A 101096-nucleotide genomic window follows, 5' to 3' on the forward strand; every position below is an offset into this window, starting at 1 on the left:
CCTCTCCCTCTCACTCCCGTCCAGGGTCAGGGTTCTACCTTTCAACCGGCTAGTGACCAGAGCAACCGGCAACCGGCAACCGGCGGCAACCTTTGTCCGGATACTGGCGATGGTTCTTTTTCTTCTTCTTCTTTTTAATCCTTGGTTTAGCCGTTACACCCCCTGAAAACTAATGTATTCTTTTTTTATTTTTTAATTGTTCCAGAACCGATGGAACGGACAAGGTATCAGCCATTACGGGGCGGTGATGGCATTCTTAAACCATTACCAGTGACGAAGAACAACAGGTAAGTCCGGTAATTCCCTTCTCTCTTCTTGTTGTGTTCAACCTCACCAATGACCTGGTCTCGTTTTTCCATGTTTGGTGGAGGTGGGTCTTCATGGGTCACTGGGAAATCAAGAGAATGGGAAAGAAACTCCGGAGGAGGTTCGCTGTCATGGAGGGCTGAGCTGCTGTTGCTGTTGGGTTGTTGGTCGTAGTTGAGGTAAATAGAAGAGCTAAGAGGGTCAGTTGAATTGCAACTTTGTTCCTATTCTAGTTGATGAAGAACATTGTCTATGCACCTGCGATGAACTTTCTGATTTCAACCTCTTCTCAACCTATTCAGATGTAATTTGTAATTAAAATGCAACAAAAATAAATATAATTTGATGATGGATTTTGATATTATATGACTATTTAATGTTTACCTGCTTAAGAGAAGAGAAGAAGGTGGTATGGAGTGAACCGTTCTTCTATTTCGTGTCTGCAAATATAATCTCCCTCACAGGATGTACATTCTCAATTTCTCATAAACTTGTTTCTTAAGCTACAAATGAAATAAAATAGAATATAACTCTATCATTGAAACGCCAAACAAATAAAAGAACCCTGCCATTGAGAATTTGAGACTCCATGAAGCAAAAGCAAAACATATTCAACGTTTTCTTAGTTCCATCATGCTCTGTCATTGAAATGACAAAACATAAGTTTGTTTCTTAGTTCCACCGTGCTTTGATCTTTTTTTTTTTTTTTATATCTCAAAACAGAACATTTTCGGACTGATTTAATAAGAATAAGCCATTAAGATTTAAGGCCGAAGCAAGAAAACATAATATTTATCTGTTTAAAAAATAAAACAGAGCACGATGGAACTGACCATGGAATATTGAACGGCAAGACATAGCATGAAGAGAGAAGGGAATTACCGGACTTACCTGCTGTTCTTCGTCACCGATAATGGTTAAGAATGCCATCACCGCCCGTAATGGCTGATACCTTGTCTGTTCCACCGGTTCTGGAACAATTAAAAAATAAAAAAAGAATACATTAGTTTTCAGGGGATGCAACGGCCAAACCAAGGATTAAAAAGAAGAAGAAGAACCATGGCCAGTATCCGCCGGTCACCGGTTGCTCTTATCACTAGCCGGTTGAAAGGTAGAACCCTGACCCTGGACGGGAATGAGACGGAGAGGGAGGAGAGAGACGTGGAGGCCCGGTCGTGTATGCAAGTTCGAGAACCAACGTGTAGCGTGGGTTCGATTCGGTATGGGTGAGAGAAGAGTCGTGAGAGGAGTGCCTTTAATTCATTTCGCACGTTTTTATGACGCACACGTTTTAAGAACGCGTGGCGCGTATTCATGCTGCGCGAACGATGTGTGCATCAACTCAGCCTGAATTGAAGCCGAACTCCAAAAAGACGCAATGTTGTACTTGTATGGCATAACCCACTTTATAAGTAGGGTAAAATACAAAAACTTGCCATGAGTTTTCTGACAATCATAAAAATCTCCCAAATCTCTCCTGTACTTTTTAAAAAATATGCAAACAGAAAAGCCAATCTAATGTATTTGTTGTTCTTAAATGCCTATCTATTTAAATACTCTACAAAATACTGTTCATTTTATGGACCCTTCAATCCACCTACATGCAACCTCCAATAACAATTTTTTTCCTGTCATCTTCTTCCCCTGATGTGCAAACAGTGGAACAGAGGTTCGAACAAGCACCAAGTGAAAATTTCCATCTCTCAAACATTTTGTTCTCTAAATTTTATCGGTTTTAGCATTTGGATGCAAACGAGGACTAAGAAAATGCGTTAAGAGAAGAAGAGATCTCCAATCCTTGCTTTTACATACGTATTCCATCGGTCCTGGGTTCCACAAGAAACTCATCGTTGGATAGATATCCTTCAACGTTGAAGAAGATGAAGAGCTTTTTGCAACCAAAGCTTGAAGGATTGGTTAAGCAATAGATTGATTTAACCATTTATAACTCAATTTCTAAGTCATTTTCTTTACTACACAAGGATTAGAAAGATGATTTCCTCTTGCACGTTTTTGAAATCCACCTTCCGATTTTTCATCCTTCTACTTCTCTTTCCATCGTTTCTGGTTTCAAACATCCCTACTCCTAGTGCTTCTCTTTCCACCTTCCGATTTTTCTTTGGGATGACATGGTAACTCAACAGTCAAAATAGTCAAAATACTGTCCATCTTCTTCCTCTACCCCTCTCCTCTCGCTCTCTTTCTTTCTCTTATTTTCAATTGAAATCTTAATTTGTTGTTGTTTTCTTGATATGTTTTGGTTGCGGAGATGGAACGACCATAATTCAAGGTGGTTCACCAAAGTTCGGTGCTTCTCGGTGGTCCTCTCCACTCTTTCTGGTTGCACCTTCAGACTCTCAGTGCTGGAGTACCCTCCCATCAGGCACAACTCGTTACTGCGTATTGGTTCGAGTGGCATTTATAGACTGACACCATAAAAAACGAAGGGTCGAACCAGCATAGTAGACTGTCTCTGCCTCCTTACGATTGCATCATTGGTTCGAGTGGTATTTATAACCACGATTGCATTATAAAAGAAACAAAGCAGAGATTAAGGGTGTCAATGGACCGTCCAGTCCAAAATCAATTTGGACAGATTGGACGGATCAATAATACATATTGGATTGATCCATCCGATCCAAAATATTTATTGGATTGGACTGGACCTATAATAAATTTATATTGGATTCAGTTGAATTAAACCAATATCTTGTTCATTGATCTAAGATAAGAATATAGGTGTCAATGAACCGGATTTGGGTTGAAATCGGTCTAAATTAAAATGAATTTGAATAGATTGAATGGTCCGGACATTGAATTAGACCAGTCTAAAATGGTCCAAAATATTCATTGGATTGAATTAGACCTAGTCCATTTGTAATTGACTCACATTGGACTGGATCGGATTGGACCAAATCCAGTCCAATTGACACCCCTAGCAGAGATGACGGCATTGACCCAAATAAGTAAATATTTACAGAGATGCTTGGGGCTGAGCTACCCTCATCTTGTGTAGCTCCTCCTATTTTTATCAAAAAAAAAAAAATTACTGAGATAACATCATCATAGAATTTCAATCTTAATTCGATTTTACTAAGTTACTTCTGTCCTATTTTGTAATTACTAAGTTAGCGTTAGATCGCGATTTCTGATTTTTTTTTTTCAATTAGAACTTTCTTTTTGAAGAGTTTTAATAGGATTCTATTAATGAGTGTTTTAATAGATTAAGAAATTTTCTTGAGCCATAAGGGTGTAAGTTTATATAAAGAGTAATTAGGGCAAAACTAAAGGAGTTTTTGGTTGATTTTCTCTTAAGTATTCAATGAAGAGTTATTCTTCCTGTTTATTTTGGATTTTACTCTTTTCTTTGAAGCTTCTCTGAATGTGGTTTATTAACACGCCAATTCAACAAAGATTCGGATTTGTAACCTTGTTATTTGTTTGGTTTGGGCTCATGGCCTTTGTCCTAACTCTTAACGGTGGGTTTCATGCAATTAGTGTTTTTTGTTGTGTTTGGGTTTCGTGGGTTGCGTTTGTTGGAGCCCATATTGAACATGTTAGGTTGTGTTTGGTGTTCGTGGGTTTGTTGGGCTTAATGGAATTTGTTGGGTTTGGATTTCATGGGTTTGCTTGGAGGCATGTTGGAGAGTGTCTGATTTCGTGGGGTTGGGTTTGTTGGGCCCATTTAATAGGGGTTGGCTTTATTACCGTTGGGCTCAGGCGTCAGGCCCACCTTTGTTGGGCTGAATCGTGGATTTATTTGTGCTTAGTGGAATTTGTTGGGTTTAGGTTTCGTGAGTTTGTTTGGAGGCCGTGTTGGACAATGTCTGATTTTGTGGGGTTGGGTTTGTTGGGCCCGTTTTATAGCGGCTGACTTTATTACCCTTGGGCTCAGGCGTCAGGCCCACCTTTGTTGCGCTGAATGTTGATATTGTGTTTTTTAAATGCTTTTTGCAGCTATTTTCTTCATCCTGATGGTTTGATTGTCGTTTTGTTTTGGTAGCATGCTTTCATTTTGTATTGTTTAATTAAATACGGACTTGACTTTGGTGGATCCTAACTAAAAATATTTTGAGTGATCTGAAATGGGCCTTTAATCCTTGTTTTTTTATTATTGATTTGTAGTGTTTAATTAAATTCAGACTTGACTTTGGTGGATCCTAATTTGTAATATATATATATATATATTTACTTCACTTTGGTTGGGCTTGCTATTAATTAATCGTAAAGAAAATGAAAGAACATACCCCTGTTAACGATGAAAATCGTTTGCATTTCGTGGGCCTGAATTATTGGGCTTGAAATGGATACCATTATTTATATTTATTGGGGGCCTGACATTTTCTATCCCTTTTATTTAAGCATATAGTGGGCATAAAAAAATATATATGGCCTTTACTCTCACTTCAGAAACTGTTCACTTATAACGTTCAAAAATTGTTCACTTATAACCGTTCAAAAATTACTCACTTATGTCACGTGCAAATGCACGTATATGTTTATTAATTAAGCAAAATGGACGTGAATTTATTTTCCATGTAATACTAAATTATGCCACTTGTCTAATCTAATATCCAATATAATATATTAAAAGAATGTAATCAAGCAACATCCCCTGGGTCTTTCCATTTTCAAAGAAATGGAATCCACTCCTCACAAAGAGTTAAAAGCATTTAATTCCACTCACCAAAATAAAATTAACTTTTTAAAACATACTTTCATTCTTTAAGCTTCCCCATTCAGAAAAGTGGCACTCACTCATTAATTTCTCTTGAAAAGCATATCAAAAAGTGGGTTCAAAATGTTTAACTCCACTCACTAACAAAAAATTTCACACCACCAAAAGAAAAACATAAACAAAAATGAATTTCACTCCCAATTAGGTTTTTTACAGCTTTAACATATTAGTATGTAATTAACTCAATAACTGATTCAATTCCTTTCTTTCTCAATCCGTAAAACCTTAATTAATACAAATTAAACACGTATCAATTACAAATAGATAAAATAGATTATCAATTACAAATTAAATATGCTTTAATTTTATAAATTACATAAAAAGCTCAAATTAAATATATTAAATAAATAATGAATTTCACACAAAATGATACCTAGGTGTACTTGCCCTGTGTTTAGCACGGGGTCATTCCTAAATAAAATATGTTAAGTCTCTTAATTCAAACAAAAATCTATCAAAAAATCAAATAAAAAACCTAACTTAAATTTTTAATATAAATGATTTAAAAAATTTGAAATAATTCATATTAGTGGCCCTGTAATTAGTATGGGGTCATGCCTAGTGTTTCAATGATAGGGGAGAGTGGAGTTCTAGCTCGCACTTTTTAGGATTTTTGGGCCTGTGCTCAGCACGGGCTCCCTCCGCTAGACCTATTTTCATGGGTCGGTCTAGGCTTTCACTCTACATTAACAGATTTTTTAAGGCCCAAGCCCAAGCCCAAGCCCAAGCCCAAGCCCAGCCCAACCATCGGGCCTACAACTTGGGCCCGAGCCCGGGTCTCATAAAAAGCCCGAAGCTCGGGCCTGGGCCTGGGCCCAAACCAGAAGTATATAGTTCATGTCGCCGCTGAGCGGCAGAGAGAGAGAGAAAGAGAGAGAAATTATAAAGAAAAAAATAAAAAATGTATATATTAAATTATTAATATATATTATAATAAATATTATATATTTTATATTGTATAAATGAGTCAGGCCAGGCTTTTTTGACAAATCCCAAGCCCGGCTCGACACACAATCAAGCTTGGTGTTTTGGGCCCGAGGTCAGGCCCACGGGCCTACTTACATATCCAAGCCCGACCTGGGTGTGGGCCGGGCTGAGTCGAGCCATTGTGCTATCCGGCCCATGAACAGGTCTAGCTAGTATATACTTCATACAAAATGAGGCATAAGGGGAAGAGACATGAGGCTTAGTTTGGAATGAGTGCAAATACAAATATGTGCAGTGCAAATACATACAAAATACAAGGTTTTGCACTCTACATATTTGTATATTTGTATTGCTTCCAAACTGAGGCCGAAGGAAAGAGTATAAAGCATTTACACATGTAGAGTTTGGGACATGTGAAATCAGTTTCATATTTACTATTAAAAGTTTAATTAATTACAATGATGCCACTCAATAAAAAAAAACCAATAATAACTTGTCTTTTCTCATTTTTCTCTTTCATATTTGATGCTAAACATCTAACTATTCACAATGGTGCCACTATTAACTATTTATAGTGATGCCACTAAACTTCTACCTCTTTCATTTTTGCTAAAAATTGTCTTTTTCTCTCATTTTATTTCTTTGGGTTTGATTGAACCTAGTTGGTTGAACCTCTTGAACTGCCACCCATTCAAAATTTTGGGTCCAGTTTGAGTAAAACCCAAAGGAAGATAAAAATCGTTGACTTGGTCAAAATTATCCAACTCGGATGGTTGGATTCTTGACCCATTTGACTCAATGATCGGGTTATGGGTTGCACACTAAATGTGTACGCAAACTTTGAGAGGCTTTAACTTTGCACTTCGATGTTCGATTGAGGTAATTTATTTTATTTGGTATAACTCGACTAATTAAACCACTTGAACCATCACCTAGTCAAGATTCCGAGTCCAATTTGAGTAACCCAAAGGGAAGTAAAAAAATGTTGACTTTGTAAAAAATTGTCCGACCCGAATGGTTCGACCATTGATCCATTCAACCCAGTGGTCGAGTCATGGGTTGCACACTAAATGTGTATGTAAACTTCAAAATTTTAATATTTTTTTTACAAATAAAAAATTTAAAACTGAACTCAAAAATATTTAGGGTTGTCAACAAGTTGGGTTTGGTCAAATAGATTAAGCCACTTGAACCATCATCCAATCAAGATTTCGGGTCTGGTTTGAGTAAAGCCTAGTGGGAGGTAAAAAATCGTTGAGTTGGTCAAATACTATTCGACCCAATCAGTTGGAGCGGTGCCTCGTTCATTCTAGTGACCGGGTCATGGGTTGCACACTAAAAGTGTATGCAAACTTTAGGAGGCTATAAATTTGCACTTCAATGTTAAATTAAGGTATTTTTTTTTTTATTTTGGGTAATTATTTATGCCAAAACTCCTTTTTTGCCCTCAAATTGTAAATTTTAATATTTTTACAAATAAAAAACTTAAAACTAAATTAAAAAAATATTTAGGATTTCCAACGGGTTAGGTTTGGTTGAACTTGGCCGGTTGCACTACTCAAACCATCACTCGGTCAAGATTCCAGGTCTAGTTTGAATAAAACCCACAAGGAGGTAAAAAATCATTGACTTGGTCAAAAAATGTCTAACTCGAATGATTGGACCGTTGACTCATTCGGTCCGGTGACTAGGTTATGGGTTGCATACTAAATGTGTATGCAAACTTCAAGAGGCCATAACTTTGCATTCCAATGTTCGATTGAGATGATTTTTTTTGGTTAACTTTTCAAGATCTATGCGTCCCAAGGAGCCATAGGTGCCTTGCCCTTTTATTTTCTAAAAAATCCCTTTTTGGGTCTCAAATTACAATTTTTAATATTGTTTTTACAAATAAAATATTTTTAATATAAAATAGTACATATATTACATGTAGAACATAATTATACATATTTATTGATAAAATGCCTATTTATACATACCTACACGCGCACACACACATACACACATACACACACAGGCCTATATATGTGTTTGAATTTCCATGTGGTTACATGGCATGACCTAACCCATTCAACCTAGATGGTCGAAGCGGTGACCAGCAACTCAAAGGACCTCTAGTTTGGTTTTTAAAACATTGGCTTGGACCAGTTCTAATAAAGTTGGGCTTGGTGTTTTGAGCCCAATCTTGAGCCCAGTGGCCTAAATTCTTACCCAAGCCCGACCAATAATGGGTTGGGTAGCCCGATGGCCCGTTGACACCTCAAGCTCGAAATAAAGTTGGGCTTGATGTTTTGGGCCTGATCCCAAGCCCGAAATCCTAAATTCTTATCCAAGCCTGACCAAGAATGGGCCAGGTAGCTCGATGACCTATTGATAGCTCAGACTCGAAAAAAAAAATCAGGCTTAGTGTTATGAGCTTGAGCTTGCAAGCCTAAATTCTTGTCCAAGCTCGACCAAGGGTGGGCCGCATAACCTAAAGACCCGACCTAGCCTATTGACAACCCTTAATTAATTAATTTAGTAAAATAAGTAAATAAATAAATAAAAGTTTATTTATTATTGGGATAGGATTGGTGTAGGCTATCTCAAGCCAGACTCAACTTGTTGATGGCCCTACATAATAATTAAATAAATTATTATTTAATTTAATAATTTAGTAAATTCAATAAATAAAAATTGATGGATAATAATTACTTAATTTATTAAAATAAATAAATGAATAATTTAATTTAGTAAAATAAATAAATAAAAACTTATTTATTATTGGGACATGAGAGGTACAGGCTATACCAACTAGACTTGTTCATGGACTAGGTAGCCCGATAATTCAGCCTAACAAGTTAAAAGTGCTAAATTAATTAGTTAAATAATTTGAGATAGCCTTTACCAATATTGTGTTGATAATACTTTATTTACTTATTTTACTAAATAATTAATTAATAATTTAATAATCTAACAAATTATTATTGCTAGCAAATTAAGACCTAGAATCTGTATATATTTATATATAATTACTCTCGCTTGATTGTCTATCTATCTCATTTATTTTACTAATTTTATTTATTTATTTATTAAATTAAATTAATTATTATTTAACTATTTACAATTATACCACTATATAAAACAAAAAAACAATAAAAAAAATCATTTCTCACTCTTTCACTCTATTGTCTGATGGTCCTGATTATTTATTTATTATTTTATTTTATTAAATAAAATATATTATTATCTATGAATTTTTATTTATTTCAAATAGATCTTTTTTCTAATAAACTTTTAATTCAAAAATTTACCTTTTAACAAATTTTTTTCCTCTACACAGTAATTTACCTTGGCAACCCACACTAGTGCCCAGTAGTTTTTGATTTCAAAATCGATCATCATCTAAGCCTTATCTCAATGCAATTGCATGGGGTAAAGTTTTTTCTTAATACACTCCTATGAATTTGTTTTTTCTTTCTTTCTACAACAAATAATCAAAACATTAATTATGTAGTTCATCATTTTTGCCTTTGTATCACAAAATCAAGATGTCGCATCTGCAGCAACTATCGTCTTGGCAATTTACAGCGACCACCAATCAAAATCGAACACGTCAGTGTTTTTTTTTTTTGGCTTTTAACGGTAAGTTAACAGGACACCTGGCACTGGTACAAGGTGCCTGTATAAACTGGCATTTAACGTCATTGATTGCATTTGCATCAACGAAGTATAAACTGGCTACATCACGAAATCATCAACCACCAAAAACATAAAAACAACCAACATTTCGTAACTTCTCTAACAATTCTAGTGGATAGTGGATTTAGGGGTGCAAATGTGATCCGATCCTATTTGATCGAATTTAGATCACCCCTGATCGGATTTTCGAATTAGATCGGATCGTATGATATGATCCCATAAGAAATTGGATCAGATTTGGATCACCCCTATTTGATCCAAGAAAATCCGATTTGATGTATACATTGTAAATGCAAATATAAATGTGTACATGATATATTTATCCTTTTTTCGGTCCATGAATGCAAATACGATTCACATTTTAAATCATTTTTGCATTCATCTTATTTGTTTGAAATCGATGTAAAGTGTGGGCCCACCATTAAATGCTCCAATTATCTTATTCTCTAATGCCTTAACTTTGGTCAAAAAGTTAATTATCAAAAGAACACAAAATTGTATTCAAAAAATAGGTACAGTAATGTTCTCTTATAAGAGTATAAAAGTGTCAGAAAATATATTTTTGATCTGATAATTATTACTTTTTTACATATCAAACAAACACTCACAAATACAAACCGGGGTACATAAATACCCTAGTTCGGTGTTTGTATCGCAAACAAACGGAGCCTTGAGAAATACTTAGCGGAATAAGTATTTCTTTTGATTCTTAGGTAAGTTATATAATTATTTTTCTATCCATAAAAAATCATTATTAGAATGGAAAAAATTATTATAACCATGTCAACTTTCCTCCCAAAGTTACTTATGCACTTGGGAGATAGATATCTTATCCACCCAGAAAAAATGCAGTCAATTGAAACAAAGCGATCTCATTCGGCTTGATCGATGAAAGCTTATGGTCTGTTTGGTTGCCGAGAAATGATGGAATGAGAAAGGAATATATTTTTTTCCCATTTTGCATCTAGTGTTTGTTTCTTGAGAACTGTATGATCAAAATTCATTTTCCTGTGTTTGTTTTCTAAGAAAATTTAACGAGAAACATATTAAACCAAGTTTGTCATCCTTTCTCACCTTCTTCAATGACATTGCATAGTCGACCACATGAATGTATAAATTTGCCACGTGGCAACCATGAGGTGCATATAAGATATCACAATCACATTCGACAAAATGGTAACTATCATGTTGTATATTGTGTATGGTACTTGATTGCATTACATATTGTTTCTCATTCCATATAATATAAGATAATCATAGCTACTAAGTTGATCTTAAGAAAACTAATAATGAACCATTTAAAGCTTGCCAATGCACTTGGATGTAACTAGCTAGTAACCAAACTAAACACCTATTCACCTGTTCAAAACCTGTTCATTTTATGCAAGAAATCCATTCTTAGAACGAGTTATAACCTACAAATCATTCATTGAAGATCTAATAGATGAACACCTGCCAACCTGTCCACATAACATATCATAATAGATCAAGCAAACCTGTTTAAATTCAGCCATACAATTAATCATTCTCTCATCCATGCATGAGAGCTATTGGATCCCATAAAATGAGATCTTATCCTGCTAGTCACACAGTTCATCACCTGTTCAAATCAAGCATTTTAAGAATTAGAACAAGAATGCATGAATCTTGCATTCATGTAACATTCTGAGATCAACATATATAGAAACTAATTAAGTTTACATTCGTGCAAGTTTATTCCAAATCAGCAAAGCGTAAAAGAAAAAAAAAAAAACTTGTAAAAAATAGGGTAGTGAAAGAAAATATTAGATCTGAGATAACTTGTTACCTGAAGCTGAAATCAAATGCTTTGTTGTTTGTGATTTCCTAAGGCTTAGTTTGGAAGGAATATAAATGCAAATATGTAGAGTGCAAAACCTTATATTCTGCATTATTTTGTATGTATTTGTACAGTACATATTTGCATTTGTACTCTTTCCAAACTCAGCCTAAAACAAAAAAAAATAACAAAAAATAACACAAAACCTCTAATCTAAGTTCAACCAAAAAAAATGTTTGAATCAAAAGATATATTACCGTGTTGAGAACAAAGTCCAGATCTGGAACAACCATATTCTAGAATCCAGATCTGGAAATCGTGCGAATAAACTCAAATGACTACTTGGTTAGAAGCTAGATCTGGTCCAATCATGCCGGATCTAAGCCTACCTTCACCGAGAACTCCGGTGATGAGGTCTAGATGGCCAAGGACGGATGGAGCTGGCAGTGAGATTTCAATGGCCACCGATCAAATGGAATAGGAGAAAAACGGTATGAAAAAGAATGGGAATGAAGAGATAGTGTCAGAACTACACTTACTTCCGACGGGAACGCCGGAGATATGACCATTGGACAAGAAGAAGGGAGGTGTGGATATTCTTCAAATATCCCTTTCCGGGTTTCTTTTCTTTTCCTTTCCTTTCCCAGTGTTTTCATTTGGGAACCCACATCCCTAGTGTTTCCTTTCCTTTCCTGGGTTTTCATTTGAAACAAACACACAGGAAAAAGAATATTCTTCAAATATGCTTCCTTTTCCATCCGTTTCTCGGAAACCAAACGCACCATTAACGATTTATAGCGTCTTAGACAAAATTTTTTTCTATTTGGATCGGGTGCCATTGTTGGATCGACTTGGGTTTTGGCCTATTGCGCTACAGGATTGTAATTGGGCTTGGGGACCAGATCTATCTCAATCTACCTCAAATCTGGAGAGGATTGCTTAAACCTTGTTAAATACATTTTCCAAGTTATAACCAAAAGATTAGCCCTTAATAATACCGTTGAGCTTTGAGAAGGAGTACAGATGCAAATATGTAGAGTGCAAATCGTTGTATTTCGTATTATTTTATATGTATTTGTACTGTATACGTTTGTATTTGTACTCCTTTCAAGCTGAGCTTTAGCTTGGAAGGAATACAAATACAAATGTATACAGTGCAAATACATGTATATGACATCTTTAAACCTTTTATTTGCAGTGTATATGTTTGTATTTGCACTCTTTCAAAACTGATCTTTGAGAAGAGTGCAAACACAAATGTGTTCAGTGCAAAATCATGTATATGGTATTTTATTTTATTTTCTTGTGAGGATGTATATGATTTTTCAAAACCCTGTATTTGCACTGTACGTATTTGTATCTGTATTCTTCCCAAACCGAGTTATGGAATGATCAGTGCTTTGGTGGGTTATATTTAACTTTTAAGGGTGAGTTTCTAATAGAAGATATAATTCATGTGAATTATGGCACAAGAATCTGTTACATATCCCTTAGGCTATGTTTGGTTTGAAAGAAAAGGTAGGGAAAGGAAGGGAAAGACATGATAATCTATATAAGGTTTGTAAAGGTTTCTCTATCTTTTTCTTCCTTTCCATGCATTTTCCTTCAAACCAAACATAACCTTAGAAAATAAATACTTATTCAGGACCCTCACCTTTTAGGTTATAACGGTTCCTTGACATGGTATCAGTGCCTGTTTAAAGTTCAGCTTCCGTCAGGCCAAAGCACCTACTTATATGCTTTATTTTATGGAAAAACATTCCAAAGGTTGCAAATGTTGGTTGGAATAGTGTGGGCACGGGATTGCGTGAGGGAAGCTGATCTCGCCTGTTTGACCAAGTGATTTTGGTGTTTGTTCCTTGTCACCCCTATTATAATTAATTTGCGTTGATACCGAAAAAAACCACTTTTTCTAGGTGAGGATCAAACATGGTCCATTCATACTGAAATGTAATTAATAAATTGATTATAAATTTATTTGCATTGCAACTAAACACAGACTTTGCATTTGTAGTTTTTGTGTCATAATGCTAACTTCAACCTTGGAAGCAACTCCTACTCCCATTAATGTTTTCGTACAAAAGTTATATAGCAATGTTTTAAAAACCCACTTAGAACTGGAAGCACTTTGATCACCGGTTTATGGGTCCACGGTCCAACCATCCAGTCCGAACGGATAGCCTGTTGCAATTTTAAAAGAATAAAAATAAAAAAATAATAATAAAAATAAAAACAGCCAAAGACTCTTGTTATGATCGAACAGGCTGATGGTTTGACCACCTAAATCAGCAGATTCCTGAATAAGTCAATGGGTTTTTGACAAAGTTCCGGTTCAGGGGTGAGATGGAACATGTTGCTTTAATAATTTCCGGGCCAAACAGTCCAACCATCTGGACCAACGACAGCTCAAAAATATGGTATTTAATGCTGATTTAGGGGTGATCATGGGCTAGCTCAGCATCTTGTATAAGAGGGCTTCCTTCAAGCCCGAAATTTGTTGGTGGGCCGGGCCAGACTAAAAATATCACCGCTCGTAATCACCCGGGAGTAAATTACATGCACCTCGACTAGGGTTTCCATTAAATACTAGCTCCGTTTGGTTTGTAGAATAGGGGGTTGGAATCGGAATCGGAATTGGAATAGGGGTTGAAAGCAAAAATAATACTTTTATTAATTAATAAAATATTTTTCTGGTTTAATTCTTTCCTTTCAAAAGTGCGATATAAGTTGGGGTGAAAAATGGGTCGGTTCTACTCGGAACTGATTGGAACCAGCCCCCACCCAAACTAGTTTCAGGGTCTGGGGGTTTATTATACCCGAATTGACCAGAAGAGTGGATATATATATATATAATGTGATATTATCTTGAAACCGGGAGCGGATTAGCTGAAGACAACACCATACACACCAGGCTGGGCTGCCTATCACGAGTGAACACGCCAGTGCTCACTGTGGGCCCCATCTGTATTGAATACTGTTGTGTTTGTAGCTCAGCCTGCTGTGTATGATGTTGTCTCCAACTCATCTGGATTGCTTGAAACCGACCAGCCCCTATAGGGTAGGTTCTAAGTTCTGCCTAATTGAAACCAAATCAAATTTCCCCTCAACCAAATTAACCCACACTTACCTAGGTATAAGTAATTGAAATTCATTAATCCTCTCTTGTTCACCCTTTTCCAATTATTATTAACCTGTATTTTTCTTTCTTTAAAACTTAAAATCTACCAAGTGAGATAAATGGAAACAAAAATAGATTTTTTTTTTCGTTTGAAAACCCTAAGATGGATTCCATTAATGGGACTCAAATTAAGATTTTAGGTTGCAAGGTTTCTTGAGATAATTACTTAGTCCACCACTTCACTAACATGTCTCATCAGTTTTAGTGGCTGAAAATCAGAAAAACGCCCAGGTGACAGTCCTGCATATGGTAAGATATATATCCCCAAATTTTAATTGATAATAACAAAAATAGATGAATATTCATTAGATGTTGATGGAACCCCACAGCCTTATTTGACATTCAAATTAATAACTTCTTAAAGTTTACTGGGTCTGAGAGTCAATGTTCTCATCAGTCAAAAACCAAAATATTTATATCCAACTCTTTCAATGTTTCAACCAAAGACGCAAATAATCCATATATATCTAATCAAAAACCGAACCGGTTAGACTGTTACAAGGATCTGTTGATGATGTGCTTCGCTATGTAGAACCAGATGGTCGTCATCAACCCCAGTCAATTTCCAAGCTCTATCAGCTTCCTGAAACCAATCAGTTTGAAGGAGAAAATACACCATTGATAACAGACAACAAGCCTCAGCTGCCAACAGTCCTAACCACAGCCCCAAGAACCCAAAACCAAGGCGGAAAGCTAACAAGATGGCCAGAGGCATTCCCAAGAGATAAAATGCAGCAAAGTTTATATTAGCTCCTAGTCTGGGCCTGGCACATCCCCTCAGGACTCCACAGCCAGTCGTCTGTGGGCAATTGAAGAGCTCGCAGAGGCCTATGATGGGCAAAACCTTGCTGGTTAAGTTAAGAATTTCACTATCATCTGTAAACATCTTCCCCCATATGGAGCTGACCCCAGTTGCAAATGTCATTGAGAGAAAACCCAAGAAGGACGACAGGAGTAGAGCGACAACCATGACTCTTCTAGCTTTCCAAGGCATGTTAGCACCCAATTCATTACTCACTCTAGTAGACACCCCGAAGCTGATTGATGAAGGCATTATATAAAGCAGAGAAGTTGTTTGTATTAATACCCCCATGGCTGCAACCTTTGGCTTAGGATCTGAGAGCAACCCACATAAGATAATCATGAATTCATACCACCACCACTCCAAACAGACTGAGAAACAACTTGGGATCGCCAGCCCCAGTATGGTCTTCCACCCAGTAAGGCACTCTAGTGTCACCCCTCGGAACGTCATTTTATGTGAACCCCAGAAGCAGACGTACAGAAATAACATCAGAACAAGATTGTAACTCGTCCAGACAGATGCAAGCGCAGCTCCCTTTATGCCCATGTTCATGCTTATCACTAGTACAAAGTTTATGGGTATGTGTAGGATCAGAGCAATTGTGGCACAGGTGGCAAGGGGGAGGGTTATCCCTTGTGCCCTTAAGTAGATCCTGAGTGGGTGCAGAAGGGATTGAGCGAAGAGATCAGGAATGGAATAAGCCAGGTAGGTTGAGGCCATGGAGGTGATGATGGGGTCTTGGCCGCACCAGAGCAATAACCTTTCCATGCTTAGCCATAAGAAAATTAGAGGCAAACAAGAGAATAGCAGGATTACTACTGTCCTTTGTAGTGTGACAACCAGGAGACTCCACCTCTTAGCTCCAAAAGCTTGCCCACAAATCGGCTCCATTCCCATGGACAAGCCAGTGATGATAGAGTAGCCTGTGATGTTGGCAAAGCCAATGGAAAGAGAAACAGCTGCGAGCTCCAACTCACCCAGATAACCAATGAAAAGCATGGTGATCATGGCCCTTGAATAGAGAACCACACCTGTTAGTGCTGTGGGACCTGAAATTTTTCTCAATGACTTCACCTCATCCACGATCTAGCTTCAAACACAAATATAAAATACTCAATTTAAGGGGGAGGACACATAAATTAGAGAGAGAGAGAGAGAGAGAGAGAGAGAGAGAGACCTCAGTCCATGGGGGTAGGGAGTATCTCTTGTAATCAGTTTGATTGAGGTGATCAAGTGCTTGATGTATCCTCATCCTTTCTGGGCATCAGCGCGGCAGAAGAGAGGCTGTGGTCGTTGGCTTGTTTCTCCAGTACTCTTTAATGTCTTCTCTTCTTTTATATATATGTAGTTGGGTTGTGGTCTGGTTTCCTAAAAATAACAAGAAAATCTTCTCCCAATATGCCAAGAAATCTGGTATAGCTGTTTCTTACTAAAACACTAAACGACTAAAATAGAAAACTCCAAGTATCTTTATAGGAATCGGTGCCTGAGAATTTTAGCCTCAACAACCAGTGTTTATGTCATTCCCAACATCATCTCCTTTATATACACAGCCTAGGAAATAGAGTATTATAAAATAAATGAAAAAAATAATAGACAAGAGCTAGGGAAAATTCCTGTGAATTCATCTCCCATACCCATGAGGCCTCTTACAAATTACAGTCTTCTTGTTCTTCTTCTTCTTACCTCTCAATCTTGTTTCTTTCTCTGGTTCTCTGTGATCCTGTGTGCCTTGTGAGTTGAGACTTGAGAAGAATCATTGTGGCAGAAATCTCGGCTCATGCTTAGTGGCTGATTACTCTCTCTAGCGTCCTTCTTCTTTCTTAGTGTCTCGCTTGTTTTAAGCAGTAACGGGTCACAACTGACTTCCCAACGTTCTTTGTTGATGAATAAGAAGACATGCTGGCTATAAGCACTACACAAATAAACAAAGTATGGGAGTGCTCGCCCATTTCACTTGGTTTGTATCTTGCAACCAAGATCATGTAATGGATCGGGGCGGACCCGGTCGGACCTATCCATGCACGCATCTTGCCAAATCTTAATTTTGCTTTCGGTCTGGATCTGGGTCGCCCACACCCAGCAATAGATCACTTCCATTGATTAAGGGATCAGATCTAGTAGGCACAGCAAAGTAAGCACTTAAACGGGTACTTGATAAATATTTTAACAACTGTTAAAGTGGGTATTAATCTTTTTTAAGGATAGGCTCGGGTATTTTGAGGGACAGGTGTCAAAAAAATTTCTAAATGCTCATTGACCATGCTTTGTCTATCTGGTCCGAATTGATTAGTTATGACTTCGTTTGTTTTCCGTTTACCATAAGCAATTTTTAGGAAAGTGTTACCTAAGTAATCACAAATACAGTGGGTGCAAATGCTTTGATGTTTTCAACATCCATTCTCTAAGAGAGTATTAGTTATTCGAGTAAAAAAATATTGTAGACACACTATTATAACAGTGACCCAAACACGAGATTATTACATTTCCACATAACCCACCTATTTACCTCCATTTTTACTGCAAAATGAATGAGACCTATATAGGTTTATCTCCTTGGTAGAGAATGGCCGGAAGATCCATTAATTGGTAAAAGATTCTCATCATGCCACCAATTGTCCCTTTTGGTGGGTTGTGCGTCAGGAAGACTATCTGTATCTCCTTGGGTCGACGAGAATGAGAAGGCTGATTCATGTCTCATATCTGCTGAGACAGAGAGAGAGGTGGCTTTCATGCAAGAAGAAAATTGCTCAAGGTTGGGTCTGCATCTGGGCCACCTTTCCCCAAAGAGTAAGATGTCAAGACTCCGAATAGCCTGGATTCAACATTAAGGGCCTAAGTGGGTGATGAGTGATGACCCATTTTTTATTTTGGGTTTTGACTTGACTGAAAATTATGTTGGACTTTGGATATTCCGGAAATGGGTTGGGCGGCTGAGCAAACATTTCACCGACCAACCTACAAGTGATTGATGGCTACTGCCGGAGGCCGGTGGAAAGATATAGAAACTATCCAGAACCCGGGACCCAATTGGGTTAATGACAGTTTGAAAATGAAAACACTGTTATGGGTTGCCAATTGGATCCGGTGAGGCGGTGGACTCCTGTCCACAATTAAGCTGACAGGTGAGTTTGATGATGACAACTGAATCACGGGAGCTTTTCTTTTCTGTTACACAAATAGGCTAATCAATGGCCCGATGACTCTCATTACTAATTCAGTTGGTCACTTGGTATGTAATTGCGGGTTGAAATCCATCCATATAAGCACAAGCTCTCCGTGTTGTGATTTGTGAATGCTAGTTGGGCTTTCCCTGGGTCCAGTTGGGTCTAGTGTATTGCACCTTATTCTAAAATTGGGCTGGGTTAGTCCAAACCCAATCCAGATAAAAGCGAGGTTGGGTTGAAGTTTGGATTAGGTTGAAAATGTAAATCCGATTAAATTTCATATTTGTATGTATAAATATTATATAAAGATGTAAATATGTATATAAATAATGTTTTAAAAATTGATTTAGAATTGGAACTGTTTTGACCACGGGTTTATAAGTTAGCGATTTAACTGTTTGGTTCGATAGACCAACCGGTGTCTGTTTATGCATGCAACTATGCATGTGTATTTTAATGAATGCATAGTTGCATGCATACACTAAGCTAGAAAATTGGATCATCAATTAGGATGTATTTTGAGAGTTCAAATCAGCCCCTCACAAGATTGCCCCCCCACGACGTCCCACAGCACATCCCCGCTGTGTATTGGGAACATCTCCCGATAACGATATCATTATTTCTGATATTATCATCTGGAGATATTTTCAGTACACGGCAGGGATATACTGTGGGACGTTATGGGGGCTGATTTGGTCTCGTATTTGAATGCAAGATGGACCAACCAGTGTATGTGTAGTTAATGATCCAATATTTACCAAATCATTGGTAAATATTGCATGTGTATGCATGCAACTATGCATCCATACTGGCCAGCCTAAAGGTTAGGTTGAGGGTTCAACAGCTTGGATTTGTTTAATGGTTAGAATTGAACTCAACCCAACCTGATCTTAATGAGAGGGATGTGAGATTCAATTCCAAGTTTAGTGTAAGCGAATCCCAAGTCTTCACTACAACCAACCAAAGGTTTTATCAATTGGATCATTAGGATGCATTTTAATGAATCCACACGTTTCATTGAGAAAAACATGCACCTTACCTCAGCTAGAAAATTCACATTAATAGAAAAATGAGGAACCCGTTTTTTGTTATTGTTTGAGATCAACAAAAGCAAGTGAAGTGGTATAATCTAGTATACTAGTGTATATGTAAGCAAATGTGACATAATTTGGCATTTATTAGCAGATTTATTTGAATATATAGAATTGGATCCCTTCTTTCAAATGGAAACTTTTATATATTCTATACAACATCTATGCTTATGCTAGCTACCATCCAACAATTCTAATTTGATTTCCATACAATATAGATAGTTAGTTAGGATCCCCTCCTGATTGAGCTTGGGGGCCAGAATGATCTCTCTTTCTCCGAGCTCAATCTCCATGTAAGACAACATATGGGCCAATTAATCTTCAATAACCACCTAATGTTTTTGCCAAGTCTTGGCAGAAGATTTGAAACACAACAATTCAATTGAAAGCAGTTTCACTTGTCAGGATACGGAAAAAGATGGATTTTGAAGAGTATATAAAACTTTTTCTATGATTATAAGTGGATTGAGAGGGATCTCCTCCTTTGTTTTTACTCACCACACATTTCAAAATATATAACCTCGTTCATTTTTTTATACAAATTATTTATTCTCTCATGTAATAATCGTTTTAGTCATAAAAAACCATTATTGAAAGGGGTAATTTTGTTATATCCAAGTGTTGGCAAATTTTCCCTTAAGTGAGAAAATTAATTACTCACTTTGGAGATGAATATCAATTTGAAAAAATAAGTTTTCTGTGGACCACACATAAATTTGAAAAAAACAAAGAGTTCCTTGACCAATGGCAACCAAAATCCTATTGACCAATTTTCCTCTCAAAATCCAAAACACAAATGGACCCTAATGGATTAAACATATAGGGTAAAACTCTCTTAAACTGTTCATTAAATTTTCAAAACAATCAACTGAAATTCCTTATGGCCACCTCTAGATCTGTTAGAGATCAATGGGAATGGCTCTAACGTTTCATTAAGGTTATATTTGGTTTGAAAGAAAATGCATGAAAAGGAAAGTAAAGGAAAGGTAGGGAAATCATTACAAACCTTTTATAGGTTTCCTGTCTTTCCCTTCCTTTCCTTACCTAATTTTCCTTCAAACCATCTAAGGGAAGGCCTGTTTATGCCTTGTAGGGCCGTCTTTCTAAGTAGTTTTATAAAACAGGGAGTATATTTAAGTAGCTTTGTCAAACCACATGGCCCTTTTATTATTAATTATAAAAATCTTTATTATATATAATGTTGTTACTTGCTTGGCTTCACATCCATTCTATAATAGTTAAATAATAATATTTTAACATATAGTATTATGTAATATTTATGTTTGCGCAAATGACACTTGACCACCAATGAGTTAAGATATTTAAAGTATAATAAAATATCCTTCCAAAACTAAGGCTTTGTTTGTGTATTTTATGCTGTGTACTTTTGATAGTACAAGAGTGATTGCATATTATTATCCTGTACTTTGGGCACTTTGGTATTAGAATTTCAAAACATGTTACTACATCACTTGAATTTCGGAAAATTATAACTTTGGACTCAGTAGTTAACATTCCATCAGTTATTTGATGCACAAGATGTCACATGCGATTTAAATGTTTCAAAATCTCAAAATTACCTTTTATAAGAAGACATTATTCAATGTCTTCTTCTTCTTCTTGGAGACTAAACCATAAAAGCAGTGAATAGAATTCCAAATCCACCACCAATCCACCTCCTCTCAAATATGCCCCAAATGCCATCTCAAAATCATCTCTCGAAGTCATATTTAAGAATTCCTTGACTTAATACTAAACAATCTTGGACAAACGGAGTGAGTCCCCTTAATATAGGTGGCATATGGAAGAGAATAAGTTGTCGATGACTTATAGAATATGAGAGTATTTTGTGCTCCTCATCCGTTGGCATATAAATAGACCAATTTGTTGATTCTATAAACATATTTGATCGTTTGTGATATCAACGGGTAACTTAGTAATTTTACTACCCACTATAACACCCATAATTGGTGTTGAATTAAAGTGTAGTTTCAAGAGTTCAGATATTATAGTGGCATGCTTTAAAATTCGGGTACTAAAGTGAGACTACCCTCAAGGCACATGTAAAAGTAAAAGTAAATAATAACATTAGGATATAACAAAATTCTGTACATGTGGTCAAGCCACATACGACATGGCAGAATAATCTTAGAGGTGTCAAGAACGAATGACCTCTACCTCAAAGAGTCTCTTATATATTAAAAGATATTTACAATTACAAGAATGACCATACAGGGCTGAAAGAGAAAAAAAGAATAAGATGTAAAAGTAATATATAACAGGGACAATACTAATAAGGTACATCAAGTTGTAGAGTCTCCACACCCCGCCTTAAACTAATGCCTCGACAAAAGCATTAGTTTGTCTATAAGAAAGAGATGTTGAACTCTGGTCATAGCTTTAGTGAAGATGTCAACAATCTACATGTCCGATGCTACACGAGGAAGTGGTATAGACCCAATAGTGAAGAGATCTTGGATAAAGTGGCAGTCCACCTCGATGTGCTTGGTCATCTCATGGAAGACAGGGTTAGATGCAATCTTGATGGCACTCGTATTGTCTGCATAGAGAGGAATAGGAGTAGGAACCTAAATTCCAAGATCCATAAAGAGAGACTATAACCAAACAAATCACACCGCAAACCGAAAACATGGCCTTATACTCTGCTTCAGTGGAAGACTTAGAGACTGTTTGTTGTTTCTTATACTTCTAAGAAATAAGTGAATCACCCATAAAAACACACCACCCAGAAGTGGACCTATTAGTGTCTGGACAACCAGCCCAATCTGCATCAGCATATGCTCTCAACTGAATAGGAGAGGAGGATGAGAAGAACAGTCCCTGGGAAGTTGTGCTTCTAACATATCGAATGATACGATCAGCAACAGTCATATGAGGCTGACGAGGGGTAGAAACAAATTAACTAACAACTTGGACAACATGAAAAATATTAGGCTGAGTCATAGTGAGATAAATGAGGGACCCCACAAGCTGGCGATATAAGGCAACATCAAGAAGTAATGGACCCTCAAATTTAGATAGCTTAAGATTTATCTCCATAGGTTTATTAACATGCTTTTCATCATTAAGACCAGCAAGTTTAACAAGGTCAGAGGCATACTTCTGTTGACAAACAAAATATCCTCAACCACTGTGATGTACTTCTAGTCCCAGGAAATATGTGAAAGAGCCCAAGTCCTTCATGTGAAAGGAATTACGAAGTAATAGTTTCAATTCATGAATGCCTTCAACATCATTCCTAGTCAACAACATGTCATCAACATATACTTAGAGAATGGTAATACCTTGAGGTCGTTGCTTAACAAATAAAGAATGATCAGAAGAACTCTAGCTATATTCAACAGCAACTACAACATCGTGAAAGTGTTCAAACCATGCCCGATGAGCTTAGTTTAGACCATATAGAGATTTTTTGAGGCGACATACTAAAGAAGAACCACTATAGTATCCAGGAGGAGGCTTCATGTAGACCGTCTCCTTCAACTGACCATGAAGAAAGACATTCTTCACATCAAGCTGGCATATGGTCCAAGACTAAGCAGCAAACACTACTAAAAGAACACAGACTATGGTGATCTTTGCGATAGGAGCAAAGGTTTCTTCATAGTCAATATCATACTCCTAACTATATCCTTGGGCAACTAAACGTGCTTTGTATCGATCAAGAGATCCATCAAATTTCAGCTTAATATTGTAAACCCAATGACTCCCAACAATGGATGCATTTGGAGGAGCAAGGACAAGATCCCAAGTGTCATTCTCATGTAAAGCATGAATCTCTGCATCTATGGCTTCCTTCCAATGAGGGCTACTATTAGTTTCTTATTAGGAGCTAGGAACATCAATGGAGGATAGGAAAGCAGACAAAGAGCTATGGTTTGAAGGAAAACCATAGCGGCCAGGAGGTCTCGATATACGAGTAGAACGATGAAGAGGAACAAAAGTATGAAGAGTGTTTGAAGTAGAGGTATCACTTATAGGAGCAGTGATAGGATGATGATCTGAACCAAGAGGAAGGAGAGTCACAGGCACAGGGGCTGTAGCACGTAACCACTTGCAAGAAAAGATGAGAAAGTCCTCAGTAGAAGGAGGTGGAGCATCCTGTGAATCAAAGTTTGGAAAAATAAAAACAGACAATGCAGATAGTCTAACAATTCCAGCAAAAAGTGAAATGTGCTCAAGAAAAACAATATTGTGTGATATACGAATGTGGCGAATAGTGGGATCATAACAAAGAAATCCTTTGTAACCAGGACTATAACCCACAAAGGCACACATGACAGACCGTGTAGACAATTTAGAACGTTCATGAGAGGGAAGACGAATGAAGCACACACATCCAAAGACATGAAGCATAGATAAATCTGGAGAATGACCAAATAACTTCTGAAAGGGAGATATATTACCAAGAACTAAGGAAGGACTATAGTTAATAAAAAACACAGCTGTACTGGCTACCTCTACCCAAAAGGAAGGTGGAGTATGGAACTCCTACAATAATGTCCTCACAACACTAAGGATATGTCCATTCTTGCGCTCAGCCACACCATTTTGTTGAGGACGTTGCACTTGTATTCCATGGTCCTTCAAATAGGATAAAAAATCTCCATCAGTGTATTCTCCTTCTGAATCTAAATGGAGAATACGCACTTGTGATTGAAACCTCAGACTTGTGGCGAAGAAAGTATATATCCATGTGTACCTAGTAAAATCATCAATGAATGACACAAAATATTTGCATCCAAGCCTAGAAGAGACATAAGCAGTACAGACATCACTATGTATAAGCTCGAAGGGAGAGGTAGCATGCTCAGATATGTGAGGAAAAGGTAAGGTACGACTCTTACTTAAGCAACAAGAAACACAAGATGTATCAAAGGTGTACTATGAAGGAACTTTATTCTTAATAAGGCCTGAATCAAACAAAGATTTTAAATTTTCAGAATGTAAATGACCCAGACGTTTATGCCATAAGTCCCAAACATTATTTCTATGATTCAAAAAGGAACTAGAAGTGGAGGAACTAAAATAAACTGATGATGCTGTTGTTTGAGGCTTCTCGAACTCCAATGCAAACAGACGGCCCAACTTGCGCCCCTTCCCTTTCTCCTTCCCAGTGTTCTGATCCTGAATCAAACATCCATCCTGAGAGAAAATGAGAATGCTACCTTCATCAATTAATTGGCCAACAAAAATCAAGTGTGTAGTGAGATTATGAACAAGAAGAGTCTTGGTAAGAGGGAAAGATGTAGTAGGTGAAAGCTTAAGAGACAGATCACTACTACCAATGATGTTTAACTTTTCACCATTGGCAGTAATAATATGTTTATGACGGGTTTTAGTAAGGTTACTTGGTTGGTTAGGGTAGACTCCTGTCATGTGGTTGGTAGTTCTAGAGTTAATGATCCAAATATGAGAATGAGAAGCACAATAATCGAAAAACTCACTAGGTAAGCCAGTAGCAGAAAGAGCAGAAGGAATAGCAGATGTTACTAGTTCTCGAATGTTTTACTCAACCATAGATGCCAAAGAATCACCTTTAACAAAAGAATCGCCACTATCGGAGGCCATTTCAGTAAGAAAACAACAGTCCAGGCACAAGGATATCAGAGACAACCAAATTCAGCAATCAAGAACTCAAGAACAGTCCAAAAAAAAAAAAAAGGCAAGTTTTTAAGACTGTCAAGTATAAGGCCTTTCAAATATTAATCTGAATTCTAAATCAAATAAGTGGGAGGCAAGAAAACCCTAGGACAACACTAGATCTAGGGTTATAGGTTGATCAAGCCAGCTGATTGAGAGAAATCTATGACTTACCAAAACATCAGATGTCTTCTTCACAAACAAGGAGGTATCTTATGTTGATTGAGGTAGTCCTTAAAAACTCCAAACCAGAAACTGAGTGTAGGGTTACAAAGAGCTTGAAAGAACCCTTCGATCTGGAGAGAAAAACTTAAATCGTAGGCTGATGTTGAAGGCCTGAAGTCCAAAAGTGGATATTGTACAGTGATGCCGCCCAAAGAAGAAGATCGGAACTCCTTCAAAAACTTTACCAAATTAGATGTTGCTTGTAGGTAGAATAGATCAGGTCTAGGCGACACAAGATTTGAAGTCCAAAGTTGTTGCAGTCCAAAAAAGGAAACTGTACAGTGTTGTCACCCCAAGAAGAAGATGAGAACTCCTTCGAAGACTTCACCAAATCAGATGCTGTTTGTAGGGAGAATAGATTAGGTCTAGGCACCAAATTTGAAGTTTGGCCTCAAACCAATGTCTTCCAAGAGAGATCTAAAGAAATCTCTCTTGTTGGTTGCGCAAAGAATAAAGAACAGAAAATGGTTGATCAAGATAGCCCTAATATGACAAGTTTACTGCTTTTAGTAAGGTTCAAGAGAGCGAGAAAATAGATCAGAGAGCAACCTGCTCTGATACCATGTCAACACTTCTTGGCCGAATAGATTAAAGAACAAGAATAATCTTAGAGGTGTTAAGAATGAATGAGCCCCACCTCGAAAAGTCTCTTATATATTAAAAGATATGTACAATTGCAAGAATACCCATACAGGGCTGAAAGAGAAAAGAAGAATAAGATGTAAAAGTAACATACAACAAGGACTATACTAATAAGGTACATCAAGTTATAGAATCTCCACAATATATTGCCCCACCACGTATTAATTTGATACATCCAATACGAGGCATATCGTATCATATTTTTAAGCCTTGACACACTTGTTTACAGGTGTTTTTACAAATTTTTTTATGAAATAATATATATAATTATACTTAAAATTGAAATTTAAAAAGAAAAAAATCTAAAAAAAGGCATATTGGTTAAAGTACCAATACACCTTTACCAATATGGCACAATTGCCATTTAGACATGCCATTGAATATGTTCAAATGTCACATTCCATCTATATATACTACAACAAAATTAAATACATTGATATACCTATGCTTTCACATAGCATCCATATATATTGTCATGTGATAGAGTGTATAAGTATGGCGAACAAGTTTTACAAAGTATAAAATATGTGAAAGAGTAAAAGCACAAATTATCAAATGACTTCATGCTTTTTGTCTTTTTTGTATTTTTATTATATTTTTTAAAAGTAAAAAGTATGTCAAACAAACACAAAGTGGTGTTTTTTGTACTTTTAGACTTTGATGTCTTAAATCTTTTCAACCTTTCATTTTTTGTACACATGTCGATGACATGCCCATTCCACTATTGAATATAAGAATAAATATGATGGTTATGCCACATACAATGTTTGTCTTCCTCCAACCCAATACATGTCCTTGTTATGATTCTTGGCTTCCCTACGTGACACCAGTTGCCAAATTAATTTATTACAAGATAGTCATGTTAAATTAAACTAGTAAATATGCATGTGTGTTACATGTGGCATTTCCAGAACATTTAGAACCATTTAAAAATGATAACTTACCAAAGCAGGATGTGCTAGTAGATTTAGGTTTTATATTTCATTTTCATTGTTAAAAAATAATTCTTATTTATTATATTTATTTGTGTTTAATATAATAAATATATAATATCATAAATGTGCACAAATTTTATATTTTTTTGTGTTTATATATTTTTATTTCTATATATTTTTTGAGTTTTTATTGTATAATTATGACATCATGTGCTCAGCTATTTGACTTAAAAAAAAGCAGTGTCATTATTAGGCAACTTTAATTTTGTATTCTATTTACATAATTAATTCTAAAAATATTTATTGCTTATAACACTTATTTTGTTTGATATAATAGGTTTATAATATATTAGATATGTCAGAAATTTCTATATATTTTATGTATTTTTTATTTTTTATTTAATTTTCTAAATTTTATTATTTAGTTATGACATCATTAGTTAATCCATTTACCTAAACAATTGGATCACTATGGTGCAAGTCAAGTAGGTTGGGCTGAATTTGAGCTTAACCTAGGCCCAAAACTAGGCATCACCTAAGGCTTCAGACCAAAGTCAAGCCTAATCTGTCCAACTTGAACCCAACCTCCAAGTTGGATTGAAATTTGATGCACTTGGGTTAGTCTTGGATTTGGGTATGCCAATTAGCCCTATCACAAAATTGGAAATAAAATTTGTGTGTATAATTGTGTATACATGCATGTATGCAAATATATGGTATATATGCATTTATGATTGTATATATATAATCACACTTGGCTTTATCTACCTAAGAGATAGTGTTTGGGCTCATTGAAAATTTAAAAAAGCCCAAAGTTTTGAGCCTAGGCATAGGCCCAAGTTGAGGATCAAAAATCAAAGCTAGCCTATCTAAAATTACGAGATGTGACGTTTTAAATTCAACTTAAGCCCACCTAATTTGCCTTCCTATGGACCATTGACCATCAATTAGATGCAAAAATAATTTTCTTTAAGTTAATTTAGTTTTTAATTCTATTTCTATCATGAATAAAAGTAGCTCTCATCTATCACACTTATTTTCGTTTAATATAATGAATACATAATATTAGATATGCATCAAAAAGTTTTTTTATAAAATTTCTTTATTGTTTTTAATAATTTTTGTGTGTCTATCCTTTTTAAATTTTTATTATTATTTATGATATCATTGGTTGATCCATTTTAACCTAAAATCTTGAACCATTAACCCACCATTTGAACAAGAAAGTGGTTTTGTTTTAGGGTGAGTTTTAAATCTTGTATTTCATTTCCATTGAATAAAAATATTTTTATTTAGCATGTGTATTGTTGTTTGATATAATAAATAGATAATATTACATATGTGCTTAAATTTTTTTCACAAATTTTTATAAGTTTTATGATATTTATATTTATATTTATTTTTAATGAGAACACTGGTTTACCCATTTTCCACGGATGGTTGAACTATTTACTTCCCACTTAAACATAGGTTTTACATTATTAAAAATATTGGATATAGATTTAATTTATAGATAAGAAACAAAAATACTTTTTTTTTTTGAAATCCCATAGGTTGCTTCATTGCATAGAATCTTTCAGAAGTATAGGTAATAAGATAGTAGGAGAAACCGACCAAGAATTTGATCTTAAAATCGTACAAGCATGTTTTGCCAAACAATAAGCCACGATATTACCTATACAATGAATAAAGGAGAAAGAATATTGATGAAACTCGTAAACAGGTTCCTACAGTCAAGTAGAAGATGATGTAGCCTCCAAGGGACCTCTAAGGACTGGTCCAACAGGTAACTAATAATCTGTTGCACATCTCCTTCAATCCATAAAATCTACAAGCCTTTCCTAACAACAAGAGCTTTAATGACCTCGGGAGATCCCAATGAATGTTGATGACACAACCTAAGCAAAACTCCCTCTTGTGGTTGTGAAACACCCAAGACCAGACTGTTTATCATTAGAAGTCCCATCAAAATTCATCTTAATGAAGTTAGCCGGCGGTGGAGACCACGACCTAGAATGCTGGCAAGGGAATGCTAGGTAAGTTTTGGCACTCCAAATCTTTATGTTTACAGAGCTCTGTGAGGCACTCCTTTAGGCTCAGTTTGGAAAGAGTACAAATGTAAATATATACCGTGCAAATACATACAAAATAATACAAAATATAAGGTTTTGCACACTACATATTTGCATTTATACTCCTTCCAAACTAAGCCTAATGATCGATTTAGGACAAAATGCCTCACCCTTCATTAGTTTTTTGCACCTGGCTTTCCACGAGTCCCACATGATAATAGCACACATTTTAAATGAAACACCCCCATTAAACTTCCATCTACTTTGGGCATATGCCTCGCCATGTTAGTGCTAGTTGGTAAGCAATGGGTTAGGCATCTCCAAAGAAATGTGGGAACCCTTGGTGGTAATTAAGTCTTTGATGCTCTACAACTCTTTTCAAGATACATTTGGAAATGCCCAACAGCTACATGAAGAACTTGCTTCGTTTTCACACAAATTAGATGTTAAATGAAAGATTTCTAATGTACAATGTCAAGAACCTTCGTTTGAAGCTTTTGGATTTTTAGGCATTTTGGGCTTTTATGAGCCTAATTTTTAGGGAATAGGCCTTTTTCATCGACTTCCTGTCTTTCATTACTAAGTAGTGAAAGACCAAATTTTAGTCTTCTAAACATTGAAAAACTTGAAAGACCACACAAAAAGACTTGTCAAACACCCTCTTAGTACTTTTACTTTCATCGTCAACCTTGTTATTTAGTAGGTAGAGGGCAAAGTGTTGGAATCTAGAAGTTTGGGGGGAGATGCAAAACAAAGTTTGTAGGGGGACTAAGTGTTGTTTCCGGATATGCTCCCAACAAAAGCGCTTCTAATAGGCTTTATCTACACAACTCAAATATGTATGTTTGGACACATTGATGGGGTCATACTTTTGAGATAGCAATCATGTTTGAAATGTGTGGATATAGACCATGTTGGAAGTGTTTTTGTTGGAAGCAGATTTGGAATCCTAATTGCCACCCCGTAAGGGTTGACTATCAATAATTTACCAAAAAAATAAAAAATAAAAACATCAAACATGGGACCAGCTTTTGAAAAAAAAAAAAAAAACATACGTAGGGCCAGATTTCAAAAAAAAAAAACATGGGTCATTTAAATTCACCCACAAATCCAAAATCCTTTCTATTTGCGTACCTCACACCAACCTCACATTGTTTTCATCTGTGCATTAAGAACATTTCTTGTACTTGATTTTGTCATTCATGGGAAGGTATTCCCATTGCAGAACTGCGATGTGCTGTGAGGTAGTGTGGTTCACGCTATGTGAGGAGTAAATTCAATTTTGTTTTTTATTAGTAAACCAGCTCTAATCAATCCCTTAAAATATATAAACATTTTAACAAGTATCAACCCATAATCCGTAGATAGTAGGGCTGTCAACCGGTGGGGTCTGGGTAGGTAAAACCAGTCCCGAACTAACTATTAATTAGGACAAAGACCCAAGACCATCTCAATTAATAGTGGGGTATTTGGGTCCTATGGGGTCTTATCCGATTGGCCCGATTATTCTGAAAATTATATTTATTTATTTAAATAATAACCTAAAATGTAAATTTTCATAATTTTAATAAAAATGATAATAAAATATTAAATTATTTATATGTTAATAAATTAGACATTTTTAATTAATATTATCATATATATTATCTATCAAATTTACCATTTTAAATATAAAATATAATAAAATTAGAAAAACATTATATATATATATATATATATTTATTTATTTATTTAATAAAATAATTAATTTGGATCCTAATCAGTTCACAACAAACAAAAACCCGAACCAACCCGACTATTAATGGGGACAAAATCATGAAACCAGAACTAACATAATAATCAATTCGATTGGATTAATTGGGGCAATCGGGCAGAACCGACCCATTGATAGCCCCAATACCATAATTCATAGGTAATCAAATAAAAAAAATGCAGGAGATCTAATTTATACAAATAATCTGCTTTTTTTGTTTAGTTGCCTCGATCCTGGGTCCTTTGCCAGCCCCACGAACCAGTCACTAGGTATTCCGTGGACGACGCATTGATGGATAAACAAGGCCATGCGACTATTAGTTGCATGGCCAACATCTGTTCAGCGTAGCCATTGGAATAGCTGAATCTGTTGAATAATTAAGCTACAGCTGCTTGACCAGTTGTTAGAGCTTCCTTTTGCTCATTTTTAGGGTAAATTACAGGCATCCACCCAGTATTTAGGGGGTTGTGAAACTTGATTCCCTAGATTTTTCTTTGCAACAAAGACCCCTCATACTTTTAGGTTCCAACAGTTTGCCCCCTATCAGTTAATAGGGATAATCATGGTTTTGGAACTCTCGGATCATTCGGCCTGAAAATCAGTCAAGTAATTGGCTCCGTTTCACCCTTGAATCATTTTTTGGTAAAAAATCGTTGATTTAATTAATGATTCATTGACCCAAATGCTTGAACCGTCAACCAATTTGACCTAAACAATGATTTTTTCAGATCAGATGGTTGAACTGTTATCCCAGAAACCAGTGGCTAAAAGGGTTCTGATTCTAGATTGGATTTTAAAACATTAGAAATAATGGTGAGAACTAATGAAATTACACAAATATAAAATCACCCTTTCTTTTGGTAATATAACACAACGACACCCATTTTAAAGAACAGTATTTAAATGTGAAGCCTCTCGCTCAAGGCATTCAAGATCACTTGCTCGTTTAGCAACATTAATTAGTGGTTGAAGACCGGCAGTTGTAGCCGGAGAACTTCACAAAAGTTTCTTCTTCATTTTTCATTCAAAGGGAGGAAGCCGTCATGAGTCAAGACAATCTGAACTGATGTTCAATTACTCCATTCCTAGCAGTACAACGAGTTGAGTATAATTAATAAATTAATAATAACCATTGGCTCACGACTTGACTCATCGAATCCAACCCAAAAACACTGATTTTCATTAAAAATACTCCAAAATTATCAATAAATACATAAATCAAAAATTTTTAATTTAACTCGGTTTGGTTCACTTGGTTTATAAAATTGTTATAGGTTTGTACAGTTAGAACAGCGGTAGGAGAATTTATCACAATAGAATGGAGTAGTATAGATAGGTGGAGGTTTGGAATAAAAATTTCTAAAGGGAGCAAATCATAAATTTTCCTAAGGTATTTTAAGAAAAACTGTTTATTTTAAATGCTAATAAACATTATTTCCTGTCCCCCTTAAATTTTGAAAAGAAAAGCTATAAACTATAAACTATAAAGTGCTAGCTACAAAATAATGATACATGCATCATTTAATTTCGTCATATCAGGGTGTATTGATATTTTGAACCTTGTCAGATGCTGCATTGGTGGGGTGATTCCACTCAAATCCTGTTTAAAAATGGGTATTTTCCGGTTCCAAGAACAGAATAAAACCAGCTGGTTTGAAAACAAATTAATTCTTAAAACAAAGGGAAAATTTATGATGCAGGAAAGACATGATACTGGCAGAAAGAGTTTTAATCAATCAAAACCCACACATGAATTTTGATAAGCAAACGAGTTCAACTATGATATGGAAAAGATATGATATCTGAAAAACTTCTGATCAGTCAATTAGAATCATAAACGTGGTAGCCAATCAGGTGTAATTTATCAAAATTTATGGGTGAATTTTGATTGGTCAAAACTCTTTCCATACCATATCTTTCCTGATCATAGATTTTCCCTAAACAAAAACATGAGAAACATAAACGTTCAGGAAGATTGGCCTACCTTTAATAACTATTAAACGACCGAGAAGAAGTAGGTAGAGGTAGATCATGCAGCATAGACAGATTGCTATGAACACATTTTCCTTTGAATGCAGATTGTAATTAGAAACATAAATTAATAAACCTCTCGTCTGAATATTGATAATTAAGCTAGCTGTTGCCTGTTGTTGATTAAAATCAAGAGATATTCAATCACATATTCACAAACCCTGCATGGAATGGGAGCATCTGTCTATGAACTATGAACTACTGCACTCACTGTGTAATAATCAATGCTTGATATAAACATATAATTAACAGTTTTCAGAAGGAAACTCTATGAATTGAATTTTCCAAACAACACTACTTAGAATAAGAAATGGATAGAAAATCAAACCAACTACATATCCTTCACTTTTCTGTTTGATGAATAGATTAATCAACACACCCTCACAGTTACAGAACAAATTAAGAAACTAATAGAAATCCATATAATTAATACAGTTAAAATCAGGCAATAATAATCTTCATAAGAACACACAATATAATTAACCATGAAATAATTCGTATTCTCCGTGAGTCTAAGACTGCTGGGTTTGGGGGTATCCTATCCCATTCCGCTTGCTGGGAAATATCACAAACGTGGAACTGGAGAGAGCACCGATTATGGGAGGCAGAATCTTCAGCAACAGCTCCTGATCTGACTTGAACGAGGGATAATAGCACTGGACAACGTTAGGGTCCAGGAGAACCACCACCATGAACACAATCAGTGAGAAGAAAGCATGAACGAAGTCCCTCAACTGAAGCTTGTGGTCTGAGAGGTTGCTTGAATCTGATGATGAGGGCCACATTCCACTCGTGGTTGCTATCCCATACTTAGTGTTTCCCTTGCTATCTGTGTAGCTGTCTGTGAAAGATAACACACAGCAGGAGATTCCACAAACAACAAGAAGAATCCCCGTCAAGTACTTGTTACTGGTATTGCATTCGCCATTGTTGGTTAAGACTGGACTCAGGAATTGAAACAGGAAGACCGTCCCGGTGGGAAGAAGCTTGATGAGGTTGCCTACTCCTGTAAATGCTTTGCTTGTGACTGTTTGTGTAGTGCTGCTCTCTGTGCTTGAGCTCTGGCCGTCCATATCTGTTTTTCTTTCTGGGGTTTCGAGTTTAGACCTTGTAATTAATTCTGTCGATCGGTAGATGGATTCTATGTATATATAGGGTGAGGGTGGAGGTGGTGGTGGCCTGGTGGCCGGGTGACTGCCTGACTGGAGTCTGGAGCTAATTAACTGGGAAGAACTTAATTACTTGTACGTAAAATTGTTTGAGTTAGATCAAATGGAACACGTTTTTGCTTCTACTCCTCAGAAGTCAACCGAACATGTCAAACCTTCTTGGGGCTGTGGATGAGTCAGATTTCCATTTCCATTCTAAGTATGCCCAAGATATGTATCACAACCCTGCTTACATATTTATGTGTAAATCCACCCACTGAGAGGCCATTCAGTGGGATATCCTTTCTTTGGAATTGATCAATGACTAGTAATCCTTCTTCTTCATCTTCTTCTTCTTCTTTTTTGGCTTTTAATTTTCACTTTGGTACCATGGTGTAGGACTATAGGGAATTATTATAAATAGCATATATACAAGAGGGAATACTGTGATACGTTTCCTCAGACTGCTATAAGTAGCTAGATAATAATAATCCAATAGATAGACACCCATTTTGGTATTAGACCAATGGAGTATGTTTGATTTCACCTAATTTGTAGAATTATTTTTTTTTGTTAATGCTATGATGACCCTTAATTAAGAACCCATGATCCATTTACATTTAATGTAATATCTTTGTTAACTAATTAGGCAGTGATAAGTGATAAGGATCACCTGATGGGCCTGGCCTGTTCAACCACTGATTTGGAAGGCCCACAATACTCTTAAGTTACACTGCCAACATTGGAGATATGGGTCCTTTAGGGTGTGTTTGGTTTGAAAGAAAAAGGGACTTATACAATCCTTCCATAGGTGTTTCTAACTTTTCTTTCAAACCAAATACAGCCTTTAACATCTCTTGAGTTGAACAATTCAATGACTTAAACTCCAAACTAGATCTCATACCACCACCCAGCATCCCCATTGGTTGATTATACGTACTGTCTTCTGTCAACAATATACCCCTGAATGCATCTCCAAGCAGCACACTTAATTAACCACCAGTCAAATGCGAAAGAAAAAAAAAAAAAAAGAAAAGAACAGAAAACCCACCAGTCAAATGCAACAAGTTTATTGTTGCTTCATTCAACAAATTTGACTAGGCCCAGCCCATATGACTTTTGGCTACTGTGTTCCATGGGGATTCAATCCATAGTATGAAACACGAACACGCTAACCCTACAGAATTTCTGCTTGTTGTGTTGATGGTATTTCCAGAAAAGTATGTACCCGAATTAAAGCACAGGAAAAGTATGGACAGGCCCAATGCAAATTTCTTAGTTCCACTGTAGAATTATAAACATTCAAAGTGTCAAAAACCCCTATTCTATATACCAATATGCATGCCCGTGAATTGGCATTAATTCTGAGCTGGCACCTATCCCAATTATACATTGGGCCTAAAAATTCTGACCCTGGGTTGAACCGTTATTCTCCCATTAAAGCACTTCATGAATTTTATTGGTCCTTTTTTTTATGAAATTGGTTGATTAGTTGTATGTGTAAGCACTTGGTATTATGATTTGTGAGAAGAGAAATTTTTAGATGCCTAGAAATACAGAATTGGAAATATTCTCTTTGTATGTTATTGAAAGATATTGGGAGAAGTACTGCAGCCCAATTTAGAATTCTAAAATTACAGCCCCTATAGTCTATTAATAGCCCCCTATAAGCCGCCATCAATCCACAATTAGGATTCATCCCCTGTACGGTAGGACTAAAATTTTTGAGCTGAGCTGATCAATCATTCTCCCATTATGTGGTTTGTTTTGTGGGTACAATGTGAAAAAAGTTTGTGGATAAGAGATATCTGCTGCTGATGACTTACTGACTTATTATTCTATGTGTACGAAATACTGTCATGTTTTTTCTTGATTCATTACTTAACCTATTATGGACGTAATAGGTAATACAGCCCGGCAAGTGGCGGGAGGCAGACCCCACTGAGGGTCAAATCAATAGAAATGAAAAATGCACGCACCAAGGAGAAATTTAACAACTCTAATGCAGAATTCTGAATTCGACTACAACTCTATAAACATTCAAAATGTCAAAAACCTACACCTTATGCATTCTTATCCATTCGGAATTTGGCACCTACCCCAACTGTATTTTAGGCATATGAATTCTGATCTTGGGTTAAACGGCCATTCTCCTAAATTTATTATACATGGAAATTGAATGTATAGTTGATTGACAGTTTGACACTTGACAGACAGATAGCCGAAATTGAGATGAAGCAACAGACAACAAAAGAGAGAGAGAGGTTTGATAGTTAGAATTCAAGAGGGAATAGGAGAGAATCAGAGATCAGCTACTAGTCTTTTATTCATCATACTCATAATTTCCTATTACTCATGTGATGAACAAGATCACTCGGGATTTGCTTTTCGCACCGCTGGGCAGCAAGTGATACAGAGCTCGAACAAGATTTTTACAATCCTAATGTACTCGTTTTTATATCCAAAAAGGAAACAAAAGATGCATACATGAACATCAACGGCAACAGGCTGGTTTTGGTCTAAGGATGAATATTGCACCAAATTAAGTTATATATAATGAGCTAAAATTGTTAGGGATAGGGTTTTAAAAAGCTAAAGGCGGATGCGAGGGGATTGGATGCCATAAGGACAAGGGATAAATTCAATGTGTTTTCTAACACATCTTTTCGATTTCTTTTGAGAGGTTACACAACGGGGGTAGCCCATCCCTCGACTTAGGTGCAAACAGGATTCCGAGTACGATCAGTAAAAGACGTTACCAACCAGCTGATTGACACCTTATTATAAAAATAATACTATATATAAATCAAATTGTTCAATATCAGGAATATGGATTAGCAATGTAATAAGCAAAGCATTTGTGAAGAATAATCACTGTGCATTACATGTGTTTTAGAAGAATAGATTATTAGTTATGAGGTAAACGGGGTAAGAAGAAAGAATGAATAATACAAAAAAACAGAACATATAACAACAAAAAAAAGTATATATTTTTTTACATTTATTTAGTATTTTTATATTTATTTATCTATATAATACACCGATACAAAAAAAGCATGAACTATTCATAATAATTTCGAAATTAACATTGAACTTTTAAAATGAATAAAATAGAGCATGAAATTAATTATGAAATATCAAACAGAATAAGAAAAAGAAAGAAAAGGAAAAAAAGAAGAAAACTTTGAAATAATAGTGTCACAAACAGCGGATCCCGACTGAATTTTAAGGTCAAATTAATAGGACAGCTCTCTGGAAATGGAAATGAGAAATTCATTATACCTGAAAATTGAATATACATACATGGATGATTGGCAGTTTGCTAGTTGACAGACAGGTGGCTGAATTGAAATGAAGCAGAAAGCAACAGGAGAGAGGTTTGGTATGCTAGAATTCACGAGGGAATAGGAGAGATCAATCAGCTTGTCGTTTATACCAACGGAGGGCTGGCTCGTTGGTGTGTTAACCAGTCTGTTCCAGCATTGCAGTTAAATCTTGTAAAACCTTATTTCGTATACTAGCAAAGGGGCCCTGCTTTGCAGGAGCTTGTTCATAAACTATTAGACTTAAATTTGATTTGAATTAGAGACTTGAGTTTGAGCTCGAGTTCAGTTTGAAGCTCGAAAGTTCAAGCTCGACTATCTTTGATTGCATGTCTCTCAAGCAGTCGATGTGCCAAGCCGAGGTCTCCCTCAATTGTCGAGGTGACAAACCAAGGTCTCCCTTAGTTGCTGAAGTGTTGAGCTGAGGTTTCCCTACCAGGTGAGGTGTCAAGCTAAGGTCTCCCTTAATTGACAAGATGTCGAGCTAACGTCTCCCTTAGTTGTCGAGGTGCTGAGCCAAGATCTCCCTCAATGGTTGAGGTGTTGTTTAGCTCGAGCTCGATTCAAACTAGAGACTTAAGCTTGAGCTCAGAAGTTCGAGCTTGGCTTGGCTCAAACTCGACTATCTTTGATTGCAGGTCCCCTAGCAGTTGAGATGTAGAGCTAAGGTCTCCCTTAGTTGGAGAGAGAGAGAGAGTGTGTGGCATTCTTGTAATTTATAAGGAGAGAGAGAGAGAGATGGCATTCCTGTAATTTATAAGAAAAAGAGAGAGAGAGAGAGAGTGGCATTCTTGTAATTTAAAAAAAAAAAGCAAGAGAGAGAGTTGGTAGGAGAGAATGCATTCTTGTAATTTAAAAGAAAAAAAAAACAAAAGATAGAGTTGGTAAAGAGTGACATTCTTGTAATTTCTATGAAAAAAAGACAAAAAATAATGTTAGATTTCATTTCCCTCATCTTAGGCCTTCTTACGTACGCATTTCAGCTTAATATATTTATATAGATACTGATATTGATATAGATATTTGTAATGTACATATTTATATTTGTATTCTTTCCAAATAGAGTCTGAAAGAAGGGAAAAAAGGTAAGGCAAAATTATTAATGATGCATGGCACCGAATATCTGATGGAGGGCCAGCTCACCACCTAGCGACAGGACCGGCTCACCAACCAGTGACAACTTACAGTAGGGAGGATCATGCACCATCTAGCGAAAATCATGCAAAGGATAACAAGATAACTCCATGCATCGGATAATAACACTAGGAGATCGGACGGTGGATATCAAGGCAGCATGAGAAAGACTTCGAAGGTGTCTAGAAGTCCAAATGTTTTAGTTGCTTTAGTCTTTTACAATTTTTACTCTCCTAATTATTCTACAAGTTTACCAGATGTATTATAAACACTACTGTTCTGAGTTAATAGACACACAAGAGTTTTCTTTAGCAATTCTCTCTACTAAGGCTCTACGCCTAGCCCTTTACGTGAGGCTTCCAGTCCGAAGCCGATTCGATCGTCCGGGTGCTTGCATAGTCAGCCCGGTCGAGTGCATCATGCTACGCTAGGTGGTATCAGAGCGGGAGTTCGCCCAGTCAGATGGCTGACCAAGACAATAGCAGTCGCAACTAATCCTGTGACGGAGATCAGGGGTTACAAGCTGTTTGGAGAGCGATCGAAGAGCAACGCACAACCATGCGTAACATTGAGCAGCAGTTGGCAGAGATCGCTGGACAACTGCGGACTTTGTTACGGGAGGATGTTCCAAGGAACTGGGATAGCCCATACCCAACTGGAGGAGACGACCACGGTAGACCACTCATCGATCCTATACCCCGGAATCCTATTCTTGATGATGATAGTGACGATGAACTAGAACTCGGCGTTGCTCCAATTATTTCTGGTAACGACAGAAACGGTAGGAATTGGCGAAATCCCAACAATTTTAATCACCGTTGGAATAATGATGAGTTTAAACTCAAGGTGGATATTCCTACTTTTAGTGGGGATCTGTATATAGAGGGCCTTCTGGATTGGATCACTGAGGTCGACTGTTTCTTCGAGTACATGGAGATCCCGGAAGAAAGAATGGTGAAATTAATAGCTTTTCGACTAAAGGGGGGAGCATCTGTCTGGTGGGAACGAATGACGGAGACTCAGATCAGAGAAGGAAGAGGTCTAGTTCGAACATGGAGGCGTATGAAGCAGTTAATTAGAGGTAGGTTTTTACCCACTGACTACGAGCAGTATATGTTTGAATCATATCAACGGTGTGCGTAGGGAACAAGAAGCGTAAAAGAATACACATCAGAATTTCTGAGATTGGCTGAACGGAACCAACTATCTGAAAGTGACAACCAGCAGGCAGCCAGTTACCTGAGTGGGTTGAGAGCTGCTATCAGAGACAAGATTGGAATCCAGATGGTTCTGAGTGTGCAGGAAGCAAGGAACTTAACTTTGAAAGCTGAGTTAATGTTCCAAGAGAGGACTCGAGCTGATAATTATAGACGGAATAGTAGGAATGACAATAGGCCAGCAGCAGTTGACAAGGGCAAGCCAACTCAAGGGGTACAACCCTCCCACCCGCCGAATGTAACTAGCACCAGTAAGGCCGCCACGGGAGGAAACACTCGAGTCTTGTAGCTCTACTATAAGCAGTTGACGGGAAGCATACCGACGCAGCTGGGGTCTTTGAAGAGGCTAACCGTTCTCGCTTTGTAGTTTAATCAGTTATCTGGTGCCATTCCCGCGAGTTTAGGGGATTTGGAAATGCTCATGAGGCTGGATTTGAGCTTTAATAGACCCTTTGGTTCAATTCCTGTAGGCTGATGTTCCTACTCTGGAAGTTCTAGGCGTTCGTAACAACACCCTTTCGGGCAATGTTCCTCCTGCCTTGAAGAGACTCAATGAAGGATTTCAGTATGGAAATAACTCGAACCTATGTGGAGTTGGGTTTTCTACCTTGCAAGTTTGCAGTGCTTCAGATCATCTGAACCCTTTGGACCAGGCACTAATGGCCTTGCTACGAGAGACCTCCCTGAATCTGCCAATTTACAGGCACATTGCAACCAGACCCACTATTTGAATAAAACAAAAACTTCCCAAATAGTTGTTACTGTTGGAGTTGTCTCAGTTACTGTTGCATTGGCAGTTACTGGCCTTCTCACATTTTCATGGTATCGCCGACGGAAACAGAAGATTGGGAGTGCATTTGATAGTTCGGATAGTCGGCTTAGCACTGATCAAGCCAAGGAGGTCTACAGGAAGAGTGCTTCTCCACTCATCAGTCTTGAGTACTCTAATGGATGGGATCCACTGGCTGATGAGCGGAGTGGAAGAGTCTTCTCCCAGGAAATCCTCAAGACCTTTAGGTTCAATTTGGATGAGGTGGAGTCTGCAACACAGTACTTCTCTGAGGTAAACTTGTTGGGAAAGAGTAACTTCTCGGCAATCTATAAAGGGATTTTGAGAGATGGACCTGTTGTTGCTATCAAGAGCATTAGCAAGACTAGTTGTAAGTCTGAGGAAGCTGACTTTTTAAAGGGGTTGAACATTCTAGCCTCTTTGAGACATGAAATTCTTGTAAGGCTAAGAGGGTTTTGCTGTTCAAGAGCCAGGGGTGAATGCTTTCTCATTTATGACTTTGTCCCAAATGGAAACTTGTCATGGTATCTTGATGTGAAGGACGGCCATGCCCGTGTGCTTGAATGGTCGACCAGAGTTTCAATCATTATTGGCATAGCCAAAGGTATTGAATATTTACACAGCAACAAAGCAAACAAGCCTGGTCTGGTTCATCAAAACATATCAGCCGAGAAGGTGCTCATTGATCAACGGTTCAATCCTCTACTCTCATATTCTGGTTTGCACAAACTCCTCGCAGATGACATTGTCTTCTCAGCACTCAAGGCCAGCGCTGCCATGGGATACCTAGCCCCTGAGTATACAACCACCGGTCGCTTCACAGAGAAGAGCGATATATTTGCGTTTGGGATGATTATTTTACAGCTCCTTGCCGGGAAGCGGATGATAACCCATTCAATGCGTCTTGGGGCTGAATCATGCAGGTTTGAAGACTTCATGGATGGAAATCTTCAGGGGAAGTTCTCTGAACCTGAGGCTGCAAGGCTAGTGAGAATTGCACTTGTCTGCACACATGAATCTCTCAAACAACGACCCAACATGGAGGTGGTGATTCAAGAGCTGAGTAAGATCTGCAGTATTTGCAGAGAAAGGCCAAAGGAGTGGGACTTTGCCATAGCGCAAGCAGAATTTGCCTACAAACAACGCAGTTCAAAGCTCTATAGGTAGATCCCCGTTTTCCATTGTTTATATGAAGGTACCTAATCATGCATTGGACTTAGTGAAGCTAGCCCGAGTACTTGGCCTTGGCACTTTCGCAGAACAACTAGTAGGACAGATCCAGTCAGTGCAGGAGGAAATACAAGCAGAGACTTCAAAGGACCAATGCAAAGTATAAGCTTGCAGCTGACCGGCATCGCAAGTACCAAGTGTTTGATGTTGGTGATGAAGTCATGGTGTTATTAAGTAAGGAACCCATACCCGTGGGGAGGCATAACAAGCTACAACCTCGGAAGTACAGTCCATACAAGATCATTAAAAAGATCAATGGCAATGCCTACATAGTGGACTTGCCAGATCACATGAGTATCTCTAAAACTTTTAATGTTGCTGATCTTCAGTGTTACTTACGAGAGTCAACACTTGCATATCCCAGTCATGACTCGAGGTCGAATTCTTTCCAAGTGGAGGAGAATGATGGAGGGCCAGCTCACCACCCAGCGACAGGGCCAGCTCACCAACTAGTGACAGTTCATAGTAAGGAGGATCATGCATCATCTAGCAAAAATCATGCAAAGGATAACAAGATAACTCCATACATTGGATAACACTGGGAGATCGGACGATGGATATCAAGGCAGCATGAGAAAGACTTTGAAGGTGTCTAGAAGTCCAGATGTTTTAGTTGCTTTAGTCTTTTACAATTTTTACTCTCCTAGTTATTATACAAGTTTACTAGATGTATTATAAATACTATTGTTCTGAGTTAATAGACACACAAGAGTTTTCTTTAGCAATTCTCTCTACTAAGGCTCTACACCTATCCCTTTACGTGAGGCTTCTAGTCCGAAGCCGATTCGATCATCTAGGTGCTTACATAGTCAACCCGGTCGAGTGCGTCACGTTGCATCAATATCAAAAATAAAACGGCTTTCCATTTCTTATTCATGTTCATAATAATTTCTTATTATTACTCATGTTACCATGATTAGCGTATACACAGCGCAGTGCAAGTGGTATATCCACTAAAAAACTAAATCGATTGGTTTTTTGTTTGGATTTTATAAAAACGAAGGATTAGTTTGGTTTAAAATAAAAGTCCATGCATGGTTGGGTCGATTGAACCATGAGCACCCCTAACATCAACGATAATGAACTGGCTTGAGTTAGGAATACTAATTAAGTACAAGTTCAAGGCGTTTTGAGGTGTAAGCCTTTAGTGAAAAATTAAAATTGCATATAATCCATAAATAATGAAGACATGAGAAAAAGATAAAACTAAGATTTTATGTAATTTTACATGGTTTGTTTGATATATTAGACATGGTTTTGAATCCTATTAGAGTAGTTTTTCTTTACACTATAAGAGCAATATCATACAAATCTAATTGTTCAATTCAGGGAAATGATCTAGCAATTTTTAAAGAGTAAGACGTTCCTATTTTGTTTTCTACACTTTGCATGCCATAGTGAAGAATAATCACCTATTTATTGACGCAAAACTATGGTAGTGCAAATTATTTGGGTGCAATTTTTGATTTATTTTGGTTTCAAATTTTACCTTCGTTTGGTTGCAGTATAAACGAAGTAAAATAAAACCCAAAGCAGAATAAACTAATGTCTAAAACAAAATCAAACAAAAAAAAATGTGTTTGTTTTTTCATTTGCACTACCATACATTTGTACTAGTGCAAATAAAATTGTATTGCAACCAAACACGGCCTAAACAACAAAAGTAACAATATGACTAAAAATAAACTTAAATACTTGTACTAAACGTGCATGTGAAGAAATTTTAAATAATAATAATAATAATAATATTTTATTATTATTATTATTATTATTATTATTATTATTGCTACTACTACTACTACTACTACTACTACTAAATTTTGTGTTTCATTTCTATCTAAAAAATAATAAATTTTATTTAATATGATGATTATATAACATTAAAAATGCTCCGAAATGCCTTTGACAAAACTCTATACTTTTTTAATTTTTGTGTTCAATCTTTTTTAAATATTTATTATTCAATTATGACATCATGATTTTTTTTGAAAAATTGGATCATTGACCCATCATTTAGATAAGAAAATATCTTTGCTTTCGGATCAGTTTTAAAGTATATATTTCATCTACATTATATAAATAATTTTTACTTATCACACAATTTGTATTTGACATAATTAATATATAATTTTTTATATATTCTTTTGATTACTCGTACTTTTTTATTTATTTTAAATATTTATTATTTAACTATCAAATCATTAATTAATCCATTTGACCTAAACCACTAACCCACAACCCCAAAAAAAAAGTTTGATTTCTATGTTGACATTAAATTTTGTATTACATTTCCATTATTGATAAAATTATATCTTATGTATAATATTTATTTTTGTTCAATATAATGAATGTATAATATTATAGATGTACCCAATATTTTATTTTTTATAAATATATAAAATTATATATTATGTACAACATTTATTTTTGTGATTCTTTTTTTCTATTTTTAAAAATTTTATTATTTGGCTATGACATCATTTCATATCTAGTTTGATTTTAGTTTTGGCATTCCATTTTCATTATTTATAAAAATACTTCTTACATTTCATACTTATTTTTGTTCAATATAATGAATATACAATATTAGTGACATGTCCAATTCTTTTTATTTTTTTGTATGATATATATATATATATATATATATATATATATATATTTAATATTATATTTTTTATTATTTAATTATGGCATTATTTATTAACACATTTGACCCCAAATGGTTGAATTGCTTACCCACCACCGAGAGGGAAAAAATGGTTTTGCTTTCAAATTATTTATATTTATATTATTAAAATTAATGTTGTGGATTTAATTAGTAGAATTTAATAATGAGAAAAATATATCTTAAATATAGGATTTAATAAGATAATATACGTTAGATATGAGATTTAATGAGAGATAATAGGAAAATAGTTTTACTTCCAATTGGTTTTAAATTTTATATTTCATTCCCATCATTAATAAAAAACATTTCTTATTTATGATCAATGTTTTCAACATGTTGTTGACTTGGCCAATTGAGTCGTTCAAATTGTGCGTCACTCGACCTTGATCCTAGGTTTAGTTTTATTCAAACTCCCCCTTTCAATTTAAAACCATCTAACCCAGGCGGTTCAACCATTGCCCCTTTCGACCCAATAACCAGGTTGTAGGTTGCGCACTTAATTATGTACAAACTTTTGGAAGCCATAACTTTGCTCTCCAACGTCTGATTGGGGTTATCTTTTTTTTTTTTTTTTGAGTAACTTTTCAAGATTTATACATCCCAAATGCCTTAGGTGCCTTGTCTTGCTATTTTTGCAAAAAAACCCTTTTTGGCCCCAAATTGCAATTTTAATATTTTTATAAATAAAAAAATAAAATCTGAATTAAAAAATATAAATAAATGTAACATAATACATACATTATATGTAATATATGTAAAACATAATTATACTATTTATTGATAAAATATATATTTTTACACACACACACACACATATAGTGTTGACGTTGAGCAGTTTGACACGTTTGACCTTGATAGTAAAATCGGGTGACCTGTGACTTGAAGACAAAAGCGTGTTGGCCGCCGAGTCGGTTTTTAAAATATTTTTTATCATACTTATTATTGTTTAATATGTCAAATATATGATGTTAAAAATGTTTCCATTTTTTAATATTTATATTTTTGCATTTTATATATTTTTGAATTTTATTATTTAATTGTGGCAACATGGATTGGCCCATTTAACCCGGTTTAATTTCTTACCACCACTTAGATGAAAATACTATTTTTTTTACGTAGATATTAAAAGTATAAGTTTTTATGTTATTGAAATTATTAATTTATTATGTATAGATTTAATTATATAATTTACTACCCTATTTGTCCATATTTTTTATCAATAAATTTAAATATAGTGGGATAAATTCTGTCCTTAGAAAATTACAGAAATATTTTTGAGGCTATTATATATATATATATATATATATATATATATATATAACAAAGCATGAACTATCCATTATGAGTTAAGAACTAATATTGAACTTTTAAAAAGAAAAAAAAAAAAAGTAGAGCATGGAACTAATTATGGAAGATTTAAAATTGAACTGCTGAACAGAGCATGAAGAAGAAGAGGACTAAGGACTTACTTGTTGCCTCTTTTAACTTTGCCTTCTTCTCCAATGGAGCAGTGAAGCTTCTTCTCTAAAGCACCAAGAGAGCCTTCTCATCATGTTCGGTTTTGATCTCAAACTCTTAAGTCTCGATGGATATTGGACAATAAACCCTAATTCTATTCTTTATTTTTTTGTCTTAAATTTCTATTTTACCCTTATATAAACCTTTATTTTTTTGTCTGAGACTCAAACCTTAGAAATTATGAGGCCAAATGCCCAGAGACGTAACCCTCGAAATAATCAATGCATAAACCTGGTGGGGTCTGACCGTCTGAGACCATTGAGGCGAGGCCTTTTTCTTTTAGCGTAGCCTTGAGGGGTTCAATGGTCATTTAAAACATTGGTCCCATGAAGACCCACAAAAAATCAAATGTTGGTAGATATTAATTCCACAATTGATAAATTCATTGTTGTTTTATTTCCTTATTTTAATAAGTGCTTTATTTAGAAAGTTAAGGCCTATAGCTTGTTTGCAATGCAATTTTATTTGTACCCGTTGCTTTGTTTGTTTGAAATGCAATTCTGTTTGCATTAGTACAAATACATAAAAGTGCAAATGAGAAAATTGCAAGCTTGGTCCACTTTTACTTTAGTTAACTTTAGGTTTTATTGAACTTTATTTACAATGTAAATAAACAAAACAAACTTAGCAAAATCCAAAACAAAAATGAATCAGAACCTCCACTGAAATCATTTGTCCTCTCATATTTTTGCACCAATGCAAATGAAATTGTACTGCAATGAAACACAAACCTGTGAAAACCAATGGGAGTGGGCATAAATTGATTGTAAATTTTGTATTATTTCTGCTTTAAATTTCACTTTATTTTATTATTTGCATGCATATGAAGTAAAACAAGGGTCCGGATGTAGTAGGCACCTTAGGTAAGCACAATGAGTGAGTATCCAATAACTATGTGACACCTGTCCCAGCTAACGTGATTTTTCATTTAAAAGTTTTTATTTTGTTAGAATTAATAAGTAAAAAATGTAAAAGGGAAAATGATAGAGGAGAAGAGACGTACCTGAATCAAAATTTTGGCCTGAGAAACGATGCTGCAAGAGATTTTTAATCTGATCCGATCTGGGATTGTTAACACTTGACTGGTGATGATTTTCTTGGATTTCAGTCGGGATAGCCACCAGTTTGAACAACAGAGTTCGCAGAGCGGGAGCTCGATTGATGATTAGAATGATAGAGCAACGGCAGTGGGGTGATAAGAAGTAAAACTAGGGAAGTAAACGGGACCGGAAGAGGCTGGGTTTCTTTTAAAATCGAATGGGAATCTGAAAGGATTGCATCGCCATAAGTCATCTGTTCTTGTTGATGGGGAACAGCGAACATGGAGAACTGCGACTGTGGCTCATGGGAGGAGGAAAAGGAAAGAAAAAAAAAATATATATATATATATAATTGATAAGGGAGCAAAAGAATGAGGGAAAGAGATGGAGAGGATGAGAGAAGAGGGATCACCGGGGAGAAGCTCAAGGCATCCGCCGCTGGTTCGCCTTGGGAAGGAGAAGACAATGAACAGTAGAAGAAAAATAATAAAATAATAGATAATTCTTGTCTAATGGAACAAAAATGTTTAGATGAAAAGCCCATCAGCTGGGACAGGTGTCATAGTATAACAAAAACAAGGCACAATTGACACTCCTCTCGTTTGTATTCCCGACTCGAATGCCCGTTTGCCCGAACGGCCTGGTTTGCAAGCCCACTTTGCTTTCACCCTGTTTTACCCCCAACATATGGCCACCTAGAGAAATTCAAAAGAACTCCCTATATAGCGCCTATTCTGAATGCACAGAGAGGATGTGTCGTGGGGTGCATTTTGTGAGATGTTTAGTCTCAAATCGTGTTTTGTCGGCAGGAGAATTATGAAAACTCCGCAACTCTTAGAACTTCCAATTCCGAGTTCTCCTAACTTTGTTGGTAACATTAATATTGGCAAAGTGATCTCCTGCTGTCTTCCCTATAGCAGCTGCACCATCATGTTTAACTGAAGCATCAAAACTTATTTTATTTGATTGAGCCGAGGGGTTTCCAATTCCAATTAACAAGGCTAGCTTCCTTCATCTTCTTCAAAGGATTATCATTCCTATGTTTTCTGGAATAAAGGAAATTTTGGTTGCAGTATTTTCTATGATAATTGCATTTTCATTTTTAAGGATAACTGCATTTCATATTTTCCAAAAGTTCCAAAGGAAATAGTTAGGTTAACCTCTCCCCTTCTTTATTGGATCAAATGTTTCCTTGATTTTAACAATCTTTATGTGTGAATGCTTTCATCTTCTTTGGGTTTAATATTATTTGTATGTAAAATATATTCCATATATGTTTTGACACATTGCATTTTATGTGCCTTTCTTTTATAAATATGTATATATTTTTCCTCCAAAAGCATAGGTTTGTTTGCAATTGAAATCTGAATCAGATGCAAATTTTGCACTCAGTCCAGTTTTGCATCCATTTGCTTGTAACAATGATTTGCACTCTTATTTGATACAAAATTTGCATTTTTTGTTTAATTTGTATTTATTAGCAGTGCGAATTTTACATCTCAAAAACTGATGCAAGTGCCTAACCGTCAAAAACTACACCATATTTTAAGGGACAAGTGTCAAAAAAAATTCTAAGTTCTCATTTAACGTGCTTACACCGTTGTCCTACCTGATTCGGACTGTCTTAGATTGGTGTTTGGTTCTGTTGTCATTTATCTCAAAAACTACACCAACTCAGCTCAATGCCACCTAGACGTTTTTATGTTTTCTCAACACCAAAGCATTTTTTTTCACTATTCAGCTTATGGGTAACGTGCCTAGCGGTCGAAAAAAAAAACGTAAAAAAATGAACATTTTTCAATTTTTTTTCTTATTTTTCAACCAAATAACCCCTTAATTATAGTCCCTGAAACAAGGGTCATTACCACGTATATTTTTGGTTCTAGTGTGTTTCTTTGTAATTTGTGTTTTACTTCTTTTTTTGTGTCTAATAGGTAGGAGACTAGGAGTATTGGTAAAATACTCAAATTTCTACTGTTAGAACCTTAATTCAAAATTACAAGAAAAAACAGAATTGATTTTTGATCTAGAAGACAAGGTTCAAAATTTTGATATGTATCGGGTAATATTGGTCGATACGGGGTTTCCCAATATACCCCTACAGGAGTTGTTTTGGGGTCTCAATTGGTTCAGAGAATGAACGGACCCTTAAACTGGTCCCTTTGAACCAGATTTGAAAAAAAAAAAAAAAAGAAAAAAATATCAATACTGCCTAATATGCCTCCACTGATGTATCGGATATATTGATATTTTAAACCTTGCTAGTAGATACGTACAAAATGATAACAGCCAAACCACCACCACGGTGAATAGAGCCGAACAAATGGTCTGAATCACTTACATGGCATGGCAGGTCCCACTTTTATGATGTGTCCCGGTCAGAAGGTGAGATGTGTGGTGTCCGATCATGTTAGTAGGGTGTTGGAATGATTTTTTGTTGGCAAGAGTTCCCAAACTCAATATAAATAGCCTTTTAACCACTGCTCTTGTACCCAATACATAGCTTGGGCTTTGGAATAATTTATTCACCACCACCGTGAATTAGATGGCCATGGGCAGTTCACATCCATATACAGACCCATTCTGAGAAATAAATAAAGGAAAAAAAAAACAGAAAAGGGAGTGAAGAAGGAAGAGAAAAAGAAAGGAGAATGAGAAAGGGAATTGGGTACCTACATTGGGTTACTGAAAACAGAGCAAGCAAAGAAAAAAGAAGACGAGAAAAAATAATGGAGGGAACAGAGAAGGAGAGAAGAAAAAAAGAAGAGGAAGAAGAGAAAAAGGGAGGTTAGATGGGGTCACCTAGCTGGTTCGGTTGCACCACTGTTAGACAGCAATGGAGGAAGAGAGAGAGAGGGAGAGAGAGAGAGAGAGAGAGAGGGAGAGGAAAGGAAAAAGGGAAAGAAGAAGAAGAATTAAAAGAAAAAGATGAGAGAGAGAGAGGAAAGGAAAAGGGGAAAGAGGAAGAAGAAGAATAAAAAGAGAAAGAAAACAAGAGAGAGATACAATCTTCAGAGGTATGTCATGGACCTGAGGCTTCAAATTTCCAAATTTTCCACAGCTGAAGTTGGTATTCTTCTCCTGTTATTTTGTTAATTATCTTCTGAGAATCAGAAAAGAGCATGACCTTGTGGTAGCTGCCTTGAGACCAATCAGGCCTCCATGTCTGAATCATAACTTGCGCCATGCACACAAGCATCTTAATCTGAGATTTATGCTATTCTTCTTATTACAATTTCAAGTTTTTAACCATACTAATCTGAGAAAGCTACTAACCACCCTACTAAACTGGCAGACCAGTTTAAATTTAAATTACTAATAGACAGAGGGGAGATTTTTCCCCCTATCCTTCTTTATATTACATTACAGAAGAAGAACAAGAATGAAGAAAGAAGAAGAAAAAGGAGGAGGAGGTTTACAAACAGCAGCAACAGAGCAGAAGCTTCACCATACTCCATACCCCCAAACTGAAAAATATAAAACAAACTACAAATTCCGGAAATTACAACCCAGCTTTTTCTGCCCCTAAACAAACCTAATTCATCCATCCATATACTTCTTCATGGGGATAATAATAGATATAGACAGACAGCTATCATATTTTTTGTAGATTAGACCATTTCTGGCTCGTCCCATATTCCAAATCTTAGTCCCGTTTAAAAAAAATCACGAGAAATTTGAGATTTGAATAATTCCGAGCGACGAGAATGAGGCGTGTAACGGGTCTAGATTTAGGTACCTGTTTAATCTTGTCCCATAATTAAGTTAATCAAGTCCAAGAATACGCCTTAGATCTTTTGTTGCAGAGTCGTCGAAGAGAGCTGGCTGGTCTTTCTTCTTGGAAAAACTCGGCAAGGGAAGAGCGCTAGGAGAAGGTGAGATAGAACAAGACGATCCAGCGTAAACGTCGGACCGCACGGCTACGCGAGGCGAAAACAGTTTCGCATCGGCGATTCGAATCTGCTTAGGCACCATTTCTGGCTTTGGTCCCAACCGCTCCGTGCCGTAAACAGTCTTCTTCGTAGAAAATTCACTTTTTCTATCTGGGTCGAAAGATGATTGACCACGCTTTACGATGGCCGCCTGTCCCACGACCAAATTCTTCGGCAACGACGGTTTCGAATAATCAAAGCTTGCAGTCGATCTATTCGAAACCGAGGGTTCAGTGTGAGTGATACGTTTTCTAGGTTCAGGCCCGATGCTCTGTTTCCGGCAAGGTCTATGGTTGCCGGCGTAGGGCTTGCGGCGAGGAAAGACGGCCGAGTTCACTCTCAATTTATCGATTAAACAGTATTGAGGACGTAAGATCTCCGTTCCCATCTCACAATTGAAAATAAAAATCTACCAATTCCGGTAGAACCTGAAGGTAGTGAAGGAGAAGAGAGAGAAAGAGATCAGAGAGAAGAGAAGAGAAGGGAGTGAGATTCTATTCTACTCCTCCTCCTCTTCTTCTTCTTCCTCCTCCTTGACGGAGGATTTCTCCTTCTTCCCTTCTGTTTATTGTTATCCTGCCCTGCTTTTGGGAATTTACGTGAGTCGGAGGCCTTTATAGAAGGTTGGCCATGTGCTGTGGGGCGTTGGGAAAAACTTTAGCTGTTGGAGGGCCAACAGACTGAGAATTTCTGGAGATGCCACGTTATTCTGAAAATGGATAAATTAATAATTACATCTTAATTTAATTTTATTAAAAACCAAAGTATGGACGTGAACAGGTGACCGCCCAGAACGTGCAACCCAGAAACTGTCTCATCTCAACAGCCTATGCTGTTGGACCCACAGCCAAAATTAACCCGGGGCGTTGTGGGGCGGAGATGTGATCTCCCATTGAAAAGTGACACGTGGCTAATTAGGCTGGGTATTCCGCTCTCATATGTGGAATGGTCTCCGTGTTTTTCTCCTCTTACATTTTAACAAGAATCGTGGGAAGTTACCTACCCAGAGATAAGTCAGACAACAAATAACGTAAGTGGTAGGCCCATCTGGTTGGACAGAAGTTTAATGGCCCATTACCTACCCGTTTTATTATGGGGGAAGAATAAAGGCACCCAGCTTTTAAAATTTGGATATTATGTATTTTGTTTTCTTCCCCTAAGGCCACTATCGTATTGTCTTTGCCTTGTGATACATTTATTTTCTTCTTTTTTCTCTCCTATACTCACCAATCTAACTTCATCAATAAAATAAACCAAACCTGATGACGTGCGTTTTGACAGTTCTCTGGTTGGTAAATGATTCGAATATCTAGCTGAATAATTATTATATGGAATGTGCTAAACAATCTTTATCTGGAATGTGGCTTGGATGTCTAGCTAAATGGTTCATACTTAGAAGATGGCTCGAATACCTAGCTGAATGGTGATGAGCTGTATAGCTTATTGAGGCAACCTACAAGGAAACAGTGTCAGAGTGCCTAAGTTGCTTTACCTGGGGTGGGCACTTTGGTGCTTAGTCAATGAGCTGGAGGTTTTTCGAGAGAGCTAAAAGCGAGATAGAGAGCTACGAGAACTAAATTGTGCATCTACCTTCTAAGGTTGGGGGTAAGGCCTTTATATAAGCATTGTTTGGCGTGGGCATCATGCACCATGTTCGGGATCTCCGGGAAGACGTGCCTAACTGGTCCAAAGTCCTCGGAGGTAGTCGTGCACATAGGCCAATCTTTGTGCCTTACTCGGTTTCCTCCAAAACATTTGGGGTGAGAGCTGACTTCTGAGATACCCGAGAGTGACGGGATGCATGCAGAGTTGGTTGGCAAGCACATCTCGTAGGTCACCACGTAAACCTCAATCAAATCGACAAACCATCAAGGGAGGTCGCACCTCACGTCGAGGTCACTTCGATCAATACTGACGAGGTACCACAAGTCGACCTTGGACGAGGTGCTGCTAGCCGTGCTAGCCGTGCACATCACGGTGCCTGAGTTGTAGACGAGGTCACTAGGTCGACGGAGGCAGGTCGCCAGGTCGGTGGTAGAGACAGATAGGTCATCAGCTGGGATTCTATCATTTTAGCTAAGATAAGTCATCGCTTAGGTGATACCAGGGTGTCATCTAGCTTTTCTGAGATGCCATGTGTCAAGATGTCGGTTGAGGGCCAAATCTTCCCTCATCAAAACTCAATGTTAAATTATTCTGATTAGACTGCCTACTCTGAAAATTGGCTACTCTCCTAACTTGATTGAGCCCAAGAAAAGCTTACCGGGCCCATACAAAATGACCTATTAAGTATCACCCACTTGGTTATGATTTCTGAAAATCATAAGTTGATAAGCTATATTTGAGACAAGGTACAAGTCTTCTCTTATTCATGACATCTGCTTGCTTCCTCCCTTTGCTATTCCCTTTGAATATAGCTAAGTAAAACAAAGCAAAAGGGTTTTTCTCTTTTGTTGGGCTTGAAGACAAATACAATGCCAGCCATTGGTTGTGACTTGAGACCAAAAGCCCTGGGCCCCTCATTGGATTGGTTCATTTGGACCCATCCAACCTCCAAGCAACACCCATACTGTACTGTGTACCATGATGGGTGAAACTTCTACTTTTTTTTTTTATTATTATTAAAAGCAAATTAGGAAAGCAACAAAGATTCATAGAGGTAGCTGCGATGGTGTGTCTCGGGGATCTTTGGGAGGGCCTAGCTGAAGATTCAGCTGCTTTGTAGAGCAATAAGTTAGTCAGAGAGGCTGAAGTGGATTACCCTTCAAATAACTAAAAAACAGCCAAGTTGGGCTGTCAAGATTTTTTACTTAACGTTTATATCGTATAAAGTAGATGTTATTGTCTTAGCGACACAGATCATAAAAATTAAATCTAAATATCATATATCATATATGGTTAATTCTTATTTATACACACGGGACTTGCATCAAAAAGACATGTGACTCATGGTTTTCCTTTTAGTGTAGCTAAAAGACATGGGTATCTAACACACCCTGAATATGTTAATTTCAAAAGAAATATTCCTTATGTATGGCTGGATGTTATGCTCTCAAGATGTATATATACACGATTTTAGCTCTTAGGAGATGGAGGGGCTATCCTCAATCTAGGACCAATGTTTCTTCTGCTTCATAATTAATATTAAAACATGAAAGAAAGGAGTGTCTCTAAGGCCAAAGCGCAGATAAATGTATCATTGTTTCCCACCAGAGGAAAGAAAAACAAAATGAAAGAAAGAGAGAAACTTTTCTGGTCTAGTATGGTTTATTAGGAGTCAACAAGGAATGATGCTTCTGCATCTCTTTGTTTCTCTTAACCTTTTTAATTGACTTGTGGGACAGAGAAATAAACGTCTCATGACTCTAATTGTGCAGAAATTCTAGTTAAAATGCATTTATGTTTTACAAGGAAGAGGAATGTCATTAATAAATAAAAGCTTTTATTCTTTGACTGGGTTCCATCTGTCCTGTAATAAAGGCTGTAAGAGCATAGAGTCGCAAATATAGGGGCCGTTTTTCAAATTTCTTTAGCATAGAGCCGATAGCAAGACTCGAAACTGCATCTCACTTGAGACTACCCAACTTGCGTGCCAATTGAACCACAACTCGGTAGAGTAAAGCAAGTCACTTGGTCAGAACAAGGACACCATGCCCAAATGAAGACTAGCTAGGATTCATTTAAGAGAGGAGACCCAGATCCTCTACTCTTGGAGTCCATGCATGTTCCAATCTTTTACACCATTGGATCGGATCCTGATTTACAGATAGTCTTTCACAAATTGGCATTGCTAGAGCTAGAATCAATGGTGGAACAGATGGTGTATGTTCATTTGGTCCTAGGCTAGCTAGGGAGCAGTTGAGCAGCAATGAAGATTGGATTATCGGATGCCAATCCAAGGGTAAAATGCAATTGGTGTAGAAATCAGTGCATGTGTGGGCCTATTTCCCTTTCTCTGTCGTTGATTATGTCAAGGAACCATTCAATCTAAAAGTTTTTTATTCTTAAACACACTCCTCTTTCATGCAAAAGTTTTATTAGGCTTGAAGCATAGGCAGACATAAATCCACCTATATCTTGTTTATAAATTTAATTAATTATAATGAGAGTGGCAAAGATTGAATATACTATATCAAAGAACTATTCAACCTAAAAGCTTAAGATATTAGATGACATCACGCAATAGGTTTTTATAATTGAAAGTAGTCCATCACATGCACCATTTGTTTTATTGTCACTCGTAAGTTGTATATGGAATTGACCGCCATGCCCACAAATTTGTGATTAGGTCGCATGGGAACAGGATTTGCTCCTCACACGGGGTTGCCTCACAGGCACATCCACCGTGCATTGGGAACATCTCCCATAAATAATAATTCATAAATACGGAGGATGTTCCCAATGCATGGTACGATGTGCATGTGAGGTGCGAGTGAGGCGCCCTGTGTCAGGAGTAGATCCGGTCTCGGTTGCAAGCTGCTGATGTACAATTCCTTCCTTCTTCTAACTTACTTTCTTGACCAGGTCGCCTTCAATGACCCCAAATATATTTCAGTCAAATTGAGTACACTAAACAATAACAATTTGTTTATTTGGTTTTGGAGTTCAAATCTGCCCCCCACAGAATGCGCCCCAAAAATGTCCCATAGCACATTGCAACTATATATTGGAAACATCTCCCAATGATAAGTATGGAAGACGTTCTCAGTGCATGTTTGCACGAGAAGAGAGAAATCTTGAATGCGGATTCATACCGTCCTTACAACCTTTTATAGCCGTGTACGGGAAAATCCCATACTAAAATGTTTTTATTCATGGGAGATATTCTCAATGCATGGCTTCAAGGGGCTGAGGATAGTGTGAGGAATTCAAATTTTGAAGTTTCAGTCTTTCACTTTTCGGAGTTAAGCTTATAAAATGAGAGCTGAGGAGTTCATATCTATGCCCTACAGCACATCCCAACCATGTATAGAGAACATCTCCGACAATTTCAGGAGATGTTCCCAATACACACTGAGATGTGATGTGGGGTGCCTGTGGGAAGATGTGAATTCAGAGCTGAGGTCATAAAACCTGCACTTTTATTGGCCATATGATATAATAAAGCACTGTTCATTTTCAGATGGGATCCACTTGGAAATGGGCATCTCGCTACACATTGGGAGCCTCTCCATGAACTTAATATATGTGTAGGAGATATTCCCAAATTTGGGACTAGATGCTATGTGTGCAAAGTTTACTTTCAGGAGATTTGGGCTCATCCACAGTGAGCCACATAAAAGTATAAGCTTCCAGTCCAAGGCAGCATATCAGTGTGTGGTTCTAGGCTCTCCTATGAATGCAAGTCCCAAAGTGAACTCTTGACTATAGGTCTATATATATATATATAACATTATTTATTATTTATAATATAATATTTATATGTATTTCTTGTTTTTATTATATATTATAAATTATACATATAAAAATTGAAAAACCAACAAACCGAATTAACGATTAACCGAATCAGTCAATCAGTTAATTGATCGGCTTCGGTTCGATTTTAATCATGGTTTTCTAAAAACCAATAATACCGGTTCAGTTTGAAAATTAAGCCGATTAACCAAACCGTCAGCATCCCCACCTCACTATATGGGTCGTGCACAAATCCGAACTGACTTCATCACTCTACTCTATTAATTAAGTTCCTGTCCTTTGCCAAATTCCGAATCTTCATATTACAAAACAAACCTCAACCTTCCTTATGTGTGGTTATGAATTAATTCTTACAACTTAAGAATTACAACAAACCTATTTTTTTTTTTTCATCACCCATGCATATTTTGTTCAACAATTTTCCGATGAGAAAGGATTCATTGAAGCCTGTATCTCTTCTAGTGTTCTCCCCTTGGTCTCTGGTATTAGATATGCCACGAATACAACAGTTAACCCACATATACTTGAGAACATGAAGAAGGTTCCTAGCAAAATAAAAAATAAATAAATAAATAAATAAATAAGTAAAATTTGTGTTTCCAGCAAATTCATCATTTAAAATTAAGAGCATCCTCAGTACTCTTAAGGCTATGTTTGGTTTGAAGGAAAAGGTAGGGAAAGGAAGGGAAAGACTGGAAACCTATACAATGTTTGTAAAGGTTTCCCTACCTTTCCCTTCCTTTCCCTGCATTTTCCTTCAAACCAAACATAGCCTAAATGTAAAGCATTGACATATATACATGCTTCAGTCATCACCTGATGAGCTCCATTTCATTAGAAAGTTGAAAGCGTATGAGACAATCCAAGAACCAAGCCAGCTCACCAATGTCACAAGGCTACCGGCTGAACCTTTCATGTTTATAGGAAATATCTGAAATCACACAATACTCCATCATTCATCTGATCTCCAAGTGAGGTTCAAAGTATTGATATGATACGCCCCGTATAGTATCGTCTTTGGATATATATATAAAACTGAAATTTGGAAAAAACAAAAAAATAAAAGGATCATGGTTTAAAGTACTGATACACCCCTTCCCATACACAAAGGTGTATTGATAGTTTTAACCATGTCTCCAAGCATTCTCACCATGTAAGTATAACATGCAATTGATTCTTACAAATTGGTTTACCTCTGACATTATAACCCATGGTATTCCTCCCATGCCCAGTGAGAAAGATCCTGTATACACCTAATCACAGCAGCACACAATCCATGGAATAATTACCCATCAAATCAACACAAAAATATATAAAAATAGAAATACATGGAAAGCTTAGCATAATTTTCTAGGCATTAACAAGCCTTTTCCCCCCCAGAAGGTTAGAATTCTTCCAATTCTTTGTTTCAAGTGCAATACAGAATAACTCTTCTACACCAGTCTCCCATGGACAAAACTTATAATTGATTTTGTCAAGAGCAACAGAGAACACACATGGCCCCATATATAATATTTCATGAGAAAATTTATTCGATTATATCCATTACCAGTACACCTATAAGTGCCATTATGGAAGTCCCCTCCTTCCACCATTGATTGTCCTGTTTCATTGCAAGGTCTGCATTCAGGGAATGGTAACCCAAGAATATGACATAGAACCAATGAAGAATAAAAGTACTTGAACTGTATTTATTAGAAACCTGCAAGAAAAATGATGTTCCTACAAGGAAGCAACCCAGGCATGTTCCAGCTGCAGAAACCTGTAAATGTTATATAGTAGTTTAATCACTTCGAGTATTTTTCTGGCATTCATCAATATCCTCATCAGAACTTGAAAGTTGGAGAGGTACTCTTCTGCTATTCTTACCATTAAAAGTTTTCTGCGTCCAGACTTATCCATTAAGAGCACACCTAATGTGGTCATAGGAATCTGCAGAGGAGCATCTACATATATTAAGTTATCAACTCTATATGCATTGACTCTCAACCACAAATATGAAGGATGTCTGCAATGTCTAGGACCTGAACTGCAGCCATGGATATAGTCCCAATGTTTCCCGAAGAGAAACCTGTCATTATCCACATAAGTTTTGTGTCTTCATTAATGATTTTTGAAGAGTTATTTGAATTTTGAAGCACAATGTTTTTACCTGCTGATACAAAAATTGCACTCGCATAAAATGCAATCCCATTGACCCCTCCAAACTGTTGTAGCACCATCAGCCCAACTCCAACCTAAATACATATTTAATGAATCATAGAGGGGTCCAGAAGTGATGGAACATCAAATTCACAGCTGCAACAGAATTAGGAGTCTCACAATAAGAGAATGTGCATATTTCCATTGAAACAAATCTAGTATTCTAGCTTCTGAGAGGCGTTGAAGGGCCTCTGTGTAGTCCTGGAAAACAACAACAGAGCGGTCCATCTCATAAGAACCCATATCATTTTTTATTCCATTAAGATATGAAATTAGACAATTCCATACTCTGATCTCTGCTGATTCTTGAGAAATATCAGCATGCTTCCCCCGCAGGCGCTGTAATGCAGCTTCCGACTCTTTGGCTTGGCCAACTTTTGCCTGAAATAGCATTTGTATGATAAGTTGACCCCTTCTACAATCTATATTGGGAACTTCACTTGACATGATTTGAGATCTGACTAACCATCCATCTTGGAGATTCAGGAATGAAGAATAGGCCCAAGAGCTGAACTAGGCATGGAATAGTTCCTGCATATGAAATCAAATACATGGAGCCATTTGTAGAGTACATGCAATACTGATCAACCAATTCTGTTATCTATCTTTCTTCCCATCTTGGAGTTTCAGTTAAGGTACCATCTCATATCCCATACAAATAGCCCAAAAAATGGTAGAGTTATTTGTGGAGCTCTATTTCTGACCACCTAGGATGTAGGGCGGGGATACAGTATTAGTGATACTATCCAAATTGAGCAGATGGAACTGACCCATTAGTGTCAAGGTACGCCAGCTCACTATTGTTCCAAATAGGAATGTAAGGGATGCACCACAACATATCATTAGCTGCAGAATAATGAACAAAGAAATAAGCCAAGGGCCCAAGGTAAAAAGAAAGGGAAGCATGCTATCTGACCAAATTCTCAAGAATATGTTTTTTCACTTTACCTGATTCACAGTCGTAAATGCTCCTCTTATATTTTTGGGAGTTATTTCTGCTATGTACACAGGAACCTGTTAGTCATTTGTTTTCATAATCCTATCAGTTGCCTTGGATATAAGAACATCAGTAAACAGTTGGCACAGGATGCATTTAGAAGAAAGAGTAGACTTCCACCAAGCTTACCACATAAGAAAGGAGTCCAATTCCATATCCCATGGACAGTCTTCCAATGTCGAGCCACCACACATCCTTTCATGTTCAAAATGTATTCAGCATATATCATGGCCAACCAAACCAAGTAAATACAGATTATACCAAAGAAATTGTTCTACTTTCTCCCTGTTCAAACTTCAAAGCGTTTATTCCTTCTATTGTTTAAGAACAAACCTTGGAGAAAAAAATTGCAAGGCAGCCCATGGTGCAGAAAATTTCTGAGACCCCCATTGCCTGTTTTCCAAGAAAAATCAATTTGAGCATAACTGGTACATACAGGTTGGTTAGTTATTACAGACTGCAAAGCTACATTGCTTTGGGAGAGCAACAGTGTCTATACTTACACCTCTCCGACCAATGAGATCAGCAATCCGTCCACTCGTTATTGCACCAATCATTGCTCCAATTGTCAATATTGAGCCAAAGACTGAATACTGCTCTTTATCACACAATAACAATGGAAATTGTTAATAAAGTTAGGGATTCATTCATGTGAGAACCATGGTTCGCAATATCAACGATATTTGGCTAAATATCCCTGATATATTTCATTTTGCTAAGTGGTGATACAAAGTTTTCCAGGAATCCTTTTTTTCAAATATCCCTGATATTTTGCAGATATGCCGGCGACATTTTTGGATTTCATTGATAGACTATACATTTATGGTTTAAAATTTTAGAATATTACTAAAAACTTTTCGATATTTCATTAAAATCATCATAAATTTTTTAAAAGTATTTTTCTAAAAGAACCTGTGGAGAATTGGTGATTGGATAATTGGTTTATTATTTTCATATGACTCATTTACTAAGTCACTATATTTCAAAAAGAAGAAGAAAAATGCATATAATTACAAAAGAGTATTCTTCAATCTAATCAAAACATATAGTAGCAAAAAAAAAGACAAAAGTCAAAATAGCAAATAACTGACATATTTGATTAAGAGAAGATGGCTAAAAGGCTAAAAGAGAGATAGAGAGAGATAGCTATTTAAGTCTCTTAATTTTCTCCTATATTTGATTTGTATAGTTCTTTGCTATGGTCTTTTGAGCCTTGAGTATTTCTAATTCCATGTTTCTTATAATGATTCCTTAAAGGTTTATTAACTAATTCCATGTTTCTAGAAAGCTTTTCTGATTTTTTAGATTTTCCAAATATCTTACCGGAATATCTCCAAGATATTTCCATGGCGAAATGTCCATCAATTTAGAAATTATGAACCATGGTGAGAACTATAGTCTATCTATCAATGCTAAAACAGAGCATTCTCTTTCTGTTTACTCACTATAACTTGGGGATAAGACAATTCATTGACCATGTTCCAGGTCCAAGAGCTCTAATTGATGTGGGTTCTGAGTTCTGAGCATTTGTCACAGAAACAAAATTGAGCAATAGTCGATTGGGTTCATCTGCTTAATTGGACTATGTTTGATCATCATTTTAATCACATCATGGCATACTACAATAGGCCATTTTCTGAAATGGTTTTGATGCTCCCAAGTCCAACCAATAATCATGCTCTGTTAAGCATAGACAGAAAGAACACATCCTGATCCAGCTGGTTCAGCCCAACCCGAGCCAACCTGACCCGAGCTGCACACATACATGAGAAGAGTTTGAAGCAAGAGTACCTCTGCCAGAGAGAGCCCAAGATCGTTCATAATTCCGAACTCTGTAGGTGATGAATATCCAACCTGCATGAGATGAGGATTACCCACTACCACCAGCGCCATTAATTCAAGTCCAAACTATGTAAAACAGTAGATTTTGTTCGAGGATTTTCGATGTGCTAGTGCTACTTACAGCGGACCCGAAAACGTAGGAACCCGAGGCAGCGATGAAGGTGCTCAGTACAACTACTGCTATGGAGGTGGAGGATGCTCCTTCCTGCTCTACATGGCCACCGCCACCACCACCACCTCCACTACAAGTTTCAGGGTTTTCTTTCAGAATCAAGGGCCTCGATGTATCTCCTTCCTCTATGCTTTCTCTGTCCATTCTTCTTCTTTTTTCTTCCGGATCTGGAAACGAGGCTCAGAAAAGGAATGGGTGGGGGAAGTAAGGGAAGGCTGGACAAGGGAGCAGAAAAAAGAAACAGAGAAGGCGATTGGGTTTTGTTTATTAATGATTACAAGGACGAGATGGAGAAATGCCGGGCGGATTTTGTCGTTTGCGATACTCATCGTTTCGTTTGTCCCTTTTTATTTCAACAGCCAACGTCCTTGTCTGTGTTTGTCACATTTCCACGGCTTCATATTCCGAACTCAGTACGTTCTTCAATCTCATTTGTTCATTTATTTTTAATGCGATAATAATAGGGTTTTTTTTAGGAGAAAAATTTGAAAGCAATGATAATGTTCCGAGTTCTCCTTCCAATTTTAGGTGTAATAATAACCTCAATTCAATCAATGAAGATATCTCCGCCATTGATGTGCTAAAATTTGAAAGGGGTAATTTAGACGCTTTTGAATCAATGTGTTCTTTTTTTTTTATATATAAAAGAATCAATGTGTTCTGCACGCAGTAGGGAATGCTGATACAATTGATTTCTCTCTGTGCCAACTTGAGGGAAGGGGAAGCACTGTACCTATATACGATATATGAGGAAAGATGGGGTTATTCCGCTCCAACAAACCCAGAAGATGCTACTAATGTCTCAGGCAGACTATACAACCTTCCAGTATCTTAAAATCATATCCAAAGCGTATCCCGTTGAACTTATAGAGATGGTTTATTAAGCCATCTTCGGTATCGTCACTTGCGGTCGTGAATTCTCTAGGATTCCATGAAAGGCTAAAAGAGGAAGAAGATAAAACATCAGATATGTCATCTACTGTTGTAGCCGAAGGTCTACTTTTTAGGGAGATCTTCTCACTTCTAAACATTATCTCCTTCCTCCAAAAAAAAAAATTATCTCCTTCCAAAGTTGGGTTCTATTTCTTTCGTCTAAAAATAGAAAAGGGTCTAATAGAAAGGGTAGCAATCCCAAACGAATGTAGTTGCAATCTTGTTTCTCTTACTTTAGCTCTTAAGAATGATGGAGAGCTAAAGGAAGGAGGGAGGTGAGCCTCCCCTCATAGGTGAGACCTATTTATTAGGTAGATATTTGATGTTATGGACATTAACTAATTTGATATTTGAACTGTCTAGGTAATCCAAAAGTTCAAAGTGCAGAGTTTCACATTGCATCCACATGTTTCATGCACAAACTATTGGAGCATAACGTATCTCAATTTGAAAGTCCAAATGGTGAAAGATATAAATGAGTTAAAACATAAACAGGTTCTGGTTTATATAATCAATGTATGTTTTTCAGATGAAGTGGTGAATAAATCCTGGTAAGTATTCCCTCGGGTCTTTCCGGGGGCAGCATAAAATCTTCTTGCTCTCTCCAACCTGCATCTTATCAATGAAACAATGAAAAAAGGAAAATACCAGCAGAAATGCTTGTTTCCCCCTTTTATTTTCTTTGATCTTCTCTAGGTGGTATTAATTGCAGCCTGAATTTGTTCCAGTGTTCGCCCCTTTGTTTCAGGTACTACTTTGGCCACGAACAGGATTGCTAGTCCATTAATTGCAGCATAGAGGATAAAGGTGCCTGAAAACCACAGAAATAGTAAGTCTAACCTCTCTCTTGTGATTGATAGATGTTGCTTTATTATTGAGGCCCTTTATACACCAGAAAATACAGTAGAGCAATGTAATAAAAAATCCATGTAGTAGCTAACACTAATTCATACAGCCTCTCTTTATGAGCAGGGGTAAGGCGGGGCGAGTACATCTGTCCCTCCCCAGACCCCACATTGGTGGGAGAGTCCAGATCTGCTCCTCATAACACATACCACCCGCACATCGGGAACATTTCCTGCACTCGAGTGTTCTTATTCATGGGTAGATGTTCCTAATGCACGGTGAGTTGTGCTGTGAGGTCGGTGTGTGGTGTGCTCTATGAGGAGCAAATCCCGATTCTTGGTGGGAGCCTCATGCACTGGGCTGCCCTAAGGTAAAATAGGGCCTAAAAATTCTTAGGTTTTCAGTATTCAACATCTTTAGTTTAAATTCTCAGATGGGTTTTATTAGATGATGCTGCAAAGAGACTTTCCCTTTCTCTCTGATTTTTCCTTTTCTGTTCTTCTGTTTCCTTGCCTCTGTGCTCAGTATGGAGAGTAATCATACCATAAGAGCTCCAGCTCATGAGGAAGTTGAAAGTGTAGGAAATTGCCCATGCACCAAACCAATTCACCAGTGTTGCAAGGCTTCCAGCAATTCCTTTAACATTTATTGGGAATATCTACAACAAAAGCAATTTTCCTTTTAGAAGCATGATACAATTATGTGCACAATAATTAATGAATTGATGAACCTTATGAATATCAAGATACCTCAGACATTATAACCCAAGGAGTTGCTCCCATTCCTGCTGAGAAGGATCCTATATACACCTGAACTCTTAAACAAGCAAAGGTCAAATGGAAGACCATAAAGGGAAAAGAAAGAAATAATTTTGCAAGAGAAATATATAAGCTTATAATTATTAAGATGTTTACAAACTAAACTCTTCTGGATAGACAATCATTTATTACCAGTATGCCAGTTACAGCTAGTGCTGGGACTGATTTGATTGACAATTCATGGACCTGGTTCCAAAAGATATTTCCATTTATTAAATTAGGTGATGCCACAAAAAGGAAAGTTGTTAGGTTTGATAGTTTCAGAGATACCTTTAGATAGAAGGAGATGCCAGTTAATATGCAGCCCAAAACCAACCCTGATGCAGAAACCTAGAAGACCAAAAAAATGCCTTTTATCCATTATGAGAGGATGTATGCGATACTATATCTTTTGATATAAGCAAAGTCTTTTCGTTCTCTTGTTATTACTATTATCATGATTGCTGTTTATATTTTATTTTCTTACCAATAATAGTGGTCTCCTTCCAGCTTTATCCATTAAGAATGCACCCAATGCAGTTATCACAACCTGGAAAACAAAATCATTTAATGCAATTTCACAGGGCATGATAATTCAGATTTCAGATGTATTGAGACAAAAAGAGTTGACACACCTGAAGACAAGCATAGGTAATAGTCCCCACATCAGAAGGAAATCCTGAGAGATTAAAGATGTGATAATTTTAAGCATATAAACATATAAAGATATGAGAGATCATTTGTTGAAATGCAGACATCTTTCTCTTCCCATGGCCAAATAATAGGTACCACATCAGGCATACTTCTGATGAAGAAATCTTAAATGAAGTTATTTACCTGCAGATACAAAAATCTGGCTCACATAAAAACAGATTCCATTGATCCCCCCAAATTGCTGAAAGACCATCAATCCAACTCCAACCTGATGATTAGAAATTTTGCTGATCAAAATGAAATTTAAAAAAGAAAAGGAGAAGGAAAATAGTTGAGCATCAAGTCCTAATCAACATGTCTAAATGGGATAGCCGGGGGGGCATGGAATTTCAGTTCTACAATTTGATGCAATCTCAATACTAATTGGACTAAGAAAGATGTTTACAATGACTGAACGCAAGTATCTTCGCTGAAACAAATCTAGTATTTTTGCTTTAGGAAGTTGTTGGAGAGTCTCTATATAATCCTGACAGTTAACAGTAAACCCCCATCATTTTTATAATTGTGGGCATTCTCTTGCATCATGTAAATGTGTAGGTTTCTTGAGAATAGAGTTAAGAAATGAGAACTTGGATTTCTGCTGCTTCATGAGAAATATCAGCATCCTTGCCACGGAGCCTTCGCAGAGCAGCATCAAACTCTTTCTGGTATCCCATTTTTGCCTGCAATTATGGTTAAAAATAAATTGATATAGATTATCCTAAATGCTGTTTTAATATGATGCAATATACAAGATATTTTTCGTTGCTTTCTTACCAGCCATCTAGGAGACTCTGGAATGAAAAAGAGGCCCAGAAATAGAATAAAGCATGGGATCAATCCTGTAAGCAAATTATATCCGTCATTCCCTTGTCACAGTACCCAATTCAATAGAGGTTCTTTTTTATGTACCTTATATTTCACAAAATTAGTGTAATCTATTAAGGTTCTTAAGATAATTGTCACAGAATTTACTAGTGCCTGAAATATTACCAGTTAGAGCTAGAGCTCGCCATGTTAGAACTGTCCCAATTATGTAGGCAACAGACACACCACTACAGATCATCAGCTGCAGAGTTAGAAAGTAAATACATATTATCCTTGACTTTATCATCCATAGAACAATAGATATCCTTCATTTTATCTTTTATTTATGAGTGATCCACATACAATACTAAGAAATCATCCCTGTAGCATATCAAGGACAAACGTAACAACAGTGAATCAAATGAAGTTATACTATCAGTGATTTTTATTGATTTGGGCACATCTTATGCTTTCATAAATAGGCACACCCCATGTGGAAAGAGGAAAATTTTAAATAAAAAGGAATAATAATAAGCAACACTAGGGTATATCAGGTGTATCACTGGATCCCCAGACTTCATTCTGCAGGACATACTAATGTCTTCTAGTGTGTCTTTTAAGTTGGGTGATACACCTTCATGTTGCTTGCTAGAATAAGTATTAACTAGGGTTAAGATCTGGTTATGTAAAAATAGAATATGCCCAAATCACACCGTTATATGTTTCTGTGTCTGTCCGTATGTGTATATGTGTGTATGTGTAATGACGGATAGATATAAAGATATCTGTATATCTATGTAATTTTTTTTTCTTTTCTTGATGGGCTGTATATCTGTTTGTTTACGTGAAGGTTTTCTCAACCTGGTTGACTGTTGTCAGGCCTCCTCGAAGATCTTTGGGTGCCATTTCAGCTATGAAAACAGGTACCTGTTCACCCATTTACTCATTAGTACATTAATCTTGCACTTGAAAATGCTGAAACATTAGACACAAAAGACATACCACATAAGAAAAGACCCCCATTCCATATCCTGTTGATAGTCTTCCAATGTCCAGTAACAAGGCTCCCTTTTATGCATCAAGAAATAGAGCAGTTTTACTTGTGAGAAATAATAATGCCAATTACTAAGTAATGTTGATGAAAGTGAAGGCTTCAAAACTAAAAGGAGAGAAGAGAAAACCTCAGCAAAGTAAATGGCAAGCCATCCACCAGTGCAGAAAGCAGCTGACATCCACATTGCCTGCTTACATTTCCATGAAACAGTCAACAGTTTTTAAATAGACTTAGTTGTCTTTGTCTTGGAAAATACATGCTTGAATATAATCAACTTCATTTGGTTCTCCCTGTGCTTACCCCTTTCCGGCCAATGAAATCAGCAATAGGCCCACTAGTGATAGCACCAATCATGGCACCAAAAGTTAATATGGAGCCAAACACAGAGTACTGCATATAAGTAAGTGGCATGATTTAAACACATTCATGTAATGTGCAAACTTTGCAACTTGAAAATCCTATCAGAAAGCTGGATCTGCTTTCAAAAGTGATCAATAAAAGAAAAAACAGAAAAGAAAAAGAGTACTTTCTTAATCCAGTGAATCATTTTATGTAGCCTAATAACCATTATTTCAAAAGTGTACAAAATGGAACTCCGAGCTGCTGGCTTCATAGGCCTATGCAATATCATATCATAGCTACATAAACCCCAGTGCACCAGTAGTAGACTAGTAGGCACAGCATATATATGGAAGCATGCATAAATGCATTACCAAACAGCAATACATTTTGGTTCATGTTTTTTTTTTTTTTTGTAAGCCATCTCTATATGAGTTTCCTACAACTTTCAGGCTTTTATGAAGCCATATGTGAAACATTCATCTAGAAATAACAGTCATTTGGTTCTTGGCATAAACAAACCCCTTGAGTGGGCTTCCCTTTGTTTTCAAGAAGGTGCTCTGTTATCTATCAAAAATAAGCCAAGTTAAATCTAGTGAACAAATCAATCCAAAGAAACTAAATCTGTATGCATACCTGAGCGAGAGATAGTCCTAGATCCTCCCTGATAGCAGACTGAGTAGGTGATGAATAGCCAGCCTAAAGGAAACAAACCAAAGAGCTTCCTAAGAACACCTAACCTTGTCATACTGAGACTATGATCCGAAAAAGTAAAGCCTTTCTGCCCTTTTTTTTTATTTCTGGAAACTCAGCAACCGATGTGATAAATCACCCTGGTAGCTAAACAGGCAAACAGCCCAGCCTACACCTTGAGGTATCTCTGAAAAGGAACTGGATTAGCCCTTCAGGGTATGGAAATCTCAAGGCAGGGATAAAGTTGCACACCAGGGATGTTATCATCTGACAGAAATTATATACCATAACCATAGAAAATGGAAATAAAAGCTTGGGTCAAGTCAAATGGTGTGTTTCGTTGCCAAAGACCAATCATCCTAAGACCCACTAACCTACCCAAGTAATAAGGCCCATGGCTCAGAATAAATTGGTTCAGGTGTTCTTTAATCTCCAATAAGACTAGAGATTGGAAGCAGGTTAAGTGTTTCCAAATCCCAATAGACATGATGCTGGTTTTTTGACAAATGTCATCCTTTTCTGCTTTTGGGAATGAGAAGTGGTACTTACACAGGATCCAAATTCGAAAGAGCCACAAACTGCGACAAATGTGCTGAAGTAAACCATCCATACTTGCTCTTTGCCGCCTTTGTTTTCTCCATGCTCTATATTCCGTATCAGTGGTTCTCTAATCCTTTGTTGGATACTGATAATGTTCTCTGCAGCTTCAGCATCCTGGTCGACGGCCATGTTTAATACCGAGAGGCGAGACCAGATATTTGACTAAGAGATGAGCTTTCAGCTTTGCGCTGCTAAAAGAAGAGAACGAGAGCCGTCTCTCCACACGATGTGTGAACTTTTCAAACCATTGTCTCCTAAAATATTGAATATTCTTTGCCCACAGCCAGTTTTAACTGGCATCACCTAGACAATGAAATCTTTGCCCTTTGTCCTCTCCGTGATTATTTATGGACTCCATACACAGATTACTACACTTCATTCAATTTTTCTATGTTCCATCCATTTGGGGTAGGAAAAAAATATTTTTTAAACAACTGGAGTCTAGAGATGAGTGCTGAACTGAATTTAGTTTACCATCTGATGCTGTAAATTGGTGGCAAAATAACATTTAACTGTAAACAAGGACCAACACCCCATATACTTTCATTTTTTCAGTATGAGGAAGGTAATAATGATTAATGATTAGATCTCATTCTAATGGTCTATGCATTTATTATCTGAACAGTCAATATTGACGCTGAAAAAGAAAAGAAAAAAAAAAAACTCATCCTGATACTGTAATGGAGTGAAAGAGGAATCACCACTCACCACCCGGCAGTCAGACCTACCGTCTCAAAACAAAGGAAGTCGACTGGGGCCATAACTCATAAGAAGGGCTAGGACCCACCATGTATGAGGATTTTAGATCTTCTACCAACCAGACGCTCCCAACTTGCCCCAACCAGCCATTCCAACCACACATTGGGAATATCTGTCCATAAATGTGTTACAGTTTTGTATGACTTTAGCTTCAATCCATTTTGATGTACTTTTGACATTTAGTGAAAATAAATAAAGTACATGTTTGATTCATGTTGTTTGGTATAATTCTGTGTGAGACCCTAAAACTGGACACTTATAGAAAGTTGTGTTAGTTTTAAATGTTCACAGCCATTGGATAAGTCTGGGGAGATTTATCCTGCCAAGGCTGATACTGATATGCCACCAAGTGTTGGGATGACTTGTTTCGGTCATCAGGGTAAGACCCAAGGCACATGCAGTATGGGATTGCTTGAACCCTTGAATCGGACCAGATTTCCAGTATTGCCCTAGACCCTGGAGACAGATGGGCAAAACTGGAAAGTTACACCTAACCCTTGGACTCGATTATGACACATCACTAGGTGTCGGATCGGACTGTCTTTGATGTGTCAATCAGTGAGATCCTTAGTGGGGGTCAAAACCTAGACATGTTGGGGCAGTCTGAGAATTCATCTGAGCTAGTGATCATAGTGACAGGATCAGCCCTTTTCTCGGATAATGGTAATGATCGAGAATGCACTCTCTCTTATGGAAACCAAACTGCCGGCAGTTGATTTCAATCATTGGAATTTTGTTTTGCAAAATTAATATATATGTACATATATATATGTACGGTTTCAAAAGATTTGCAAAAGGTTTTAATTCCCGGGATCCATGTGAGTAAAGAGTGCGTCACTGTTCCTTGCAGCCGAGGGAGATGTCTTCTCTTGTCGAGTAGTGCTTGATCATTAAGGGTTGAGAGGTTGAGTGTAAGACCATTTAGGATAATACCTGATGGGTTAATCTTGCACCTGCCCACAGTCCCTATGTTTTTATAAGATGGCTTAGCCCAAGGACCACTTAATGTAAGTGTTGGGCCCATAGGGTCCATGTGATGGGCTCAAGGGGGTCACTGAGTTTTTCAGTGAATTCGGCTGGGCCTTGTAATAAAGGCTGGGCCGAACCCATGTAGCTAGTGTATAAATCAATGCTTTGGTCCCACGCCATACAAAGAAGCCCAACTGGACAACAGATTGGAAACTAATTGAACACTGAACAATTGATGGGCCAAAAGCCCATTTCGAACTGGGCTGATATGATCACCTATTCATGGGGCGAATCTGAGATTAATGTTAATAAAAAGATTGTGTCTTTAACTTTATCCATTCTAAGCGACCAAATTCAAATTAGATTTGAATCTGGTAACCTCCTGATAAGATCAGGAGTCAGCTAACTTAATCTACAGATAAGATTAAGATTATCCTCTATCCAAATACTAATTTGAATTAGAATAACTCTCAAAAATTATGAGGTTTCTTAATCAAGAAGAAAGAGGAGAAACCCTAACAGAAATATCAGATTTCGAACTAGGGTTTGTATGCAAGAGATACCTCCTGCGAATAGAGATTTGATCTCTCACAGACTCTAGAGAGAAGAGACACAATTCAGCCCTCTTCGTCCCTAGATTTCTCCTCTTCCAGCAGCCGTCATACCCTGTTGCAAGATTGGATCTTTGCAGCAATAGAAAGTCAAGAAATCAGTTCTTGACAATAGTCTTACTAGAAAGACCAAAAGATTCAGTGTTCAAGGTTTCCAGAGGATTCTCGCGAAGAATCCAGTGTGTAGGATGCACCCTGCTAGTTCCGTTCCATCCACAGCTATGTCATCTTCAGCAGGAGCGGATCTTGGTTTCTTCTTTGGGCATGAACACCAACTTTGGAAGATATTGTTTCTCCGGATCAGGTATAATCCTTCCTGTTTCCTTTTGGTTTAGATCTGGTTTGATTATGATTCAAGTAGAATCCTTGAATATTGTATTCTAAATTTAGGGAATATGATTCCCAGTTGAAAGAAGGTAGGAAAATTTTTTGAAATTCGCTCACCCATTCCGCACCCTTTATGGTGTCCATTAGATGGATCCTACCATTCTTTCAGAATGATTATAAGGGAGATGTTCCAATGTACAGTTGCAATGGCTTGTGAGGTCGTTATTGGGAGTGTCTTGGTAGCAGATCCCTACCCATGTATGAGATATCCAGGCACAGATTATGAATGTCAAGTGTTTAAAGAGATGAGATTGGTGCCCCACATGCACATCTATGCATCGAAGAACATCTCTTGTAATTATCATGCGGAGATGTTTCCAATACATGGCTGGGATGGGCTGTGGGGATAGGGCGCTGATGTGAATTCGTGTTTGAAGGGTTTTTTGATGGGAGGAGATCCAGACTCCCTCCTTCCCCCTTTGTTTTCTTGTATTTGTCTTCAAGCAAGTCAGATCCAGATCAGCTGCATGACAGTAGTCTTTCAATGGACGACCAGTCTTGTGGTTCAGTCCACATCTCCTCCCAAAAAAATGTTCTAACATGATCTATGCTGCACATGGTTTTCAAAACCGGACCAGATGGTTGGACTGAAAAAACCAGGAACCGATCACTTGACTGGTTTTATTTTCCTCCAAAACTGTTTTTTTACTGCTGAACTGGTTGATTAACCATTTGAATCGTTTGAACTGTTTTGACCGTTTTTCAAATTTTTTATTTTTTTTATTTTTTTGTCAAAATTGACCAACCGTTCGAATCAAACAATCAGACCGTTGGAACTGATAACTGGACCCCTCACCAATTCGATCACCGATTCATTTTTAAAAACCATGATGCCGCACATCCCCAGTTCCCTTTTTTAGGACGGTTTTTTTGGGAGGAGATTCCAAGGTGGTCCAAGTGGATGAAAGAGCTCTGACTTCTGATCCTCCTCGCATCTCCCTTTTAGGCATTTTGTTTTTAAGTCGCATCTGCAAAAATAAGAATAAATAAACCAACAGAAACATGAAAAAGCACACGGAAGACAAGATTTGACCTTTTTTTAATAATAATTGGCTATATTCACTGATGAGTGATGATGCCCTTCACCTTAATTTCAATTTTCAACCGGGATTACAAATCTAGATTCTTTTGTTGTTTGCAATGCGGATTTCAGTTAGGGGCTGAGTGTAATTTTTTTTTTTGTTTTTTTTTTTTTATTTGTTGCTTTGGATTTGAGTGTCTTGTCTGTTTGTGAGAAGTAGAAATAAGAAGTAAAATGAAGTGACGACTTTAAATAGAATCGGAATCGCGCCTCACAACACCGACTACAAAAGTATGGCAATGTTCTTGATAAATAGTGGGATGTGCCCTTTACAGTCACACAATAAAATATTTATTTTATATATTTATTAATTATCTAAAATAATTAACTAATCAAATTTGAATGGAGTCGAATATTCAAATGTTTAATCGGATTCGAATTCGGATTTTCTAATCGAATTCGAATTCATATATTACTTTATTCGATTTGAATTCGATCCATTTACACCCCTAACTATATGGGTATTTTAGACATTTTTATGACTTTTTTTAGAAGATTCTACTTGCAACTGTATTTATGGGTGCAACTTGGGTGGGCCCAACTCAACCCAAAATTTTACACGGGCTAGGCTTGGCCCCAAGAAGTCAAGCTTTTTTATTTTTCAGGTTGGGCTTAGGCCTAGCCCTTAGGTAGCCCAAACCCAACCCAAGCCAGCCCAATTATATACATTTATACATACATATTTACCTATATATATATACATATTTTGCATACATATATACATAAATGTATGTATACATATTTGCATAAATACATTTATATATGTATAATTTTAGAGTGGGTTCATTGACCAACCCGAGCCTAAGCCCAACCCGAATGCATCAAATTACAATGTGGATTGGGCTCAAGTTGGCAAAATCAAGCTTGACCTCAGGCTTGGTCTAGGCTCGGGCCTTAAACATGTCAGGCCTGGGTTGACCTTAAACTCGGGCCAACCCGCCCGATTTGCACCCCTAACTATATTAGAAAGTTCAGCGGAGGTGATTGCAAATTTGCAATTACTAAACTTCAAGAGAGGTTTCAACAATTTACCCTTAAGGTTGTGTTTGGTTGTAGTGCAATTTTATTTGTACTAGTACAAATGTAAGGGAGTGCAAATTTAAAAAATGTAAATTCTTATTTAATTTTGTTTTGGATTTTACTTTGTTCTACTTCATGTCTTAATTTACTTCATTTGTACTGCAATCAAACAAAATAAGCTAAAATTTGAAACAAAAATAATTCTGAATTTACACTCAAATCATTTGCACTGTCATGGTTTTGCATCAATGCAAATTTGTTTGCATTGCAACCAAACACAACATAAGGCTCAATTTGGAAGGAATACAAATACAAATATGTAGAGTGCAAAACCTTTATTTTGTATTATTTTGTATGTATTTGCATTGTTCATATTTGTATTTGAACTCTTTCCAAAATGAGCATAAATAAAAGAGAATGGAAGTAGGAGGGTTATTGTCTAGGAATAAGGTAGGATGCAAAATTGTGTTGTCTCCACTTTATATGTAAAACAATTAAGGTAGGATGAAGGTAATCCAAACTTTGCATCAATTGTTTGAGATGCAAAATGTGCATTGCCAATGAATTTTAAAAAGACAAAAGGTACAAATCTTGTATTAGGTAGGAATACAAATCATAGTTATACAAACAAATAAAAGCAAAACTGAACCGATTACAAATTTCGCACTCGGTCAAGATATGTATTGTAACCAAACGCAACCTTAAGTGGCCATTTCACCCTTCAAATAAATGGTGTTTGAGATGTAGTTACAAAAATTTGGAGGAGAAACTCTGAGACGTATTTAAAGACATTGTCTTTAGAACATTATTTGCCCCCATTCAAATGGCTAAATTTGCTATTAGGTTGTAGAAAAATTCGTTTTCAATATATAACAGAGCCTCGAGTGAGAAACTACAACCAACAAAGCTAAAGAATCTCCAAGGAAACTTAATATAAGACAATAATAATTCAGACTAAGAGAGACAAGAGTGTTTTATGTTGTGAACTTTTGAAAAGCTTGTGTATAAAATGACTTGACTTACATCATTTTATAGATTTTGGAGAATCATCATGAAAAGGAATGTGTTTGTTTTAAGAGGCTCTTTGTACAATCACATATTCAAACTAATAATTAAGCATATGCGTTGCATATGCAAATTTTTTTCTTCATATTAATTAATTGAATTTTAGATATATCATAGTTAAGATAAAAATTGAAAATTAATAAAAAGTAACAATATGATTAAAAATAAACTTAAATGCTTGTAGCAAATTATTATTATTATTATTAAATTTTGTATTCCATTTCTATCATAAATAAAAATAGATTTTATTTGAATAATTATTTTTATTTAATATGATGAATATATAGCATTAAAAATGTTCTCAAATGTTTTTGACAAATTTGTGTACATTTTTATTTTTGGCATTCTATCTTTTTTAATATTTATTATTTAATTATGACATCATGGTTTTTTTTTTTGAAAAGTTGGATCATTAACCCACCATCTAGATAAGAAATAGTGTTGCTTTCAAATTAGTTTTAAATTAAGGAAACTTATAGTCATAATTGGTTGTACATTTAAAATTATGCTACAGGTTGGTCTAGAAACCAATAAAACTCTAGCAACCGGCTCTACATTTTTAAATTATAAAAATACTTGCCATGTCATCGGAGACTTATGTGGCTATTGCCAATATGGGACTCTTAATTCATGTTGGACGCAATAAAAAGCTTATACTGAAATTGCCCTTTAATGCTAGGTAATTAAAAAATATAAAAAGAGTTTTTAATTTCTCTCCCACTCTCTCTTTCTCTATCTCCCTCCTACTCTCTCACTCTCATAGTCATCTCTCTCTACTCAATGACTGTGTGATTTGAAAATAAATAAAAATGGTTTTCAATTTTTGTTTTTACACTTTATTTATCAATCTCTCTTATTCTCTCTTTCTCTTTCTACCTATCGTTCTCCCTCAATCTCTCTCATTTTTTTTATCGGTCGATCTCTCCTTCTCCCTTAATTTCCATCATTCTCCCTCAATTTCTCTCATGCTCCCTTTCTTGTTCTTTTTTTATTATTTTCTTAAACACTTATATGCATGGTGTTAATCAGACCGTATAAAAGAGCATGAAACCAACTTGGTATAGTTCAAAAATCATTACACCAATTTGATAAAAATTCACAAGAAACTCTTGGCTGAATTTAAATTAACTTGATAGAAATCTATAACTTGATTATACAAGTTGTTGGTCCCTTTAATTCTTTTATACAATCTGATTAATATTATATAAGTTTGTAAGAAAAATAAAAAAAAAAAGAACAAGAGAAGGATCGAGAGAAAGACTAAGGAAGAACGATAGAGATTGAGGGGGAAGGAGATATTGATCGAGAGAGAGAGAGAAAGTGAGGGAGGGAGAAGAATGAGAGAGAGTGTGGGGGAAAGAAACAGAGGTTTTGATTTGAATACAGAACAAAGCTGAGAGAGTATGAGAGACGGAGGGAGTGACAGAGTGAGACATGAATGCAAGAGTGAGAGAGAAGGGAGGGAGATCAAGAGACAGAGGGAGAGGGAGAGAAACTAAAAACATATTTTTGGTATAGGCTTTTTCCTGTGTCCAACATGGATTAAGAGTCCCATTTTGGCAACAACCACATAAGCCTTAGATGACATGGCAGGGGTTTTTATAATTTGAAATTGAAATGTAGAGTCGGTTGTCAAAGTTTTGTTGGTTTCTAGGCCATCCTACAACCTAATTTTAAATGTACAACTGGCTTTGACTATAATTTTCCATTTAAACTATATATTCCATTTACATTATATAAATAGTTTTTACTTATTACACTTAACTTTTGTTTGTCCATGATATCAATTGAAGCAAACTACTAACCACCATCCAAAAAGAAAAATAGTTTAATTTCTAGGTAGACATTAAATTTTTATTACATTTCCATCATCGATAAAATTGTTTCTTATGTATAATACTTATTTTTGTTCAATATAATGAATGTATAATATTAGAGATATACCCAATATTTCATTATATATATGCGCCCAAACATTTTTCTATTTTCTATTTTTGTGATTTTTTGTATTTTCTATTTTTAAAAATGTTATTATTTGAAATAGGTAGATTTTAAATTTGGCATTCCATTTTCATCAATAATAAAAATACTTCTTACATTTTATACTTATTTATTTTAATTTTTTATTATTTAATTATGGAATTATTTATTAATTCAGTTGACCCCAAATGGTTGAATTGCTTGCCCATCAACGGAAGGGAAGAAAATGTTTTTCTTTTCAAATTACTTTTCAAAATATTTATTTTTATATTATCAAAATATTTATTTTTATACTATTAAAATTAATATTGTGGATTTAATTACAAGAATTTAATGATGAGAAAAATATATCTTAAATAATGGATTTAGTGAGAGAGAATAGGAAAACATTTTTATTTCTAATTGGTTTTAAATTTTACATTCCATTTTCATCATTAATAAATTATTTCTTATTTATAATACTTATTATTGTTTAATATGTATATTAAAAATGTTCCCAACTTTTTTTATTTCTATTTTTCTCATTTTATCTATTTTTGAATTTTATTATTTAACCGTGGCAACATAAATTAACCCATTTGACCCAAAATGGTTTAATTTCTTAATTACCGCTACCTAGATGGAAACACTATTTTTTTCTAGGTAGATTTTAAAAGTATAAGATTTTATGTTATTGGAATTATTAATTTATTAAATATGGATTTAATTAATTGAATTTATTGTTGAGAAGAAACAAAAATGACTTAAATATATGATTCAATGAACATGAATGCAAGTTAATAACTTAAATGTTGGATTTAATGAGAAGGAACCGAATGCTTGAATATCTTAATTAAAATTATCTCATTTCAACTCATTTGATATCAATAAACGACTACCCTATTTGCCCTCATTTTTTTATCAATAAATTTAAATATAAGAGGTAAATTTTGTCTTAAAAAAAATCTAGAAATATTCTTGAGGTCATTCGTGCTTTTTAAAGTAGTATAGATTATGTGACTATTCACAATTGGTTAACAATTAGTTACCGTTAACGTTTAAATGATGTTTCTTGATCACACTTAATCAAGTTATGACAGTTGGATTTAACTTAAAATGTCAATAGTCACATCCTCTTAAAAGTGTTTGAATACACCCTTCTAAATAAAGTGTGGTTCACCACCTAGGTCAGATGTAGTTTGCGACTCACAATTTGCGAATTGTGAATTTTGATTTGCAACCCATGATTTGAATATCACAAGTAGACCTGTTCATGGGTCAGGTAGCCTGATGGGCCGGCCCACCCCGATCTAAGTCGGGCTTGGACAAGATTTCAGGCCCGCAGACTCGGGCCTAAAATATTGGGCCCAACTTTTTTCAGGTCGGGCTCAGGCTTTCTCAAAAAAGCTCGGCTCAAGCCCGAGTCTGACTTGATAATGTATTATATTAATAAAAATATATTTTATATAATAAAAAAGCATATATATAATATATTTTTCTTCTCTTTTTTCAAGTAATAATGAGACTTTTCATTATCTTTTTAGGTTTTGAGGTCTTTTAGTATAAATAAAACAATTTTTAATTGAATTAAAAAGGAAAAATCTTTTTTTTTCCAAATTTCTAGTTGGGCTCGGGCTCAGGCCCAGGCTTCAAGCTTTATAGTCTAGGCAGGCTCGGGCTCAAGACCTAGGCCCAATGGTCGGGCCGGGCTCGGGCTCGGGCCTGAACATTTTCTGTTAATGTAAAGGCAAAGCCCAGCCTGAACCCGACCCAGCCTGGCCCATGAACAGGTCTAATCACAAGGACAATTTCACTTGAGATAAGAAACCTTGATTTTTGTGGCTCGTGATTTGCAATTACCACCTGTGACAGTCTTATCATCTCACTTCCTCTCATGCATCTCATGTCATGTCATGTCATCTCTTCTTGTTGCATGTGACCTTAGCGTACCTCTATGTTATCTTAAAATATGTAGTTCCTTTACATGGATGTGAGTGGAGTGCAAGCAAAGTGCACATCTATTAAAAACCTAAAAAAAAGTCTTGTAATTTTCCTGTGTGAGACAAAACTCAAAAAAGGAGAATACAAAACAAAATAAGAGTTTTGGTGGGAATTTAAAAATCATTTCAAAGTTAATGTGTTAAATGTGCTTAATTAATCAATCAAACGCCCATAGAATTTAATCTTTAATGTGATAAAAATCCAACAAAAGGCATCCAATAACACATTTTGAACCAGCATGGTCAAATATGGCAGCTCTCTATCAAATTGAGAGGGACTTTTGTATTAGAAATTGAGAATCCAATTGAGATTGATGAAACCGATAATGTGATTGGTTGAAATTTTGATTTAACATGCAATAAATATTTGAAATGTGTCATAGTTGAACTCCATATTCATTTTCTACAAACTAGTGAACATTTAAACCCCAGTTATTCATGTTATATATGTATGTATTATTTTCTCCAAACTGTTAAAAGACAGTTTTCATCAAGCAACATGATACTTTTGTTATAATGTTTAAAAGTTACCCAAGACTCTTTGTAGATTTGAAATTTTATTGATAAAAAGTAAATGGAGTAATGTAACAAGTAGTAGTACTCTTCTTGTTCCCATGTAGCATTTCCTCTGTAAACAATAAAATGAACAAGAGAGTCATCGAATTTGTGAACCAACTTTTCTGAGAAACAATTGAGTAACATGTCAGTTTCCCTCTAAGAAATATTCATGGAAGCCTGAATCTCTTCCAGAGTTCGTCCCTTCGTTTCTGGTACTATCTTCGCTACAAAAAGAATAGCTAGCAAATTGACCAAAGCATAGAGCCCAAAGGTACCTAAAAACCAAAAATGAAACTCATCACACTCTGTAGGTGTGTTAAATAGGGCATAAGAAATTTGGAGTCATATGAAGTTCTTCTTTACCATAAGAGCTCCAGCTCATGAGAAAGTTGAAAGTAAATGAAACTACCCATGACCCAGACCAGTTCACCAGAGTCACCAAGCTTCCTCCTACTCCTTTTATGTTTATGGGGAATACCTGAAATGGAGGAAACTCTTAGCCACAATTTCATAGCTCATGCATACTATTGACAGAGAGACATGATTTTTTGATAATGAAGTTACCTCAGACATTATAACCCATGGAACTGCCCCCATTCCCATTGAAAATGAAGCTATATAAACCTAATATGAAAAGAACTATCAGAACAAGTTACCTCAAACAAGTAAGAAATTCTTCACATATGGAGAACTACTATTCAGTACTCACCATTATGCCAATGAGAGCAAGTAAAGGTACTGAACCTAGTGATAGCTCATGTACCTGGTTCACAAAAGAGTCTTGATGTATCTAGAGAAGTTACACAAACTCAAGCACAAAGAACTTTACTTAGAATAATATTTTGGAAAGTACCTTCATATAGAATGATGTACTTAGTAAAACACAACCTACAAATAATCCAGATGCAGAGACCTGGAACAATGAATTAGAATGGTGTAGCTGTTTAGGAGTAGTACAGAAAATTAAATTGGATTATTAGAGCTGAACAATTCCCATACTACAAGGGCTTACAAATAGAAGAGGTCTTCTTCCGGCCCGGTCGATTAACAATGCACCAAATCCAGTTATAGGGAACTGCAATAAAGACCATCTGTATCAACATCAGGGCAAGAAAGTATTTGGGTTTCATGGGTTTGAGTGGGGCAACTGAAAACCTGAATGCAAGCATAAATTATGGTTCCAATGTTGGAAGGAAACCCTGAGAGATCATAAAGACAGAAATGGTGAGAAAAATATTCTTATTAGTGTAGTGTTGTACCTAACCAGAAACATTCTTAAGCAGGGTAATTTACCTGCAGCCTCAAAAATATGGCTTACATAAAAACAGATGCCATTGATTCCACCAAACTGTTGAAAAACCATCAAACCTACTCCAACCTGATCATCAAAGGTTAAGGACCAAAAACATTAATGGAGAGAAGAAATAAAGATGTTAAGAAATTTCTTATTTGTGGTGAAGACTCACTATGACAGGATACAAGTATCTCCTTTGGAACAAATCAAAAAGATTGGCTTTACGGAGGAACCGAAGAGTTTCTATGTAGTCCTGGCAAGCAACAATTAATCAATTTGTCAATGTATATGGCTTTTCTCAAAAATTGAATATGGTATGAAGTGAAACAAAGTTTCAGAGATAAAATTTACCAAAATCTCTGCAGCTTCAACAGAAATGTCTGAATCTCTTCCACGTAGCTTTTGCAGTGCGTCTTCGAAATCTTTCTGGCGCCCAACCTTGGCCTGAAAAACAAATGTTTAATCAAGTGTCATTTTTCATTGTTAACCATATAATACCACTGCTATTTGTTCACTTTTAAGAGCTTACCAGCCATCTAGGAGACTCTGGAATTAAAAAGAGACCCAAAAGCAGTATTACGCATGGGATGATTCCTGCAAGTAATTCAATTCATCCATCAATCACTTTCCATCCTATTATGTAGGATCCATGTTTCTTTTTGTTTGTTATCTTTTACTGTTTCATTGACCTCATTAGAAAACATCTGAAATATATGAAATTACCAATCAATGCAAGAGTCCTCCATGATACAAGGGTTCCTATAATGAAAGTTACTGATACTCCACCAACTATCATAAGCTGCAACAAGCAGTAGTAGAACATAAGCTGCTAACTACATATTAACCAATTATGAATGTAGTTAGCAGTAATGCAATAACCAGTTTCATCATCAACTTTTCCTACCTGATTCATGGTAGCAAGAGCCCCTCTAAGATTCTTTGGTGCTATTTCTGCTATGAACACTGGTACCTATTCATTCACCAGAATAAATGGTAGAATTTGTTGGAAAGAAGTTAAGAAGCAGAGGTACAGGTATGGAAAACATAGAATAATTGGGGTAGCTAGAAAACCTGGAAAGAAATATACAAATTGAAAAATGAGACAGGAAGAGATGCGATACATACCACATAAGAAAAAACACCCATTCCATAGCCTGTGCATACCCTTCCAATGTCTAGAGACACTGCTCCCTTCATGAGGTCCAAGTATAGAAGGATCAATCAGTTTGGAGGATATGATTTTGGCTGGGTGGGAGTTTGTATGTATAGAAGGAATTTCAGATGACTGAGACTGGTGAATTGAGAATTGAGATTAAGAAAAACCTTGGAGAAGTAGACTGCAAGCCATCCTGCAATGCAGAAAACGGACGACACTCGCATTGCCTGATTCCATTAAACAAAGTAATTTAACTACATCCTGCTAATGCTCAAGTTCAGTAGATCTCACTACTGTAAATGGTTTTTGTGACCCTCAACTTACCCCTTTCCGGCCGATGAAATCAGCAATCCGACCACTTGTAACTGCTCCAACCATGGCACCGATATTTCCAATTGATCCAAAGACCGAGTACTACAAAATGTTATACAAGATTAAGGCTGTTTTCAGGAAATTTGGAGGAATAAATATATAGCACATTCATGTATATGTACAATGAAGGATGAGTCTGATATTATTTTGATCTGTAGAAATTATTTGATTTAAGAATCATTTGTCAACTGTAGACCTTCAACCCACTTAGAGTTCCCTCTTCATCCACTCATTGACCAAAACCCTCATCCCCACCATTTATTGTTTATGACCACATGAAACAAATTTTTCTTTTTCACCATTTATTATAGAACAATTGTCAAGTACTTAGAATGCTCTTCAATACTGTATGCTCATTGATTTTTTATATTCAACAATACAAGCCATTTCTTTAGGTGCATCTTTTTATTTGGTAGGTGAGGGGAAAAAATCTGGATTTCATCCTCACAACACTTTTAGCCGAGCATTGAGAATATCTTTCCATGAATAAAAACATACAAGTATGAAGATGTTTTCATGCATGACTACGTGTATTAATCAATTTTGTGAGGATGAAATCCCATAATTGAGTTCTATAACACTTGTTACAAAGTGGTTGATTAGTATTAGAAGTAAAAATATAAATATGCATGTAAATGCCAATTGGGATCAGTTCCTCACACCGACCCTACAACCACATTCCATCATGTATTGGAAACATCTCCAAGTATGGGAGATATTTTTCATGTGTGGCTGGAACATGCTGTGAGGTCGGTGTGAGGAGTAAATCCAGACTCTACTAATGCATGAATTTGTGGAAATAATGATAAACAACTAAAATTAAAACTCCTATGCAATATTACACCAGGAAACATGTGATCTAATTTTATAGTCTGCATGTGAACCAATGCAAGTATCTGACTTATATTGATAAAAGAATATGGAGAAGTAGAGACAGGCCTAATGCAGAATTCTGAATTTTGCTACAACTCTATAAACATTCAAAAATAAAAAAACGCACACTCTATGCACCCATATGTGCCTATGAATTGGCATCAATTCGAGCTAGCACCTATCCCAACTGTATTTTAGACCTATGAATTCTAACCCTGGGCTGAACGTCATTTTCCCAAAAGAAATAAGCATTTGAAAGGTAATTACAGATCTGCCATGCAGAGGACACGGGTGAGTAGGAGATCCAAAGTAAGAAAAATCTGGTGTACCATGATATGTCACATGTGTGTGATTGCTCAAAAATCAGCTATTTCTTGTTGGAATGAATCGAGAACTGTTCGTTGAGATGGTACACTTCACACAGACCTCACAGTCTCATGCCACCGTGTATTAATAGCATCTCCATACACGGTGAGATGGGGTTGTAAGGTCCGTCTGTGGTGTGTTTTAAGAGGAACAGATCGGGACTGCGTTGGAATACCTCTGTCCTAAAAGCGTGAATCACGGCCCTCAATGTTTTTGTAGTGGCCCACCTTGAATTGAATCGAAGGCCGTGATTTCACGGTTTTAGCTCAGAGCATTCCGTATGTATACGGGGACTATACATAATTGGACACCATCACGCAACGGACGCAGCCCCTCAATTATAGGAATAGGATGGATGGATGGCCCACATGGCCCATTGCTATAGTGCTACTAGTACTATTGTACTAAGTATAAGCTTGTCAACATCACTGTTTTGTGAAGCAGTCCGATCTGTTATCTGATTGGTTGGATCTGAAAAAATACATGCACTCCCATTCTATTAAAGAGATTTTATGTCGGACTCAACTTAAAAAAAATAAAATAAAATAAGGGCCCGTTTGGTTTGCGAAAATAAGGGTTTAGAATCAAAATGGGAACCGATTCTGACACCTTGCAAATGAAATTCATTTTTGGATTCCAATTCCCGTTCCGATGTGATTTCTGTATGAACCAAAATGAATTTATTATAGGAATAGACCATTCTGGTTAATGTGAATCAAACGGACCCTCTCAAGCATTTAAAGGTTCCCTCTCAACCAGTCATTAAAGGAAGCAGAGAAGAAGATTGGTAAGATGAGAATGAACAAACCTCAGCTAACGATAGACCAAGATCATCAGTGATCTCCGACTGGGTTGGTGCCGAGTATCCCACCTGCAACCTCGCAATTAGAATTTAGAAAGCAAAAATACATACAAGCATACAGAACCAGAGAAGAGAGGAGGACGTATGGGTTCGAATTCCTTCTGCGCCTAGTGCTATAGCAAAAGAGAACAACTGATGAACAACAAGTAGCACAACTGAGTTGGAGCGATCGATCTGTTTTCTACATGGATATGTATCTTCAACATCGATTATATACTTACACAGGATCCAAACTCGAAAGATCCAGCAACCGCAATGAACGTACTGAGAAGAACCATCCACAGAGACCCTCTGTCGTCGTAGCTCTTTCGCTTTGATTCATCCTCCTGATCCTGGTCCTCCTCGGTAGTAGGAGGAGTCGTCTTGTGCTGCCGCCCGATAAGGGGCTCGGCTATTTCATCTGATCTGTCGCCGTTGCTCTGACCCACCTCTATGTCTTCCCGGTTATTTCTCATAGCTCTTCTCTCTAATTAGATCTCTTCTTCACTCTTCACCCTTCACCCTTGGTAGCTGCTCGCGCTCGCCCTTAATAAAACAGCCGATGGAGGTGCCAGACAAACAGCCGATGTGAGGCCAGCACGCCTAGCTGTCATGGCTGAGGTAGGTTGTGGACTCCTATTTTGAACGCCTACTCTTTACAATCAAATCTCTGGTTGTGTTTGATTTGATATAAAATAATTTAGGCCCCATTTGTTCCGGAATTTAGCCGGGTAACTGTTGATAGATTGGATACCGTTCTAACAGTCTTTTCCAATATCTCCCCATAAAAAAATATAAAGATATTCTCAATGCATGCAACACAGTAAAGGCTGCTCGAACCCTGACTGAAGCCAAACTCCTAACTGATACCCTCCTGCAAGGTAGATAAGATAACTTGTATTACATAAAAATGCTAGAATCTCAAAACACTTATCCAGGTAAATAAAAACGAACGGGACTTATAGATTGAGAGATATCAGATAAATTGAGATTTGAAGGTAAACTTGTAACTTTTTCTCAATTTCCCGACCAAGTTGAACATGGCCCAAATGTAAGCATGCGTTCTTTCTTTCTTTCTTCGGCGCTATACGGCACCTCTCACCTATGTATCAGAAACATTTTCACATGACAAGTACCGGAGATGTTCTCAATCCACGTTGAGATGTATTTGTAAAACGCTTGTGATACACCATCTGTTGGATGCCAATCTAATCTCGCATAGATCATATTGAAATGTGTTGGAAGGGATTTTTTTTATGACAGGATAATTCATGACAGTTGGGAGATTAATTTGGACAGCTGTGACGTGTCTTACTAAGAATGGTGGACTGAATATTAAAATGACATAGTCTAATAATTTAATAAGATGAGGAGATCAGATGAGATATGGCATTTTCCGTTTGATTAATTTGAATTGAAGAGGAGACAGAGATACTGTGGCCACTGGTCAGTCTCAAGGGCCAACTGACCATGCATCTCTACAATATAGCATTGCTAGAAAAAATATTAAATTTTGACGGTGGGCCCAATTTAGCATTTTACACTATTTTGGGTTTGGGCCTTGTCCAATCCGAATCCATCCGAGTTGCACCCTTACTCTACACTTTGGGGATAGTAATACTTAGCCCTCTAAACTTTCATTTGTTACAAAAAACCCACCCTGAATTTTTAGATTCCATCACTTTGCCCCTTGACTTGGTGATGGACTTGATGATAAACGTAAAATTTCTACAATACTTGTTCAAAGTTTGATGGGTTGAAATAAAAAAAAAATGTCAAAATATTGAAAATAGGTATGTTAATGCATGGTATGTACTGTTGTTTTTTGTTTTTTATTTGCAATTTTTAGTAATTGTATTTTTCCTATTTTTCTTTGTTGCATTTTCTATAATTTCCCTTTTTTTTTCTTTTTCATCAATTTTGTGCAAAATGGTCTCATAAAACAATATATGACCAGTTTAAAATTTTAGAAATGTTTAATTAGAATCTTTTTTAAAGTAAACTAACAAAATGCTAAAGACAGGGCAAAGTGCTGGAATTCAAAAATTTAGGATGGACCTTTGTCGCAAATGAAAATTTAAGGACTAATTCTGTAACTCACCCCAAATTTTTTATATAAATTAAATAAGCAAACATATTATAAGCAGGTCTATTAATTAATAGGTCAACCCCACATAACCATCGGTGAGTGGTCAGAATAATTCGCTCATTTTAGACAAATTTAAATTAATATAATATTAAAATGTTGAAATATTCAGTGACTATTATATACTGATGTTACCTAAACAGCTTGGGTTCAGCATATGGTCCACGTCAGAAATTTTGGCATGTAGTATAAGAAATCTCCTTAATTATTTGACCCAAATAGAGAGGTGAACATGTGAATTCAAAGTTTCTCGTACCATTGATTCCAACTCCTTAGTAGTACTATTTAAAGAACAGTGCCTTGTATGACATAGAACCTTTGATTTTAGATCCATTTAGCTGAACTTGATATAGTGGAGCGAGGCTAAGGGTATTTCTGATATGGTCTAGACCACCAAATCAAGGATCAAAATTTTGCAACATATCGGCTCATATTAGCCAATATATATCAGGTTGGTGGGTCACTGATACGCAAAATGTGAGAAGTTTCAGAGTATGAGCAATTTCAGGGGGTAGCCAGCCTTATAGTGACCCCCTAAATATGTTTGGAAAAACATAAAAAAAAAAAAAAAACAAGGAAATTGGTAGTTTGATCTGATTTAACCTTAAAACGGTATGGCTTAGTTTGATACGCCCCATCCACCATACCAGATTGTGCTGATACTTTCAACCTTGCACCAAACTACATTGAATCAAACCGAAATTGGCAATTTGGTCTGGTTTAACCTTAAAATTGTATGGTTTGGTTTGAGAATTTCTCAAATCATAATTTTCTAGTTTGGTTTGATTTTCTAAATTTTAGAAAATATATTAAACTGTAAACCCAATTATTAACAATATCTATACTATTATAAAGTGGATACTTTCCTTGGTTTTGATGCGGAACGATCCGGGCACTCCTAACTGGCTGCTAACTAGCTCCTTGCTGGCAACAGACGATACCTGAGAAGATGAAGAAGAAGGATTCCCGGGGATTTGCCCAGCGAGAATACTCCGAAGCTTAAGTTAGAACGTTGGGGGGGGGGGGGGAAGAAAAGAGTATAAAAAGCTAAGAGTGTAGGTCGCGCTTTATCACTGTGCTCAAGAGGTTAGCTCGCGAGCAAGTAAGGACTCAAGTTGAGAGTATGAGAGTGTGGAAGCATCAAAAGTATCTAAAGATCTCTTCTCCCCATCACCTAAAGGGCTTTTATAGGGGTGTTCTTGTCAAATTAGGCATAACTGCCACTGGGCACCTGTCGCAGTCATTACCTGCCAGGTCTGCGCAGGTGATCATTACAGTGTACTATTCGCTTGGATGAATGACACATCCTAAAGGAGCAGGCACGCCTCCGCCTGTTGAGGGACATGGGTGCAGACTTCCGAAAGGACAAGGACTGCGCCGTCAGTCAAGCGACGTGGTGCAGTCTGATCAGTACGGTCTTGTCAGATGGAAGCTTCTTGAAAATGTCGCATCACTCAGTCGCAAGTTACTTCATAGCGAGCTATCCTTGCCGTGAGCTACTTTGTAGCAAGCTCTTAGGGGTACCTCGAGGCGACCCTCATCAAGGTTTGTCATTGGGGCAGTTCTTCTGCCCAGGTGTTGCAACAAGCTGGTTTCCCTAGCTCGCGAGCTGAAATAGTCTTTGAGTATTCCCTTCTCGGTAGCTCGGGGGACATGGGGCTTGCGTTGTAGCGAGCTCCCCCTATAGCGAGCTATGACGTAACGAGCTATTCTACAGGCTCGTTACTTAATTGTAGTTAGGCCACGATGCTAAACTGTTGCTCGTGCTGAGTTAGATCCACGTGTCATCGTCTCAGTAGGTCGAGTCAAATCATCCTCCATCAGTTTTGGTGCAAGTCATAAAGTTAAATTTGATTTTATATTGTTAATTTATATATTTACGTTTTATTTGCACATGTGAATAGCACGTGTCATTTATATTAGTATTTAAACATATGCATGTATGTGTATGTATGTATATATGTATGCATTCATTTAACATTTCATACATCTTTATTGTTTGTTCCAATTTCTAACTTGTAATTTGATGTCCAATTAGCTATTAATGTTAGAAAAAGTGTAAATATAATTTATATAATGGTAATATATGGCACTTGTTAACATTCCAATTTGATATTTGAATTATATTTGTTATTTATGTAGGTATGCATGTTATTGGCATAAAAAATATGCATGTTATTTGTTTTTTCTCTAATTGGATTAAAACCAATAGAATGCCACAAACTGTATTAAAAACTAAACCAAATGTAATAGAACAATTTGGTCTGGTATGGCTTTAATACTAAAATTGTTTGGTTTGACCTAAGAATTTCTCAAATCATAATTTACTGATTGGGCTAAGGTCTCCACCAAACTAAACAAAACAAGACTATGTACACCCCTAGGCCAGGGTGCCCTTACTTGCTTGTTAGGGAGAGACTGAATTGGCTCCCCATAGAGCATGCCCACACGTGGCCCATAGCATATCTATCTATACTATCTATAAAAGTACAATGGATGTGGTTGGCTTCCAGAATTTTCACTAGACTAAGATATACTACATATAAGGTTTAATTTAGAGGAGCAATGGTAAATATGTAATTTTGTTTTTTCATTTAATGTTTATAAGAAATGGCCCTTCCTTCTCATTTAATACTTATTACAAAAAAAAAAAAAAAAAAAAAAAAAAAAAAAACACAAAACTTCATTCTTTTTGTTCATAATTGTAAAAAAAGACAATGGAAAAAATGTTATTTAACATTTCTATTTAATGCTTATTAGGGAAAATACACAAACTAAGTTTTTGATCATTGCCAAAACCTCCCTTGAAGTTTGGTAATTACAATCAATTCCCCTAAACTTCTTGACACACTTGTAAATAGACTCCCTTTGTATAATCTTTTAACAAGAAGCATAAAAATGTCCAAAAAACCTATATAATTATTATTGAGGCTGGTTTATATATAAAAAATAATATAAATGTTATGAACAACAAAAAAAGAGAGTTTAAAATTACAATTTTGCCTTTGAGCAATTGATATGAAGGGTGAATTTGGAAAATACATCAATTCCGAAAAAGAGATTAGAAGTGGTTGGGGTAGTGAATGATACGAAGAAAAATTTTGGAAAATAAACATTTTGGTCAAAAGTAACTACATGGATATTTTAAACATTTTTGTGCTTTTTGTTAGAAGATTCTAACAAAGGAACTACTTGCAATTGTATCAAAAAGTTCATGGGAGGTGATTGCATTTTCCAAACTTTAAGGGGGTTCAACAATGATAAAAAAATTTAGAAGAGGTTTTAGCAATTTACCCTTTCATTTATTTAAATTAAAAAAATTGGCAGTACATCTTATATTCTCAATAAACAATGTTGAACCACATTAACCACCATGAAGAGATTTCCAACTTGAAAATGGATAAGCAATTTGTTCTTTAAACTATTTCTTGTTTCTTTTTTAATATTTTTAACCTATTTTCGTTGGTTCAGTTCTTGATCATTAAGATAACAGATGGTTTTCTCTTCTTTATTCCCACCATATGGTGTGTTGATTTTTCATTTCCGTTACCTTAAAGCCCACATCATTGGATTACAAGATATCTGCAAGAGTAAGTGATATTTTTTATAGTAGTTAATTATTGCAATGGTAATGAGAATTCAAATAAAATTTTGACGAAGGTAACTGATAAAAATTATTAATTTTATTAATAAACCATAATAAATAAGAATTTTATTAATTCTCGTTACCTTTGCATGTATACAAATAAGTCCCATGAAAAGTATGGGAGATGTTTCCAATGCACGGGTGGGATGTATTATGGGGCATGTGTAGAGGGCACTCTACGGGGAGCCCGTCACCCTCTGCTTTCAAGGCATCAATTGCTTGATGTCTAGCCTGACCAACTCTAGAGAGAAGTAGAACGAATCAAGCGCAGTTTTGTGATAGATTAGAATGAATACATTGCTGTGATGATACCCTCCCAATATTGTTGGCTTTGGTTATTGAATGCAGTCAATGATGATGAAAGTCCATAGACTTAATTGCTAATGAGGAACTAAATTTGATTTTATGAAGCACCAGAAACAATGTGACTACTGATATATTTTCTGTCTGTTACATCTCTCAGCAATAAAAAAGAAAAGAAAAATCAATGAACCATTGAAAACAACTACAAACATGTTCTTTCCACCATTAGGTTTCTCAAGAGTTCATGGAAGCCTGAATTTCTTCCAGGGTCCGGCCTTTAGTCTCTGGTACTACCTTGAAAATGAACCCAACACCTATTGCACAAATAGCAGAGTAGACAAAAAATGCACCTGAAACAGCACAAAAACCAATTACCCAGGCTATCATGGTCAATTGCTAGTACTAACTTCTACAAGGTCAAAAGGCCAATGCAAGACTAAATTGTCAATATAGTCATTAAGGGTGGACAAGAATCTAGCTTTTCACAAGTTATTCAAGCTCGACTCGGCTCTATCTAAATGGAGCTTCAAGCTGAGAACAATCCCAATATATAGTCGCATATGCTAATTGAGCCAAGCTCAAGCCCAATGAAACTTGGCTTGTGAATCTCGCAAGTCTAATCGAACTTATATTATATATAATATTTTTAATTTTTTATATGTTAAATTTTTTATTGTTCATATGAAGCTAGGCTCACTTTCGAGCTTGAGCCGAGCTCAGCTTGAACATATGAGCTTTTGAGTCAGTCTGAATTCAATCTCATCTTTCTATCTCAAATCGGACTCGAGCCTCATGTATTTCTGTCAATCCGAGCTTGAATAGCTAGATATTTGGCTCAGCTTGAATCCATCCCTACTAGTCTTTCCTTTTGTACATATTAGAAAATTATTTTTTATGGGATCTTTACCATAGGTGCTCCAGACAGAGAGAAAGTTGTAAGTATAAGAAACAAGCCAAGAACCAAGCCAATTCACCAATGTCACCAAACTTCCTGCAATTCCTTTCAGATTTATGGGAAAAATCTGTAACAAATGTAAATGTAATCCAGATGAGAGGCATGATTTTTTTTTCATTAATTGTACTTAGTATCAATGGATATTAGAGGACTTCATCCTTCAGGAATCTTGAAAAATTACCTCAGACATTATAACCCAAGGAACTGCTCCCATTCCCACTGAGAAGGAGCCTATGTAGACCTGATCTCAACAAACAAATGAACAAATAAAGGCAAGGTACTTAAATTCAAATTTCAATATCCATCTCCATGTATGATATGAATTTAAGTAAAAAATGTAATACAGAGAAGAAATGCCCTTCTAAGAATAATCTATTTTATTACCAGGACACCACTGAGTGCAAGAACTGGAACCCAATTGAGAGACAACTGAGAAGCCTAGTTCCCAAATGATAGAAGATTAGATAATATATTGGATGTATACCAAAAGAGAAAATTATTAACATTTGCTAATTTTCACCTTTAGATAGAAGGAAATTCCTAGTAGAAAGCTGCCTAGAAACAACCCTGATGCAGAAACCTGAAATGGCATATTCATCAAAAACTATTGAGATAATGTGAGTGCAGAATTAAATAACTCTTGCTAGTGCCTTCTTCCTACCAGTAAGAGAGGTCTTCTTCCAGCTCTGTCAATTAAGCTTGCACCTAATGCTGTTACCACAACCTGGAAATTATACAAACACAAAGTGTAATTCAGAAGCCCTTGAGAAGAGCGGTTCATTGACATTGAGATTTGAGATATGAGAAAACCTGAAGAAGGGAATAAAGTATGTTTCCAACCTTGGGAGGAAACCCTGAGACCACAGATGGGAAACCAGAAAGTTTTGATTAATAGCTTTCAAAGAGTTCATGCAGGGATGATCTTAAGGAAGGAAAGTTTACCTGCAGATGCAAAAATTTGGCTTGCATAGAACACAATTGCATTAATTCCACCTAATTGTTGAAACACCATCAACCCAACACCAACCTAATTACCAAGAGATTATTATATTGTAAGATGGAAGGCAGGAAATCCCACAAAGGATTATGGAAACAAAGGACCTAAAGAACTAAGTCATTAATGGGTGTGCTTATGCATGTGTGCACAAGAGAGAAAGATTGAGAGATTGAGAGAGAGATACAATTACTGAACGGAGATATCTTCTTTGAAATAAATCCAATATAGTGATTTTTTGGAGGTGTTGAAGGGTCTCTATGTAATCCTGTCAAGAGGGAAAAAGATCCGAGCAAAACATCTAAACCCTCATTCATATTTTGTGTTCTCAAGGAGTACTTAAGTTTGAAGTTGTCAAGGAAGGAACCTCAATTTCACACTTTTCTTGAGAAATATCAGCACCCTCCCCACGAAGAGTTCTCAGTGCACTTTCAAACTCCCTTTTGCGACCAACCTTTGCCTGTAGTAAGGATATATGTGCATCACTTTTGTCATCCACTTAACTAATTACCATGGAAATTATCCATGCCAATCACTTACCAGCCATCTAGGGGACTCTGGAATGAAATGGAGTCCCACAATAAGAAGAAGACATGGAACTATACCTGCAAGTAAACCCCACTGTCATCAATTTCTTTGTCTTGCTTGCGCCACATGATCTTCTCAGAAAGGGTAACAAGTGACAATACTGAATAGTTGTAGAGTGTGAAAATACCAATTAAAGCTAGTGCTCGCCATGTCAGAAATGCGCCCAATGTAGAGGAAACTGATATTCCAATAACTATCAAGAGCTAAAATTAAATGATAACTAAATGAGATAATTGATACTTCTATGACTGCCCCATTTCTCTCTTCTAATATTAACTACAATCACAAGTTTAATACCAAGCCTCTTCCACCTGATTTGCTGTTGCCAGTGCTCCCCGAAGATTTTTAGGAGTTATTTCAGCTATGAAAACAGGTACCTATTCACTCAGAAAGGAATGAAAAGCATAATTCAAGATATGCGTAGAATTGCATCAATATGTTTGTTATTTATCCATAGGAAGAGATAATCTACAGAGGGAACAATATCTTACCACATAAGAAAGAATTCCAATACCATATCCCATTAAAAATCTCCCAATGTCAAGTGAAACGGCCCCCTTCAGTGTGATCCAGATATAGAGGGTGTGAGAATTTTAAAGATATTTTTTTGACCAGGTACAAATCTGAAATAATGAGTGGAGATGCCACAAACCCTAGACAAATAGATCCAAAGCCATCCTAAAATGCAAATGGTTGATGACATCCTCATTGCCTGCTTCAATGATAAAAAAGCAAATCAAGTTGATTCAACACATGCACACATAAATTCCAAATGCTTTATTACATAATCTTCATCAGTACTTACCCCTTTCCGACCGATAAAATCAGCTACATGCCCACTTGTCATTGCGCCAATCACTGCACCAATATTCAGTATTGATCCAAAAACAGAATACTGCATGGCAAGGAAAGGAAAGGTTAAGTTCCCTATCATTTTATTTTGAGCTGTATCTTATCTATCTATCTATCTGTATAAGAAGACTTCTTACATCTGCCCATTTTTGGAGAGGTTAATATGCAAGCTTAAGAAGTTATTAATTTCAACAGTCATGCACAACTACCCAGTTCTGTAAACTAGTTCACCTTGCCTTACCAAAATAACCCATGAATTAAATATCCCTACTTAATGAAAGAGGACACAAAAATATTAAAGGAAAATTCCTGAAATACACCTGACTGAATCTTTTCTTATCAAAAATAAATAAAAGAAGAAAAGATATTGAGCAGAATGCAGACATTGACAGAGAACATTAGAAGATAGCAGAGCTAACTGGCTGCTGAATGAACTGAAATCCAAGATATGAAAGATTTTGTTTAGAAATATATTGTTATACATGTATATATATATGGATAAAGTGGCAATTGATTAAGTAAAGCACATAATAAAGACCAAGTATGGAGCCAAAGAAAGAACCTCAGTTAAAGATAGGCCAATATCCTTCATTATGCCAAACTGGGTAGGTGCAGAATATCCCACCTGCAATACAACAGATCATAATCACCAAAACCGCTAACAATTGGAACACATTTGCAGACTCTGCATTTATTTTCTTTGGAGAAAGTCAGAGTTCCAAACATGTGATAGAGTAGGATTCAGCTCAACTAAGCTGAGAATTGGGGTATCAAGGGTGATTATTAACACAAACGTATAAATATTTCCAGATTTTGCTTCTGGAGCAGGACAATTTGGGCCAAACTTGACCGTGCTACCTGATCAAATTGAATAATATGAAAGCCAAATTCATTTGAGATGATCATATCCGAAGTGCAAGCCCTTTGAATAACAGAAAACGCCATCAACAGCAATCCTCTTAGATCTTGGAACAAGTGCAGGAAATAAATGGCAGATCCCTGTTAATCTTAGAAGAATTGGTTTGCTCACTGAACGAATAGAGTGCCTGATCCTAGTAGAGAGAGAGAGAGAGAGAGAGAGAGAGAGAGATGAAGGTAGAATCTTAATAATCAATACTTACACAAGACCCAAATTCAAAAGAGCCACAAACGGCAACCGACGTGGTGAGTAGAACCATCCTTAGCCCTTTATGTTTAACGTGAGGTTCAGTTTCTTCACTTTGTGTTCCCATAAGCGGTTGTGACATAAAAACATCGTTGCCATGCTCCACCTCCCTGTTTCTAGCCATTCTGTATCTCTATATATAAAAACAAGGAAAAAGGTGATTAAAGATAATTCTGCAACCAGAGAGAGAGAGAGAGAGAGGTAAAACTAAATTGGGCCCTTCAGTTGGCAATTTGGAACTAGGACTGTGAAAGAAGTTGACAGGATAAAATGCAGATATCACTGGAATTCGAAAAAGAAACTAGTCCATTAACACAATATGGTTCAAAACGTTGGTTTAACACAATGTAGACATCACTAGAAGTAGAGGGATTCAGCGTACACGGTTAATGGTTAATGCAATGCAGGTGCAGATACTGATCTCAAGAGCTTTTCAAAGAAAGAAAACAGAGAGAGAGACAGAAAGAGTAAACATCTCTGTTAAAGATTCTACTTCAAAAAACCAGCAGATAAAATCCAATTTAATTAATTATTATATGGCATACGTACGAGTCTCTGTATTGTGAGGCTTCTCAGTCTTGTCAGTATTTATTTTCTCCATTGATGAATTAGCCTTTGGTCTGGTTGAGGTGGAAATGAATGAGAGGTTACATGCTAGTATCTCTCCTGTCCATAATTTGATATCCTTGAATGCCGGATCAAAAGAGGTACTTTTGGAGTAGACTGTCCCATAAGCATCCTCTCTCTCTCTCTGTGCGAATTAATACGTGTTTTTCTAAAGCTGTCTGAGGACCGAAACCGGATCTCCTACCCTTAGAGGACACTACAGCTGTACATTAAAGACCATCTCCCATGAACGGTAACATGTTGATATAGGCGCATATGGCAGGGTCATAGATGGTGCCACGTGGCATCAACGGATGAGATCCTGACCGTCCACCTCTAACTGCCTTCAAATACTCCAAGGAAAGGTCAAGTATAAAAGGGGGAGTCCTGCTTCAAGGTAAAGCCATCTAGTCCACTCTTGCTCTCTCGCTTTCCTTCTTTCGAGTGACCTCGTCTAACCCCTTGTCTCAAACCTGTTCTAACCCCTTTCAAGCACTTGACTAACTTGAGCATTGGAGTCTCTGCCCTTGGGATAACACCCGGGGCCTCTGATGTGTGCTCTCTCCTTACTCTCAGGTTGGACACATCAGCCTCAGCCAAAAGCGAAATTACCTTGTTACCCCCGGCCCATCCTAGGCAACAACAATTGATGTCGTTTATGGGAACCGATCTTAAGACTTCCCCTAAGAAAATATTTAACTCGAAACAACTAGGCTTTTGAAAATGGCTAACAAACAAGATAACAATCAAAACACTCAGAACACAGTCACCATGGACCAATTCAAACTAGTCATCGACAGATTGGACAACATAACTCAAAGACTAGAAGAGGTGGGGCGCCCAACAGAAACCCACCCGCAGGGTGGCCCCCCGTCGAGAGCTAGGGGCAGTATAGTGGACGCTCCATCTACGCGCCAATGGCTCAGCGCCCCCTCAGCCCCCACAAGGCCGACCCCTCAACGTCCAACAACAACAACCAATAGGCGAGCAAGCCGACGTCGAAGACATCCTGACTCCCCAGTCGAAGAGGAGATGATCCAGCTAGGTCTCGTGTCAATTGCTAGGACCGTGACCACTACCACTGTATATAGAGCTGTCGGGACGAAGGTGGGTGCTCCGATCACTACAGTCCTCCTCCGAGGGCTGGGGGCTGACGCTATGCCTCTCCCCCACCAATATCAGACCTCCATCATCTCATCAATGACCGTCGAGCCTAAAAAGCTCAAGATGTGTTGGCATATGAGAATTTAGGGAATCGAGCTGACCCATTTTGTGTCAGAGAAAACCAGGACGAGGCCCAAGCCCCCATCGACCGATGTCTTGGCAACCTATAGGTGCAGATCAACGCCATTCAAGACGAAATCCGACAGGTGAAGGAGGGCCGAGGTGATGCCTCCACTAGTCAAAACCTTTCATCCACCAGGGTGGACGCCTTTATTGACTCCATCTCGAAGCCACTCCCACCTAATTTCGAGGCTCCCACTTTGGAGACATATGATAAAACCACCAACTCGGATGACCACTTGGAGAGCTTCCAAGCACTCATGCTTCTCTATGGGTACTTCACTGCCCTAATGTGCCAAGCTTTCCAAGCCACTTTCAAGGGAGCAGCATGCAGATGGTTCTCCACACTCCCTCTTTAGTGAAGGAAGGTGTAATCCATCATATGGATGGCTGAACCTTACTAGATGGTTGGGCAAATTTTCAAACAAAGGGAGGAGAATACCTGATACAAAATCCACAGATGTAGCTTCCCAAAGTGGTAGTTCATGCCCAAATTGAATTCCAAAACCATCCTCCACTAAAGATGGCACAGCTTCGAACGAAGTCGATTCAACAACACAAGTTTTAGCAAAACTGCAATCCAACTGGATGGATTGAACAAGGGAGATGAGCATGATTTTTCTCTGTAATTTTCTTGCAAAATTCAGAGAAGGAACTGATCAAAATCAGTCCAAGAATTTGGAGGCCGAACTGGGGAGTCTGGGTGGCAAGAGTAGAGAGAGAAATGAAAGAAAAAGATGATATGGAGCAGTTCACCCCCTCCCTTTTTATAAGCCTTAAAAGAGCAGCTCTCCTAATCAAATTAGGAGACTTGTTATCCAAATCTTTATTTGGATCTGGACTCTATCATTAGATAGGTCTTATCCTCTTATGAGAATGAGTGCTCCAAACCCATATTCACCCATGTCACAGGATTGTTTAAATTGTCATGTGACATCTTGATTAATCAGATTAATCTTAGGCCTAAGGTCCATTAAGCAAGTGGCTCACATCCCAAGTTAGTTGTTGGTCCATTTAGGTTCAATTTGTATGGTGTGGGACCCCAACATTGACTTTACTTAAGACCACATGGGTTCGGCCCAGCCTCTGTGAAAAGGCTTGGCCGAATTCACTATGAGCCTCTTGCCATTGGCAGGTGCAATACCGGTCTTATTTGTAAAGGGAACGAGTGGGATCGTTGTACTAGTTGCCAATGAGTCTTTGATTTGACAACCAGCACAAACTAATGAGTGGAAGGTAGGATGATGGACCAACGTCAGTCTACTTGAGTATTCTGTATTGAGACTCTTCAAAACCATAGCAATTTGATCTTCTTCACTTGGCCTTTTTAGCACTTGGACTGCCTGGGCCCTCTACATGGAAATAAATTATGTAAATGATTCATCGGGACGTTGCTTGATCAAATCTAATTTTTGCCTAGATAATTGAATATCTGTATTATATGAGTAGTGTGTGATGAAGGCGTTAACCAGACTTGGCCAAATACTAATTGTGCTTGGATATGTATTCATTAGGTAGGTATCAGTTGGTCCAACTAGGCTTCTTGAAAACATTTGGACCAACAACTCATCAGTTAGGCCCATTGGTCTTAGAGTTTGCACATACATCCTCACATGGGCTCGGGGACAACTTGTCCTGTCATAAAGGTCAATTTTAAGCCACTTAAATCCTGGGGGGAAGTCTATGGCCTATGATTAAGTCCAAGTCAGCCAAATCTAAATGATTGCCTTGCAACTTGCTAAGGCTCTATTCTATGCGAGCCAACCTTTGGTCCATCATACTTTGGGTTAGAAGCATTGGTGTTTCCCCTTGCATTTGGGTTTGGACTAGAGTAGAGGTCGAGCATTGTAACTGGGTTTGAACTTGTTAAGAAGGCCCCTGAGAGCAACCCAAATATGAGTTGGGGTCCTAGGCTTGAGGAACACATGATGCTTGAATATGAAGAGGGTGCCCTTGAGAACTAGTGGGATGTAAGTAGGTGCTTTGTGGTGGTGATGGTGTAAGGATAGGTGTAGATGAGGTCCAAAGGGTTTGGGCTTGCAAACTTGCCCCTAGGCTGGAGGTAGAGGAATGGGTTGGGTTGGTTCTAGCGTTTGCAAGGTTGGCAGGGACGAAACTGAGGGTGAAGTGGTTTCTCTTAGAGTAGTGGGTATCCAGTTAATCTAAGCTTGTTGGTTTTGATCTTGTGTTCCCTACAAGTGGTGGGAAATTTGCCCTTGGCTTAATGGGTTTGGAGCAAACGAGTGGGTCATCAAGATTGGGCTCTGGGTTGATGGGTTTGCTGGCTCAAGTATTTGCCTGTTAGATGATAGGGTTTGGCTAGATGAGGGTTGGGCTTGATCTTTTGCCTAGAGATAACTTATTTCAGAACAGAGTTGTTCTATTTTTTCTATTTGTTTCTGTTGGAGTTGCTCCATGGCCCTTAAGAATTGGGTCAAATCCATCCCTTGACTTTGGTTGGTGGGAGTGGTTTCTTCAATGCCCGAGTTGTTGGTCATAGGTACCGGCTCAACCATCGATCTACTCTCAAGGGTCCTAGGGGATGTTGAGGCCACCTCTTTATCAATTACAAGATTCAGTGTCTCTAGTTCTTCTACCCTAGTTAACCTCCTACCAATTCTTTTCCAATGAGTTGTGGTGTGACTCTTAGGGTGCAGACTTGACTAGAAAGAAAGGAGCTGAGTACCTGTATGGTTATGCTATAGTCCAGTTCAATTGCTTTAGCCAAGACAAGAAAAGACGGATGAAAAGTAAATGAAGAAAAATTTTCTATGACATGGGCGTGTAGAAGAATGCAATGTGAGGTGTGTGCAGCCCAAGTAAAGCCCAAAAGTTAGAAAATAATCCTTGGAACTCGGTGTTTCAAGTTAAGCCCTCTTAGAAATTCCCCAATGGAGTTGTGATCTATGACTACTCGACCCATAGGGGGGAACGGATTTGGTATGGGGTTTGGAAGGAGTTGCCACATAATTTTTTTTTTGAATTGGGAATTTAGGAAAACCCGGGATTTTTCAAGAAAAATATTTTGTTTTCTTGGCATTGCCCAATGGGAATGAGATTCTTAGGGTCCGGGGACCAAAGTATGGTGTGGAAAGGTGTTAGGCACCCCACACATGTCTGGTTGAACCGGCCTCTACTTCACCAATGTTGCAAGGAAACTTTCATAATTTTGGGCTAGAAATAATTATCAATCACACACTCAATGAAAGAAAATATCTGCATAAAAGTGAAAAACTAAAGAATTAAATAACTACTCAATAAGGAATTACAAATAGATTAATTAAACATTGTACATGAAATAAACCGGCCTATTGGAAATTAAAGGCTAAAGATAACAAAATTAACACAACCTAGAATGATGAATGTAGATAAAATGAGATATGAGAATGATTGCATGCTATTTATTGTAAATATGTCAAAACAGAAAAGAAGAAAAAGAAAAAAAAAACAAAAGAAATTGCATGATGAATATCCTATAGTTCAAGACTCTAAACAGAAATCCAAAAAAGGCATGAGGATTAATCTAACAATGGAGAATTATTAGAAGCTTTGTGGGGCAACTAATCAAAGGGAGAACTGCTATTTGGTCCAAAAGATAATGGCCTGAATGCAAACGATAAATTGATAAACTAGGCCAGCCATGAAAATATTGACCTACCATGATGACACAACTTCTTTTCCTGATAAAATTCATACTACAAAGTAAAATGAGACCTATGATATATTATTGCTTATCATGCAAAATAAAAGACAATGAGAGAGAATGATGCTAAGACAAGGAAAACTTGAAATAAAATCTACAAGAGTAGAGATTTAAATGGCTATGAAATTAAAGAAAAAAAAAGAATGACTAATTAATGGACTGTTTATGAAATATTAAGCGTTGTAAGGTATTAACTAATTTAATGCAGAATGCAAAATACAATTAAGCAAAAAGTTGCTATAAAACATGAAGTGATCAAATCCGACAATTTTAACTATTCTATCAATTGTGAGGCTGAAATTAGAAAATCTAAATGCAACAAGCGATGCCAATTAAGAAAGTGAGAGGATTATCAGAAATCAGAAATGAGATGATTCTAATAATTTGAGATGTTGAGTAGAACTAAAAAACAACAACTTCTACAGATAAAAGAAATTCTATCAATGTCTTTGATTAACCGGAATGTCAATCCTACTTAGCTACTTGGGCAGAAACAAAAATTAACTTAAGACAAATGGAAATCACAAACCTACAATAGAAGAAGAAAGAAACGGAACGTCAAACCTTACGGATCATAAAGTGGGAATCACGTCTCGCCAGTTTTTCTATCAACAACATGGCCTTCACAGTTGCCCTTGTTATGCTTCTTCATGAGGCCTTTGAAAACTTTGTGAAATTCTTTGAGTTGAAGATGAATTCCTGATCATTTGGGAGGTCAAAAACGTTGGATATGTAGCCCATGATCGTCCTAGCGGTGTTGGGAGCTAACTAACTGAGAGAGATGTTGTAGTAGTTGAGGATCTTGGAGATGAGTGGATGAATGGGTAATCTAAGGCCGAAGTGGATGTAGTGCTTGTGCACACACACCTCCCCCTTAGTTGGCTACCATGATCTGTCATCGATGTTGGGGACTCTAATACTATAGCCCCCGGGAATATGGTACATTTCAGTAAGAGCCCTCACTTGCTCCTTGCTGAATTCATTGTCTAGATCGGAGCATGGATAACACATTAGAGTCACATCTTGTCCTTCGGCCTCGACTAAATCCTCAGGGGTTGGGTCATCGACCTCCTCCACCTCCACCACTTTGAGACATGCTAAGAAATTTCCCTACAACGTCTCCCCTTGGGATTGTAGAGT

At 36.8% G+C, this 101096-nt stretch overlaps 6 protein-coding genes, 1 long non-coding RNA gene and 2 pseudogenes across 29 annotated transcripts; 2 read left to right on the forward strand and 7 right to left on the reverse strand.

The window, feature by feature from the left end:
- Positions 1-15013: 15013 nt before the first annotated feature.
- LOC148867282 (protein DETOXIFICATION 48-like) lies at positions 15014-16875 on the reverse strand. 2 transcript variants are annotated; one of them, XM_088979928.1, is made up of 2 exons: positions 16611-16875; positions 15014-16519 (listed from the first exon to the last, which is right to left on the reverse strand). In XM_088979928.1, exons 1-2 carry the CDS (start codon positions 16683-16685, stop codon positions 15116-15118), a joined length of 1479 nt encoding a protein of 492 aa, XP_088836054.1. In that variant the 5' UTR covers positions 16686-16875; the 3' UTR covers positions 15014-15115. The 2 variants fall into 2 exon arrangements, with proteins under 2 accessions (XP_088836054.1, XP_088836055.1); XM_088979929.1 differs by having other exon boundaries at positions 15014-16523; positions 16611-16740.
- Positions 16876-33288: 16413 nt separating this feature from the next.
- LOC148867283 (protein DMP2 pseudogene) lies at positions 33289-34247 on the reverse strand (annotated as a pseudogene). Its single transcript, XR_016110554.1, has one exon. The product of XR_016110554.1 is annotated as a protein DMP2 pseudogene (transcript).
- Positions 34248-39176: 4929 nt separating this feature from the next.
- Positions 39177-41792, forward strand: LOC148867284 (proline-rich receptor-like protein kinase PERK10; annotated as a pseudogene).
- A 9054-nt stretch (positions 41793-50846) lies between these two features.
- LOC148867285 (uncharacterized) lies at positions 50847-51401 on the reverse strand. The gene has a single exon (XM_088976474.1). It carries the CDS (start codon positions 51399-51401, stop codon positions 50847-50849), a length of 555 nt encoding a protein of 184 aa, XP_088832600.1.
- A 5266-nt stretch (positions 51402-56667) lies between these two features.
- Positions 56668-62615, reverse strand: LOC148867286 (sugar transporter ERD6-like 5). Of its 11 annotated transcripts, none has more exons than XM_088975774.1 (18): positions 61591-62615; positions 61419-61481; positions 60131-60220; positions 59961-60020; positions 59757-59822; positions 59579-59644; positions 59401-59476; positions 59097-59161; positions 58919-59011; positions 58751-58831; positions 58581-58665; positions 58453-58499; positions 58298-58360; positions 58131-58190; positions 57978-58031; positions 57622-57681; positions 57245-57359; positions 56668-56973 (listed from the first exon to the last, which is right to left on the reverse strand). In XM_088975774.1, the coding sequence occupies exons 1-18, from the start codon at positions 61783-61785 to the stop codon at positions 56840-56842; spliced, it is 1473 nt and encodes a 490-aa protein (XP_088831900.1). In that variant the 5' UTR covers positions 61786-62615; the 3' UTR covers positions 56668-56839. The 11 variants fall into 11 exon arrangements, with proteins under 11 accessions (XP_088831900.1, XP_088831898.1, XP_088831904.1 ...); XM_088975772.1 differs by having other exon boundaries at positions 57610-57681; XM_088975778.1 differs by having other exon boundaries at positions 61419-61459; positions 61591-62015.
- Positions 62616-62999: 384 nt separating this feature from the next.
- LOC148867287 (sugar transporter ERD6-like 7) lies at positions 63000-68532 on the reverse strand. 4 transcript variants are annotated; one of them, XM_088975785.1, is made up of 18 exons: positions 68353-68532; positions 67747-67809; positions 67072-67161; positions 66899-66958; positions 66720-66785; positions 66579-66644; positions 65904-65979; positions 65688-65752; positions 65501-65593; positions 65317-65397; positions 65055-65139; positions 64853-64896; positions 64705-64767; positions 64509-64568; positions 64371-64424; positions 64170-64229; positions 63964-64078; positions 63000-63385 (listed from the first exon to the last, which is right to left on the reverse strand). In XM_088975785.1, the coding sequence occupies exons 1-18, from the start codon at positions 68530-68532 to the stop codon at positions 63267-63269; spliced, it is 1440 nt and encodes a 479-aa protein (XP_088831911.1). In that variant the 3' UTR covers positions 63000-63266. The 4 variants fall into 4 exon arrangements, with proteins under 4 accessions (XP_088831911.1, XP_088831913.1, XP_088831912.1 ...); XM_088975787.1 differs by lacking the exon at positions 67072-67161; XM_088975786.1 differs by lacking the exon at positions 65317-65397.
- LOC148867288 (uncharacterized) lies at positions 63282-68740 on the forward strand. Its single transcript, XR_016109421.1, has 4 exons — positions 63282-63403; positions 65469-65578; positions 66568-66640; positions 68508-68740. It is a non-coding gene; the product is annotated as an uncharacterized LOC148867288 (long non-coding RNA).
- Positions 68741-78794: 10054 nt separating this feature from the next.
- Positions 78795-84327, reverse strand: LOC148867289 (sugar transporter ERD6-like 7). 2 transcript variants are annotated; one of them, XM_088975770.1, is made up of 18 exons: positions 83957-84327; positions 83682-83744; positions 81587-81676; positions 81430-81489; positions 81232-81297; positions 81011-81076; positions 80830-80905; positions 80636-80700; positions 80458-80550; positions 80279-80359; positions 80106-80190; positions 79968-80011; positions 79825-79887; positions 79666-79725; positions 79522-79575; positions 79377-79436; positions 79176-79290; positions 78795-79087 (listed from the first exon to the last, which is right to left on the reverse strand). In XM_088975770.1, exons 1-18 carry the CDS (start codon positions 84188-84190, stop codon positions 78969-78971), a joined length of 1494 nt encoding a protein of 497 aa, XP_088831896.1. In that variant the 5' UTR covers positions 84191-84327; the 3' UTR covers positions 78795-78968. The 2 variants fall into 2 exon arrangements, with proteins under 2 accessions (XP_088831896.1, XP_088831897.1); XM_088975771.1 differs by lacking the exon at positions 79666-79725 and having other exon boundaries at positions 79522-79602.
- Positions 84328-89879: 5552 nt separating this feature from the next.
- On the reverse strand, positions 89880-95150 carry LOC148867290 (sugar transporter ERD6-like 7). 7 transcript variants are annotated; one of them, XM_088981627.1, is made up of 19 exons: positions 94913-95150; positions 94320-94496; positions 93761-93823; positions 93152-93241; positions 92999-93058; positions 92838-92903; positions 92658-92723; positions 92474-92549; positions 92299-92363; positions 92126-92218; positions 91946-92026; positions 91707-91791; positions 91575-91618; positions 91426-91488; positions 91285-91344; positions 91149-91202; positions 90946-91005; positions 90717-90831; positions 89880-90159 (listed from the first exon to the last, which is right to left on the reverse strand). In XM_088981627.1, the coding sequence occupies exons 2-19, from the start codon at positions 94485-94487 to the stop codon at positions 90044-90046; spliced, it is 1425 nt and encodes a 474-aa protein (XP_088837753.1). In that variant the 5' UTR covers positions 94488-94496; positions 94913-95150; the 3' UTR covers positions 89880-90043. The 7 variants fall into 7 exon arrangements, with proteins under 7 accessions (XP_088837753.1, XP_088837756.1, XP_088837755.1 ...); XM_088981630.1 differs by lacking the exon at positions 94913-95150 and adding an exon at positions 94746-94882 and having other exon boundaries at positions 91605-91618; XM_088981629.1 differs by lacking the exon at positions 94913-95150 and adding an exon at positions 94748-94859.
- Positions 95151-101096: the final 5946 nt, after the last annotated feature.

This window comes from Nelumbo lutea, chromosome 3 (assembly GCF_056320005.1).
Source record: "Nelumbo lutea isolate HS-2025 chromosome 3, American lotus-T2T, whole genome shotgun sequence".
NCBI lineage: Eukaryota > Viridiplantae > Streptophyta > Magnoliopsida > Proteales > Nelumbonaceae > Nelumbo > Nelumbo lutea.

Excerpts from the sequence above, each read along its gene's own strand:
- LOC148867286 (XM_088975772.1), bottom strand. The coding sequence starts at position 61,785 with ATGGACAGAGAAAGCATAGAGGAAGGAGATACATCGAGGCCCTTGATT. Across the intron at positions 60,221-61,418 it reads TTGGGCTCTCTCTGGCAGAG|TATTCAGTCTTTGGCTCAAT; the intron begins GTACTCTTGCTT and ends GATAAAGAGCAG. Across the intron at positions 58,361-58,452 it reads TATCCATGGCTGCAGTTCAG|ATTCCTATGACCACATTAGG; the intron begins GTCCTAGACATT and ends GCTCCTCTGCAG.
- LOC148867287 (XM_088975785.1), bottom strand. The coding sequence starts at position 68,532 with ATGGCCGTCGACCAGGATGCTGAAGCTGCAGAGAACATTATCAGTATC. Across the intron at positions 66,645-66,719 it reads TGGGGGTCTTTTCTTATGTG|GTACCTGTTTTCATAGCTGA; the intron begins GTATGTCTTTTG and ends ATGGGTGAACAG. Across the intron at positions 64,897-65,054 it reads CCAGATTTTTGTATCTGCAG|GATTTCCTTCTGATGTGGGG; the intron begins GTAAATAACTTC and ends TTAATCTCTCAG.
- LOC148867282 (XM_088979928.1), bottom strand. The coding sequence starts at position 16,685 with ATGAGGATACATCAAGCACTTGATCACCTCAATCAAACTGATTACAAG. Across the intron at positions 16,520-16,610 it reads CCCTACCCCCATGGACTGAG|ATCGTGGATGAGGTGAAGTC; the intron begins GTCTCTCTCTCT and ends GTTTGAAGCTAG.
- LOC148867285 (XM_088976474.1), bottom strand. The coding sequence starts at position 51,401 with ATGGGAACGGAGATCTTACGTCCTCAATACTGTTTAATCGATAAATTG.
- LOC148867289 (XM_088975770.1), bottom strand. The coding sequence starts at position 84,190 with ATGAGAAATAACCGGGAAGACATAGAGGTGGGTCAGAGCAACGGCGAC. Across the intron at positions 79,291-79,376 it reads CATGGGTTATAATGTCTGAG|GTATTCCCCATAAACATAAA; the intron begins GTAACTTCATTA and ends CCTCCATTTCAG. Across the intron at positions 79,088-79,175 it reads CATGAGCTGGAGCTCTTATG|GTACCTTTGGGCTCTATGCT; the intron begins GTAAAGAAGAAC and ends TTTGGTTTTTAG.
- LOC148867290 (XM_088981627.1), bottom strand. The coding sequence starts at position 94,487 with ATGGCTAGAAACAGGGAGGTGGAGCATGGCAACGATGTTTTTATGTCA. Across the intron at positions 93,824-94,319 it reads CTTTTGAATTTGGGTCTTGT|GTGGGATATTCTGCACCTAC; the intron begins GTAAGTATTGAT and ends GTTGTATTGCAG. Across the intron at positions 93,242-93,760 it reads TTGGCCTATCTTTAACTGAG|TATTCTGTTTTTGGATCAAT; the intron begins GTTCTTTCTTTG and ends CTTGCCATGCAG.